At 39.1% G+C, this 107,069-nt stretch overlaps 1 long non-coding RNA gene across 3 annotated transcripts; it reads left to right on the top strand.

Annotated features, from left to right (window-relative positions):
* The first annotated feature begins 36,768 nt into the window (after positions 1–36,768).
* On the top strand, positions 36,769–106,062 carry LOC138719216 (uncharacterized). 3 transcript variants are annotated; one of them, XR_011337188.1, is made up of 4 exons: positions 36,769–37,031; positions 83,993–84,051; positions 86,602–86,649; positions 105,542–106,062. It is a non-coding gene; the product is annotated as an uncharacterized lncRNA (long non-coding RNA). The 3 variants fall into 3 exon arrangements; XR_011337186.1 differs by lacking the exon at positions 36,769–37,031 and adding an exon at positions 80,590–80,753; XR_011337187.1 differs by lacking the exon at positions 83,993–84,051.
* The last annotated feature ends 1,007 nt before the right edge of the window (positions 106,063–107,069 follow it).

Genomic DNA, 107,069 nt, shown 5'->3' on the forward strand with positions numbered 1-107,069 from the left:
CCAGGAGAAGGTTTATTATCCACCCACCTTTGTTACCATCTGGTAGGTTGAACACTCTGGTGTTTTCATTATCGTCAACAAATCCTGCAAAAGCCAACCCAAAGGCAAAACAAGGAAATGCCGCTCTTCAGTGCCCCTGGAAGCTGCCAATTGCAAGTAGCCATCAAAGTATTTGCTGCTTGTGCATGAGAGATTGCTTAGTCATGTTGGCAGATGGACGGTAGTGTTTACTTACATACTTCTACGAATCACCCATCTAAACTGTTTCATGACATTTTCCCTTATCTGAATCTTGCTGAATCTTTATTTTATCCTGCTGGAGTTCAGTAGGCTCCTTTCTGTGCTTAGAGTGGACCAATGTTCTTTAAACTTCTGTTCCACTTTTTTCCTTGTTGTTCCGGAACATGTATTTTTTTTCATCGTGAGATTTTTTTTTTAACCGTTTTGTTGATCTGTAACAAGTCAGACTTTTTATATGCTTTTTGTGGCATGCATTGAAAGGAGTTTAGTTCGTCATCACTGGTTGCTCTGGTTCTTAGTGAAATTTGGACCTTCTGTTCTTCAGAGCATGAACTAAGTTCAGTGAGTCAGTGCAATATCACACTTGAAAGCCGTGGAAGCTAAAGGTGGGAGAGCATAATGGTATTGAATTATATTATTCTGTCAGAGTTATAGTAAGCTGTAAAGTCAAACACCCAAAGATTAAGAAACTCCAAATTTAATTTGCTTTTACACATATTTTTCTTAAGAAGACCCCTGCCACTTTTGCCACAGCAAAGGGACTGGTGGTTTAGATGTCTTTTTTTGTTCCTTACAAAGTGCAGATCCAGGTCTCATTTGTTACTACCTGTCACCAGTCAGGCATCAGGCTCCATACAATTTTAGTAGATATTTAATGGATTCCTAGTCAGAATAAATTCTATTGTTTTATGTTGGTTTGGTTGGTTGTTTTTGTGACCAATAGCCAATTAGTATCTGATTTTTTTAATTCAAAGTTTAAAGGTCACAGCCTGAAACCTTTAAGAACGGTGAAGAATAAAAGGTGGTTTTGATGCTTGTGTTTGTAAACTTGTTCATGATACAGAAAAGGGACTGTGGTATAATGTAGTGAAACTCAGGGACTACAAATTAAGATTGCACTGTTATTCATTGCACCAACTTTTCTTAGGTTTCACGTGCCTGACTTTTCCCCATTGCTGTATTCCCATTCAGTTTTAAAGGTACGTCTTCACAAGCAGCATAGATGTGCATTCATGTAACATGCTCTCTGTGATAGATTGTTGTCATAGAACTCATTTTGCTTTGGGGTGTTCCTTGAGCCACTGTTTCAGGGTTTACCTTCTAATACAAACCCTTTCTAAGCCTTCAGTATGGCTCATTCTGAATGATCTTTTTTCTTTACATTTGGGAGTCTTCACCTCTCACGCAATTGGAAGAAGTTCAAAAGTAGGATTTATACTTAACGAGAACAGTGTCCAAAGATCAGATGAGCTTAGGCCAGATTTTCCACTTTGTACAACTTACCTCTCCCACCCCCAAAAACCAAACAAAACATTTGACTGCCAAATCCGAACACAACACACAAATCCTATCTCTGTTGTGAAACTCGATGGTTTCTTTGTCACGTATCACAAGAGGTAAGAGCCGGAAGAGAGAGCTCTGCGAGGCAGTCAGTAGGCTGGCTGTAGTTAAATTTTATAGTCCACGTATCCTCAAACACAGTAATGCCTCCAATGATTTGTAAATTCATTGGGGCTCTCTTTCTTGTTCTGAAAGCCCCAGCTTCTGCTTATATGTGATTAGGTTTTTATTATACAAACTAGGAGAAACCCAACTTTATGAATATGGAAAAATATTAATAAATAATGACAAACAAATCCTAAAAAGTTAAATGGTAGGATATTTGGGGTTTTGGACCTTGAAGGATTTGGTTTTGACAATTGCTGGGATTTTTTTGTTTTGTTTTCGATTTCTTTTTACAGAAAAGTTAAGGTTCATTGTGCTAGGACTTAAATACCTGAAATTATATTTTTTTGTTGTTTGGAGATGCAATTCTTAAGTGGCCTTTGGTTTTTAGAATCATCAAGAGGCTTGAATCTTCAAAGATTTTTGCATTTTTAAAGCATTTAATCTTCTTATTAGTTAGTTATGTACTCTATCTATACACAGAAGTCAAAAACTGTGTCTTAAACAGTCAAATAATTAGTGAATAATTCACATTTACAGTGCTATCATACATTGATATTTATTCAGTAGTTTTGTAATGATACATTTCTTTATAATTTGTTTATTCATTGTATGAATACTGGGTATCAAATTACGATTGCATGGGATTTATTACTGAAAGAAACTGCTACAGTATGGTACCAAAGGTCCATTTTATTCAAAGGTGCATTTTTGTTTTGTTTTGATATTTTTTTTGTGAAAAGTGTCTCTGGATTTTGCACTGCAATAATAGTTAATTGTGAGATAACTGGGGATACCTTGAGTACAAGTGTGAACCAGAGCTGAGTAAACAATGCAGGATGGGAAGACACTTTAAAGGAAATTCAAAAATCTTTACATTCAGACAAAAATAACTTTCCACTTAGCTGTAGTTACTCTTTGAGTGAAGTGAAGTCTGCTTAAATGCAAGGGAGCAATTTTCTTTTCCTTGAGAAGAAAGAAACAGGTTTAAAAATTTACAGAGTAATTAGATTTTCCAGTTCCCTTGACCTACATTTATTGCCAAGATTAGAAACTGCGGTGTTCAATAACTATGTTCTGGCAAGTTTTATGCAACTTTCTTTTCCACTTGTAGTTTATTATTGTTAATAAAAATGAAATATTTGCTTTGGAGGTACTTCCAGTCCTCAATTTAACATTTGCTCTGAAGAGGAATAGATAGATGTTTTTCTCACCCCTGCATTAGCACATCAAATTATTACTTTATATTAGGGAAAACAGTATCTTTAGTTATCATCATTTTAGATCATAATTTGTTCTATCATAGTTATAAAATTTCTTTGGTATGCAAGAGTTAAACCAACACAAAAACCCATAAGCTCAGGAGCAAACAGTGTATTGAGTATGCACCTCTCTAGTGCTGCATTGTGTGTGCTTTTGGAACAGTAAATCCTGCATTATAGCCTGGTGAAAGGCTGCCTGCAGCTCACTGAGGCTGGCAAAGGTGAACCTGACAACCAGGCTGGTCAGCACCTTTCCCAGACCTAGAAAAAAACCTTACACGTATTTGAACATAAGATTTGGTATGCAGAGAGGGTGAATACTCATCAGGATAGTTCTTATTTAAGGTGATTTACTCCCCCAGGATATAATAGGAGGGAGCAGTGATTCTTCTGAGATTTTATACCACTCTGTGGTTAGCTATATGGAAGCAAATGAGAACAGTGCCAAGCTAGCTTCCCTGCAAACTTGAAATGCCATCTATCTAATGATTTAGCAGTTATGAAAATGCCAGTGTTAGTCTTAAAATACTTTTGAGTGCTAAAAAATATGCAAAACCCTTGCCAAATCATACACACATTCTCATCTGGTAAATGCTGAACAGAGAGAATCAGCTTTAAAAAACTGAACACTTATTTATTTCTAAATCGTGCTTCTGCATAAAGCAGCTTTTACATAGTAAGCACCACATTGCCTTTTCCCTTAGAGCTAGATCTTCACCTGAATCTGTTGTAAAGAGCACTTTAAAGTGAATACACGCACATGCTCACTATGATGAGAGTCGTATTCTCTGCCCTCAGGGCTCCCTTATTTTCAATTGAATCTAGAGCCACTGCTACAGCTACCAGCAAATATCTTTTCCTTTAGTTTGTTATTGTTGAACAACCTGCATGAACTGTATGCAATTACACTATTACTGTCTGCCAATCCAGCTTTATGATCTTGCCTTCAGAAAATTACAGTAAGGATTACTCTGATGCCCAGTAAGAGTGACCCTCCCGGTAGAGATAGTTTTGCATTAAATGCTGACAAATGGGGATAAATTACAGTCACTGGTAAATGAAAAGAGGGAGATCAATTAGATACAATTATGTTTATTGGAATGTAGACATCTGAGTGTGTTTATTTTAATATGTTGAGTATTGTATACTTTTGTGTGCTTTTATAGGTTCAGTGGATTGTGATTTGTTTGAGTTTGCTTTTCTTTCAGCAAAATAGAAAAAGTCATATTGTACAGACCTGTTTAGCGTATTTTATTGGGCTTCTACAATAAAGCTAGACTGATGATATTCATCTTCGCTAAAACCACCTCAAGAAGATATTTTTTTAATTGCTGCAAAATTCTTTTATCCTTATCATAGAGACAACCTAAAACACCAAGGGGTTTGTTAGTGGGATGCTATGTCATTTTGTTTGATGTTCATAAATATTCTTCCCATGAACAACGCATTTCACAACTGGATCCTTTGTATTTCTCCGTAGTTATGAACTCATTGCCCTAATATTCTTATTATTCATTTTTTTACTTAATTCTGGTAGTAGACTATTTTTCGAGTAAGTTGGACTCAATGATCCAGTGGGTCCTTTCCAACCTGGTGATTCTATGACTCTATAAGGCTTGATCTGTGATAAAGTTATGCCCTCCATTGATTGCAGTGAAATCCTACTTTGCCTGCAAACTTTTAAAATTTTAAGTGTGGCTCCATGAAGACTGTAGTAGTATGAGTAGGCTCTTCATTGATCCTCCTTCTGTTTCCTGAATAAAATAGGGTAAAATAAACCTAGTTTTTGAGGAGCTGGGATTCTTGGGAAAATAGGATTTGCTGACTCAAAGCTGAGAAAATACCTGATTTTTTTTTTTTTTTAAGTCTATCCATGGTTAAATTATTATAACTCCCTTAGCAGCAGCAGGAAGCCTGTATCAAATATCAACTGCTCCAGAGTCCTAGTTTAAGGTACAGAGGAAATGGGACAATGAGCTCTGTACCTTAAACTAGGACTCTGGAGCAGGATTGCTGCTGGATTGCCAGGAGATGGGTACATGTTCTGCTTGGCTAAATCTACTGTGGAGCATGTTTTCCAGTAATAGGGTGAGGAGAAGGGTCAGTAGTGGAGTTACCTCAAAACCGTGCAGTTCTTTCTGGCAAAGCCTATCTATGAAAAGCCAGATTAATAATAAAATGGTAGAGCATTGTATTGTTAACAGATGCATAAAAAATGGAAGAATGAACTGCTGTTTAGGCAGTCTTCTTTCCTAATCTGCTTGGCTAGACTTGTCACTCAATGCTCACTGAATAGGTCATTTATTTATTTTGTTTATTATGACATGTTCGTGTAGTAGGTTACTGACTATTTGAACGTGTCTATTCCTGATATGATGCTGTATAAATCTAGTAGAAGACCTAGTGTTATAATGCATGTCTTTTTTTGACTGTGTAAACAAAAGTAGTAATTTGTGGCAGAAAAACACTAGAGGCTTGGCCCAGCTATGCTTTGCAAGGAACCGTGCTAAACAGAAGTGGATGTTACTTTGTGTAGCTGTGAGTTTAAGAAATACTAGAGATAATGACTAAAGGTAATTCTGTATGAGAAGTAAAGAATGATTTTTACTCTTATGTCTGGTTAAATTTCAAAGGTAAATCTTGGTAGAAGAGCATAGTGATTCCTTAAATATCTAAGCAGTATTTTGAGTGCTGTTATGTTGCAGGATTCAACCAACTTACTGGAAGAAGTGATTACTGCCAAGGTGTGGTGGCAGAGAGAGCAATAAAAACCCCCGAACATTCCTGTCCACTGTTTTCATCTGAAGGCGTCATTCCAAAATATTGGCTTTTGACCCTGGCATGTTTAGTCAGACTTAAACTTCCTCATACGAAGCAGCCTTTAAAAATGATCAGATCTACGGGTCAATACGGGTGGAGTAAAGTCTGATAGGTACCCCACCAATTTTTAATCATAGTTACTCATTATCATCTTTATGACCCTTTACAAGAGGATAAGATGCACTATTGAAAACACTCAGACATGCAAATTGATCATTGCTCTCTTTTTAAAGAGGGCATATGGTGACTGAATGCTTTATCAGCTTTAGAGCCAAATTACAGTGAGGTCTGGTATTATCACTTGTATTTCAGTGCTTTTGTTTACTAAATATTCTGTTACTAAATATGCAGCAGAGCTGTTTCGAAACTTAACAGTTGAACCTGCTGGTGTTAAGAGGGCCAGCAGAAGGTAGCATTTCAGCTGTATGTAAGGGCTCTTCTGGGGTCAAAGGCACAGATGTGCGCCTGTTTTGGTTTTGCATACAGAGAATCATGCAAGGGAAGTTTGTGGGTGATCAGGAGATTTGCATGTAAACTCACATGTTAATAGCGGCAGGAAATTGCTATGGTGGCTCTGGATTTTAGCCTAGTGATTTCCACATCCTTGAGGTTCTGTTCCTCAGCTTCTAAGCAGGTGTGGTAGGTTTTCTGTGCATGGATAAAATAAAATGGCATTGGTGGGGGGCGTAGGGGCTGACACAAATTTATTATTAGAGCTAGCTGGGCTCCAAGGTTGTATTTATGTTTTTTCCTCGTAGAAAAGAAATTTTTATTGAGGAATTGTATTTATTTTGACAAATTCTGGAAAACTTTCCATGTCCTCTGAGACAGAATTTATACTTGAGAAAGATCATCAGAATGGACAGGTGGTTGGGGCACTGAGGCTCAGTAAGCTCCAAATTAGGAACAGCCAAGAAAGGAACTTCTGGTTGTTTCTCTGACTAGTGCCCTGAGTGTTTTTCTTTATGGCATAATCTGTATTTTTTATTTAAATTTAAATTATTTAAGTTGCATTCTTTGATAAGTATTTATAAGTATTTATTGAAACTTATCTGTTAATCTTTTTGTAAATATTTGGATTTTTTCCAGTATATGCATGTGGGGAGTCATGAGAATGCGTTCACTAGTGCTATAGTTTCTATTAATAGTAATTTAAAACATCTCTCCTAAATTTTAGGAAGAGAAATGTAAAAAATGTAGTTATACCGAATAAAACCAGATTTTCTTCCTGGAATTCCTCCCAAAGATAGTTAATTGGACATTAGTTACTACATTATTATAAATACTGCTTTTTCCCAATAGAAGTTGAGGAAACGGTCACTAAACTGTGTCTTGAGAAACTGCAAGTGTGGGCAATTTAAAATCAAAGCCTGCAGGTGTTTGATTCTGAAATGCAACCCTTTATTAAGATGTATGTTGACAGCTATACATCTTTCAGTGTAAAGAGGCTCTGGTTTTACTATTGTCTTGATGACAACTGCTAAAATATTGATGCAAGTGGAGTTTAATGTAAGTGGGCTGTAAATCAGTACCTTTTGCATTGTTAACTCCTTGTGAAGTTGAACCACAGTAAAAGTTAGTTTGTCCACTGTTTTATTAAAGTTTATTTTTTCCTGAATTTGGGAACAAATCCAGCCCTTTTGGACACCTCCAGAGGAAAAAAGAATTCTTTACTGTGGTGATTACCTGTCTTAGGAAGAAGAAAAAACTCTTGTTTTAGGTTTTTTTTGGTTCTGTCTGTTGCTAGCATTGATAGATTAATTATGTCTCTTCAGCTTGTGGCTATGCCATTGCCTTGTAATTGTCTCTTCAAGGCTTACTTTTCCTATACTACTTAATTTGTTGTCTTATTAAAATAAATAATTAGTGCAACAAATTCCAAGTCTCCACTGTGCTTGTGCAAGCTCTATAACTTTACCTAACTGACCAAACTAGATACAACTATTCATGTAATCCTACTTGACTTATATTGCAGATCTATATTATCATAGGATTTCCTAAAATATTGCTTTCAGCTTTATCTCAGGGCTTCCTTATTTATGTGAGTGTGCGTGTGAAATTTTAGGGATGGTGCTAAGTCCATCTGATTCTCAAGAGATCAAGCGAGAGCAGAGAGGACTTGCAAAGTTTCAACAGTTATGCATCTTATCAGTGCTAAAATTTGGTTTTAAAAGCTTCATTTTCCATTTAATATAGATTTTAATACTGCTATTATTGAGACAAATGAGTAATAAATGAGTAACATTTCTGATTAAATCAAAATTGATTCTTCTGAATGGGTGCTCAATGTTTTCAGTGTGGGCAAAGGGTATGTGAAAAAAATGTAAAATTTCCTAAAAGACAGTGTACCTTGGTCCCTAAGCTATATGTATGTAAATTCTACACTAAAGTTCAACTCTGGGACAAGAATTTGGAGAACACCTTATTTCGTATTTTATTTTTTATATTTTTATATTTTTAGCATTCCTCACAGGATGTAAAAGGCTAAAATTGTAAACAGCCTCTTTTATGGACCTTATTTATTTGGTTCACTGTTTATCACACCTCCTCTCTGCCTGAAAAATATAGACTTATCTGAGGTAGAGACTAAGGATCCCATGGTTTGCCAGAATTAGCAGGAAACTTATAAGATCAGATCCACCTAGGGCAGTGCTTTACTACAGATCTTGTCATGTTGAGTTTTTAAAGAAATGGGGATATTATGGTCTGAATTAAATTTGAAATATGGTTTAGAATTTGACTGAGGATTAATACAATTTTGATAGTTAGAAGGCGTAGGCTTCACAATTCATATCCTGGTTATCTAAATGCTAAAACATTATATATTTGCAGCTGCTGACTTTTCACCTTTCAAAGTGGTGATGCGTCTTTTGAAATCATCTGTTAGAGTAAAGATACTTGCCTTGGAACGTGAATTGAACCAGAATTTTCAATTGAATACTTAGACTTTGCAATTGGATACTAATTTTCTTCTAATAGTATGACCAAAACTGTTGACGTAAGTGCAGGTAATGTCTAGAGATGCATCTTAAGTGGCACTAGAGTTCAGTAAAATAAATAAAAACTAATCACAAATTAAAATTCATGATATAAATGCCAAGGGTGTGCTTTTTAAACTTTATCCTTCCTTCCTTTTCTGATTTTCTCTGACACTTAATTTTATCTTTTATCTTTTTTTTTTATCTTGAGAAGCGTTATCCCCTTTGTATCAGTTTTGTGTCATATTTGTATCTAGGCTGCTGTCAGATGGACTTTCACAAAGACTTGCTGAAGTCCTTTGGGGCTTCATGTATATGAAAATGATCTGATCAGAGCCAGTTGCAGAGCTGGGATTATGCTTAGTAAGAGTGCTGAGAGTTTGATCTGTAAGCATTGCTTGAGTATTAGATATTATAGGGCCATTTTGTCCTGGAACGCTGCGGACGGCATGCTAATTGTATTATGTGGACTCCAGTTGTGCAGTTCCCTCGTTCAACAGCAGTGGAACAGTCCCATTTAACTATGAAGTAATATCTGCCACTCCGTTTGTCCTCAGCTGAACTCAATGTACAGGCCTCTTATAATAAAGTCTAAAATACAAAGCAGTGACACATATACAAGCAATTTACTATACAAATTTAAAATTCATGCTGACACTACCTGTCGTAAAAAGCTTTTAAATATAATGTGCTTGCATTAGATAGAAATGGTAGTTTATTTGGAGGTAAAATTAGTCACTTTACCAACTTCCCTGTTACAATACTTTTGATTCATGCAGAGAAACTGCTTCAGTAATCTCATTTCTAAAGGTACTGTAAAATTCATGTTTGTGTTAGGGACTGTATACTTCAACAGATGAAGCTATAATATTGCTGTCTTGGCAGATATCTGAAGAGATGTTGCACATCTATAGCTACTGAGTGTTAACCCTATGAGCTTTAAGTCAATATACAGTGTATTATCTCATTATATTTCTGAGTGAATAGACTTTAAATGCTAAAGTCAACTTGAAATGTAAATTGATATACAGAAACTATCCTTTCAGGTGCTTTCTTATTGAGTAATGTTTTATGAAATAAATTTTTAGGAGGAAATGAACAGAAAGATACAACTCAACAGCTGAAGTTCAGCATAAACAAACAATAAAAGTAATATTTTGACATCAAGACAACTCACCAAACTGGGAGCAAAATTAGTGTCATGGTCAGCAGCCTTTCCTTACTGTGCTGCCAGTGTGCTGCAAACTAAATTTGTAGTGCATCCTAAAACAAAAAAGAGAGGGGCAACATATTTTAAAGTTATGTTTTAAATGAACTAGGAAATAAACTCCTAAACTAATTTCTCTTGAAGATACAAGCTGGGTGGGAACCAACTCCTTAGATAATGATGTTTCATTGTAAGGACACTGTGGAGCACCTGTTAAATATGGTTGTACTATAAACTCAAAAAGGGTGTTCATTCATGGTTGTCTTCTCAGGTGAACTGTTGGATGATTATAATTCACAGATGACTTAATAATGATCATTTGCACTTAATCTTTCCTTTCTGCAAGATAACTTCTTAACACATTTAACTTCCACAGTTTTACTTTCTAGCAATTACATCCAGCAAAACTTTCAAACTCCAGTTGCAAGAGTAATACATTGCCCAGAGACCTAGATGCACCATTCCTGGAAGTGTACAAGGACAGGTTTGATGAGGCTAAGAGCAATCTTCTCTAGTGGAAGCTGCCCTTGCCCATGGAATTGGGGTTGGAACTGGATGATCTGTAAGGTTGCTTCCAGCTTTAACCATTCTATAATTCTGTGATTCTATATTTGTGCTTTTAAAAAAATTGAACAGTACTAGATAAAGAAGTGGATGTGATTGAGTGGTTGTGGGGAAAAGAAGGTGCTCAGAAGCAGCACGTGTAAGGCAAGGTGTAGGTGTATAGGGTTGTGTGAGAGAATGAATGAGTCTTTCTGAGTAAGCAGAAGGGGCAATACACATTTGTTAAGGCCAAAGAAAGACACAGTTGGAGGTTAGAGCACAGGAGTAACTGGCATAACTGACATTAGGAAAAAATTCTTCACAGAAAGGGTCATTGGGAACTGGAACAGGCTACCCAGGGAGGTGGTTGATTCACCTTCCCTGGAGGTGTTTAAGGCACGGGTGGACGAGGTGCTAAGGAGCATGGTTTAGTGTTTGATAGGAATGGTTGGACTCGATGATCCGGTGGGTCTCTTCCAACCTGGTTATTCTATGATTCTATAATTTGTGTGAATGAATTGTCACTGTGTAAGAGCACAATATGTTCAAAACTTTATTTGAGAAGGAGTAGTTGATTTCTGGATTACCCTACAGAGTGCTAATGAAGTGCTGTCCTCACTGGGGTGCTAAGAACGAGAGAGAACTGCAGCTGGTGAGGAAAGGACTCATACAAGGGCCAGAATCAAAGCAAAAAGTGCACTGAAGGCAAGGGCTGCTGAGGTAGACAGTTAACCCCTAAAAGCTCACATCAAGCACAATGGCTGGGCAGAAAAGGGTAGTGGAGAACAGAGCAGACCTGCAGCAAGTTCTGCAAGCATGAAAGGACTCTTGGGGAGCTAGGGGTTGGTTGTGGCCTGATGCGTGTTGTGTTCAGGAAGGAACATTTCTTAAAAGGGAAAAAAAAAATGGTACTTTGTACAGGATGTAAGTGTGAAAAAAAGTTTGGGACTCGGGACAATACACAGAATAGATATTGAGTCACCTTGCTTTTAAAAAGGTCTATGTTTCTCAGTTTCCTTTGTGCTTTTCCTTTCTTCCCTTCATGCCTGGTTCAGATTATCCTGGCAGTATGGAAGTTATATAGAGCATAACTGTTGCTAACAGAAGGATAATTATCTTTGTTTTACCGTGTGGAATGGCTGGATTCTTCAAAAATTGCTTTAATTTTTATCATGGTTGATTTTACTCTGACAGACAACAGTAACAAAAAAAAGGAAAGGAAGCTATTAATGGATTTATGCTTTTTAATGTTTTATTTGCATTTTATTTACATGTCATTTAATTTAATGCTTCATTTCTCTTCCACCAGTTTCAGAAAGCTTGTCTGAATAGCCTGAATGAATATTCATCCTTATGGTATACATCAAATACAGACATCTTTCAATGCTTTCTATAAAAGAGCACAGCTTGGAAAATACGTACAAGATTTTTTCCCCCCTCACACAGATTCTAGGTCTTCATACATATTCAGTGGCTCTCTTGAAATATGATATTATGTCTCAATTACTCTGATGTAGAGAAGCATACAGAACTGTACAGTGTTATCTATGAAAGCCACATCAATCCTATGCTAGTGACTACAGCTCATCCTCATGGATGGGGGTAAGTGTTTAAGCTTTAGGAGATTTTTCAAAACATATATTATAATATATATTATAACTTTGTATTTTATAATTTGATGACCATGCTGTACTTACCCTTTATATTTGCTAGATGACTGTAGGTGAAGAAACCTGGAATAACTGAAATCAAATCTGAGTATTCAATGTAAAAATATTCTGTTTAATTAAAAGGAAAATTCCCATATGGGCAGAGGGCTTTAGAACTTGTCACTTCAGGGTTTCTTGTATTCCCCTTTGGAGGAATTTTTACAAGTACTCACAGAAACAACAGGATCACTGCAGGATCAATGATTTAGCTAGAAGGATTTTTTTCTGTGACTTCAATGGCAATATTACACAGAAGTGAGCAAAAAAATGGCTTAAGTAGACCATGTAGACTTGCATTAGGCATGATACTGACTTTTTTCAACAGCAGCCCATGCCAGACTTGCCTGTGTAAATTCAGTTATTTTTTTCCAATGGTAAAAAAAAGAAACCAAACCATTTTTGCTTTAAAAATTTTAGTATTTCATTTAAAAGTTGCCACCCCCCACATCTCTTCCAGAAGTGGAAACATCTCAAATTGCCTGCTCCTATACAAGAAAACTGAAATATCATAGTTGCAAAATAACTTTTTTCTTTTTAGCTGTGGCTTCTCACTGTTTTCTAGAACAAAACGGTGGTTCTTTGAGAACAGTAGGTAGGCAGTGAGTTCTTGGCTGATCTGAAGGTAAGATGAAGTGGATCTATGGAAGAAAGTTCTGAAATCTAAGACAATGAGTGAGAATCAAGAAAATGATGCAGAAAGGAAAGACAGGTATGATGAAAAGGAAAGGCAGGTATGAATGGCAAAATAAAGAGAACAAAAATGCTTTTACGGTACATACTAGCTGCAGCTAGTAAAAATGGTATTTAATTTGCCCATCTGACCTAATATTTTGACCTTTTCATCAGTGAAAGCAGCTGAAAGCTGCCATTTGGGGAACTTCATTGCATATGGTATTTGTGATATTTCTTCCTTAACAAAGAGCCAACATGTTGTTCCTAATGATGACTATACAGGAGAAGGCCTCTGAGAATGTGCTTAACTTGAATTTTTTTTTTTAATGCTCTAGGTTTTTGTTACACAGAAATAATCTGTAGAGATGCAGGGTGAAAGTATAAATCTCTTCAAAAGGGAAACACATTAATTCCACACAGTACATAAACAGGTTTAAAATCACTTTGTCTTGAGGAGGAACACAAAGTATTTGATTGCCTAGATGCAAATTATATAACCTGGTAGATTAAACAACATTAATACAGATATAGGTTATTCATTGGTGAGAAAGGAGGATGTGCTTACCTTCAGGCTGGACATGTCAGTTTATGTGAGTAATGATATCTGTACTTTGGTACAACATTTCCAATGGACGCAGAAAATAAAGCAGGTACTTTTCCATGTTGTTTTATCAGACAATTTTTGTTAACTGTTCTAATATGCTTACATTATAACACATTTTTAGATAATGGCAAAGCCTGTAGAAATAGGCTTTCCTATGTTCAGGAATTTTCAGACTAAAGCATCACTTGCAAAGCACAATACTGCAGCTTACGATAACCTCTCACAGATCAAAACATGTAATTCAAAGGCCATACCTAGATTATCACTTTTCCTATTTTTTCCATAATTAGTTTTTAGGGTAAAAATTCTTTCTGGGATGGGACAGATTTGTTGTCACTTGTACCTTCTAGTCACCAGATACAGGCTTCTCTAGATACAGACTCAAAAATGCCAAAATATAGTTTAAACCGTAAGAGTCCTGATTGGAGTAGAGGAATGGACCAGATGACTATCTAAGTCTTACTTTTTCAAGTCCTTGTCATTGAAAGAAAGATATTTTTTTGTTTCTTAATCTTTGCCCTCGAGAGCAGGGTAGTCTGACTAGTAGCATTAAAAGTAACATAAATACTGGTTATAATTCTGCATATTTCTCTCTGTTTCCATAACAAGATGACTTCCTACTCTGAAACAGGGTTTTTTAGGATAAAACCTGGTTTTGAATGTATTTCTGCTAATGTGTTGGAGAACAAGACTCAGCATATGCTAGCATTCTCAGTTTTCTTTGACATTCATGATTTCTATAACGGTTACTTTTTTCTTTTCTCTTTTATTAAATGAATATCATATTATTGTAATGCTAGCTAGGGTATCCCATTGCCATGCCAAAAAAAAAAAATCGCAGGAGGCAAGAAGTTGGATTGATGAATTTTTTTAAACTCTTTTTACTGCTAAAGTAACTTGGGTAGCAAGCAGGGTTTCAGAACAAGATGCGATATATGTTTATTTTGGTAGTATCTGCTGTGTGCTATTCTTCCTTCAAGCAATTCCCATAAAGGAGGTTGAACACTAACAGAACATAACACTAAAGAGAATCACCTTAAATATATTCCATTCTGTTATTATAAACTGATGCAATTAAACGACTTGACAGCTGGGGTAACTGTACCTAAATAAAATATGTGTATAAAATAGCTGTTAAACATTAAATAAATGCAGATCCTTAAAGCTAGTTTTCAAAGATGTCTGAAAGAAAGAGAAGGGGAATGGGGATTTCCTTAATATTGGATTATGCTATCAGAGTTTCTGAAAGAGTTATGATTATATAGTGGTAACCAGCCAGGGCTGTCCCTTACTATTAAAAGCCATACATAATGATGTACCTCTTGATATACCTGTTTGTGCTGTCCATGTGATTATCTCCTTGCAAAACAAACTTGAATCACGTCTAAGATACGCATGTATTCCCCCTCACCTTTTCTGCTGAAAAGGTATTGAGGCAGAAACAGCATAGTACAAAAACTTCTCACTGCTGTTGGAGGGTAAAGGCAGTAAAGCTGGGACTAAGAAATGCATTTAGGAGTCTGATTCCAATTGAAATCATTAGGAATTGGGTGCTTAAGGGCACTTGCAAATGTGGGTCTGACTTCTGGCTAGGCTGCATAATAGTGTTATTGGGAGGAAGCAGGGATGGGATGGGGTGGGAACAACCAGCACATTTTGGGTTCCACTTCCATTCTCATGTTTGTCCTACTCATTGTTTGAACAGTGCTAGTCATATTTTGGACCACCATCAGCGATGAGTTTGCGGACAGCCTGTTCTTTGTTCCAGTGAAGTTGAACTTTCTGTTGACAGTAGCCAACAGCAAAGACTCCTTAGTTTCTGTGTGTCATATTCCCTTATTTTGATTCCTGCATCAGCCACAGATGTCTTAGTGCATGATGAATGTTTCTCACTTTTTAATTTAAAAAGATAGTCTTTTCTCCTTTCTGCAACCAGGAACACGTGTTTTGCATTTGTATTTAAAAAAGTGAAAGATTCCATATTTTATAAATCTATTTTTTTCTTGGGTTGCTTTTTTGTTTTGTATTTGCATGCAATTAAATCTAAATTTTCTCCTCTCCCCTATGTCAAAAAAAAAAAAAGAGAGAAGAAAAGATTTTAATCATGAATTTGTGTGGTAGCTTGTTTTGTAGCTATGTCATGAGTTGCTTTTGTATTCCTTTCCAACCAGCTGTAGCAAAACGACATCACCATTTCGATCCACTGACTTTTCCAGACTTGGCACAGTGATCTTGCTTGTAAAAGGGAGTGCAGTGTTATTGTAATAATGTTTATTGGTCTTTTACTAGAGGTGCGTGATACTGGTCTAATCCTCTGGCAGGGTGGGGAAATGCATTAGCTGTACTAGTGATATGGTTGAGGGATTTGTGGTGTAAAAATTCCTACCAATTTTATTGTAGGGCTACTGAGAACCACAGTTTTTGCAAAGATGAATTGACAGCACTGGCTCTGGATCTTCTGCTCTGATATTTGTGTCCCATCTTCTGGATGCCCAAAGTTCACATGTTCTGAAATTAAATTTAAAACATGCTCAAGCAGTGTTTATATCTACCGTCACTACACTGTGCAAACACAGCCATCACTGTCTTCTGAGCTGTGGTCTGCCTTGAAGAATTTCTTGTGATGCTGCCCACACAAGAGGTTTTGCAGATGGAAATTGTAGCACAAGCTCCCAGCCTTTGCCTCCTATCCTGAGGTTGAAATGAAGATAGTATTTGCATATTGGCAGATAAAAAAAAAAACCCAAACCAACAAAGTAATTGGGAACAGACTGGATATATATAAAACAAATTTGTTTTATAGCTGATGTGGGTATATGAAAGGTGATACAGAGGCAGTAGCTCTTCCGACAGTGCCATTCTGCATGGGATGTGTGCTCAGGCTCAGGTGGTTGTGCTATTTTGTAGCCTCTTGCTTCTCCTTCTGCAGCAAGGCCTCTTGATTGTTGCTTACAAAAGCGTTGGGGCTGAAACAGAACAGAGGATGAAAATCCCAGAAATTCTAAGATGGTTTTAAGTTTCAGTATTTTCTTAGCCTTGGTTCTCTCCTGGATGTTTGGTTTTGAAAACAATTTCTCAGTGGAGCTGTGTGTGTGTATATGTTTTAATTTACCTTAAATATATACCTGCACTGCAAAGTAAAATTACGCATTGCTGTGATTTAATATATCGCTTTCAGGAAAAAGTCAAGACTGTTTTGTGTGTCAAAAGGGAAAATTTATCTTGGAAAACATCAAGTTTCTCATGGCTTAACTGCTTCCCCTCAAATTTCAGGATAATTTGAGTTCATGAGAGCATTAGGTTAGGCAATCAAAATGTGGTACAGTGAATGTCTAGCATCTCTTCATTTTGAATAGCAGTCTTCTGTGTGTCTTGGAGATTTGGCACAGTTTATGCTGAGTTAAATTTAATTCCCTGTTTGCTTCTCTGCTGAAGGACATTGACACCTTTGCAATGTCCTTCCAAGAATGATCTGTAGTTTCTAAGGAAAATGTAGTTTACTCAGAACAATTAATATCTCATTTATTTGAGAAGGCAGATTGCCAGTTTTTGTTTCTATGTGAGTTCAGAGCACTAATGACCACTACCTGTGGCTGCATCTACATTGCAGTTAAAGGTATTACAACAACACATAGGTACTGCTTTGCAAATATTGATCTAGTTACCCTAGGCGACAGCAGTGAATTTACAACAGCATTGAATTTGACTTCAGCTGTACAAACCTGGGCAGCATCCTGGTACTATGTGCTAACTGAAGCCTCTGCAGTGTTATTTAGCTCATAGCTATTGAGTTTTGGTTTAAGTCAGCTTTAGTCCTACCTTTGACTGCAACTTACAAGTAGCTTGAAACTCATTCTGAAGGAAGAGAAGAGATTAATACTAATGAAAAGGATTAATTTGAACAAACAAAGCAGTCAAAATGGAAGGAGTGATGTTGAATCTCATGACTGCTTGATCTACAACTGCTTTTTTGACAGGGAGGCACTAATGCTGCAGCATCAGCATCTGCTCTCATCTTGACCAAGAAGCTGTGTTCATATGCAGTTCATAGAGACCATCCAACTATTGTCTTCATCTCCAGACTAAAGTAGTTTCAACGTGCTTTGTGTCAGCTATTACTGTTGTCATTACTCCACTTATTGATGTCATTAATGCCACATATATCAGTCAGGTTCCAGGAGCTCATGAGACTTAGAAAACTTCTACATGCACCGGACCTCTGTTTGCTTCCCAAGATTTTAACTCACTGGAGAGTCACACTTTCAAACTTTTCTTTAAAAGCATGAACTCCATTATAAATCCCTTTTAAAAAGGCCAATGGCAATCTAAGAATCTAGGTTTGAGCCCAAGTCTCTTCCTTCCTTCCAGATTATGCCAGCCTCTAGAGAAGCATGTAAAATGTGGGGAATGCCACCTTCTGCTTTGACAGTGCTTCTAAGTGAAAGTGTGTGTAATACTCAGTGTTTTAATCTGATCTCTCTTTGGCATTTGTATTACAAGCCTGTCTATTGAGTTGATCAGTAGATAAAATGCAGTCTTGATAGCGTGTGATCAAGATGGGCCCTTGAAATGCTCAGCTAAACCAAGATCTTGGCATGTGGAGCAGTAGAACGTCTGACACTCAGCTAACTTCAATGGTGAGAGTTAAAGCACCCATGACTTTTCAAGTGACAGAGCTTTGAAAGGAGATTTATATTTATAAATACAAATGTTACTCAGAGCAGAGCCAGTTGGTATGAAGTAGCAAGTTACTGTGCCTACCGAAGTCACAGAATCACAGAATAACCAGGTTGGAAGAGACCCACCGGATCACCGAGTCCAACCGTCAGTGTGCTCTTTGCTCTTAATATGTGGTAGGCACAAGTCATTTGAGTGCGAACACTCCACAGTGAAGGGGGCTGAGCTGCTGTGAGTCACGTTGCATTTTTTTATTGTTAACTTGCACAACCAATTACTATAGGTCAGCTAACGTGTGATACTTAATTAGCTTCCAGCAATTCATTTGAGCGCTTGAGCCTTCAGACACCTAAAAATCTTTGTGGATGTGGCACTAATGATGTAGAAGCAACACGCGTGAAAGTTCTTTCATCTACTAGTTCATCAGGGAATAAGCTTAAGACTACATCTGTATGAGAGGGGAGCAACTGGCAGGGCATTTTTCCACACTGCTTTGGAACTTGCACGTCCCCCAGTACTAAAATAGTTCTGGGATATGCTGCAGTGGCCCACTTGTTTTTCTTAGTGGTAAGAGGTTGGGAGGATTCTGGTGGAAGATTGTAAATATATCTTTTCAGCTGTTGGGCTATGTTTATTATCAAGTAAAAAGGAGCTGCTGCTTTAGTATATCTTTACAACTGACACTCTAAAAATACAATCTCAAGCAAAGGGTAAGTGTCCCTTTCTTCAGGGTGCCTGTATTTGTATGCAGTACCAATGACAAATCATACACGAGAAAGGAATCAAATCCATTTTGCTGAGAACTAGCAGAATGTGTGGCAGTGTATATATATAGAGAGATATAGAGAATAAGATCTGCTAATGAATTGAGAGTAAGTTCTCAGTGAACTGATATTTACTCTGTAATTTTAGCTACAGTAAGTCCACCTAATATTGCATTGCCATTTGCTTCCTATGAACATGCATACTCTAAGAAGCAAAATATCTGAGGTGGAATCATGGTTAAAAAAGACAGAAAATGGGAATTAATTTTTTAGCTTATTTTAGTTCTGTAGCCTTTATTACTTTCAAATAAAATACATCACTCTTCGCAGTGTATATTTGTTCCAATAAATGGAAGATGGGAGGAAAGACAGTGACAGGGGTTTGAAAATAGGCTTTCACATATTAATGGCTGTAATGGCACAATAAATATCAGGAGAGAAACAAAGTCTTATTGGAAACAATGTAACTGCAAATAGGAGTAAAGAGCACAAAACTGCCAGTGGATCACTCAGTTTAAGAGAGTAATTTCTCCCATTTTGTTTTATAACTCTTACCTCACTCTCCTTCAAAGTTTTAGTGGGGTGGGTAGAAAAATGTAATATTACAAGACTGTCCTAACGCTGTGTAGATGATGATGAGCATGTATCTCACGATAAGCATGAATCTTACATACGCCACAGTCAAGATGCCATGGGATCATATTTCATTTACATCATAAGTTATAAGTGACCTCTGCATTAGTTTTTCCCCTCCTTCCATCACCTTTTACCTTCCAAAGTTCTAAATAGATTACATCTCTTTAGAGTTATATTTCCTTTGCTAATGGTTATTTTTGGCTTATCAAATGGCCTGGTATACAGCTACAGCTCTGTTTCAGTGTCTTCTCTAATCTAGAAACTTACATAGAATAGAAATTTCAAAGCTCTGAAGTCCCATTTTCATAAGTGACAGATGAGCCTAAGTCACTTCTGCTACTTTTGGAAATTTTAACCCAGATGTTATCTTTTGGTATTTACAGAGAACTAAATACAAGCAGGGAACAAGTTTGAAGAAAATTCTCATAGGCATGACTTAAAAATGAAGGTTTACTGTTTGCTTAAAGAAAGCCAAAGCCGCCTACTCTCTGTTGAGTAGTTTGGTATATGCTGGACTAACTTGAAACAGATCCTCTCATGGCTAAGACCTTTCTACTCAGGATGTCTTACAGAGGCTGCTGAAGATTTCCTGACAAAAACAGTCTGCAGCATCAGAGCATGTGCATGGGTGGCAATACAACCATAACAAGAAGAATTAAGTTGATTTTTGCCTGGAAGCAGGATTGATCTTAATGAAATGGTGCAGCCAACATGGCATAGCCCTATGACTGCAATGAGGATGCAGAAAGCTGCCTCACATCTGTTATGCACAGTGGTATGGACTGTAAGCATGTTGCAGGTAAGCACTTGAGTCTTCTATCATATTAATTTCTCAGGTTTAGTCTGGCAGGAATAATCAAATGATCTGTTACATACAAAGAATGAGGAAGATGTTTACAGTAGGCAGAACAGAGAGGAAGGTATTAATACAATTTTTTGAGAGATAGTACCATTCTGCACTTCAGTGTTCATGGAGGATGAACAAACACTGGAACAGGTGCAGGGAAATGCTAAGGGTGATCATCATAATGGAAAACATATTATAAGAGCCCATAAAAGCTTTGTTTTCATGTGCTAAATAAGCCCACATCTCTATAAATATATGGGAGGGGAGAATACACTTAGGACAAAAAACAATGTGGGGATAAGAACATGTGGGTGTGAACTAGACTAAAATAAATTAAACTTAATTTAAAACCATCTAAACTTCACGTAGGAGGTGTGGGAATGGGAGCTCTATCTTCATTTAGGACTGAGAAGTTTAAGAAAGCAACACTTTAACATTGAGAAGACAAAAACCTGGAGATTGAAGTGATTCTTACCCATCCTATTACCATGTAGCTTTTACCAGGAGAAATGGTAATGAAAGCATCAGTATCTCTGTTTTAGAATTCACAGAATGGTTGAGGTTGGAAGGAACTTCTGGGATTCATCTAGTCCAACCTCTGCTCAAGTAGGGTCAGCTAGAGCAGGTTGCTTAGGGCTGTATTCAATTCTGTTTTGAGTATATCCGAGGATGGAGATTCCACAGCTTCTCTTGGTCACCTGGTCCACAATTTGATCACCTTCACAAAGTGAAAAAAAGGCTTTGTGCTCTGATGGAATTTCGTGTGTTTTAATTTGTGTTGATTGCCTCTAACCCTGTCACTGGGCCCTACTGAGAAGAATGTGTCTCCCTCTTCTTCGTTCCCTCCTGTCCAGTGTTTGTACACATAGATAGAATCGCCCTGAGGCTTTTATTCTCCAGGCTGAACACTGGCAGCTCTCTCAGCTTCTCATGACAGATGCTCCAGCCCATTTAAATTGCCCTTTGCCGTATTCACTCCAGCAAGTCTCTGTGTTGCACTGAGGCACCCAGCAGTGGACCCAGCACTTCAGCTCTGTATCACCAGAGCTGAATAGAGACGATGGATCACTTACCTTGACTTCTTGGCAACTATGTTCCTAATAAAGCCCAAGCAGCTCTTGGCCTTTCTTGCTGCAAGGGCACATTGCCGGCTCATAGTCAACATGTTGATTGGCAAGACCCCAAGTTCCCTCTCTGCAGAGCTGCTTTCCAGCTGGTCAGCCTGTACTGATGCCTGGGATTATTCATACCCAGGTGCAGGACTTTGCATTTCCCTTTGCAGAACTTCATGAGATTTTTCTCTGTCAGTTTCTCCTTCCTGTTGAGGTCCCTTTGGAAAGCAGTGCACCCATCTAGTGTATTAGCCACTCCATCCAGTTTTGTATTCTCTATGAACTTGCTGGTGGCACACTCTGTCCCTTCATACAAGTCATTAATGAGAGTGTTAGACAGTACTGGCTCCAGTAGTGACCCCTGGGGTACACCACGAGAGACTTGCCTCAAGCTGGACTCTGTGCCAGTGTTCACAACTCTCTTGGCTTGGCCATTCTTGTTTTCAACCCACCTCACTGTCCACCAATCTAACCTGTACATTGTCAGCTTGTCTATGAGGATGTTGAACAGAGACAGTGTCAAAGGCCTTACTAAAGCTAAGGTTGTAAAGAGATTCAATAAATTGCCAAGATATGACTGTTAATAGCACATAGACAAAGTGGAATATTATAAGGAAAGTAATGAGGGTAAGAGATGTGGCAACCAGAAAGAAAAGCCATGCTAAAGATTAAAGAACTTCATGTTTTCCAGAGCAAGAACTGAACAGACTGATTTCACAAATCTAGTGTTCTTTGCACAACATCTTGTACACCAACAGCCTTTGCCTTTAAAATGGTTGATATCGAAATATGTAGAATCGAATTAATAAATAAAATTATTTACTACAGTTACAACAAATTACTTCTAGTGTCTACAAAAAGTTGATTGCTGTTGTTGGTATTGGGCCTTTTCCAGCAGCTGAATGTGGTGAAAAATAAAAAGAAAATAAAAATCAATGCCCCCTTTTCCAGCTTTTTTTTTTTGTGTACTGTCAATGCTGCCATTTGCACCATAAAAGAATACTGTATTTGTCCATTGGAGAAAGGTGACTTTTAGAAATAGGATTCCTGGATTTTTAAATTACTGGAAGAGAAAAAGAGATAAGAGAGAATGATTGTAGTGAGTGACCAATAATACAGAGTTATATTTGATCCTGGAGGCAGTTCAAAAACAGCCTTAGGGTATGAGTGTCCTGTATGAATTGTGATGTACTGATGACACTAAAGTCACATTTCCAGGTTTATGTGTTTAAGCATGCATTTATCCCTATATGAAGAAGCAACAATAATGGTATTCTAAGAGAATGCCAAATAAAGCAATAACTTAGTAAACCAGAAAGTAATTATTCCATAGTAAGAATATTTCATCCTTTTGTGTCAGAAATTATGTTATCAAAGTTAGTAGGAGATCCAAACTTTAAATTTTACCAAAGTGTTTTAATTAAAATCAAAATAGATTTTGACTTTAGAGAACCTAGTTCTGCCAGCTTCGAATGCCATACTGCAAATTGTGAACAGGTGTTAACAATGCTCTTCATCTTTCCAAAGCAAAATTAAACAGGCACAGCTGTATGCAGGATGCCATTTTAAAAGAGGCTTTCTGGATAATTTGAATAATGTTTCAAGCTTAGTCCATTATATTTTAAGAAGAACAACTTCTCAAATGACTTTAAGTGTTGTTTGGGTTTTGTTGCCTTTTTTATTTTTTAAACACATGAAGTTTTAGTGAAGTTTATATAGATGGTCTTTTTAAAGCTAGAATTTTAGTAATTCTCAGACATGCAGACCATTCTTTAGTAAAAATAGTTCCTTCCAGCTGAGGTGCTTAATGTTTGAAGAAAAGCCAGTCTCAGACACTCCTTCTAAGAGGCAAAAAAATGCTTACAGATCCGGTTCAGGTTGTTAAGATGCCCAAATTATGTCATCCTGAGCTTGATGTCTTGAGGCCTAAACAGGCTTTTAGTTGACGGCAGTGCAGATATGTATTATAACATGCCTGTTCCCTGAAAAGCTTGCAACAAGAGGGGAATCTGTAGACTTGCAGCCTGCACTCACAGAATAGCACGTGAAACATTTGTTAACTCAGTTAGCCATTAGTCTCTCTCAGTCAGCAGATGCATAAATGAGAAGTGATAGCACACCATCGCCATCCCAGAAATGCCTCTAATTAAGGAAAGCGGGGAGGGGGGGGGAAGAAGAAGACATAATAACCCAAAAGATAAGCTTTGCTTTCATTATCAAGGTTTATGTTAACAAGAGCTGTCTACTGAAGACAATGCTAATAGAACTTACATTTTCTGCAAGTGCAATTCAGTAGGGAAACATCCACCAAGGTTTACCCAAGCCATCACTATATTCCCACCCCCAGGCAAGAAAACATGCTGAAGGAATACCACACTAGTTGTCTCAGTCTCATCTTAACCTGCACCTGCTTGGCTTGCGCTCTAAATAGTATTTCAGAGGAGGTGGAGCTTTAAAGTAACATTAACCCCAAGAAGCCTTCCAAAATATCCTTCCCCCGTCCATCATGCATTTCCTATTTTGGGTTTAATAAGGCCGTATGGTAAAACTACTTCAAAAAGAACAGTTTTATGTTATTCTCAAGCTAATATATTAGTAATTGCTAATATTTAAGTGATAATTTTTTTTTGCTTGCAATGTACCACAGGAATAATATTATTTAAATTGATCTGATTGAATTCTACTCTACTAAGTCATTCTGTTAATTCTTTAGTTTGAAACATCTGTTCTAGAGAAATAAACTCAATAAACAAAAATATCTGAATTCATAGCTGAACTCATGTGTTATCCATCTAGCCTATAGCTAGACCTGGCTGGAGCATGGTTGTAGCATTTATCATAAAATCTGAGAAAGTATCCCAGTCAGAGTGGCGATTTTCAGAACTGATCTGTTGGTGGGGTGTAGGTAAAACCATGAAAAGCAGGTATCGCAAAAAGGTTTGTCTACAACAATTACCTCAACATTTCTATTGGAATATTGAGATTTAAAAGGACTGTAGGCCAGATTCTCTCTGGTGTAGGTGGATGTCAGAAATACCTTCTCACTACAGTGTGAATGTGGGAAGAATAAGTAGGTGGAAAGAATATCCATCTTTATTGATCTACAGAACACAAAATTTGAATAGCTACATTTTTTTTGACCTAAGCAACACCATAGCTGGCTTACACTGCACTTACTTTGATGGTATTTTTGTGTGCTTCATATGACTGTGTGGTAGTTATTTTTTAAAGGAAAATTATTTCAGTGAAGGTGCAAGTATTGCTGGGTGCGTGTACATCTCTAACAGATCCCATAAAAGATAGATGTCTTAACTCGTGTCAGGATAAGCCAATCCTGTAACCATTAAAGAGAAAAGTGAAACTCTCACTAACATGTGAAAAGAGGATTTCTGAAAGGCTTAAAGTGACAAACATGATTCAATTTACATTTTAAGTATATTTCCATGAATGTATTTGCTAACTGCCTAGGGCCTTTGCAAGTGCTCACCTAATAATCTTTACAAATATTTAAAAGAAAAGTGTTGAATAATAGGAATAGAAAGCTTTCTTCATGATGCTAGTTTGTTATAAATTGAAACCTGGAGAGAAACTGATTGTTTTCTTATGCTGACGCCTCTCAAAGAATTACAACCTGCAGAAGACAATTGGCATTTGGTAAATTTCCTTATTAAGTGTGAATTATCCCTTTAAAAATAAGAATGGATTTTCCAGGAAATTACATCATTTTTTGAGGGCTACAGAGTATATTGCTACCTTCAGAAATTTAATATGTGTAAGAGTCTCTCTAGGCAGCTTCCTAGACATATCCTAGTTTCAGACGTGTTTCCTCACCAGTTCTTGAATGGCTTCAAAGCAATCATGAGGTTCATCTTTGGGTTTGAACAAGTTTTTGCTGTAGAAAGTCCACCTCATTTCCAGCCTCAACCAGTGCAGCCTGGTAATATGTTATTTCAGATTTTCTCCTAAGATGAGCAAACATTCTTTTGCCACGTAATGAATATGGATTCCTGAAACATCTTGCCATCTTAGAGGTGCTATTCTGTGGTTTTTAGTCAGCAACTGCATTGACGTCTTTTTTCTCCTAATAGTCTCGGTCAGCTTGATGGAGTTGCTGATGGGATATAAATCAGAATAGATTTGAGAAGGTGAGAGCTTTCCCCATTTCAGGATCCTGAAGAGAGAATATCTAAGGGAACCTCATGGCATGGGGATCATTAAGTTTTACTCAGCTGGATGGAAGCATTTCACTATTGAGTATGTCTGTCCATTTCATCAGACACCAAGAGTCCTCATAAATTTGTATTAATGCTAATTGTAGACACTGCATAGTGCTTACCATAGAGAACAAATAATTAATTTTTCCCATGTGGCTTGCAAGGTCAACTTTTCCATGACATTGTTACAGTATTTCTGGTGGACATCATGAAAATTTTTGCATTTCGCATGGATCCTAGTATAGGCATAGTAAATGGGATCTGTAATTGATTAGTTTCTTATTTCTTTTTGCATACAAACCTCACTGCTACCTTAAGGCAGGCATCAACTCTTCTGTAACGTCCGCATGCTCTGCACTGTAGTCTATATATATCATCACAGTATCTGAGTGGCTTCCTGTAGTCCATTGGGTAATCTGCCTACACATCGGTCCTGTACTTAATCTCTCTCATTCTTTCCTGAGGGGGTGAAGACAATGTGCTAGGGTGTTTCATTTGACAGAGGTTTGGTTTGTTTGTTCTGCTGTAGATGTCTTGCTATGAACACATTAATGAAAAGGTGGCCAAAGTTGTTACAGATTCATCAATGTACTGTGATGGGAGGTTTCTGTAGGGACGGTTCCAGGGTAACTATATCTTCCTTGTGCTCACTTGTTCGTTTGACAGCAATTCCATCTTCTCTCCCATACCTTTTCATTAATAAAGTTCCTCCTAAGAAACTGAAAAAGTGAAGTACTTTCTAATATTTAGCTTTCTGCTGAAGACACAAAACATTTCTGATAAATGTTGAGCATTAAATGTTGTGTGAAAACTGCAAATCAGATGATCAGATGCCTCAGGTTAATCTGATCAGCACCAGATTGTGTTTAGGTTATTCTCCTTTTTTTTTTAATAGACTTTCAGACCCTTCAAAAAAAAGTTTAAACAGGACCAGTACATTCCCACAAAGTTCTTTATTCATTGGATTGGTAAACAGTGAAAAAAATCCATTTTCTGAGAGAACTTTCAAATATCTTGAATTACCACTTAGTTTTCCAGCAAACTAGTTTTATTGTTGGGACTGCAAGGGGCAAAATCCTAGTGTGAAACATAAACAATGGCTTATCAGTTTTGGAAGCACAGTGCATCTGTCCTTTTCATTTGTACTAATGTGTGGCCCACAAAGCTACTTCAGGATGGTTGTCTGCTGGGTGTACCTGCTGGAGTAGTAAGCTGTAATGTTTGTGGCAGTGTATGAAACCTCAAAGGCTTCTCAAGAAAGTCCATATTTATGGAGTTAAACATAATTTCATGAGGCCCGATCAGATATTTGCAGCCTTGTATTTACAGGATTCAGTACAGGTGATGATATAAATTGACATGTTGACTAATATTGACTAGTGACGAAAACCAGTTATGAAGATCACCAGTGTCATCTTGTCAGTTGCAAAATGTTAATCCTTCCATTTAATACTGGAATCTTGACAGAGAATCTGAAAGACAGTGGAAATCCATGGCCTTCTCTACATTAGGAGATCTAGCTGGCAAACAGTCTGTTGGCACAGTGCAGCTAACAAGTTCTTTTGGCAGAATGCATTCACATTTGGCTGCTTCTGTTGGCAATATATTTCTTCATGGCTACAGATTATATTGGCAAAATATGTGTAGCATGTAAGAGGATCTTGGTAACTGTGTCTCTAGTGCTATGTAGTACTCATCTTAAAGCCAAATATGCTAACTATTCATTCTGCACTTGTTTGGGTGTCATTACTGCTGAATCTGGGGACACATGAAAACAGCTGATTCTCCAGCAGAAAAAATATTGGGTAATATCAGAGTTAAAAAGCTCATTCAAGAGTGTCCTTACTGTGCATAGGCTGTGTGACTGGCTAATTCAGGTGTCTGTGCAGATAAGACAGTTCCCTGTCCTTAGGGCAGCTGTGTAATTGCTTGCTGTGAAAGGTGATTGGGTTTGTGGGCAGTCTGACATGTCTATATATAGACCCAGCTATATTAATGTGCCCACATTTGGCGTGCAACTAGATGGGGCTGCTTTTGAATATTGTAGGATACTGAGTGAGTATCCTTCAAGAATTGAGGGAGATGTCCATTAAAGTCACAAAAACTGCTTCCTCAAGACTGTATTTCATGTTCTCCACACTTTTTCCCATTCCCAACATAGAATCATAAAATTGTTTAGGTTGGAAGGGACCTCTGGAATGTCACCTAGTTCAACCCCTTGCACAAAGCAGGTTCAACAGGATCAGATTTCTCAGGGCCTTTTCTGCTTGAGTGTTGACCACCTTCAAGCCTTCAAGGACATAGATTCTTCAACTTCACTAGGCAACCACTTGCTTGACTACCCTCACAGTAAACCAGTTTTTTCCTTATAACTGCTTGGAATTTCCCCTGTTCTGCTTGTGTCTACTGCCTTTTGTTCCATTGCTGTGCATTTCTGATAACAGTCTGGCTCTGTCTTTCTTATGTCCTCCAATGAAGTAGTTGTAGATATCAATAATGTCTCCTCTGAGGCTTCTGTACTAGAGATCGAACATAGCCCACTCTTCCATCATCCCTATGTACGTCTTCATCATCTCTGTGTAACCTTAGTAGGTTTCTACTGGACTCCCTTCAGTACATCAACGACTTTCTCATGATGGGGACCCCCAAAATGAACATGATACTCACAGCCATCAATGAAATAGCAAATCTGTCCTGATAAGCGGAGGAATCCTGTTTGTTGTAAGATGGGTAGGAATTCGTTCTGTAAGCAGACCCAATGTGCCCAGAACAAAGAACACCAAAGAATAAATAACCTGTCTTATGAGAAGTATGATGGTGATGCTAGATGTTGCATACTACATGACTTGTGCAACTATCATATCCCTTGTGGGCTTGTTCAGGTGGAGAAAGGAGATATTTGTACTAACTGTTGAAGTAAAAGACATGCTGGCTCCATCTGCCGTGTATATAAAAATGTTGGGAGAATAAAAGAGAGCATTGTGATGGTATGCACTAACCAGCCTGATTGAAGTGGTTGTCACACATACAGAAATTGTTTTAGCAATTGATTTTGGGGATTTTCCATCTAAAACAAATTAACAGAAAGCTGGATTTTCAGAAAATAGATCCTTATTAACTTTGATTTATAATACGGACAGTGAAAATTGCTGGCTTTGGCATTTATAGCTGCTTCTGAGTAAGAAGATTCATAGCATAACTTCTCCTCCATTGGTGTTCAATGCTGCTATAAAATGGAGCAAGGAAGGCATTGTAGGTGCTCGACTAGGGGATTATTTTTCATCCTGCATTGTAGATTATGGGTTGACAATATTTCAAACTCCGATCAACAATGCAGCTTAATGTATTTTTTTTCCCTTTAAAAATTGTAACATGTACTTGTGCAATTTTCAGTGTTTTAGTTTCTGTTATAACTCTGCAATGGGAGGGAGTTTGTGTTACCAGTTTGGAAAGGAGAGCTTTTCTGATCCATTTCTTTCTCATTTACCATGTAGTATATTCTACACGGTAGGGTGTACCCTCCAGATACTCCTTAGTCCAAACAGTAGTACCTGATAGCTTAGAAGTCCTAGAATAGCTTTGGATATCCCATGACTCCACTGTCCATCAAGGGCTCATTGTGGAGGGAGCCTGGTTGCTTAGTAGTGATAGAAACTGCAACAGCTATAACAAAAGGTCTCTGAAAGGAGTGAATGTATGCCACAGACTTACTGGGTGGGATTCTTCTTACTAAATACAGACAAATCCTTGTATGGCCTTAATTTATTGTGTATGGGGGGAAATAAGCATTTCTAGGGCTTGTTTTTTTCATTTTGCAGCACAGTTTATTTCATCCTAATGTTGCTGTCTAAAATAAAAGAGATGAATCACTTGTTAAATGCCTGCTTTCTCCATTGATTTTTAAGGAGGCCTGAGATGACTTTTTCAGCTCTAAAAGACTGTGCCATAGTTGACTACAGTGGTTGTAACAGGTTGCCTTTCATTTTAATGGCAGTGTGCCAAGAGAGAACTTACTTTGCTTGAAGGAACTGGTTTAACTTTCCCAGCTTTTTGCCCTTGAAGTTCTCAGGGGGACTGGAAGTAGAGCAGGAATGCACACAGACTTGTGCTGGCTGAAAGCTATTTTTCCTGGTTAAGAGTTCTTTTATGTCTAACGACTGTTCCAGAATAAAGTTTCAAATTCATCCATGCCTAGAATTTTCAGTGTTTCAACCTGTCTTCTTGGGTTGAGTTTTTTGAACTTACTAGGAAAGTGGACCTCACACTGTCAGATGCACAGTCGGTATTTTTGGAAAAGATGCTACTGACTGATATCTCTGTTTCCACGATTTGAATAGCTACATTGTGCTCTGGTTAGTTTCTGAAGTACTGGATCTTACTTCCTGAAGACATATTGTGTGTTTTTCAGAATGGCATTGTAAGGTTTACACGGGTGTGAGCAAACTCAGTAAACAGTGATGAAGAAATTGTACCTTCGGAAACAGCAACAAAGTGAAACAAACTGAAGAACTATGTTAAAAGCTTGAATTCTTGTCACAAATTTATACTGTTCTCCTCCTTAAAACAGTGTCATTTATGTGTTTGGGCCAAATAGTAGCCTGTAATGGAGCGCTGTCTTACTGTCAAGAAAAGGTGTCTTTTCACTTCAGTAGCTTCAGGTGTCTGATTCGGTGTTTTCATGTACAGGATGGCATTTCTATTACAGAGTAGTGGCTATGAAACTTGTCTAGGATTTTAAAGTCCTATGTTTTTCTTCTCAGTGTCGCCTCCACACTACAGGAAATTCTGCTTAGCCTTTCAGCTACTGTTAGCTACCTTGAAGTGGGTCTCATTTGCCTGCAGTATAAAAACAAATGACAAACTGTGATATTATGTCCAAACCAGAACTGTTTGGTGGCCTTCAGTCATGAAGATAAAGCCTTTGATAAAGTTTGTCTGGTACCAAGAAAAGTGGATCCATATTTTCAGTTGGGCCCATGATGTTTAAAACTGTCGTATGTCTTGTGTCTACACCTGAGCAAGCTTTCAACCCTTTAGATGAAGTACCAAGGCAGGGTAACTTTGATGCTTTTTCATTTACCTCTAGTCATTTCTACAGTGGATTCAGAGAGCAACAGTGAATACTCAGTGTCACAAATTTTAGGAGAGAAAGGGATGTCTTCCAGTTGCTGGTGAAAAGGTGTGAGGTTCTAGTACTCAGCAGGATATTGCATACTTGAACTCTTAAAGTCCTTGGCAGGTTTGTTGAAATTACAGAACAGACATTGCAAGATTCCTCTGTCAAAATTAATTCATATAACATGGAACGCATTTTTGTGGTTTCAGTTGGCTATGTAACATATGAAAGACATTGATTGCTCTATCTACACATTTCTATTGCAGTGACTGCATAGACTTGGGAAGAAACCTACTCTTGGGTAGTAGTAGAGGCACAGAAGTTCCCTGCAAGAGGAAGATGCATTAATGACAATTGCAATAATTTGTGCTATGCCAAATCTCAGACTATTATGTGTATTTCTAAAGTCTTGGCACATGGAGTTACATACTACATCCCATTTTTAATATGGAAACTGGCGATCACTTCTAATTACAGAAAGTGCAGACTTGAAAGATCAAACCAGAGATCACCAAAGCCATAAAAATATTTAAAAAACTTTCAACTTTTCTAGCAGTCTTGGGATTTTGGGGTAAACTCATTGTTTTAGAATGTTAATCTTAACCGTATCACTATCTTCTGTCCTGCTTCCGTTCCTTTCCACTGCTATTGAGGACTTCAAATGACAAAATAACTTAAAAGTAGCAATATTTATTTTGAAATTATGTAACTCAGTCATCTGCTGTTAGATGCTTCAACAGTTTAGAGAGGGAGTTGAACACAGCTGTTTTGAACCTGTTCCAGTTCCAAGAACAATAGGTCTATGGCAATAGCTGCAAATCTGAAACCTTAATGACCAAATAAGGCCTTTTCTTCCCCGATACATTATTAAGTTACTGTGGCAGTACAGGGGAGTTTCTACAAATTGTATGATTGTACTGACTTTAAGGACTTAGCTGTAAGCATTTTGAAAACAGTATTTCAGTATGAACTCCTAGATTTGAACTCCTCTGTATGGAAAGTTTTGATCTACTTTCTAGGCCTAAACATTAGATTTGTATGTCTAGACATTAAATATCATGCTTTCACGATACAGGATTTGCCCAAGAGTTTGTCATACACTTGAGAACAAAGAAACCAGCACAGTCTCACTAATACTTACAATACTAATTTTGCTACATACTCGTTTGAACTCCTCTATTCTGCCTGATAAAGGAATTTGATATACTTCCACTTCCACTCAGGAACTGCTTTTCCTGAGTTCCTCCATCAACAGCATAGCCTTGGATACAGACATGAAGACATATTTTCAACTTACCTCTGTGAAGAAGGAACTAATTCAAAGGACATTTCTTGAGAGTACTGAGCAAAGAGTATGACTTTTTCAGATCTTAAAGCTTAGAAAATTTAGTTTTGTACTTGCTAGATTTAGCTCATCTACTGTTAAATCAGAACATTACATAACATGACTTTCCGATCTTTTTGTCTGTTCTCTTTTACTTGTTTTCCCTTCTGAGTTCTGTTTGTAAATGCCCTGCTGAAATAGTTCTTTTTAGTCAGTCCTTTAAAAAGCTTTCAATTTTACTTTTCCACGGTATCTTTTTTTTTTTAAATATGAGTTGTTAGTATTTCAGCTGTCAAGTCTGAAGAGTCAATGGAAAGATTTGACAAAAAAAAATCAAGAAGTCTCAAAACCTCAGCTTTTTAATTGACTGTTTATTCACAACTTTGTCGTCTTTGTTTTCCTTCAGTCCCCAGATAGAGCTGAATAACTAACCACTGTACATTGATGTTAACTGTATCAGAAGATTCTGTTTGGAAGTAAGAGATTCAGGGGACTGTATAACATCAGCAGTATAATAGAGACCTCTTGTATATATTGGAACCTAGGGGTCAGCTATTGCTTAATGCCATCACTTTCTGATGTTGAAGGTCTGATGTGATCTCCCAAGAGACTTACACAACCAGCAGTGCCAATATGTGAGGGGAGCTGTAATTGGTAATAGACAGAAAAGATTATTAAGTGGAACTTTTAGAAAAATAACTCTTCTGTGTACTCATTCCCTTAAAGTGAGTTGATAAGATGGTAATTATTCATCATTAATACTGTTGTCACCCTTGCTTCCGCTAACTGTTGAGTTGCTATTATTGCTGTTTTTTCAGATTGAGGAAATGGGAGGGTGAGTTTGGGAAGCAAAGCTGACAGGAAGTTGACATTGTGCTGATAAAGGAAAGTAAGGGTATAGGGCTGCTTTAGCCACAGATGCTGCTTCCAAAATATGTAGAGACTGAAGTTTATAAATTATCTGTTTCTGTACCCATTCGCTGTAATTCATGCCAGGCAGTTTCTATCAGTATGTATATTCCACTTTTAGCAGGAAATTGAGGAAACCTCCTGGCTTCACAGTACCCCTGTTCTCGCATGATGTTACATTTCTTTAATTCTGGCAACTACAAGTAATTATCGTATCTTACTGCAAAGATATTTATATAGCAAACACATTATGACTCCATCTTACATAGAAATACTTAAATTAGCCTTAAGTTAATTAACATCAGTAACATACTGCTACCAATATAGAATCAGCAGCAAAAAATTCAGATTAACCTTCTGAATTTGCTTTTCGGGCAGGCTCTGCAGTCTGTGTCAAGTTCTATATCTTCAGTGCTTGCAGTCTACGTGTTTCACATTTTACTTCACCTAAGCTCTGAATGCAAAGGCTAAGGATGAGATACTTCTCACGTAATTTTAGCCATTTAGAGGGTAAAAGTGAGTGCTCCCTTTATAGCAAATAGTGTAAAGGAAGTGGGCTGAATTGCTCTCCAGAATTTTCACTCCTCTTAGGTGCCTGTTTCAGCATAGGAGGAATTATCCCATTGGACTCTCAGAACTTCTTCCATTAGTACAGAGTGCTTATACAGCTGGTGAGAATGGACACCTGACTTCCACCTGGCTGGACAGAGTCATCAGGACAGAGAGATCCCAACCATAGTATTAAAAGTAGTATTTTTTTTTACAGTAAGAAATCCTAAGTAGTGGTCACTGTTGGAATTTCAGCATTCCCTCAAAAGAGGTTGAGGTTCTATTGCTTAGGGCAAGATTTTACAATTTGTTCATATGTAGGTGTTTTGAATATATCTACTGGATATAAGCAGGGGGAATGCAAGCCTTTACATTAGGCATAATGTGTGAATTACAGATGCAGATGGCTTCAATTTTCCTTTCCCTACAAGTTTCATCCAGTCTAAAAGCTGTCAGTATTCTTTCAGTTAAAAGGGTTCCCTAAGAAATTTTTTTCCAAAGGGAATAGGCCAGATTATTGGAGGAATTTATACTTTGACTTCTACCCACTTCTGATCCCAATTTAACAGCTTATTCTTCTTTGCTGACCCACCACCACTTAAGGACTTCTGTTTGGATGGGAGGAATGATGACCACCATCTCTTCTATTAGTTTCATTGAGCAACACGAAATCAAACATGTGAAGTTAAGTTTTGCTCTCCCTGAATGCAGTAGCAAATCTACCATGGATTTTAGTGGTATTGAGATTTCACCTCTGCTGTGTTTATAGCCACTCTGAACTTTCATTTCTCTGCACTTTTGCCCTGCTGTGTTGGTTTTGGGGTGGATTTTTTTGAGAACAAGAGGAAGCGGTTACCCTTTTGTTTAAGCCAATAAAACTGAACTGGGTTTTGTTGTGACTGGAGTTAAAGCACTGCTTAAGGTGTCTCCTCTGCTATGAATAATATGGTCTAATAAAGTAGAAGCCTATGACTACTGTACTGTGTGTCACACATGTAACAGGAGTCTAGAGGCAACAGACTGTTGTTCTGACAGGTGATTCAACGTCAAACTATTGAGATTGTCATTCTGGCCTTACAAGACCACAGAACTAATTGAGCAGATACTGTTTATCCTGACATTAATTCACTAACACTGTCAGCACTGGTGGAAACTGCTGAAATTTGGAGGACCATTGTCAACATCAATCATGCTTCTGTCAGCATACTTATTTGCCACTGTAACTGACTGGCGGTGGGCTTACTGGGACAGTTAGAAGAGCTGTAAATCCCACTCTCTTGCCATTAACAACAACCAGTGTGGACTGCACTCCTCATCATATGATGCGACACTCCTACACGGCTGTGTGAAGCATATCAATACGTGAAGCCTGTATATCCAGGGCTGGTTATGACTGAAAACTAAAATAACTGACTGAAACTTTGGGGTGGGAGTGTGCGAGCAAAGGGGAGAGGAGAGGAAAAAAAAACCCCAATTGTTAAGTTGTTTAGGCATTTAATACTGTTTTCATAATAAACAGGAAAATGTGAAGAATTAATCATACAAAATGAAGCCTCATGTTTGGAAGCTGTGCTCTGTAGGCAGAGCTCTGTTGGCTTAACCAGATGAAATTCCTGCAGAAAGCCCTCTCCTTTGCCAGTCACCTAAGTCCAATAGCCTTTCAGTCTAAAACAAACTTTTACGGATTTATAACAACAACTTGCTATGGAACTACAGAGACCACAGCATGTCCATGAATTGAAACTAGTCATCTGACAGTGCCCGTTTGTCTGACCTACTTTCTACTTGCAGTCTGTAAGGAACCACAAGAAGCAAAACAGAAGAAGAGGCAGACAAGGGAGGCAGAATGTTGAGTAGCTTACACATGCACTTTATCTCATTATTCATGATTAAAAGTAAATGAGTGAAGGGAAACGATGAAAGAATGCTGGTGTCTGGTGAAACACAATCCCAGAAGGGTGGTTCCTTTCTCTTGACGATCGCCCATGGCTGATGTGGGGTTGGCTGTCTATGAAGAGTCATTGTAAGGATCTCACTGCTTTTTTTCTTCCTAGGGGCAATGGAAAAAATAGTTGGTGTTCTGAGAAAAGCTTCTTTCTCAGGTGTTTGTGTTCCCCTTGCCAAATGTTGCTACCCTCAAAATCAGGCTGGCAGAATGCATGTCAGATTCCCAGTCATCCCAGTTGACAGCCTGGTTCACAAGGGCTTTGTTTATCTCCTAGATGATGAAGTGAGGCAGCTAAAGCGTACTTTGCCACACTGCTCTATGCAGCTGAGCATTGCCTTTTTGGCTTTATTCATCCTGTAGCTGTAGCTTGAGCCTATGTATTGTGAGCTACTCAACTACATCCTACAGCTAGCAACCATAAAAAATTTTACTGGATGTTAGTTTGGGACATTTAGGATATAAAAGATGCTGACCAGTGGCTTCTTGAAATATCCTTCTTAGCTCTTTCTTACTAAGAGAGAATATCTGTTTTTCTCAGAAGCTGAAAGGTAAAAGAAAACACCGGCTGCTTTCTTTTTCTATTGAATTGAAAACTCAAAGCACCTTTTTCTTAATAATTATGCTTTTTTTTTTATGTGCTTTGCAATTACTTATGGCAAATATCCATGGCTACTTGTTAACTTGCTGCAAAAAGTATTAAAAGTCTTCCTGAGTTTAGGAAGTTTACTATTAATACTAAAGCAGCCTAGTTTGCAGCTCTGCCAACACAACGCATATCCTGATCTGCCCTGGCTTTTGACATTCAGGAAAATTATTAACTTGTAAGCTTGTATAGTTTTCCTCATGAATGAATTCTGCAAGAGATACATGTGTAAGTACAGCTTCAATGCGTAGACAAGGCAAATATGCAAAGAGTCAAAAGCACCATTGTATTTTCCAAAATATTTACTGACTGGGTAAATAAAGCTATGAAAAACGTAGATTCCAAAAGACCTATGAGTGAAGGGAGCCCTTGAAGTCAGTGAGAGCTGTGTGCTTGGATCTGGCACAGTACATAGCACTCAGTTATGAAATAATTGGGCAATAAGACACAGGGACCATGTGAACACAGTAATTAATACACTCAGCAGTGTTTATGTGATGATTGACCTCTTGCCAGTCCTAAAAACGAGAGCTGTGCCAGTCAGCTAAGGAACAGAAGTTCCAGAGCAGGGAGCAGGAATAACTTGTGTTCTGTCTGGATTTCCAGAGGGGAAAAGATATTTGCAGACCAGAAGGACTAGAATGGCACTCAGCTTCCCTTCCCCTGAGGGTTGCTGTGTGCTGCCCCGTCTCCACCATCCTTTCCTCATCCTTCCTCACCTACCCAACGGATACACTGCCTTTTTTGGGGAACATGGAGGCACTGCAGTTCTCAGCAGCTGTTCCTAAAGTAATATAAAGCCTGGTTTACCGTAAGTCAAGTTTTAATGGGCATTTTTTGTTAAAGCATTCTCTTGCTTTGCTGTTTGCACTGCTATTGCATCTTAACTATATAAGGGATGATATCTGCAGCTTTACTAGCTTTCATAGGTTTGCCATTGAAGTATGTGATAATATAGCAACTTACATGAAATCTTTAAAAATGTGAATTTGAGTCTAGGCCATAAAAAGCCTAAAAAGCGAAGAAAGGGCAGTAGGCTAGGGCAGGCTGGGAGTGATGGAGACTTCCACCTCTTAGAACATCTGAAAGCTGAGATAATCTGAGGCAATTAGCATTTAATGTTGGGGTTTTTTATAGTACCTTTCTATAACGATTTGTTGCTTTTATTCTAGCTTACAGCTGACATGCTGTAAACAGAACTGATGGGCTAGTTAGCAGTCTTGGAGGCCAAAGAATGCCCGGACATGGGGTCAAACTCTTTCTCTAGTGACTAGAGATTCTCCGGGGTGACAGCCTGGCATGGTTGAAACATTTAAGAAGGACAGGTAATGCCCTATTCTATACTGTAGCTTTTCTATATGGATCAAGATAAGTTGCTTTCATTAGACAGCACCTTTTTGTTTTCTTTTTCAGTTCAGGTTAAGCTGATGTGAAACATGGACTTTTTCTCCTGCAGTGAGAAAGAAGGCAGAGTTAGGTAGAGAGTGAAGAGATTGATTCTGCTTCTTTCGCATCTAGAACATAAATGTCTTTGCACCGCAGGTACTTTACATCCTTTTTCATATCATTTACTCTGCACTGCATGCATTGAGTCTCTCTTGTAAGTGAATGGGGAAATACCTCCAAAGCTGTTCTATTGATAATTGAGACAATAAATGGTAAAGGTCTGATCCTGCCCATGCACTTTTCCCAGCTAGAACCATGGCAATCTATTTTTACATTTTGCTGGTTTGTATGATGAACAAAGTGTAAGAAGCAGATGCATTAGATTTGTAGCAATCTTATGGCCCTGAACTTGTACAAGGAACACTGACTTTTTTAGTTAGTATTCATATTGTTATGCCTTGAGTTTATCCTAGTGCTTTGACTCAGTCCAGTAAGCTCCTGTTGGCATATTGTTGATATCTGAATGAGCAATATCACACTGGGCCACAGAATTTTACTAGGAAAAACAAAACAGTGATAGATGGGAACTCCCCTTAGAAAGCAGGTGCTTTCTTATTAATGTATGAAAAATGTCTTATCAAAAATGTATAAAAAACCCAGAGAGGCCAAGGGCCCAGATTTTGTCAGAACAACCTGAGAAACCATGGAAAAAAACCAAAAAAACAAAGTCTCCTCCCATGCTAACAGCATGGGATCAGTCACAGGCAACTTCTCTGGTGGCAATTGCTTTTTAGGCAGGAATGGAAGCAGTGGGAGCCACACTTCGAAATTGGTGGGCATCAGTCTTTCCAATAACTGATGATCTGTGAAAAACACTTGGCAAAATCCCAACAGGTAGAGCTCATAGCCTCTTTCCACTTATCCTTTTTCTCCTTTTTTATGTAGGATCAAATGAGGAAGATCCAGTCTCTGACTCTGCTCTGCTTTCCCTTGGTTGCAGGAAAGCAATCAACAGTAGCTAATTAAAGAATAGTGTTTTGTTGTTCTTTTTAATCCAGGCTTGTGGATTAGTCTAACTCAAACCACAAAAGAAAACAAATATATACTGCCTGATAAAAAAAATGTCCAATATTGACTTCCATACATACCATACCTACACAGCTATTTCTCTGTGTTTGCTGATTCTGCAGGGGCTGTCTGCTAAACTGTCACTTTCACTGTTCCTTAGCAAATGTAGTGAAGGCCATAATTTTGTGCAAACCTTATTGCTGGCAGGCAGACAAAGTTGTACTAAAAGCTGGCCTTAGCAAACTAAGATGGATTTCCAGAAAGCCCTTTATATAAGGCCCATCTAATGTGTATGGACACTTCTGTCATTAATGGGGTTCTCAGGGTGAATATTTTGATGAGAATCTGGAATAAAATTGTCTACAATGTACTCTTTTTAAAAAAGTGCATCTACAGGCCCATAGGGAACCCAGAGGTTTATACTAGCATCCAGAAACTGCTGCCAAGGTTTTGTTGGTCTAATCTAGGAAAAAGGAGCTTTAGGTCAAACGGTCATGTAATGGGACAGTAAAAAAATATTTATGAAGGCTTTATGTAGGAGATTTAATCCACATCTGCTATTTTTTTAAAAAGAGAATTTAAAATAATTCAAAACTTTTCTACGAACGTTGTAAGAAAAATATAGCTATATGATGAGGTTTAACTTCAGAATATATTACTTTATGATGATCCTGACTCAGAAATGGTTTCTCAGACACAAGGAGCACTTGTTGAACGTGGTACAACCTAATGACATGGAGTGTCACTTCAAACTTGACTCCTGTTGCAGCAGATGCAGGTATATGGATTTTGACAGTGAGTGGCTGAATCTGTATCAGTTGAAATGATTCACTGTATAAATTCCTCCACACTTGAACATTCTTTTGCCCTATAAATTCTATACTAGCTTTTATGCCAATAAGTTACTCCATATGATGATTTAACCCCATATTATATTAGTAGTTACTCAAGCAGGCTTAGAACACGGATATTTCACTACTACACAGCCAGCAGTGTTACGGTTAAACTGGCTCCCTGCAATGTTAGTGGTTTGGGAAGAAGAAGCAAGAAGCCTGTCAATGAACAAACTTTGTTAATAGGTATCTTATCACAATTGTCAACGTATAAAAGCAAATGTGACACTAAAATGCATGTGTTAATTTGCAAGGATTAATTATTACTTTTTATAGTTCAAACTGTGTCAAATTTTGAGGAATTGCAACAACAAATGACTCTGTTTAGCTGTAATTTCTAACTATTTAATACATGTTTCTGAAACAAAGTTAATTCCATTGTTGCTGTACAGACTGGCTTTGATGCACAAATGGCATGTACAAACACCTGCCCTATGCTGAAGTACCTCCTTGGACAATGATGACCTTAGCTTTACTGGTCTCTTCTGAATGGGCAGCACTCCCATTGACATTGCTGGCAGTTCTGCATGTGCAGGTGGATGGACTTGTTGGGCTGAGGACTAATGTGAGATGTAGGAGACCTGCTGCAGGTTTCCTTTGATTCTGTGTGGGTCATTTAGCTGCTGAACCTTCACTAACTCGGTGTCAGTGTGGATTATGTCAATGATTTAAGCAGAGTGATGGGTTTCCATGCGTGTGCCTATGTTCTACCTGAGCAGACAGGACTACTGAGAAACCTAACACTGGTTTGAACCCTCATACATTTCTGTGAAACCACGTTGTTACCCATTAGATACTTTCTGCTAAGTGTATGTGGGTCATTTAGGCTGTCTAAAACTCCCACCATCTGCTTTTGCTCTGTATGATGCCTGAACTCTCTTAAAAAGCCCTTAGCAGCCTTCTTGTAAGAAGGGCAGATGGGCTAAGAGTTGATGGCCAGATAAGTGCAGCATGGTCACCCTGCCCATAGGATCTGTATATATGTACACTTGGATTCATGTTAAGAGGAATGTTGGTCTGAGTTTTTCTTTCCTCTCTCTTCCCTATATCTTCCTCGTGAATATGACTGAATTTGAAAGTTATACCAAAGTGCTGTTTTAAGCTCAAAAATATTGTGTAGGTGTAATCTATATACTTCAATTCCTCATCCCCCCAAAACAGAGGTAACAGGACATTGCTGCAATTTCATTCTTAATGATGGTACTGCTGCATATTAAAGTGAAAGGTTGAAGTACTTGAAAACAGCAGTGACTGAGTTCGTAGAAGCATCATAAATTATTGTATTGTAGTTATGTTTCTTGTTCCTATAGCAACATTCAGCCAATAATCTCAAGGCTCTTTACAAGAATTCATGAATTAAAACCGAGGTAAGGGCTTGTTTACAAATAAGGAAATGCAGAGGTTAAACTGGTTGATGAACGTCACCCAACAGATCTGTATCCAAGCCAAGAATAAAAGCTGACTGTGGTCTGTGCTTCAGTCACCAGGCTGATGTTCTCTGTCAGAAGGGCTGTGCAAAGCTGAGAGGAAAGCCTTGTACAAAGTCTACAGATTTGTTCATTCAAAAAGTACATTCCAGCTCAGATTGCCTCACTGAAGTGACCTTATATTTTTATCTCTTTGTCTACGTAAACTTTACCCTCGTGAAAACATCATTATATCCAGTCAAAGCAGGAGTAACATAATTTTGACTAGAGTTTGCAAATCTCTGACAAAGCAAAACTGAAGTCTATACTAAAAAAGAATGACAATCTTTGCATGTGTGATTGCTGATCCTTCAATGGTAATTAGATAAATGTATCTGGTACTCACTTGGTTAATTTCAGTATTAACATAAACCAAAGGAAATAAACATTTATGTGAAGAACAACTATGAATTTTCTCTGGAGTTACTACAGAGATATAGAACTATATGATGAAAAAATGGGGTTTGTTGACAGGTGGCGAAAACAACAAAAAGCCCTCTCTCCTGTGTTTCTTTTTAAACCACAGTTTAAAAAGGGGGAAAAACTATAAACTTGTAAACCTTTTTTGATATCCAGCCTCTGCTCCTCCCTCTGTACGTTGTGCTTGCCAGCACCAGAGTATTGTAAATGGAGGTATTAGAGGAGAACAAGAGCTGCACTGTTTTAACTCCATCATCCCACTGGATGCTGTTTGTAGAATGAAGAGTAGAAAATGGCAAATATGCTCTTGGGGATGTTCTTTTCTAGTCCAGGCTAAATAGTGTGAAATGCTTTCTTGATTCCTGATCTGCTAGGCATATAGACATTTGAGCAAAGGCACGCTTCTTCCTTCCAGATACCGTGTCTTACATTTATTATGTGGATGTTGCTCTGCTTGCTATCTGTTTCCTTGTGGTCATTTTCAGTTTTTGTCTGGATGGCTGTGACTGAGAATTTTACACACTGGGAGTAACGTTTTGCTGCTGTTTTCCCAAGATCATTGGCTAATATTTCTGTATTACAGTTCTTCTGGAGAACGAGTCAGCTGGCTGAATTGTAGTTATTCACTGAGGAAAAGTCTTGTGAGAGCCAAGGATCATGTTTAGCAATGTTTACAAGTCTGATTAAAAAGTTCACAGAAGTGCTTAGCAGAGAGGAGGCTTATTGGACCAGCTTTATTGCTTAAAGTTTGCAAAGTAGTGCTACTTCTCAGTTTTTTCCATTTCTTTCTTGAATATTTTACTAACATTTTCTGTTTGTTTGTTCATATTGTTGGGGTTTTTTTTTGTAGCAGTCAGACTTATTTGAAAACCACTACGTATTACCAGTACTTAGCTTGGATCATGAAGGATTACTTGAATGTACAGTGTCTCTCTTAGATAGGTACTGGGCCAGACTTGACAGCTGATTTAGACTAGTTGTGGATCCAAGTATACTTATGTTTTACAGGTCAGAGAAAATCAAATGGGAGAAATGTAGCAACAGAACCTAGATGAAACTTTGATTCTCTACTTGCTAGTCTCAGGATTAGGCCATTAGTTCTTTTCGAAAACTATATACACATTAATCTCACATAGATCTTTGCAGTTGTGGAAATAAACATTTAAGTAGGATCTTAAGAGAAGGTGGCTTCTTCTGGATATATCAAGTTTTGCTCTGCTTTCCCAGACTGGAAATGAAGCAATCCACTGTAATGAGATCTGTAGGGAAGCTGACATTTTAGATCTTTTGCCTGGTGTCCTGCTGCTTATGAAGAAAGAAAATTCTGGTTGCCTCAGCATCAGCATGTTGCAGCTTGGTGGAAGTGGGGCAGTTCAGGAAGTGCTGAGTGGAGGCACTTGGTTCTGTTGAACCCACTGGGACCATGATCCTCAGGACAACTGGTTTCACTCCCTGGGAAATGCAAGTGTTTCCCAGACTAACCTGAAATTTCTCCTATCATTGGGCAAATCGATGAGGTAAAATGCAGCAAAGAAACTCTTTCTTGCGTTTGGAAATGAATAAATGTTTGCCTGAAGCTCCTTCTTCTGAACTCTTGCAGTCACAGAAGATTGTAGTCAGGTAAATGCATCCCTATTATTTTTCTTCAGGCTTGACGATCAGCCAAGTCAAGGATTTAAACTTACCTTGCTACTTAGAAAATGCATTTTCGAAATGCATCCCTAAAGCCAAGTAGCTCTTAAACAGATATGGGAGGGGGGCAGCTTACTGATAAATTAGATCCTTTATTGCTCTTTAGATTTACCTTATTCTGGAATGATTTTTGAGATAAGCTCTGAATTGTGATAGAAGCTTTAGTGCAAATCTTTGACATCTGTAGAGAGTAGTTGTGAAACTTTATTAGTGATAATAAGGAATGCATTTATCTCTAGTTTATGTAGAGGCTAAACCTGATCAGTTAGAAGATGAACATGACAACAATGGTGGTTGTGGAATGTACCACAGCTGCCCATTATATCTAATGTTATTTTTCCTGTTTGGCAGAGCAGAGAATGCAGTGGACTAAGAGAATCTTGATAAAACCTGAATGTAACAGATTTTCGTATTTCATGCCTGATAACACCTTAATACAAGGTCTTATTTAGATGAACTTAACAGGCATGTCTGAAGCAAAATACTGCCCAGACAACATGAGGCCCTTAGAAAGAAACTAACTGAAGAAATTCTGCATTCAGGCTGTCATTCACCCAGTTGTTGACACAACTCTTTGGGGATTGTGAACTGGATGAAGGAACTATACAAGGTTAAAGATAATGCAAACAAATAAGCGATAGGAGAAGGTACCAGCTTAGTTCTGTGGAAGAGGAGAGGTTTTGCATTTCTTCTCTGAGCTGAGCTATACTTTGCAATGTCTCTCTCCCTCTCCTGGACAAGGGCTTCAATATTTGTCAATCCCTTCGTGAGATGAATTAGATCATTGAATAGAGCAGCAGAAAATGATCCAAATCTGCTTTCTACTCTGCTATTTTAGCACATTAGCTCAAAGGAGGATCTGATTAGCACCAGAGCTAGTAGAACATAAACGGCAGAAGTATGACCTCTCGTTCATAGTTTCAGGGAGCTATTCATTTAGATTAGTGCACCTCTGGAAACCCTGTGCAAATAATTGCATATGGGGTAAGAGGGAGCTTCAGTGCTGAACAAAACAAGTGACTGGCAGAGAGGTTAGAGAAGAATTCCATTGCTAAAGTCCCCTGTATTATGAAACTGAGAAGTCAGCATGAGACAGAAGGGCAATCATCTTTCTGTATTGGAATGTAAAAGTCAGGAGCTAAAGGGTTTGGAAAAGACTTAGTGCTTAGAACCTAAAGCGCTGTATTTGGAACTAGCTGTAGGACTTTGAAAGAATTGTAAAGCTGAGTATAAAGTAACAAATAGAGATTGTACAGTAAATTGATATTTTTACCTTTCAAGAACAATTATAATCAGTGGAAAGATAAAATTTAGATTGGCTTATAGAGTGATCTTTTATCTTATAATTTTCTAGGAAGTAATTAATTTCTGATTTAAATAACAAACACCAGATAACATCACAGACTGGTGGCCAGACAACTCTTACCAGATTTCAACTGTTTGCACTCCTCATGTGGTTCTTGTCTTTCTAGCTTTGATGATCTGTCTTCACCCCTAGGGACGATCACCAGTGGACCAGTTGCATGATCTAAATTTGTAGCACTTCAGCAAACTTAATTTCTTTGCTATTACAGTGATGTCTGTTTCATTAGGGGAAGCAAACTACCCACAGTATGCTGAACTGAATTATGAGTGTGTGGATGTAACTGGGACGTTTTCAGTCCTGGAAACATAGCAGATTGTCTTTAAGATGAAAACATTAAACTCTGAGGTTAACAAACTGCAGTTTAAGTTAACAACTAACATGCCATGGTTAGCTTATGTGTGCTCACACTGCTCAAAGAGAACAAGTAACTTCAATATGCTTCTCAAGGACAGAGTCTGAATAAGCTCACAACCACTTCCGACGTTACCACAGCCCATTTATGATCAGTATTTGTATTGGTGATTTCAGGAAGAAGCTAAAGACTGGGCATGTCTACTGGAGACATTAAACTTGTTTTGTATGTAGAGGATGTCATTCCTCAGTTAGCTGTCTTTACCGTAATTGAAATTTCTGATTATTTGCAATGCATAAAGACAAACGCTAAAATGTGACCATCCACAATTTGTATAAAAGTGCATTGATACAGAAATTCATCATGGGACATGATTTGACAAGACAGGGATGTTGATGGACACATAGCTTTATGAGACTGCCCACCCTTCCTGGTGCTGCTAAAAACCCTGACAGAGTGAAGGCATTACTTTTAATGCCAATCAGCTCTTTGATCTGCTGCTCAGGGTAGCCCCACAAAGTTTCACTGGCACAACAAAAGAGGGGCAGGAGGGAACAACCATGTTTGCTCGGTTGAGCAACTGAAGCTTTTTTGTCATTAGCCTACACCCAGAGAACTAGAAAAATAACTTCTTTACCCACCCTCAGCTCTCATTTAAATGGGGAACCACTTGTTCCTGTTCTTGTGCTACCTTTCATTCTTTTGTTCAGTTATGCTGTAATGTCAGGCTTACTGTAAATTTATCAGGGAAACAATTCAGGTTGAAAAGCCATTCCCATTCCTTATTTTAATTTCTGACAGTTCAAATGATGTTGTATTAAATGAAAGTCCTACACAGGTAGTTGCACAGCACAAATAAGAAGAAAACCAGTTGGCCAAGGATAAAGGACATCAGAAAACTCTTTTATTGGTTTTGTTGTGGGTGAAAATGTGAACAGCACTACCCCTTAAATGAAAGCTGAACGTTAAAACTGACTTAGTTTATTAAAACAGTTGACTTGTGGGAAGGGCGATCTTACATTTTCTGTCTTCCTATCTGAGGCAGGTTTGAATCATTCACTGTGCCCTAGTTGAACCCTTAGCTAGCAGCTAAACAGTGTGCTGCTGCTCTGTCTCTGTCCCCACCTGGTAGGTTGAGGAGAATTGGAAAAAGATAGGAAAACTTGTGGGTTGAAATGAAAACAATTTTAATAAAACAAATTTTAAAAGACAATAATGATAATAAGAATGGAACAGATGAAATGATACTCAGCCCATCCTAAGTAGTGACTGCGGAATGCACACTCCAAGCAGCGAATGCCGAATAGCGAATAGAGCAAGTGCTGTGTTTCCAGCGAGCATGGAGATCACAGCGGGCACAGAGATCATCAAATGTGGAGCACTGAAAGTGGGATACCAAGAGCAGGAGGACTGTGAGCAGAGACAGCAAACTTCCTGCTTTATACTGAGTGTGATATTTATGGTATGGAATAGTGTCTTTGGCCGATTTGAATCAACTGTCTTAACAAATGTCCCCCCCAGCTTCTTGTGCACACCTGCACCTGCAAAACACGGGAAGCTGAAGAATCCTTCATTTCCTAGCAACAGCTGTAAACATTAATGTATTTTCCACATTCTTCTCATACTAAATCTAGAAAACAGCAACTGATGGAAAGAAAATCAACTCTACCCCAGCTGAGTATAAGCAATACCTAGCAACTACTAAAACCGATGTGTTATCAGTATTCTTCTCACACTAAATCCAAACCACAGCACTGTACTAGGAAGAAAATCAGCTCTGTCCCAACTGAAACCAGGGCATACTAATATTCATGAAGAGGCTTGTACCAGTTTGCCTGTGAAGGTTTGAAATTGGTGCTCTAGTCATACTGATCAAATTCTTTTCTCCTTGCTTAGCTGCAAGTATTGATCAACTTGCTCCTTATTACACTTTTATAGCCCTGAGGAGAATACTGCTTTATGATTACCTTGTTGTTGATCAGGTTCTCTTTTCTTTTTAATTGATAGGACTCTGATAGGGTGTGCAGTGTTTGTTATTAGACACAGGAAGAAGCAGTTGAATTGTTTTGGTTTTAACAGTTACCTAAGATCTCAATACAAGACAAAGTCAGAGTGACAGATCCTTGGAAAGATTCCTGGTGAAAACTGTCCTGGAGAGAGCATATCCAGTGAGCAAAATAACCCAGGGCAAGGCTTGTCAGTTACTGCAAACTGAGAAGAGGCAGCCTGGAAAAACAAATTGAACTTTGCTGTAGGAAGGAAATCATGCCAGTGCATTCTGTGAGAGCCTGAGCACATGACAAGGGTGAGGACATCCTCAGAGATGCCCTCTTCAGTGAGACTTGAATGGGTCACTGAGGACAGAAGAACTATAAAAGTCATGATTAATACTTGGTGTCTGTGATGTGTCTCACAGCAACAGAACATTCAAATCCTTTGCAGTGCTCTCATTGTTAATTATAGGTCCCTTTAATCATTAACATCGGGTGAATCACAGAGTCCACATCTTCTTGCAATTTCAAGATATCTTCTTTACCTCAATTTTTTTTTTCCCATAGATATATGGGAATATATATCCTATTATTATATTATATTATATTATATTATATTATATTATATTATATTATATTATATTATATTATATTATATTATATTATATTATATTATATTATATTATATTATATTATATTATATTATATTATATTATATTATATTATATTATATTATATTATATTATATTATATTATATTATATTATATTATATTATATTATATTATATTATATATTATATATAGATATAAAACTCACAGTTATTATTATATTATATATAGATATAAAACTCACAGTTACCACAACAGCTTGTACCAACAGCAATGCCAATGACTGAGCTTCCTGTAGTCTGATAGGAAAAAAACACACCCTTTATTGAGAGGATTTGAAACTTCCCAGTACTGATTATGGATGTATAACCTCCCCATTTTCTGCCTAGTAATTACTCCAATCTTGTACTTTTGTATAATGATTTAAATTCAAATCCATAGTGCAGCTAAAGAAACAGCCTAGATGAATTCTTTCTCACAAAGCAGGGAAAAACGCAGCCTCAAATTGAAAGTTATTATATTTTGTTCCTAAAACTCACTGTTGTTTATTAGGCACTGAAGAAGCTTTTCTTCTAGTTCGTAATACACTGGGTTAACTTTAGCGAGGAACAAGAGCAACACTGAAGTAAGATTGACATTACTTTTCCGTAGCCTGAGTATATGGGCAGCATGTTTGCAAGGAATAGCACCACTGCACTGATAAGCTCAGGGTTGTAGACATTATGCTGCAAAACAATCCATACTCATTGACGACAAAGCTGGAGGGTTTTCCCCTAAACTTCTTTTTCTCAAAGAACAAGACAAACATTTTCAAGTTTACTGGTGCTCCTGCACTCTTTCATGCCATCATTTAATGGATTTCTATGCTTGTATTATACTTCTATTTAGGCAAAGAAGCTCTATGAAACTTGATTACTAAAACTATGCTAAAAATTTCACGGAATAATCCCTAAGTCATTATCAGCTTTTAATAAAAACATAATACATAACATTTCCTAGTAGTATATGCATGCTTTGCAAATACTTGCGTTGGGATGGATGTGAAGAAATAAGACAGATATGGTATTTTTTTCCTGCTATGCCACATATTATTATTATATGTTTGAGTGAAAATGTGGGCAGCTTTTCTTATTCTTCTGAGTGCTAAAGTAGACTGCGATGATCTGGAATCCTCAGTGTGAGAAAGATAAGGACCTGTTGGAACGGGTCCAGAGGAGGGCTACAAAGATGATCAGAGGGCTGGAGAACCCCCCATACAAGGACTGGCTGAGAGAGGTGGCTTTGTTCAGCCTGGAGAAAAGAAGGCTCCCAAGAGATCATACTCACCTTCCAGTACCTGAAAGGGCCCTACAAGAAAGCTAGGGGAGGGACTGTTTACAAAGGCTTGTAGAGGCAATGGGTATAAACTGGAGTGGGGCAGATTTAGACTAGACATAGAGAAGAATTTCTTCACTGTGAGAGTGGTGAGGTATTGAAACAGGTTGCCCAAGGTTGTTGTGGATGCCCCATCTCTGGAGATGTTCAAGGCAAGGTTGTATGGGGCCTTGGGCAGCCTGATCTAGTGTGAAGTGTCCCTGCCCATGGCAGGGTAGTTGGAACTTGATGATCTTTAAGGTCCCTTCCAACCCAAACTATTCTATGATTCTATGATTCTATGATTCTATGATTCTATGATTCTGACTCTACGATCTAGTGTGTGTTGGCTTATAGGCTGATATCATTATGTTAGGGATGTGAAAAGATGAGACAGCATGGCTGTAATTTTTACCCAACTGTAAAAATTCTAAATGTTTGAAAAGTGCACATTAATTTGAAATGTTCTGACTTCTGAAGGGATGTGGGTTTTTTTTAAATAAAAAGTATATTGTAAAGTAGTAATATATTTTATCTACTTTTGTTGTTTCTTTGTTTTGGTGGAGAGGTGGGAGGTTCACAAGAAAGAAGTTTAGCTACAGAGGTATTTGGGGTTTATGTTTTGTTAACATTTGCAAGGGTTTTATTTTGCATAGACTGAGTACGAGTTCATATTGAAAATACATCATTATTTTTCCAGCTGCTCTATGTGTTAACAAACTAAGATATTTCTTTGACCACCATATCACTAGGATATTATGTGCCTTAACTGAAATATAGTACCTAGTGGATTTGGAAAATTATAACTCTTGAAGATAGTTAAATATGGAACTTCTTCAGGTATTCAGCCGTCAGACTGTCCATTGGTATATTGGAAAGTCAACAATGGCCACCACAGGACTCTACTAAAATAATCAAAATCTCCTCTTTAGACATACTTAGTCACACAAACAAATGGATTATGTATCTTGCAAAGTATGTCATTAGTGTTTATTCTTAACATGGTTCTTAGATATCAAAACCATTGAACACATGGTCTGTTATGCGTAAACATTCATGCAATTAGTACTGTAAGCAAGCACAAGCAATGTTCTTAAGAAGGACTATTCAATTATTTCCACAGCATTCCATGAAAGCCTACCTGAATTAGCCTAGCAAACTAAAATAGTATATCTTTTTCCTGTTACAAGAGATCCTCTGTGTATTTGAAAGATCAGCTCACATGAATTTGGCAGCCTGAGCTGGAACCCATGTGTCATCGTGCCAGTGAGCCAGCAATGTTCTGGAATCTCGCTGAAGGCATCCGTACCTTATTTACTTTTATTTTTCCTGTGAGTCCGCACTGAAATTACTATCCTTAAGTAAAGGGCACATCTAAGTGACAGTGGTCCTGCCACTTTTAGCCTATGGGCTGGTATTTGGCCAGGTGTTTGGTTCTTGTAAGCAGTCATAAACAGGAGACCAGGCACAAGCCTCTACAGGTCTGTTGAAAGGTGGTAATCACCTCTGTGCCCATTTTGTATCAACAAACACAAAGTACGTGACTAATTTAAGCAGGCAGAAAATCATGTTTTACTAAGGGCTAAGAGTATATTGGTTTTGTGGCTTAGATGATAAACTCTCAAAGTTGACTGATGTGTTTGGGCTTTAACTAACTTCTTTCCAGTTATACTGGATTGCTTATCACAAGATCACAATTTGAAAGAAAATCTCCCTAACCCAGTTGCTGCACGGCACAAAGTAACTCCCATTACTCCCCAGCCTCACCTAATTCAGCATTAGCAACCATCTTCCCACAAACCCCATGTATCACTAGTGGAACCAAACTGTGTCAAAACAACAAAGGCAAAACTAATACGCACATTTCTACAACCACAGTAAACACTCCCTTCTTTGAACAGAAGCATCACTTGCTTTTCATCTATCTCCACTCTGTAATATCATCACTCCTCTGGCTGTATTTCCTATCTGATCTGCTTGTTTCCATTATTCTTCTCTCTGATAATATCAAATAGGTTAATGTAACTGAGGGAAATTCAGAGAGAACTGTCACCAAAATGTAGCTGGCTTAAGTTTGCTGCTACTGTTTTGGATCTGTAGAAAGATCTGTATCCCTGAAATCTTATCTGCTTTTCTTGAGAACAGCAGTTACGCTAATGAAAGATCTTGCCTGTCCTCGCCGCTTTTCCTTCCAGCAGAGATGACATCTTCCTTACTTTACTTGCTTAGGATTAAGGAAAATAGTAACAGAATTGTTTTCAGCCTACAGCAGTTGTGTGATCCAATTTACTGACCTGTGCTACAGTTGTGCCTGTACAACTGATGGGACATGAACTGCAGTGCAAGAACAGCATTTGTTGGCTGGGAGAAGAGTTCGGAAGTTGTTCTTAAGGTATCTGCTCCATCTCATGTAGTTATACCTCTCAGTATCGACTGGGGAGCTTTGTTGCACACCTAACTCCTTTAAATACAAATGCTCTGATTTTACAGTCAGGTTGTGTGTGTTTGCATATGTCAAAACCTCAATTCATTTGCCTAAAGAGACATGAAAATAAAGAAAATAGAAATGATTTAGTGAGCAGTATCATAACACTCCAGAGTTTTGAATGCTTCTAAGAAACAACTGCTGTGTTCTGTGTGGTAGCGCGAACTTCAAACTGATGACTACCTTTTGTGAATAGCAAAACTGCCACAAAACTAGTAGTTTTAGAAGAAGTGGAACTAACAGTTTTCAGGTCATGTGCTCAAAGATTTTTCCATCAGAAAAAGAAAAAAAACATGGAAAGCCAGCATATTTCATTCTGTAAATTTGTAAGTTCAAAACTTGGTTTTGGATACAGCATTATGATTTGGAAATGGTCCTCTGTTTTATGATTTTTAATAACAAGTCTGTCAGCCTAGAGACGAAATGAAATATTGACTTTTAGACTGCATAAAATGTTCTGGGTGAATTTGAAAGGAAATTTTTGTGCATTTAGAATTATCCACAACTTGGCTAATTCTATTATATACGTACACAGAGTCCTGTTTGACATTCATAGCCACCTTGAGCAGGAAAGCTGTTGCAGAAGCAGCCAGAAGTTGGCCTTCTTTTGTTTAAACAACAAATGACAATTTTACTTTTGATCTAAACAGTAGATTTCTTGTGATAGGGATATATGTGTTCTTTTTATTCCTTAGACTAGACCTTTGGGAAATCTATACTCTGTAAGACATTTTGAATAGGACAGTGACAAAACCGAAGGCTGCTATTAGTTGATAACAAGCAGAGTCAGTTGTTCTAATGTATTTATTGCATTTTTTTAGTATTCCACTAGCTTCATCTCTATGGCTTACATGTAAGATGAGTAGCTAGTTTAGTCTTTCTGGTTGCAGTATTTTCACAACATTCATGGAGCTGTGTTTTTTTTAAATTATACGAACATCATTTCATGCTGAAACAGTAGCTTTTCTAATTGATTTCACACCATTGTGTCTGTTGAGATCAATCCTTTTGATAGTGGCTTTCTGTGCCATCAGTATGAACAAGAATGAAGGGAACCATCTGGGGAGTATTACAATCCACATTGTGGAGTATTGAAACCTAGGCAGCTGTGACTTCTTGAAGTCACCCAGAACTGAACCTTCTTCCTACTGGCATTGGCCTACACCTTTACATACACAAGATGCAGAAAATCTTTCAATGGCTTTCAATGGCTGAAGAATCAGCCATGGAAATATGTATATACAGAACAGAATGAGCTCTGAAGAAAAGTGGAAAAATGTTTTTGTTCATAGCATTTCAAACTCTGATTTATAAACATTTGTATTTGATTAACTTCACCCTCAATTATAGCTCTGACTAAGCTTGCAATCCATAATTCTGAGACCACAAAGAAGAATTTCAGCAAAAATACAGAATGTCAGAGTTGACATTCTGGAATCGTGTAAAGGAAGGGATAAACAAATAAAACCAGCCCCCATGTTTTGTGAAGGAACGTTCTGTGCACTGAAAATACTCTTATCAAGTACAGTCACTGGAGTCATATACAATGGCAAGGAAGAATAAGCAGTACAAAATACTGTAGGTACTTTTTGTTTTTAAAAATATCATATAATCTTTGTGCATGAATAAAAGAATGAAGAGAATGCCTCTTGAAGGAAATGTAAACGTCACATTTGAAGGGAAATTTAATAAAGATCATCAGTCAAACATTGATATGTAATACAATTTAACCCAAGGGCTGCTAAAGCTCTGTTAAGTTAGACACAGTAGTCTCTCAAGGCTCTCTGCATGCACAGTTAATTCCACCTTCTTCCAAAATGTGATTAAATATGGCTAAGTTAAGACAGTACTCTAAATTGCCCCCAGAAGAGTTCTTTTTCATCATCCGGATACCTGAATATCACTACCAGATAGTGTAAAGAATAGATCTTCCTCTTTGCTTTCTCCTTTCTATACCAGGAATTATAATTCTGGTGAAGATTTTTGAGAATTAAGGACACAGTACTGAATGATGTCTAGGTGTTGCTTTTATTAAAATTGCCCATATGCCAGCTTAGCTATAAATTATGTTAAAAGTATACACTAGAATACAAAAAATTACTGGAAAAATTCTCAGAAAGAATTAGGGACTTAAATCCTATTTCCAAACTCAAGTTGAAAGGAGGATTTATTTAATGAAGTGTTTATATCTAGAAATGAGCTACTTCCGAATTCAGAGGAGTGGGTACTTTGTAGAGTGTTTTGTTTCATCCGAAAGGTGAAATCCAAACCAGGTCAAGTGTGTCTTTGCTTTCCAGCTCAGGTCTTTTCTTCAGATGTTTTATCCAGCCTGATGAATTCTACTCGTGGCCTTGTAGGGTTTTATTCAGAAAGTCTAAGTTCTACCTGCAGCTGTCAATCAGTTATTTCTTTTGGCTCCTCTCCAAAGCCTGGATTTGTCCAGAAGGAAATTTTAGACAAAGGAGGTAGGGAATGTTTAAATAATCTGACCTATAGCATAAGGCCTAAATCTCCTTGAAAGTCCAAAGGATTAGGGTCGTAATCGCTAAGTCACTCTGGCACTTTCAGAATGTTTATTTTCTGTGCTGTTGGAAAGGACGCTGCTTTACATAATAAAGCAGCACTTCAGTTTTGTGAAATACAAGTCTTCATCACATTGACAGTAGGCATTGCTGAATTTCTGTCATATGATTCTGGAGCATATTTTCACATCTGTTGATGAACCCTTAAGGGGGGAAAGAGAAGGACAATAAGTAATAGGAATTAAAATCTCTCTGCAGGATTCACATCTCTTTTTTTTTTTTTCATCAGATGGAAAAGGTCAGTGAGCTAAAAGTCTTTTTTTTGGTGATGGAGCTAGGAGGTCCAGAAGAATTTCTGCAAATAGAAAATGCAAAAGAAATCATAAATATAAATCAAAAGAACATCCTGTTCATGTTTATCTGGCAGATGAAACTAGAAATTCACAAACCTTTATGCACAGTTGAAAGTGGGTTTAAGACAACCTGTTGTCTGCCTATCTGAACAGCTGTTTGTAGGAAAATTTTCCACATAGGTCACTGCGGAAAAAAAGTAAGGTGTTGACAGCCTGATGGATGAGTTTGGCTGGCATGGTGCCCATCCAGTTGTACAACTAACACTCTCATGTACAGTATCACACACATTTGGATTGTCTCTAATATAGTAGCACATCTTCTAAAGTTATAAACTGAAAACAGATGATCACCTGAATTCCTAAAGAGCAAGCCACACTTCTCCTACATGCTCTACCAATAAAAAGAGTAGTGAAGATTCAAATTAAACTTAGAAAAAAACGTTATGTGAAATATTGCAGCTGTTAATACATGGAAGGGATCATGCTGCTGTATGCACAGAGCTAAAAGATAAGTAAAGGTCTCATTGCTATGTGGAACTGCTCCTTGTTTTCTATCCAGGAGCAGTGTTTCTTGTCTTCCAGAGTATTGATTGCCTTTCTGTAAGCAAAATTTTGCTAAATAGTCAGCCAGATATGGACATGCACACAGAATCTCGTAATTGTTTCAATTAACTGGCATTGAGTGGTGTCTAAAATCCCAGAAATCTCATCCTTTTGCTTTGTGCATGGAACTTAGTGTTGTTGCAATGGAAATGAAAAAAATCTTCAAGCCACACTTTTTATAAAATAAAAGCATACTCTTCTTTAGTTTCTACTCCCCAAAAGAGAAATACCTGTCTGTTTCGGCTAAACATTTCCTGATGTTTCCTTTCAAAAGAGAAACAGATTACCACCTGATTTGATCTGCTGAGCTTCCTGGTCCATTAGGGTATGGAACTGAAAATATGCTTTTTTTTTTTTTTTAAGTCCTGCTACTAGGTGGCTCAGTGGCCATATACAAGTCATCTAACTTCCACGAGGGACTGTGCATACTATGGCAGGTATGTGCAACTTGCTGGTTCAACCTTGGGCTAGAAGTGAATTTGGGAAAGCTTTGTTCAGTGCTTGTCTGTCAGTGACTTATGGAAAAAATGTGAGTGAGTTCCTTGACTTCTTTATTATTCTGTTGCCATATTTGTAAAGATGCTGTTATATTTAGTATTTATCTGCTGTTGTAAACAATGGTGAGGCATCTGCAAGGTGAATATGCTGCTGTACAGTGTGCTCTCCTACTATGAACTGAACAGCTAAAATGTTGCTGTTGTCACCAGCCTGGCAAATACAAAAGCAGTACAAGACATTTGTTCTCTCCTCTCTTTACCCTACAGGATAGGAGTTCTCATTATCCTATATAGCCAACAGGCTGCCCAGGGAGGTGGTTGAGTCACCTTCCCTGGAGGTGTTTAAGGCACGGGTGGACGAGGTGCTGAGGGGCATGGTTTAGTGTTTGATAGGAATGGTTGGACTCGATGATCTGGTGGGTCTCTTCCAACCTGGTGGTTCTATGATTCTATGAGGCTATTTTTTCAATAGTATATTATTATATACATATATTTATAATTAATATATATTAATCAAGCCTTTGGTATCTCTCTGATGGGCAGTATTAACCTTAAAGAAGGAAAATGGATTTCACACCTACTTTTTGTTGCAAGTTCTACTCCACAGCAGAGGCGACTGGGGATGTGTGACTGCCCTCATTCCCTGGCTGGGGGAGCCTGCAGCGATATGTACAGGATGAAAGGTTTTTGTAGATCCTCTAATATTTTCTGCCCAAGGCCCTGCTAGGAGGTTTTTGTACCTCCAGAAAAAGATACTGTTTGCTGTGTTACACTGGTAGAAGTTAGAGTAATCGGGTATCTGCTTAATCTCTGTAGACAGTGAAACACATGGAAAAAACTGACTGTACCAACTACAAAAAACAATGATATAGAAAGCACCTCCTCCAGAAAACTGGAGAAGAGCTCCCCAAACACTGATTTGAAATTACAAACCCTTCCTTCTGCAATATACTGTGGTTCAGTGCAGGCCTCAGAACCAAAGCACTGGGCTTGCTAAAGCTTATGCTGATTGAAATCTAGAATCATTCAAATACAAAGAAGCCACCCTTGAGTCATCCATGCCCCGCCAGATTTTTTTACTGGCTTGAGAAACTGTTCAAATTAAACCGATGCTGTGTTCCGTGTATAGAGAAATCCTGAGATTCAAGCAAAGATTGCTAAGTCTCACGTGAGTTGAGCTGAAACAAAATATAATCTCTGAGTCAACAGGGTACATTATGGGTTTTGATCAGATGAAGGATGTTGTCACTGTTGCCTTGTTAATGCGTGTCACTAAATATCACCTCTGCCTACAAAAGCTGATCAAACACGAATTGAGAGTGGCTCAGCAGGGCAACTGGTGCTTTTGCTGTCTGATAATTGGCCATAAGCAGACTCTTTCAGGCTGCTCACCTGCCTCCCTGCTTGATATAAACATGTGTATCCCCAGTGGCATGGTTTTAAATCGTTTCCAAATCTATGTTATGTTCCTTGGTGATTCTGACTGCAGAGAGTAGGTTTAATTTTCGCTGTTGCACTGAATGACCACCTCAGCAAGGGTGCTGACTAAGGCTACTGACTGATAAATTTTTCTGAAGATGGGGCAAAATCCTAAATCATGTGGGTAAATTTAAATAGGCTCCCAGACAGCAACCTTGGTAACAGATCAGACATACAGAGCTAAAATGCAGTGGATATTGTATCAATTCTTCTTTATAAAAATCTTCCTTTTATTGAAGGAGGAAAAAAGTGCTATACTTTACTTAACTACCTCTATAGCTACATGCATAAGACGTACAAGACATTAGAAAAAGAAGAGACAGTTTAGAGACTGCTGTCTACTGAATATCTACAGAAATACTGTAACCTAACTTATGTTGACTTTGCTTTGGATTTCTTTGGAGAAAAAACAACTATAACAAAAGTTTTGGTGTATAATATAAACCAGGAGTATGGTATAAACTTGACAAAGGAGTGAAGAAGTGGGTGATGGTCCACAAATATGATATGTCCTGTAGTAGAGGTCAGCTATTTTATGCATACTGAGTAATACTGACCAATCCTAAAACATGAGGAAACATTCAATTTAGATGATTTACCCCATAAGATGTCGTCACCTGTTAGGTCAGATCCTTTCGATAATGTTACAAGAACAGATCTATTTTTACCCAGCTCTCTTCAAATATCATTCACTAGCTCTGCGTGCACTTTGGTCCAAAGCCTGAATGAACAGGTGTAAGAACATTATCTGACCAAATATGAACTCATGTATTTTATATATTGTACATGATCACACTTTTATTTATAAAACGAGTTCACTCTCCCTGGCATGTTACTTGCACTGTTTCCATTTTATGAGGTGAAATCTGAAATGAAAGAAAGCAGCACTAGTATTGTCTAAATTTTCATGATGAAGGAGCAAAAGTAAAAATTAAATTAAATATGAAATATTTTTTCCTCTTAGCCAATTTAGTGAAGGCACATAAAGTTTAATTTAGATTTCCATTACTTCAGGAGTAAATCAAAACAATTATTCACAGGTTTTTGTCTATGTATGTTGCACATTATGGGTTTTTTGACTAAAGTTTTTACCTACCAAAAATACAGAGAGCTGTAAGAAAACTTTTGCATTCTCTGTAATGCACTTTTTCAAAAGAATACAGAACACAAGCAGAATATTCATGCATTTAAGGACACTGGGAGGCAGGGGGGCTATGTGTTTACTTGCTTTTCAACAAAGTTTTTGGAAGGAAATACTTAAAACATGTCTGTGTAGTCTGAAAGGATCTTTGACCTTAGTGTATGTTTTTTGTTTAATGAAAACCTGAGATTTTCACATACATGTCTGTACACATACCTTTCTTTTCTTGCATGACTCAGGGTTCCTAAAGATACTAACAGTTGATTGAAGGTTCCTGGTAGGATACAAAGAAATTAGACAAAATGCAAACCCAAGAAATAAACTAATACATTGGAAATGTCAGGTCATGTAACTATTAGACATCATAAGGTAAAATGTCTGTCTTTAAATATACACTTTTTAACATGTTTTTTACAAGGATTTGACATCAGAGTGGCAGTATAATCAGAGTAGCAGTATAACATTAGCAAGCAAGCTCTGCTGCTTGTTTGCTAGTGGCTCATCGCTACCATGTGTATAAGGGTGGAATTTTTAGCTAAGTCAGTATGTTAAAAGCAGAAGCTGACCACGCTTTTTGTTTAACCAGGGCCAATGTTTCTCACTGAGGCAAAGATAAAATTAATAGAGCTAGTGGATATTTATTCAGGCCAATAATCTAAACAAAAGCACATGTATGTAAGGAAGATTTCAGGAGAGGCAGATAGCACTGTGCGTTTTTGAGGCTGCACAGCATGTCGTGGTATGACTCAGTATCGTATTCAGTTGCTCATAACTTTGAGAGGCTTTAACAGTTTTGGCTGCACTTTTCTGTGGCTGATGTCTGCTTGGGGTGGAAAACTGTGACAAATATTGTAGCAGCCAAGTGATCGAGCCATTTCTGAAAGGAGAGTTAAGGAAAGAATATGTTGCTTTATTCTTTTAAAAATACTCTTGAAATCTTGTCTCACTCAACTACAATGTTATAGTTTGGTCTAGAAGCTTGGGGGAATGGAGAAAGGAGTGAGAGGCAGCTGGGTGAGGAGCCAGAGGGAGGTAAGGAGATGGTGCATGAAGGAGTGGATGAGGAGGGTTGCTGGAGCTGGAAAGAAAAACAACAACTGAGAAGGTTATAAGCTGTGACTTAGATGGGAAAAAAGAGGGCACATAGCCTTGCGGATGTAGAGGAGAGTTCACATTTCAAGTTCGGGGAGGGAGACTGCTTGGGAGAAACACTGCAGGACAGGCAGATTGCCCAGGGTTATTGAGGACCAGGCAGCAATAAGGTGACTGGTACACGTGTGAGCAAGAAAATGGAAGGATGTGTCAACCTGGGAGTTCTTGGGAGACTCTTATTCAAGCAGTGACCCTGGAGGGCAGGGAAAGGGAGAGAGCTGGGACTGGCTTAGCCAGGACAGTGGGACTGATGTAAGAGGCTTGCTGGAGAAAGAGGAGAGGACAGCTGCATCGCAAAAGGCAAGGGCCTCTGGCCGGGAGCTGCCATCGCAGAAGCCCTTATGCATGGATAGGGACACATAGGAAGACCTGGGCATTGTGAATGTAATCTGAAAAGAGCGGGTGGGAATTTTATGTGTCAGAACACATTCTTCTACGGTGACGGAAAACACTGTCGCTCAATTACGTTTCCCATCAGCCAACAATAGTAGTAAATACTACTTCACAAAGTAAATGCCTTGCAACCTCTTCTGCTGGTTCACTGCAGGAGAGCAGCTTGTTTGGCTCAAGAGATCTGTGTTTTGGGTCCAGAAGTCTTGGCTTGTGAATGCATTTCAAGCACCTGTGACAGGCACACAAGAATTGGTGTAGTGATTTAGTGCGACATTTCTGTTCTTTTCAGGTTGTGGTTTGAAAGAAGTCTAGGAAATTGTACAAAAAAATGCTGCTTTGAAGGCTGTAAAATCAAATGGCTCAAAGTTTGTAAGCAACTACAAGAGTCTGCTCTGAAATCCCAGTGATTAATTTCCTAATGCACTTTTTCTCTTGTGCATCCCTATTCAAGTTATTCCATAATACTCCTGAAACCTGATGGGGCTTTTGTACCTTCTCTTTGTTATCCTCACTAATTTGACTGACTTACCCAGGAGCTGATACTTCAGAGTACTCAGTGCTTGGTACTGCAGGTACTCAAAGTAAAGCAGGCATATAAATCAACTGTGAGCTGACTCTTCAGCTCTGCTGCAAGTTAGAACCCACAATTTCAAGCCACATATGGGAAGATGAAGAATATGCAATTGCTAAAAAACACTGCAGAGTGTGATTTAAATGACTTGGCTGGCACTGCAGAACTCGATGGCAAAAAGCCACATTCATTTGCTTTCATTGTGATGCCTTCTGCTTTCTTCAAGTTCACCTTTAATCACTTGCCAATTTTTGCAATAAATGATAAAGAGGGAAAAAAGAACATCCAGAAAGTGTAGCCTCCACCACTATATTGTCTGGATTTCATGCCAGGGGAAAATCTGAGTAGTAAACCGGATAAGGCAAGGCCCCCAAGAAACTGGTTTGTAATAATGTCTTTCAAGACCTTAACTCGGTGTACATAGATAATCCTAAGCGCAGCATCATGTCGCAAAATCAGGTGCTTTTGGAGCTTGGCAAATACTTAAGAAAACAAGCTTAATGTTTTGGCTTCAAAGTTTAGCGATAAGCAGTCCGTGCCCTATAACCTGTGCAGCAATTCTGCTGGAGGACTGGAGTAAAAAATAACAATGCACTCTCTGCTTTTGCTTTGTAAGTGCATTTTAGAATGTAAATATAGTCAGAAAAATGGCTGCACTTGACATCAGAGTTTTCTATATTTATAGGTGTTACTTTCATGTCAAATGTGTTCAATTTACCCAGCCTAATGACTACTGTATCAGCTTCTAATCCAGCAAATTCAACATAGGCCAGTCAAAATTAAGCTCTATTCTTATAGGACCATTCCAAACTGTGTTTTGTAAAAGTGTGGAAGTGCTGGTGAAGGAGGAGTGTTAGCTTGGGTATTTGCTCCCATCTTCCTCTAGGAATTCCAATTGTCCTCACACTATTGTTATCTGTTGCTTGTGAACTAATTTGCCACATAAGGCTGCGTTGGTACATGAATGGGAATGGTAGATCTGCTCAGCACATGAAGAAAGCATATTTTTCCTCAGTACATTCCAGAGTCTCACTCCAGTGGGCAATATATTCCTGCCTGTGGCAAATTATCGGCTCTTGGCTTTGTCCTGTAACTTCAGGCAATGGGAGGACCAGCTGCGTCTCTCAGCCTAGTTTTGTGGTTCCAGCTTGGACACTGTCAGGAGCTGTAAGACCTGAGGTCAGAAGTGTGGCCTGTTAGCACAAGCGGAAGACTAGAAATATTTTTTCTCCCTTCAAACTGATTAATCTCTGCCATTCCACCAAAAGCAACACTTTGCTAATATCAATTGAGTTAGAAAGTAACCCCAGAACACCCTGAAAGCAGACAAGCAGAGTAATCAGGTATACATGCCATTTTATAGAGCCACTTCAGTGTCTTCTTTAGAAGAAAAACACCCTAGGGAAAGTTATTAAGAAATTGCAGTTATGTAGATAAGTGTCATGCTTTAATTCTAAATGTCAAAGTGCCAAACATACCAAAAAATGTGATAAATTGCTATATTAGAATAGCCAGCACTGTTTCTGCTCTGGACAAGAAAGTACAGAGATTTTTTTTCCCATAATTAATTGGTATAAGTTTTGTATTTTTAGAGGAGAAAGGAGGGATTTGAATACAGAAGGAACTCAGAGATGGATTCGACTGAGCCACAGGAGTGAGAGGTCCCAAAAGAGGAGGAGTGAGTGTGGGGTACTGAAACCTCAGCAAAGTGAACAAGGGGAATGCTCTGGGATTTTACTCTTTTCTGATTTATAGACAGTCTGCCTTTTTCTCTCCTGGAAGTGTGGACCCCTGGCTGGTGTTTCTGAGACTATTAGCAATAGCTTTACAGCTACGTTTGTCAGACTCTCCAGCAATGGTCCATAACCCACCACGGATCTGTAGTTCTCTTATTGAAAATTAATGGCTTGCATAAAGAGGGTAAGTGTTTAATGTTAACAGTAGCATCTTGCTGTGGGTGGAGGAAGCTAAGCCAGGTATCAAAGCAACATTCTGTCCTGAAGGAAATGAACCGTCCTTCGCTTTTACCTCACCTGCCTGCAGGTACTGCATTCAGGCGAATGTTTGGATACATTTTTGGTATACACGAGGCATATAGGTTAATTCATATTCCCATAGCATAGCTTTTGGTCATAACAATAAGAAAACTTGAAGCCAGACCGGCTTCAGTAAATCAATCCCAAATACAGAATTACCTCTGTTACCTTTCACTGAAGTCCCTGCACCAGGAGGGACTTCACAATTTGCCTAGAAGGGGCTTCATTTGTAATTGTTTACCAGCCACTGAACTTTTACCCTTTTTTTTTTTATGCTATCAATGTGTTTTTATGCCAGCTGCCACATTGCATTTGTAAAAGACAAACACCTGTATCCATAACAGGGCTGCTTGCTGCTTCATTGCCCCTTCTGTCAGTGATAGGTGATCATTGCTGTTCTTGAGTCTTTTCATGATTTAAGAAAGATCTCTCCCTTAAGAAAGACTATGAACAAAGACAATACTTTAGAAAAGCAGGCGAACAAATTAAGAAGTACTCAGTCAAGGGACAATGGTCTTTCTTTAGCTATTATTATAGTATTTTCTTATTCGTTGCCAATTTTACACAATTGACATTTTTTAAGCAGTTTGTGAGAATGAACAGAGACTTAGGATGTCCCACAGGCATTATGCCTGACTACGTGAAGAATGTTCACTATCAAAGTGGTTGAAAATAAAAGAAAACCTTGTACTGAACCTCATTAATGTGTAGTAAAATGGACTAGCTTGTTATCTTGGAGATACAGACCACTCCACACTGTAATAGAGAACATCTGCAAAACAGAGAAGGAGAAAAATTATGTGCTTTTAGGGGCAGCAGTGTATTTGCCATAACCAGAATTGCTCCAAGGCAGCAATGTCTGTGCTTTCAGCCTGGGCAGTCACATGGCTTATGATAGTTATGTGATAAGGAAAGGTGTGACCCTTCCCTTGTCAGATAAGCAGCCGCGTATATGTCATGTTCTCAAAATCTACCTGCCCTGTCATCTAGCTGCCACATGTCCAGGTATGTGCAAAGTGAATCATCTCACTGGAGGCTGCATGTATGTCCTGTTATGTGGCTAATGAGGTTTGCTCCAGCCTGTGATCACTGAAGAGTGTATATCATGGCCAGAGGTTGCATGTCTGTACTGGCAGATATGCAGACACGGTCCCAACTTGCATCTTTCTTAAAGTGGTGGGACCTGCCTCTAGGCTGCAGAAGAGATGAAGACAAGCCGTGGGGCACTTGTGAAGGCCCTTAGGAGAAGTGCTTGGTGCAGGCTGCCAAAGTAATCACCTGATTTATGACTTGCTGCCTGTCCACATTTCAGGAACGCTCTGGAAAATGGTGTTAAGACTCTGCCGTGGCCTTGATGAACTGCTTGGTGTGCTCTATTCAGCCCATGAGCTCACTACCCCTGCACTAAAAGCACTCTGACTCCATAGCTAGAATTTCATCCATTAGTGTAATTAAAAAGTGAAAAGATATGAAGCAAAGCTAATGAGTCTTCTTTAATAATCTCAGTGGCTATCGCTGAAATAGAAACATAAAACTAATTTCATTTTAGAATAATTAGACTCTAATTCATTGAATTTTCAAAAATGACCAGGTTTTGTAAGTATACCAGAGAGTTTAACCAAATTCTGAATTCCAAAGCAGAGGTCTTGACTTGTTACCAAATACGTATAGTCTCAACTTTTTTTCTCATGTTAGGAGGAGAAACAGAAGTTTGGAAGGAGTAATACATTCAAGTTGTTTTGTAAGCAGGAGACTGTCTGGTTATCCCTTCCATTTTCTGAGGAAGGAAGACAGGCCAGAAAAGGGAAAAATGTTCAGATTTTCCTAAAACTGGGCCTAACCTTGAGCAGGAATAGCAAGATAGATATATTAATTTCCTAGTTTTCTTTGCTCCTATGTTTTCCCCAGTCTTCTGCTGGGATCCATAAGTAGCCTGCTTTTTGCTGATATAAATCTCAAATTTCACTTTGTGGTTATGCAAAAAAAGCTACAAGTATATCAAAACCTGAAAAGCATACAGGGTTTGTGCTGATGTGGAGGTGCTGGACTCTCCTGATTTTATCTGAACCATGTCAGAAAATAATGTATCAGAAACTGGGAGAGACACTCTTGTTTAGTGCACTTTAACATGAAGCTGCATCAGTAGACAAGTTGAACCGGGAAACTGAGTATCACACAGAGCGAGGCATTGGCTAGGAACTAGCACAGTGCCTGACCTGTAGTCCTGGAAAAGCTTCAGTCTGTTATCCCTTTCCCCAAACGCTGGGTCCATTCAGCAGCTGAGGATGGCTCTGCTCTAGGACTATGCCTACTGCAACAGTAAACATAATACAGGTAAAATGCTTGAAATTGTGGAATTGTGGAATTGTTCCCACTTAAATATGATTAGGAATGGCTGGATGGGCTTGCATGATACAAAAAAAATAGCAAGAAACCATAAAAATATAAGTTCTCTTTTTTATTTTATTACAAAACATACATCTCTAGACTTCCAGTTCTGCCTGGGAGTTGCTCTGGTTTCAGCTGGGATAGAGTTAATTTTCCTCCTAACAGCTGCTATAGTGCTGGATTGGATTTAGTATGAGAATAATGTTGATAACACACTGATGCTTTTAGTTGTTGCTAAGCATTGTTTATACTAAGTTAAGGACTTTTCAGCTTCCCATGGGAGGTGCACAAGAAGCTAGGAGGGAGTATAGCCAGGACAGCTGGTCCAAGCTGGCCAAAGAGATATTCCATGCCATATAACCTCACGTTCAATGTATAAACTGGGGAGTCGGCCAGGGCACAGCAATTGCTGTTCAGGGATGGACTGGGCATCGATCATTGGGTAGTAAGCAATTGTGCTATACCTCACTTGTTTTACATATTCTGTTATTATTAGCAGTATTAACATTACTGCTACTACTACTACTACTATCATCCTCTCTCCTTTTTCTAGTCTATTAATCTGTCTTTGATCTGTCATGAGCTCTACTTTTTCCCAATCTTCTCCCCAGCCCCTGGCTTTGAGGGGAAGTAGCTACACAGTGCTTGGTTGCCATCTGGGATTATACCTCATCAGGAAGAAAAGGTGAAAAGCCAAGTGACTTTTAGATTGTCCGGTGTTACTGGAATGGGATGCTGGCATACTGCTTCCAAAAGAAGTATTTTCTCTTTCCTGCTCCTGACTGCGTGGTACTGCTTCTTCCCCTAAGTGGACTCTAGTGCTCAGCTGCCTCTATGATAATTCAGCTTTCTGAAGCAGCAGGGAAAAAAAATCTGCATTTATAGTTAACTTTTTAGATTAGTTTCCTGCTTCTTTAGTAAGATGACTTGGTTCATTGAAAGGCAACGAAAAGAAGGAAGGCTAGATGGCTGGCTGGAGTGGTATGATTCTCCTGAAAACTGCTATATGCCCTACAGCATTTGAGGCTCTTCCCTTGGTTCTGTGAGGACTACCCAGGTTAGCATGAATCCTTACAATACTCTGTATGTGTATGTGTGTGTAGAAAAGGATGTGGGCTGAACAAGACCTGAGTGCAGAGCATGTACAGTTAAGCAGGCAGGAAGGAATGGGAACTTCAGCTGGGGAATAGAAAAGTGAGCTCATGTACCTTATAATCGGAGCATTAACTTTGGTCAGAGCCCAAGCTTTCATAGACAGACAAAAGTGATATAATATTCCCAGGAGCTGGAAATTACTTCACCTTAAAAATGCCTCTGAGTTTGACTCACAGAGAAAATAACTTCAGGTGAAATATATTTTGAAAACATTACGGGGAAGATTTGGATTTTATCACCTCTTTTATTTAAAAGCCATAAACTCAATGCTTGTTCCTAGCACTCCAGGAAATGGGCTTGCTTCTATAATGTCACAGAAGTGATGTAGGAGATTGCCTCTAGATATCTGTTCAGTAGAAGTAGCATTAGAGATGAAAAATCATGGTCTCCTTTCCTTCAAGGCCCACTTTGAGAACCTGATAGGTATTGCTATGTGGTGGCTTCAAGGTACTGCCATTGTTAAAGGCAAGTAATCCTTGTATCAGCTGAATCTCAGGCCTGAGGGCTGACAGAGGAGGTTGGGTGCTCAGTGCTCTCCCCTTTCTCAGAAACGTACAAGAAGTGCTGTAGAAGCAGAGTGTAGTAGTGTGCAGGCAGGTCATGTCTTTCAAGGGTGCTGCTCCTTAACATTATGAGCTGATGGCCATCAGTGGCTAATGCTGGACATTAAATGGCAGAGAAACCTGGTATTCATCTGAACTTTAACACAATACAGGGGATAAGTTCAGTGATTTATTTGTATTTCTGCCTCTTTAAAGTAGAGCGCAAGTAAGGCAAAAAGCTAAGAAGTTTAACTTTATCATCCATAAAGCCCCTTCTAGCATGAATAATTCAGCTTTTTCTGTAGAAGTGGGAATTAGGGCTGATAAGTGCAGTCAGCACTGAGGCGATAACCTTGAACAGTGGAGCATTTCAGAGGAAAGGAATGGAGCTGGCTGTAGCATTGATGAAATAATTTCCACTCCCTGGAAAGAATCACCGACTTTCTTTCTGTGTTTTTGGTCCAGGAAGAAGTACCCAGAACCATGAGATTAGAAACAGATGGAACCACTGTTATGTTAGAAGGTGAAAATCCTGAGGGTTTTTTCAGAGTTTTAGGAATAGGAATCTTACGTTTTTCAAGTTCACACACATGCAGGGTTGCGGTGCGATGTACAGCTGATGCACATAAGCCTTTCCCAAATACTACAGACATTAACAACAGCTCTCCGGTAACTGAAAGAGGGTACAACTTTAGCAAGAATGTCAAGCATCTGTAGGAGCAGATAGTTTGAAAACACAACAGCTTTGCCTAGCCAGGTGGCTAAGTTTACTTGATTGCGTTGACAGGAGAGTAAAGCAATGCAATGCATGGCATAGTTTGTTCCAGCTACCAGATGGGACTGGCTGGTACTGGCTGAACAGACTAAGCTGTTATTGCAGCTTTCCTCTCAACAACTTTTATCTTCAGTTGTCCCATTTTTCCTCTCTTTGCAAATTGCAGGAGCACCTTCCTTAAACAGCTCCTTTCTACCTCTAAATGTGCTCTGAAATAATGCAGTCTTGCAGTGGCTACAAAGCTACTATATTACAGCTAAGACACCAATCTGCCAATAAAATCAGAAGAGAGGAGCAGTATGAACATCATATGGAGGTGAGGCTTAAAAAAGCTGTCCAGCAGGAAGCGGAACAAAGATAGTCAGTCTCAGAACTCCAAGGGCCATGTGACACAGCAGAGCCTGTAGCAATAGCACAAAGGGTAATGGTTTTAAGCGAAAAGCGGAGAAGTTTAGACTACATATTAGGAAGAAGTTTTTTTCACTGAGGGTGGTGAAGCACTGGAACATGTCGCCCAGACAGGTGATAGATGCCCCATGCCTGTAAACATGCCTGTTTTCTGGTCAGGTAGGATAGGGCTCTGTGCAATCTAATCTAGCAGAAGATGTCCCTGCTCACTGCACAGAGATTGGATGAGACAATCTGCATAGCCCCTTCAATCCAATCCATTCTATGATTCTATGAATCTACGATTCTATGATTCTGTGATTCTATGTTGAGAATATGCAGTTCAATTGCTTTCAAGGGGCAAATGTTTCTTACCATCGTACATATCAACCAGGCCCCTGTTCATTTTCTTTGCATAGTTCTTAAATGCGAATAACAAAACAGGTAGGACCATGTTGCTGAGTCTGTGGTCTCAGAGGGAGATCAAGTTGGGAGATGAACTGAAACAGCAATAACTGGGGCATCAAAATGATCTCAGAAGAATGGAGCAGCAAGTGTCAGTTAAGATCGTGGTGGAAGTATCCACCCACCGCAGATGAACTGGAGGAGAAAGAGAGGAATGACAGAAAAATTGTGAGAAATGCTCATCCAAAACAGTGGCTGCCAAAGTGAGTCTTAACATCCAAATTTTTTTGTGGGCCGTATGATCCACGGAATAATACTGGCTAAGTGTCAGCAGAGAATAAGGTATTAATATTATACTCCTTTTCAGTTTCTGGTAATCTCAGTATCTTCTCTGTATTGATAGCATTTGTGTGCATTGTCTAGCAGAGTGCTTAACAGCCAAGATCTTCTTTCACCTACACCAGATTTTTACTAATAAAAAGTGATGATCCTTTCGCGGTGTGCCAAGCCTCCTCAGCATTTTGCTGACTGATGCCACTGAACCGTGGGCCTTCTGCAATAATGATTGGATTGGACTTTATTCCTGTTTCTAGCCTTTTAAAAAAATTTTATTGGTTTTCAAATTAATTGCAGGAAGTGCCTGCAGATTTCTGCATGCTCATTCTGGACACTCTGAATACAATGAGGCTCAGTGATAGCTGCGAGAGGAATCACATCCGTTGTTTCTCTCTCCTGGGAGAAAGACAAAACAGAGGAATATATGTGTGAGGGGAGAGAGGTAATGAGGGAGAAGGGGGCAAACCAGTGCAGTATGTGCTGACTTCAAACTGTTGGAAACATCCTGCTCTGGTGGCATATTTGATGAAGTCTGTGCTTGCGAATGCTGTAACTACCTGTGCGTATCAACTCAGTGTAATCTTTTGTGGGGTTAATAGCAGTAAATGATCAACTTAGATTTTCCAGATTGTCTGGAGATTAAATTTCTTTAAATCCCTTTGGGTGGAGGTAAAGCAAGTGCATAGCTTGGGCTGCATGCTGTGACCTGTAGCAGGACCCTGCTGGGATACACTAGCATGAGCGGCCTTCAGGAAGGAAGGCAGATGTTTATTGATGTGAGGGGAGTGCAAGGGGGAGCAGAGGAAAGTTTAAAAATTAACAGAAAAAACTCAGCTTTATAATTCCAAATAAGACCTTTCAGCTGTGCATATCAGTAAGAAAATGAAGAGCAGACCTGCCGCAAAACATGTGAGAAGCACATGAGGAGTAGAGACACCGGAGCATCCTAAAGCCTGAGCAAAACAAGTTTGCGTGGCCTAAATTGCAGTACACTGTTACTACTAATATGCATGAGGTTGGTGCAGCACAGCAGTTGTGCAACCCACCAACAATGGTGGATGCTTGGAAGCACCTCTTAGGTGGGCACCGTGGTGGCCCTGGAAACAGAGTCTTTGCCAGTCACAAGCGAGGCAGCAGTTGGATACAGACCATCAGATGTTCCTTATTAAGTGATGACAGAAGCTGAAGGAGTGGAAAAAAAGGAGGCTATAAATGGCAGATAAGCAGTAGGAAAGTTTTGCTAGATGGTGAGTAACATTAATATGTGAGAAACTGAAAGAGTACATGTCATAAAGCAGGGCATAGTAGGCTGGGTAGAGCCAGCAAGCTCAGTTGATGACAGGGACTCCATCAGTCCTTTTCCTCCTCACACCCCTTTGCTCTTGCAGCTGGTATTTCCATTTCACCCAGTGCTGCTAGGTTTGTCCTGGTCCATTACTCTGTGCAGCCTGAGCATTTTGAGCTTGCAGGCTGCATTTGCCATGTGGGATCTGCAGCGGGAAAAGCCCACGAGAGATCCGTTTCCAAGCCAGGGATTTTTGGTTCTCCTTGTCTTATGTGCACCCCCATCCTGTATGCCAGCCCCCTGTACCACTGAAAACCATTTCCCCCCACTGCTGCCAGTGCCCTGCACCCACTCTCCCACAGCCTTTGGCTCTGTGAGCTCCTTGATCCCCTTTGGCTTCTCCAGCAGGCATGCTGTGCGTCTCTCCTGCTGGCTTCTCCCTAAGCGTTTCTTCCTTTGTTTTCTACTAACCCACAGTGCAAGTTTTCTCTTCAAGGATGGGCAAGACTTGTAACGCTGATCTAGCGAGACAGAGTGAGATGGAGATGGTATTAAGGATAGAGGATGTTAATGGCTCCCTTGAAAAATCTTGGAAGTTCATGGTAACATGCAAGTGGTTGAAAAATATAAGCTCAAATCAGTGGAGGGAGCCTCAGTTTTCTTGCTTTCTTTTCAAATTTTCAGCCAGTAATAACAAAATGTTCCTCTAAAATGGAAGGACTGATCAGAAAGGATGGCCAAAAGCTGGAGAGTTATATACAGAAGGGCAGAGAATTGCTACTGAGCAGAGGACTAGGTCACGCTTTCCTTGCTGAAGATGTTTTGGATTGTTTTTTTTTATGTAGCTGGCAGACACTCCTTACTTGCACTCAGCTCCTAAAGTAAAGCTGGTTTCTTTCCATCTGGTACAGAACTATTATGAACAGAATCCTGAAAGCAAAGTAAATTTGATAAACCATGAAAAGTTATGCAAATCCCTGTCTTTCTCTGTAGGGAAGCTGAGGCACAGAAAGGCTCGGTGCTAAAAGTGAATCATGTAGCAGAACTGAAATTGAAGATGAATTTCTGATTTCACATTTTCTGCTAGCCTTTTAGCTCCTACTACTGTTTTGCAATGCTGTTAACACTGCCATGATGTTTTTGGCTGATTAGAGCTGAGGTATGTGCTTTTTCTGTGGTTACTTCAACCTGATATATTTACCAAAATTCAGTTGCTTCGATTACTTGTAGCTTCTGCACAGTTGACGTAAGATTAATATCGTTACTAGTTTATAGGGAGTTTCTGAGCTTGTGCATAGAATTTTACAGGATGCTTTTTAGTCATTTGCAGGCTACAGCTTTTTTTTCCCATTATATGGTAAACCTCTTAAATAAAAAGGTCTTTTGCAGCTAAGAGCATCAGAAGGAACTAGAGTTCTTAGCAGAAAAGAGATGTTTTCCAAAATAATTGTATCCCAAGCTAGGAGGAATAAAACTTTGAGAATCTTATTTAAAATAATTTGTCAAGTAGGTCAAACTTAATGGGTATGCACACACAGAGTGGAACCCTAGGTAGAAAATGTATTTTGGTTAGCTGAAATGTTGACAAAAAGAATCAGTGTGATTAAATTTTTGTATGCACTGTGCATCATTTATTTCAAATAGTTTTAGCAATATTTTTATTTCTGGGATAGAACTTTCATATAGTGCTTGTGGTACTGTTTGCAATCAAGTCCTGCAATTGTGATAACAATCTTGACCATATCTATCAATCTCAGATTACAATGCCTGAGAGATATTAAGTTTGCACGTAAATGTCCTGTATTTGATTTCAGTGAGGCTCCAGGACAGTACTTAAGCACGTGTATAAATGCTTTAAAATACTATTTAGACATCACAGTCAATATGGCATTATATACACTTTCGGAGAATTTGTGCTAGTTATCAGGCATTCTGTGTGATGCATGCACCCTGTGTGTCCAGTAAGAGAACTCATCTAAGAAAAGAAATTTGTCTTCCTTAAAACACTGACAATAGAATCTGGTGGGTATTAAACAATCTGTCTTCTAGTTCACAGAAATTAGAGAAAAGAACAAACAATTAGGGTTTTTTTTAACAAAAGATTTTTGTCCTATAACACATTTTCTAGTGCTTCAGGCAGAATTCAAGTGGTTGGTAATATGTGTCCAGGAGAAGCTTCTTGTGGGTTAACTTCTTCTCAAAATACAGTTTTCTCATTATTGTAAGTAACCGCATAATTATTATGTATCATAGGATCTCAGAGCTGTCTCATGAGGACTAGATCCAAGTTTTCCAGGCATACAGTGGTAGTATAATGTCTGAGTTATGGGACCACTGCAATTCACTTTAGAAAGCATGTTTTAAGTGTAGTTAAACCAGCCTGGCTGCAAATTCCTATTATAAATAAGATTATGCATAAATAAGAGTTTACCAAATAGGGAAGCCAGATGTCAAAATTTCATTGACTTTCAGAAAGAAGTTGTGAACATAACTTCCCTTTGTGCATTTTTACAAATTGAAATGTACAGTTCATGTAGTTTCACTTTCTTTCTTCCTTGCTCTTATGGTCTCTTTCTGGTGCTAGTCAGAACTGATGCTCTTCTATGGGCTGGTCCTGCAGGGCAGTGAATTGTTAGTCAAACGGTGCATGCTGTCTGCTTCAAACCATATTCAAACCAGGAGTAACTAGAGATAGGTTCTCTGAAGCTGGTTTCCTGTTATTGTCTCTCTTTTATGAAATGGGCGGCCTCCTAAGCCTGTCCAAATAAACAGAACTGAAAAAGAAAAATACTTGTTTTGATGGCTGGGTGTTGGAGATGTGTGTACCAGTACTTGTTTTTCTTTCCCTGGGCATGATGAAACTGTACATCATAGCCACCTTATTTTACTTGGCTGTGCTCCTTAGTTTCTCTTATGTAGGTGCAGAATAATAAAAAGGCACTCAAGCCAGATCATATTTGAGGACTTTTCAGTTAAAACATATCCCAATACATAGATTTGCACCACACAGTAGAAAATATGAATTACAACTGGTTTAGCTGATTTAAGATTCTATAGGAAATACTCTCACACTCAGTTTTCATTGAGGTATTCTGGCTTCCTTGTTCTTTCAAGCAGTGTTTTTACTCCAGTTGCTTTTGTTAAACCAGTTTTCAGTTCAACATAGAAACAGTCTGATCAGCACATCTGAGGGCAAACAGCTGCTGGAGGGACAAGGACTTCCGACGTCTGATTCACTGCTGGATCTGATGTGTTGTAAGACTGGATCAAGGCTATGGTATATGCGTTTGTGTGGCTGTGTTAGGCTTTCTTATCCTTGTGGTATTTTAAATGTCATTCCTTGTATTTCTTACGTGCCACTGTCAACTTCATCAACTGCTCCTAGCTTCCCATTCATGTCCATGAGGTGCTGCTTCCATCATGCCAACACATCTGTTTGGGCACATGTACATTTAATAGGACTGGGCACAGACCTGTCTGAAAAAAAACCCAAACATTTATTTTGGTGGATTCTTCTGCAGAAGGATCACTTGTCCAATCAAGGTCATTGCTTGGTTGCTCAAACATCTTGGCAGAGCAGAGAGGGTGCTAAGATGGAGAAGTTTTTCAAACCAGCTGATAGTGCTGTTGCCAGGAATGAAACCCACTTCTTATTGCTCTGCTGTGAACTGCTTTTTTTATACCCTGTGCATCCGGTGGACCAAAGACACATCTTGCTGTCCTTTTGCCTAGGTCATTCAGTCATGCATGTTGACTGAAGGAAAAAAAAGTCCTGGTTCATGTTTTTAAGAATCCTATTATTTCATCTCTCCCCCTGAAGAACCTTGAGGACTTTTCACAGTCCCCTTAAATGAAAGGTGAAGCCACGTTCAAGAGATTCAAGCCAGCTTCCTGCACTCACTATTAGCAGTGGAATCCAGCTATAAATGATGAAGCATTATTGGCAGAGGAGCAACTGGATGATATTGATGAATCTGCTTGGATGCAGTTTCTGAATTTTGTCACAAGTGATAACATACTAAATGGCCATATCCTCCGTTATTTCTTGGTTTCTCTTTTCCTGCTCTTTTAGTTTTCTTTTTTTCACAGTAGACAGAACTGAAGACACTTCAATAACAGCCTTTTAACACTGGAGTATATTTAAAGATGTAGGCTTGCTTTCCCTCTGACCTGTAATCATTATTGGAATTGAAGAAACTGGTACATAGTGAGTATCTTCCGACATCAGAAATATGTTTGATCACTCAGCTCTTTGGCAGGGAGTTAAAAGATGTGATTATGGTTAGAAATAGCAGAGATTGAGGGGAAAGAATAAAAGCTACATTTTAATAGCTTGCAATAACTGGACTAGAAAAGATGGAAGATTGTCTCAAATTTGATTCCTTTCATTGCTCACCAAATAAGGTAAAAATATTTGAAATAATTTAAATATTTTCTCATTTTTGTTTTAAATGAACACTTCTGAAACTAATATCCCTTGCACAAATTCCATGTGAAGATCTTCTTTTCTCTTGTCATCCTGATCTCTGTGGAAATTTAAACTTCAGATATGACAAGTAAAATAATGATCCTTGAAGTACAGTTTCTTCCAGGACCAAGAGACTATGCCAACACCAGAAAAGCATTATTTCTTATACATTGTACTTCACATACAAAGACTCCTGTATTTTTTTTACTGGAATGTTTTCATTCACCTTTATGTTTGATTGACTAAGAAAAAACATCTGTGCAGATGACGCTGCCCTCTGCCCACTGCTAGTCTATTAAATGAGGCAGTTGTGCATAACATTTAAAGAGCTGGTATTAAATGGCTTCATAAGGACATGTGCTTAACACTAGATACCTTCGCAATAGCATCCACTACATCTGTTTATACTGTTATTGCATGAATGTGAGTCTTGTATTCTCAGAAGAGTTTGGAATTTGCAGTATGAGGGTCCTGTGCTCTTAAGTTCTCAACACAACGCATTGGCTTCTCAGAAATACGCTGATGAGCTGAAAAGAGAGAGAAGTGGTTCATGCACAAGTTGGCAGATGTAATTTTGCTTCTGTTAAATCTGAAATGACACCTTATGTTTGTAATTGATGCTTTTTAAGAAATAGTTGGACTTCAGTTTCTTCTTTTTAATTACCTGAGCTATTGTGGGTCTATCTAGAAACCTGTGTCAGCAAGCAGATTTAAGAAAAATAGTGACTCACTAAGATTGTTCACACTGTTGATGATGAACATGAAACAGTTCTTGTGTTCTTTATGTCATGGCAATGGATTTCTTCATGTTCTGTTTGTGGTTTCCTATAATCCCAGGTTTTCTTCTTCAGAATTTTAACCACTACATATTTGTGCAATTAATCCTCCCTGAGTGTGGTACTTTTAACTTACCGTTTCTGAATGGCATCCTACGTGTCCTGCATTTTTAAAAGCCATTTTGAGGTCTGTTTGTTTCCATTGTGGTTCGTGCAGCACTTTGCAGCTTGCTATAATTTGAAAGGTGTCTTTCCTACCTTAACAGCCAAGACAGTAATGAAAACATGGAATAAGACCAATGCACCTATCTAACATGAAACTCCAGGTAAGGTACTCTTAGAGTGTAAAGTAATCTTACAGTGAAAATGACTCTCTGAACACAGTCTTACAGTCAGAATACAAGATCTGTAACATAATGATATATTTCGATGTTTGGTTATAGGAATGTTGTGTGAGAGACTGTATCAAAAGCCTTATTAAAGCAATAACTGTATTATCTCCATGGTATCTCATACAGCCAGAGGGTAGTTTTCCTTCTGACCACCGTAAGAAATTGCTCATTGCCATGTGCTTGCTGTTCAGTTCAGCAGGCTATGTATTGAAAATAGAGCTATTGACATAAGCAGGTTTTTCTAGAATGAACAAAACATAAAGATTCCACCAAATGCATATTTTTATACTCTCAAAAAATATTAGGATCTGTTCAAATAGCGGGGTAAATAAAATTCTTCTGAAAAACCTATGATCTCAAAGCTGATGGTACTGTAAAATATACATCTCTTCCACAATTAAAGACTTCGAGGGTTTTTAAGGAGAGCATACAGCTTGTTTCCTACCAAACTGAAAGGAAGTTATGGTTTTAATGAGTATGCCAGGATCGCAGGATGTGATAAGAATAATCCAAGTAATTAATAATAAATTCCCTGTTTCAGAGGCATTTTGGAAGAGCTACGAATAAAGATGTAACTTGCAGCAGCTGCCAGAATTGTGTTTCTCCTTCTGCTCTGGGTTTGTTTTTCTTTAATTTCAATTTGCAGAAGAAATGGATAGTCTGTGTGTCTGACTTTCAGGTAGCAACTTGAGGAGTTCTGTGTATATCCAACTTCAAATGTATTCTTATTAATTGGACTCAATATATTCTGTAATACAGATTAACCCATGAAATATCAGCAGCAATGCATTTTCCCCACTAATATGAGATGTCTTTACCTCTTCCTTCCTATGGTGAGCAGGTTGATCTACTGGAATCAATAAACAACAAGGTGAGAAACTGTCCATTGTGAACAAGCAAAGTCCCCGAGCAGCTCCTACCTAAGCACAAACACACCAACTTTGCCGCTTTATTTCCTTTTATTTATTTTCTTTTTTTTAACACCTCTCCAGTCTCTTATGGTGATAGATTCACAGTTAGCTCTTCCTGACTTCATATCTTCATGAGTTAAAAAACATTTTGATCATTTTCATTTGCAATACATTTAAGGCATAGATCCTTGTACCTCTTTGTCTTGCACTGAAAGTCCTTTAACCAGAATACCTTGATTTGGTGCTACAGCAGTGCAGGATCATGGAGTTGCTTTTACAAAAATCAGGAAGGCTTTGATCTCTGCAAAGCTTGTTTGGCAGGAAAATTAAAGGTCACTTAAGGCTATTGCTGTATTGGTGTGGCACAGCAGTGTATTGGTTGCAACATTTCCTTCAACTAAGATTAATTTTTAGATAATAATGATCAAAAGTCTCAAAAGCACAGTCTGTAATGAAAGACTGAGAGGAGCAGGTTTGTTTAGCTTGGAGAAGAGAAGACTGGAGAGAAGTATGATAACAGTCTTCAAATACCTGAAAAGTCACTGAAAAGAGGAAGGGGATGAACCTTTGCTTGTATCATGCTTCTTGTCTTTTGAACCCAGTCCAACAAGACCACCAGATCCAAGATTTATATTATTACTAGCACTGCTGTGAAATTACTGGTACAGTTTTCAGTCCCTGAGCCAGTGGAGCGATTACTTTTTTTGCTTACTAAAGCTGAAATGTCATCTGCAAGCTGTAGCCTTCTAAGTGAGTGAATGCAGCAACATCAGTCTACTGCTTGCCTCAGTGGCTGAAGGCAGGTTCTGCTATCACAATTAATATTTTCCTTTCACCTCTCTCTTCTCTCATTGTGTTTTGGGAACCAGCTAGTGTTAGCTGCAGTTGAGGGTTTTTTTTTTCATGGTCTGTTTCCCACTAGAATTTGGGCTGTTTAATCACAAAGGCTAGTTTACTTTTAGTAAAAAAATGAGAGGAGATAATAGTGTTGGAAAGAACTGCAGCCTTGCCCATAAGGTATAGGTTCAGGTGGAGCTGACAGTTACCAGCTTGTGCTAGAAGTCATTTGATGGCTTTCTGCCTGGAAAGGTTGCAAAACAGCCGAAGTTTTTCACAGCTGATCAGTAGTAATCTTTTCTTTATTGCTAAAATAAAGGATGTCGAAGCAGAGGGGAACTGATAACCTCTGCTCTTGTGCACAAATGAGGAATATCTTCCTGTTGGTGAGCACCCTCTAATATTTACTTTTCCTCAGGTTCTAGGAGGCCTTTAAGTGTCCTGGTCCTCATTCAATGAGCAGCCACCTTTTATTCAGGTGAAAAATCCTGAGACAGTAGCTAAACTGTAAACTCTAGTAGAATGTACACCCTGGCTTCCTATTTACTGTTATTTCTCCTTGCTAACTATGAGGAGTCCCAGGGTTCAGCAGACAATAGCTGCAATAATGTGTTCAAAGCTAACATGGCAGCTTTTGTAAATTTTTTTTTTAATCTAATATGTTGTAAAAGAGATTTTGAATGTTCTGAGAGACTTTGAGTGACTTATGTTTTCCCTTCCAGTATCGTTTTCCAAAGTATCCCCACTCTGAAATCTGCAGTCACCATCAGGTTGCACATATATTTAACCCAGTGGGCCTTTGATGTCCAATTAGTCATTTGATAGATGTCAGACAGTATGCCAGTTTTGGACAGACAGGACTTAGGACAGTGGAAGCCTGCTTTTATAGGTATAGTTACAGAAAGAAGCAGATATTCTTGAAATCCCAAATAATTTCCTTGCAATGGAAGAGTAAGTTGCAATTCTACTGTAACTCTTGTAGGCTGTTTCTGGTGTTCAGATATCTGCCATGGATTTAAGGTTAGTTTCACAGTGAGCTTAAGACCACACTGCTGTTGAACATAGTGGTCCTGCAAATATACTGATGATTTTTCGCGTAGATTATCCAGTTATTCTGAGTTAGCCTCTGGCTGGATGTGTGCTGCAGCTGATGTAAGGGCAGGTGCAGAGAGGGAAGGAAGGGCTGGTGGCACCCATGGAGGACACAGTGCATGGCTTGTCATGGCAGCTGAATGTGAAACTGACTGGCTTAGGTCAGGCAGTGGGATCTGCGCCAAGGTGATGTTCTTTGTCCAGTTTCTGCCTTGCACTGGAAGTGCCATTTGTCCTTTTTACCCAATACATTGTGAACAGTTTCTTTCATAAGATCATGGGAACTTGACCCCCTTATATTTTCAAATTCCCGTTACCTAGACTAGATGAGTGAATGGCTTTACTTTCTCTGTTTGCTTTTGGATTGACTCCTCCGTCAGTCTCAGAGAATGATGTGATTTTCCAGCAATGCATTCTCTTTGCCCTTGCTAACTCTCAGTACTCTGTCATGCCAGGATGATTGAAGAGGTCTCCTGAATGGTCATCTCTATCAGCATATGAGGGATATTTTTCCTTGCTTTCACTCTTTCCAGTTTTTAGAGAGAGATCAGAAAATTAAAAAAAGATAAGATTGGTGGGTCATCTTCTCTGGCTTCATGCAAATTGTGTCTCCTCAAGGATATTACTAAAGTTGACTTGACTATATTATCTCATTGTCTCTGCTGATAGGAATCATGTTAATTACAAGGGAGTCTGAGATATAAGGTCCACAGGTATCTATAGTCAGACTGGGCCATCATATTAAGGATTCATCAAATTAACTGGGAAGTGGCTGAACTGAACATGAGAGGTGATTTATTTGTTTATAGGTTGCTACTTCAATCCATTAGGTTCTTCCTGTGCACACAGTTGCAACAAACAAATGGCTGCATGTCAACAGCTAAGGAGAACATATTTAGGGCCCACAGGACTGTAATTCAGTCTGTAATTCAGAACTGTGTTCAGTTCTGGGCCCCTCATCGTAAGAAGGATGCTGAGGCTCTGGAGCGAGTCCAGAGAAGAGCAACGAAACTGGTGAGGGGGCTGGAGAACAGGCCTTATGAGGAACAGCTGAGAGAGCTGGGGTTGTTTAGCCTGGAGAAGAGGAGGCTGAGGGGAGACCTCATTGCTCTCTACAACTACCTAAAAGGAGGTTGTGGAGAGGAGGGTGCTGGCCTCTTCTCCCAAGTGACAGGACAAGAGGGAATGGCCTCAAGCTCCGCCAGGGGAGGTTTAGGCTGAACATTAGGAAAAAAAATTTCATGGAAAGGGTCATTGGGCACTGGCAGAGGCTGCCCAGGGAGGTGGTTGAGTCACCTTCCCTGGAGGTGTTTAAGAGATGGGTTGACGAGGCTCTGAGGGGCATGGTTTAGTGTTTGATAGGAATGGTTGAACTCGATGATCCAGTGGGTCTTTTCCAACCTGGTGATGCTATGGTCCTATGAATTCCATGCACATATGCTAGCAAAGCCAGGCTCAGAGTCAGTCCTGTGGTTCTCTGTCCCCAGCCACTGTCTCATGCTCTCATTTGCACACATAGGATGAAATAGGTGGATGATACATCCCTTGAGAACTGACTTGAGCCAAATAAAGGCGAAATCTATTTTTCAGCTGGGTAGGTTCCCCAGTCCTGTTTATTGTAAAGTTGAAAGAAAACATCTGTTGTCTGCCAGAAGGAAATGGAGACATGAGACGGGAGATTGTAGGTAGGCCCATGAGGCAGGGGACTACTCTTGGAGGCAAAGCCAGCTGATGCTAAACCAAAATGTTTGTTGAACAATGAATTAAGGCAAGTGATGGCAAGTCTGTTTAAGCAGTCCTAAGCACCTTCTGGGTACCAGCCCCATCTTTCAGGCAGCTTCTTCTAAGTCTTCCTGTCTCCTGTTTGTGCAGTTGGGGAACTGACTCAGCTGAAAAAAAGTGCAGGGTTTATGTGGGGATTTGGGATTTGCAACCTGTTCGCTATGGGACCTTCCAAACATCTGCCCTCACGAAGAAAAGAACAGGATCCAACTGCTGATGGTGGGAAGAAGGTGGGAGTTGTTTAAGCTGGCGTTGCCACTAAAGAAAAAGATCAGCAGGCTGAGGGAGAAATGCATTTGTTAATATGAGAAGGGCAGTTATTGTTGTTATAAACACTGTGGGGTTTATAAACAATTGGCTTAAAATTCTGTATCTTGAATTGAAAAGATTTCTCTTTTTCCAGTGAGAAAGCCAAAGCATTCATTCAGATGTGCTGAGAGTCTGTTTCATAACTCACATTTTCAGTCACTGGGCTCGTCATTACTATTTTTAATTCTCTCCTATGGCTGTTGTGTTTCTTCTGACTCTTGCTACTTAGTCATATATGAATATATATTTTTTTTTTTGCAAATTCTATTTTTTTTTCTACTTTGTTTCATTCACTGGAGCACTTGATCTATTTCATCCTTGCACTAGAAAGATTAGATTCTGTTAATCATACAGGGGAGAAAAAGTAAAATAACAAGAAAAAGGCTGTGATTTGGAAAGTGAGATTTATGCTCTGATATTTGGCTTTTTAAATGTGTGACATTCTCTTTGCCTTAAGGTCCTTTCCAACCCAAACCATTCTATGAGTCTATGATCATATAATGAAAGAAGCAGACTGAAATTGATATAAGATACAGGAATAGTTTCCTAATTACTGTACTCTCTGTGGCAAATAATCTGACTATTTTCTTTTTCAGGAGGATGAACAATCTTTGCTTTTCATGAGACATGGTTGTAATGGTAATGGCATGGTAATGACTTGCCATATGATTTCTTGATTGTAGTAGTAGAAGAGGAAACGTGCCTGAGAATTCCTTGTCCTCTGCCCTTGATTTAAACTTCTCAATCTTTAAACATATTTCTAGGCTCTGTCTTGGAGTTATCTTGCTTACCTATTTATGAAGCTGGTTAAAATGACAGAAAATGAATGCTGGAATCATGGGGAATGTTTACAGTCCAATGAGATGTAAGTTAGTACTCTAGTCATTGCATTTACACTTGCTACCCACAAAGTAATTTTTATATTGACATCCTGTGTGAGAGATTGATTTACATGTAATATATAATTCTGGTCAGCTGATCAGTTTCCTGTAACGGTGAAGAAGCCAAAATTGACACCATTCAATGTAGATCCACCATGTAACAGACTCTTACCTATCATGAGACCTATCTGTGCAAAATAGATATCTGGTGTAATCATATACTGGTGTGAGCTGTGCAGAACTGCTGTCACACTCTGAAGTCATCCATTATTTTCAGAAGGCTTTGCCTGCCCCATCTGCCCAGCCTCTCAAAAATAGGATTATATTAATAACTTTATGGTAGGCATTCTATGTTGAAATATGTTCCTACTATATTGGCATTTTCGTCCATACAATAAATGTCCACCATGATATGCAATAGAACACTGCATTCACTAAATTTAGAGGAGAGATTCTCAGTCTTAAATTATTCACCAGAATCTTTTTTATTTTTGTCAATATCAGCTAGCTTTTAAGTAGTAAATGAATTGCTGAATAGATCTAAAGAAGAGCTTGTCAAGTGACTGGTATTTGAATTCAATAGCTTTATCAAAGACGAGATTCCAGCAGAAATGAAGGAGTTCTTTCTTCATTTGTCACCCTTAATAACTGAGACTGAAGCAGAGTTATAAATTACATCTTTCCCCTGATGGGAGCTATTCATGGTGGATAAGTGTTTGTTACATTATGGCATTATCCCTGCTATTGATGTTTTTTTATGCTCACTTACCCAGACTTCCTGTGCTGCAGATTTTAATTCCATATGGAGGTACAATGGCATAAGAAGTGATCTGTGCTGGTGCAATGAGAAATCTCTTATGAATGGATTATGATAAAGTTGTACTTTCATAGCAACTAGGGAAGCTATGAAATTAACAATTGATTGCCTTACTTTTCAATTAGTCTTAACACTGTGACAGGAATATTACTGCTCTGCTTCTCTGCCTTGCTAATGAGGGAAGACTCAGCTACTGGGAGAGATTTTAGCATCATGTCCTATCTTCATTAGGTGCTAATTCTGTATTAAACGTGGGTTTTCTCCTTCAACATGGGAGGCATTGTTGAATCTAAAGCAACTATCAGAGCCACACATGAAAGCACTGTCATAAGCTACCTTGGTGGCTTTTTATCAGCTATTAGTGCCAGGTGGATTCGCAAAATGCATTTACTCATGCAAAGAAGGAATCAATCGGTGTTTTAACAACAACCCACAAGCCTTCTGGGCACTCATTCCCACATACTGCTTATCTGTGCTGGCTCACTCTTTGTCTCATTTGACTGAAATGGGAGACGTAAAACCTTTTCTTAGTCTCTGTTAACCCAACCTGCGTACAGTCTCCTAATTTTCATTCATCTCTACATTTTAAGCAGCAGAGCAGTGGGCCTTCAGAAACCCAAATGTTTTTATACTGGTTGCTTGACAGCAGGAATGTAACAGATGCCTGCTGTCAGTCTGAGCTGAAGGGAGCAAAACCTGATACTTTAATGATGAAGGAGGAACACTGAACATCAAGGTGCCAATGTTTGACCAGAGGTTGGAGGATCTGAAGATCAGTATAGAGAAGAGATAAAGGGGCTGATAAAGGGGTAGTGGATGGAAATGCAGTGGTAAAAAGTGCAGTGATTAAAAAGGCTGCACACTGACATCCATGGGAATATGGGACAAGGGCAAAGGTATCCATGTTGAACATGTCATCTGCAAAGACCAGTCAGACAACGAATGGACAAAGAGCACAGAAGCAGGAATATAAGTGGCCTTACCTTGCCCTGGAAAAAAGGTCAACTATGATCTACAAGATGTGTGTCACATATAGAATATAAGTAGCACAGATTAGGACTCAGTGTGTCAGGACAGGAAGATGGAGACAGTTGTCTCTATTCTTGTTTCAAAGGATGGTTTGAAACATAAAGGGTGTGCTTCAGCTTGAAAGCTCACCTTTGGATAGCACCATTGCTTATTTGCCAATGGATTTCCCATTTTCTTTTTCTTTCATCCCAATCAATGTTCAGAATGTTTAGTTCAGTTATGAGAGGGAAGAAAACACAATTTATTGTTCGGTAGGTAGGTTTCCTGTGTGACTACAGTTGTAGTTCTAAGTTTGTAGAGTGGCTCTGCTAAGTTTGTAGATGCCACTTCCCTCTATTATGTTCTGGGATCCCTTTTTCATTCATGCACTTCAAAATAGTTGAATAGTGGACAAAGAGGAGGAAATTTAGCACTTCATAGCGGGTGAATTTTTCAAAATGAGAAGCATTTGTATGCAGACATAAATGTTGTGTCCACCTCTTAGTCAAATCTAAATTGCTAAGTGTTTGAATGTTGAAACCACTTATCTATTTAGACAACCTGTAGGGTATCATGCACCAGACCATTGCCTAACTCATTTGATTTCATTCTGGAGAGGAATAAGAAAGAATGTTTCACTTGCTAAGACTTCCAGTCAGTAACTCCCTAGTAAGAAAACATCTCTTTTGAGCCTCTGTGGTTTGCAGTCCCTTTCTTGTCAATTAATTGCTTGAGCTCTTGTAGTGCAAGGATAGAGAAAGATTTCTGTGATACAAATAGAAGGTGTCACCTCATACATTGTAAATAAAGTTTTGGTTTTTTTCCTTCCACCGTAGTATGGGAGGGTGAAGTCTTATGGTATAACACAGCAGATCTAAAGGTAACTGTCACATGAAAAATCTTGCTTCTCTCATTTCTCCCTCTCTTTCTCTCTTCCTACTATTTCTCTGGTCACCAGCAGCACAATTCTCCCCTTCTTCTTTTCCAGCAGTCCTCTTGCTCTTGGAGGGACAGTTCAGCTCACGGAACACACAAAAACCTCAACGTGAGCAAGTGAATAGTTTTCTGAGCAGTTAGTAAGCCAGATCAGCTCAGATGAGCTGCCAAGCCATGCCAGGGATGGGGCAGGAATGCACAGAAAGGAATGGCGGAGGAGGCAGCCCAACCTTTGTAGCAATAAGATTTTGACTCTAAGATCTGGCCAGCTGCAATGTGAAACCTTACCTGAATGGAAGGTTGCAGTAGTCTGAAAAGAACACAGCATAACCACTGTCTTCTCCTGTCTGGCCTATCCACCTCCTTTACTTCAACAACTGTTTTGAATAATTAGAAGTTAAATTTAACTCCACATTTCTTCCCTGAGGTTAAGTCCCTCTAAGAATAATTCTCAACACACAGGGCATTAACAGCAGAACAAGCAAACAACAGGAGCCGGTGGACCTCAACACAGAACAAAGGTGAGACTAATGTGTCTTCTGATCCCTAGGAGTGGGTCTTTCTTTCTATTATATTTGCAAATACTTTTACCAAATCAGGGGAGTTACTTTTTAAGCGTCAAAAATTTTCAGTGCAAGTGGAAAAGAAACAATGCTTATTTTTGTAACATGCACATTAGGATCATGTCCACATACAAAGCAACAACCTCAGTGCACCATACAGCAGCCCAAACATATGACTTTGTCTTACTTTCCAGGTGCTCTGAGTGTGTCAAAGAAATTGTATTCTTCACCTTCTTTGCTCTGGCAGCTGTATTGCTTGATGTGGCTACGTACAGCCTCAGGGCAGGCATGGAACATGACAGAAGCATGCTGACATTGCAAGAGTGACCATGCTGTAGAAAAGTAGGCTAGTACATGTGGATAAGCTCTGATTAATTTCCTCAGGGACTGGCAAAAGTTAAGGGTTTTTGCTTTGCGCCTCATGCCTTGTGCAGCAAGTACATTATTTCTCTGCCTGACAAGTGATGCTGGAAAGATAAATAATTTATGTAGCACTCTTTTGCTACAGTTACTATATCTTAAACTGACTAACTCGTTGAGGTGAGTTATCAAAGGGGTGAGTATGGGCATAGTCACCTTTCTATGCAGAGGTAGCATTTCCAAGCTGGAACTGGGGAGGTGGTGTGCAGTTTGAAGGTGTTGGTATTGTAATGAGTCCCTGTCACACTGCTGTCCTTGCTGTTTCTGTGAATAGACTTCAGCACATTTCTGTATCAAAAAAAGATGCTCATTTAACAGTTAAAATCAACTGTGTTTCACTATCTCATGTAGCACTATTCTGCTTCCAGTGTGATGTCCTTGGAGGATATTGCTTTTAGAGCACTTTAACTACAGGCATTTCTCCTCCACTAGATTCTTAACAGACAGGGATTAGGATGCGGTGCTTGGCTGAAACTGTCCTGCTGACAGATTGCAGTGACCTTGCTGTGACTTCTGTTCTGATCTCAGTGGCACTGCTGGAATTCGACATACTAGAACATGAGATACTGGCTCCATTATGCCACTAATTGGCATCCAGAGCATTGTGTTCCTGCCTCCTTCACCATCTGATGCAGGTGGCAGATAGTTCTAATTTATCTTTGCCATGTGATTTAGCAGGTTTAAGTCTCTATCATCAGCCATTTGATGCCTTTCATGTGGCTGTCTTTATCATATGCAGGCGTAGAGCTTGACACAGGCTTATACTGTAAGCATGGCTGGTCTCATTATCTTATTGCTGTGTGCTTTTTGCAAATGGGGGGAAATTGTTTGCTTACCAAATGTGGATAAAAACCACTAAATGATTTTCTCATGTGTCTTTTGAGGCCAGCCTTGAACTATTTCCTTTATTTATCAAATGTACAGTAACATTGTATTTTATTTCTGCAAGGTTATTTAATTTTTGGACTGCATAGATTGGCTTTTATTTCCATTTAGTGGTAGTGTGGAAGGTTACACAGTAGGAAAATTAATATCCTTACTCAAAATACTTTTCTTTGAATAGCAATTTTTGCTTTGTAATGATAATTTTTTTGTCCAATAACCACAAAGCTGGACTAAAGGACCAACTTTCTTTCCCCATGGGGAAAAAAAAAAAGACAGTAGTTTTCCAAAGTCCCATTTTGTCAGTCATACAAGTTGGAATATCATGCTATTGATTTAATCAGTAGGGAAGTTTATGACACTGAAGAATATGACTTGCAAATGCCTTGGTATCAAGAGAGAACAAATAACAGATCTGGCCAGGAGGGAGCATAGAGGGTAGTTGTAAGCAGTGGACTGCCTGACACAAGTAACAGAAAGATAAGTTGTGGATTTATTACTGCAGCTCTGCCAGCTGAAATGAATAGTTATTTATTTCTGGCACTGGTTAGACAGCAATGGCTAAATCTACAGGGGCACTTCAGCATTGTCAAAGTGGCACTTACCTTGCAGAGTCCTGGCTCCCTGGATGGAATTCACAGCCTACTGTTACTGTTAGACACCATAGCTCCGAGACAATGTGTGGAAAGGCAGGTGTCTTAGGGCAAGATGCAAAGCAGTTTGCAGCTACCTAAAATATCAGACATGAAGTGATGAATTGCACAGCAGGTTTGAACCTTACTTCTTTCTCCTGGTTCATCCTAGGCTGTAGGAGTGTGCCTAGCCTAAATAAGAATCCATATACTCTTTTTAGGTATCCAAGTGTGCCCTTTAAAAGTGGAGTAGATGATCACTGGTGCATAGAAGCTAATGCATGGATAGCCTGTGGACGGCTGGGAACAATACCCTGCTGGGGAGGCTATTTCTCATCCTAGATTCAAAGACTGTTCATACATTTTACATTAGCCTGCCCACAAGGCTCAGTACCCCATCAGATGAGTCCTATGCAGACACAAGAATTCCCAAATCTCAGAAATAGAGTAAGGGAATTGATAGGAGAGGTTGCCAGTCAAACTAAAAAGCAAGTATCAGTGTAGGTATGAATGCAACTCACATCCCTGAATTGGTTTATTATAACTATGCCACATTTCTCCTTTCTCCGTGCAGGGAATATTTGGCAAGATATAGAAGAGGATTTCTGATAATATTGACAAGGTGAGTTAATGACTCAAACCATACTAATGAGGCTACTCTAGAATGGAGTTCAAACAAGAATGTTGGATTTAATGCACAGGAGTTGTTAAGGACCAAGCTCTGTCTTTTACACTTTCATCTCACTGATTATTTTTAATGGCCTACAGAACCTGACAGATCTGAACAAGCAGCTACTCTTCATTGGGAAACACTGAAGATCATAGAATCATAGAACAGTTAGGGTTGGAAGGGACCTTAAAGATCATCTAGTTCCAGCCCCCAGATGATTGATTTCCTGATTTTACTGGCTCCCTTTTTCAGCACAGGTGCACATAACTAAAGGCAGATTTATTTCTTCAATGAAGATATTGCAGAGATAGGTTGGTAAAAAGCTTCTCTTTTCCTTGACCTTAGACACATGTCCTAAATTGCAGATAGGATATCCCACAGCAGAGGTTATCATCTGCTGCGGACAGCAGTTACAGTTCACAGAGCTTTTTCAGAATGATTATACAGCTGAATTTAAAGCTTCAGATGACTCTGTTGAGTGATGAAAAACTACTGCCCAGTACTTTGATGACTTCAGAAAAGACTCTACATGCAGTTTACCTATTTGTTTTTCCTAGATCATATTATGATCGGAAGACCATGTTGGTTGCTATGCTGGTTTCCTAGAACAACAAGTTTCTCTGTGGTATTTTGGTTTTGTTACTTATTGAAACAAACTTACTTAGGTATTTTTATTGTTCCCTTTTTCATTGTGTACAAGCTCCTCCTAAGTATCTGTTGATTTCTCAACACAATTTCCTTGGCATTTCTCACATCATGATAAGTATTTGCAATATAGAGGACAAAGTATTCTTTTTTTTTATTACAAAGTAACAGTCTTAATCAGGAGACAGTTGCCAAATCATTGTAAATTGAAGGATTTTTTCTGAGGTAACGTACACAGCATTGTACTTCAGAAACATGCCACGTTAAAACCTATCGAGGTATCACAAGATGGCCTGATTTTTTTTTTTTTCTAGAGGTTGGTTAGTCTTTTTTTTCAATAGGTTAGGTCTCTTAGAGGTTAGGACCTCAGGCAGTTCCACAGTATGAGGCAGAGTCAGATAAAGGGGTTCTTGCTTTCTTCTAGTACCCCCACATACTCTTTCCTTCTCCTGCACTGCAAGAAACTAGCTCCTCAATCAGACAACACAGAAGTCATGAATCAGATCAAAGAACTAATCCATGTTAAAAAACAACCTTTGTTTTATTTTTAACTCAATCTAGCTCCTTTGTGGAGTTCATGGCAGGGTCTCTGAAGTAGTGATGCAAGAGTGGTGTTTCATAGTGCAACTGTGAAGGACCTGTCTGACCAATGGGAGGCAAAGGTAGAGCTCCAGGATGGGTTGTTTCTGCCAAAAAATTGTTGCTATGGAACTATGGTCTGAGATTTCCCATCGTCCTTAGAAAGAGCAACATCTTTTTCTTGCTTCCTTAGCCTTACTTAAAAGGGACTTGAGACCTGCACAACTAATATTTAACTTTTTTTTTTCAATAAGGCCATTGTGAGAGCATTCTGGGTTCACTCTGTGTGCAGATTAAAGTATTTTATTCAGTTATTAGCCACTTTAGTCTGGAAAGCACACTGGTTATTCCCTACTTTCTATCTTCAGTTGTTGCTGAAGCAGTCATTTTTATTGAACTGCTTAAGCATAGCATGACCAAAGGTTGAGAAGCTATAAAACCATAGGTAGCTAAAAATTGTCCAACCTAAAGACATATTTGAGGAGTGATAACCTATGATCAATAGCTTTGCAAGTGGAATGACAGACTCAGTTAATCATTGTGAATAGTGTGCTCTGGAGAGTTCAAATATTGTTACCAAGGAGTGGTCCAGGCCACCCCTCATTAGAGTGATGAAACTGCTTTACTTCAGAGGGTTGAGGCCAAACCTTCAAGGTACAACCAGTTAGCCTGCATTGCTGAGGTGTAGGCTCTTCCCTCACTCTTGGCAGAAAAGCAAACCAAACATAGTGCTGGCTAGAAGCCCCATCAAATGGCACTTTCCGTAGACCAAATCATAATCCTGTGATCCAAAGGAGAATTCTTCACTTCTGTATGGACTGTATGGTACCAGGCCTTGGTACCATGACTGTTCCTGCCCGACATACCCCTCCTGGGTCACCCAGTGTTACAAATTTGAGCCAGATGACAGATGGGCATGTTTTCACATTTCTGTTGAATGTATTCTGATGTGGATATTGGCTTTGTGAGTTTATTCAGGTTTGACAGTGGCTGTGCAAAGACAGGCAATGCTTTATCTGGCATAAAAGCTGCCAGTGCAAAATTAATCCATCAAAAATGCTTTATTGCATTTGAACCAGTGAAGTGAATTTATACTGGATGAGGGCCTAATGTTCCATGGCCTTTTCACTTCTGGGTCCATTTCCTGTTGACTCAGAGGAGAATTTATCACACTGTTAAAGATTTGTAGACCAGAAAAAATGGAACCAGATGAATTTGGAACAAGAAGTACTGAGGACAGTTCTTGGACAGCTGGAAAGGAGGTGGTTTCGGAGCTGATGACCAAGAAACATCATGAAAACAATGCTGTGAGGAACTATATAGAACAAGGGATCTCTGGATTCATAAAGATAGCTCTAGAAAGGCCTCTTACTATGAACGAAAGCAGAAGGTGGGCGTGCCATGAATTTCAGCGTGCTCTCTGCTGCTGAACAGATTTGCCCCAGAGTAACTCCTCTAAGGGATACTGCTCAAAACACCCTACTTCATTGGTTTTATCAGGTCAGGGATGATGTAGCCCGTTACTGTTATTTGTGTGAGGAGGTGTGTACATCCATGTGTACAATCACAGGCAAGACCATGTCATTGTCTGAGAAACTTGATACCTAAGTCTAGTCAGGCATGATTTGTACTTTGAAAGCTCAAACTGAAAGCACTACTGGTAAAAAGAGTTCAATTACTGTCCTTGAAGCCTGATTATGACACAGCACTGCCTGGGATCTACAGCTATTTGCTGTCTACCGTTCCCTGCTCTCTAAAAATAGACTGAGATAGAGGCCATGTAAACTGAAAGCATAAAAAGGCAAGATTCGTTTTGTTGTTTGTTTGGTTTTTTTTCCAAGGGAAAAAGGCAAAGGCATAAAATTCAGACACAAGACAAAAGAGTACAGTGTGTTGCCTTCAGAGGAAAACATTATTAAATGTTTACTCAAAGCCTAGAGATTCCCAGATACATTTACCTAGAAAAGGAAAATAAATTAAAAAAATCAAGTCAGGAATAACTTTTTGTAAATAGGCTAAGCATCTCACAAAATCACTCAACCTGCCTGGAAAATGTTGTAATCTTCACTTCAGGCTGGCCCACCCTTCCCTCCTCACAGACAAAGGCTCTTGGGAGAGGAGATATGACCAGCTCCTTTGCTGTGTAGGCAAGGAGAAACATGGCTGAGAAAGTATTATTCCTAATGCTCTATTTATAACCTTGAGAAGATCTCTACAACAACAGAAGTTACTGAATGAAGTTGGTCATGATGTTTTGACAGAATTTTTCTGCTAGAAAATGCTGGTTTGATGCAAAAGGGCCAAAGAGAATGATTTGATGTTGACGGTATTATAGTCTGAAAAAACTGGGGAAAATCTGAAAAAGGTCTTGGAAGGAAGACGTTTTTTCTTGTTTTTAAGCCTGCCGCTTTCCCCCCGGGACTTTTCATGTCAGGAAACAAGACTACTATCTCTTCCTTTTCTATTTTAGGACTAGCGGTTGAATTCTCGGTTCATCTCCTCTTTTTGACTCTTTATTGTTGATGCTTTTATGAAAAGGCTCTAAACAAACCAGGAGATAAGAGATGCTGTAAGTCCACAAAATCTAGAGTATTAAAGTATTAAAGTACTGCTTTTTTAAAAAAAAATTCTACTTCAAGAAAGAGAAATTCTGAAATAAAAGCAAAGTAATACAGTGGAATAGGGTACTGTAATTACTTATCCATTCTGTTTTGAATAAATTATTTTATACCATATGGCCTAAAATCTCAGATTAAAACTCTGTTTTCTTTGCTCTCCATAACTTCATCCCTCCTCTGTGCTCCTAAACCTGAACTGCTGGATGTAGTGACAGCCAGAGAAATGTCATTGCATATCATATCCTCTCATTAACTTAATTAGTTTCACTGAGAAAAGGTCTTGGGACCTGCAAGTACCAACCTGGTGATTTGCCTGTTTTCTCAGTGATGGCTCCTTATGATGCCAGTGCATAAAATGGTATGGGTGATAAATATTTTTGCAGAGACAGTTTTCATGGCTCTCTGCTTCATGACTCCTTCCTTGTCCATTCAGTATTAAGAATAAGAATAAAAATGAAACCATTAATTCTTTGCAGTCAGAAAAGACAGGGAAATACACACTTGCCTTCCTCACCACGTTCAGCAAGATTTTCAAGAGCTTCCCATGGGATTTTTGGAAATGGTTTGGCACTAGAGATCTTTAGTTGAATTTGGTGATTATCTCAGTCACTTAACTACCTGCTGTCACTAGCTGGCATTTCAGACTTCCTCTCCTCATAATACACTGCTGCTGGGATTACAGTGGCCTTCCTCTGTGCCTTCCCTTCTTTCCCTCACATTTGCCACCTCTTTTTGAGGACTGTCTTTTTCATGGTTTCACAGTTACACATGGGACTGCAGTGGCACTCTTGGGCTAGTCCCAGACGAGTTTGCTCTGGTCTCACAAGTCCAACGGGGTGGTACAGGGACAGTCTGCTGCTGGACACATAGCAGGTCTTCCTCCACAGCAGTGGACTGCTTTACAAGTGTACTGCCTCTGTCAGCTGTAGCAGATGTCTCCAGCTGTAAGCTGCTAGCGGTACTGCAGCTATGTCAAAGTCATACACATCACAAAAAGTCCAGCCTGCTGTCTTTATCCTGAAGATGATGAGAAGCAGATATTTTGACAGCTGTCAGACACCTAGATATTTCCTCCTGCACCATTGGCCAGCATAGAGTCAGGAGCAATTACTGTTGCTGCCAAGGAAGAACACAACTTCTTTTCCAGCTGCCGTCGTCAAGCCATGTGTGTTAGCATGGTGTGGCAACATCTTATGTAAATTTGCCATGCAGGAATGTGCCTAGCCACTGGAGGCGATCATACTGTGTAAAAAATGCTGGGCATCATTGCAACAGGATTTGTCAAATAACCTATCTGGAGAAAGTGTTAAGTTTCTAACTGGAATAGCTAAGAAGTAGAAGTACGAGGTGAGCAGGGGCAATAATAACCCCGGGTCACATAGCATGTTAGTAGCAGAGCTGGGGTGAGCATCCAGCATCCTAGTTATCAGGCTTTTTTTCCTATCACCTAATCCGTATGCTTTAGGTTCAGAGGGCTTATGCCTGCTTTAGATACAATTTTCCTGGAAAACATTGTCTCTACTTACCTCAAACTACATCACACCACACAGTTTGCACTTGCAGTGGCCACTCAGCATCTTGATTCTGGTGTTAAAACTGGCAAAGGGGAAGATGATATCCCCTTCGTCAAAGCTGGCTGGTGGAAAAAGGCACAAAGCCAACACCGAGTGCCAACTCTGATAGGATGCTGACGTATAAGAGGCTGGAGAACCATATAGAACTGCTTCTCTGGTTATATAACCTGGAACATTTTTTGTAAATGCTCAAACTGACGTGCATTGTCTTGACATGTGTTTGTCAGTGCCCTTGTTTTTCAGCCTTGCTGAAGACTCATTGACAGATGGCACTCAAGAGAGTGCTTTTTATAGGTGCTAGTGTCCAACTAGAGTTTCTGAAAGCAAAAGGTGTTTGGGGGTGGACAAACCTGACACACTGCCAAAGCGTTTTGCAAAAGGTGCTTTAGTGGTACCTCATACTCTTCAAAAAGAGGAGGTATGTGGGAGATGAACAAGGAACATGAACTCTCATGGATTTTGAGTCACCAGATGATTCTGGTAGAAGATGAACAGCATTTATGAAACAAAAAAATAAGAAAATAGGATTTCAAAAGGCATACCCTTTGTCCGGAGAAGGCAGGATTTGGGCAGTGACTATCTAATCTGGTATTCTGGAGAATGACTTCTTGTCAGCTTGTCCCAATTCTTGCCTGGAGACTAAATGTGTTATAAGTGAACCCAAAGGTAGGTTATCTAGTGCTTCCCTCTGTGGGACAGGGAGCTTGGAGCTGATGGTCACCTCAGCGCAGGCTGTGCCCAAACTGATCATAAAATCATATAATAACCAGGTTGGAAGAGACCCACCGGATCATCGAGTCCAACCATTCCTATCAAACACTAAACCATATCCCTCAGCACCTCGTCCACCCATCCCTTAAACACCTCCAGGGAAGGTGACTCAACCACCTCCCTGGGCAGCCTGTGCCAGTGCCCAGTGACCCTTTCTGTGAAAAATTTTTCCTAATGTCCAGCCTAAATCTCCCCTGGCAGAGCTTGAGGCCATTCCCTCTTGTCCTGTCCCCCGTCACTTGGGAGAAGAGGCCAGCACCCTCCTCTCCACAACCTCCTTTCAGGTAGTTATAGAGAGCAATGAGGTCTCCCCTCAGCCTCCCCTTCTCCAGGCTAAACAACCCCAGCTCTCTCAGCCGCTCCTCGTAAGACCTGTTCTGCAGCCCCTTCACCAGCTTTGTTGCTCTTCTCTGGACTTGCTCCAGAGCCTCAACATCCTTCTTGTGGTGAGGGGCCCAGAACTGAACACAGGATTCAAGGAGCGGCCTCACCAGTGCCGAGTACAGAGGGAGAATAACCTCCCTGGACCTGCTGGTCACGCCGTTTCTGATACAAGCCAAGATGCCATTGGCCTTCTTGGCCACCTGGGCACACTGCTGGCTCATGTTCAGTCGCTGTCAACCAACACACCCAGGTCCCTCTCCTCCAGGCAGCTCTCCAGCCAGACTTCTCCTAGTCTGTAGCACTGCACAGGGTTGTTGTGCCCCAAGTGCAGGACCTGACATTTGGTCTTGTTAAACCTCATGCCACTGGACTCTGCTTGCCCTGGGGGCCAGAAATAGTGGGGAGAGCAAGGTGCTGGTAACAGGCTCCATCTGCTGCCCTAGACTGGGGGAGTAATGAGACGGGTCTGGGTTCCATCCAGGGTGTCCATCTGGGAACAAAAGAAGATGAGGCCAGAGACAGGGTTGGAGACAAGGCTATACTGTGTATCTGAAGTCCAGGCAGGAGACAGGGCTAGAAGCTGGTGCTTGTATGGTAGTGCTAGCAGAAGGACTGATGGCTCTGGACAGGGCTGAGATGGGGTCCTGGTCTGTGGGCAGGGTGGTGAGAGAGGACCCAGGTGACGTTCATCAACACCAGTAAGGCCTCTTGGTGCACTTATTCCCCTGACACTTAGAGAAAAAGGTGTGTTGCTGCTATAGGATCATTCAGGTGCATTGACTGTCCACTTTTATTAAAATGAGGAATTAAAGGTGTTTTCAGGGGCAGGAAATGCCAAGAGTAGTTTGTTTCTGTTTATGACTTTGCAGACAGTCAGAGTCAGATAAAAGTAAACGATGGATTCCCTTTTACTTTGTCATTAAATCTTTTATTCAGTAGAAGTATCTGGATCTCAGTGTAGCTACTGGTGGCTACTGATTCTGGCTCTGGGCCTGAAGGATTTGCAGGTTCTGATTCCTTCCCACACTTTTGGGAGCCAGGGCATGAGTCCAGCCATGTTCAATTTCCAGTCTTCTGGTTGGCATGTGTTCCGGGTAGTGGAGACGCAGGCTTCCATTTGAGGTATTTTGGGATAAGATGACAGTCAAGGCTGAAAAACACAGTCAAGGGATTTATTAACCACAGACACCATGCTCTTTGCAAGTACCAGGGAGCTATACATATCCCTGAAACAATGCATCTCCATAAAGTACCTTTTGTGGAAGTCTGTGGCAGAGATAAATATAGAATCCATTTATTCTTGGAAGTGTTCCGTTGTGGAACGATCCTTTCTCTTCTGGAAGATATAAATCTACTTTGCCACAAACTTTAAAACTTCTGCAACAAAAGAAACAAGGGTGAAGAGCCAATAGTGGTTTTGGAAGACTTATTTGAGTAGGATCTTGTGTGCATTGAATGAGGTACAGGGTCCTTGCAAACCAATGGTATGTATTCCTGCAGTGAAGTATTGTAGAGCAAATACATTTTAGTGCAGGGGAGATAAAGACAAGTTAATGCAAGCAACTGCGTCATGCATAATTTCCCAATTATTTTCTGCAGCCTCAGATTTTTTCTTTTCTGTGACAGGTTTGTTGTGTGTCACTTCACAGGCCTTGAAAGGCAATTAGAAAATGCATCATAGTACAAAGCCTACTTTATTAGATTTTTAAACACTAAGAAGTGACTTCATCAACTTAGCAATGATACTCATGACCCATAAAAGCCATTTGAAGCCTTTAGATTAACTGGATATATTTTCATCCTTCTTGTGTGTCCTCATCAGAGTGGAGGGTGTTAGTTAGCCCACATCGTGTTTGCTACAGCAGGAGAATTGTGAGATGCATTCTCTGAAGGGGACCGTGTCCTAGTGGGTTTTGATTGTTCTGCCTTGCTTAGACAGCTTTTTCCTGTTCACCCTAACCTTGTCTTCTCAGTTCCAAAATTCAGTCCTGAAGATTCCTGCCCTAGGCTCCTCTCCTCTCCTCTCCTCTCCTCTCCTCTCCTCTCCTCTCCTCTCCTCTCCTCTCCTCTCCTCTCCTCTCCTCTCCTCTCCTCTCCTCTCCTCTCCTCTCCTCTCCTCTCCTCTCCTCTCCTCTCCTCTCCTCTCCTCTCCTCTCCTCTCCTCTCCTCTCCTCTCCTCTCCTCTCCTCTCCTCTCCTCTCCTCTCCTCTCCTCTCCTCTCCTCTCCTCTCCTCTCCTCTCCTCTCCTCTCCTCTCCTCTCCTCTCCTCTCCTCTCCTCTCCTCTCCTCTCCTCTCCTCTCCTCTCCTCTCCTCTCCTCTCCTCTCCTCTCCTCTCCTCTCCTCTCCTCTCCTCTCCTCTCCTCTCCTCTCCTCTCCTCTCCTCTCCTCTCCTCTCCTCTCCTCTCCTCTCCTCTCCTCTCCTCTCCTCTCACTACTCCCTGTGAAGCTTCAAACTTCTGTCCCCAAATAAGGGGATATAAAGGTTTCCAAAGAAAAAGTTTACCTGCATTTTAAAATGTGATTGAAATGTGAGGAAAGTTGCCTTTCCTTTGGATTAATTCTTACAAATTGTTGCACCATTTTGACTGATACTTTCTTAAACCGGATGTCCAACTATAAAATTTAAGCTACGGGGATGGAGATCTGGCAGAGTATTTAGAACTAAAAAAACCACCATGGAATGGGAATTGTCAGACAATGCTAATTATAGGTGTGGTGAGCAGCTGTGACAACCAACACAGCAATTTCTGCTGTCTCTCTCTCTGTTTTGCAATTTAATGCTCTTACGCTCTGCTGCCTAATTTTAGAGCAAACGCACACTAGCAATTCACAACCAGGTTATGCTTGTAACCATCTGGAACAGAGATTATCTTAAAATGGGAAGTAGAAGAAAAACTTTTCCATGTGGTTGTGACGCTGTCTGTTCTTGACCTCTCTAATGAGTGGAATTTAGGGAAAGCAATCATTAGAGGGAGGAGAGGAAGGAAATGCAGGGGGAGAAGGTGGAGCAGGACAGAGAGCCAGAGCTTCAGATCCAGCGGAGTCAGTAGGTGCATGGACAGAATTAGGACCAAAGATTTACAGCGAGTGACAAGCAGAGTCAGTGCGTGAATAAAACCAGTATCAGGGAGAGTAAGAAGCACTAGGAAGGGAGGAAGAATGTAAAAGATTACTTTGAAGAAGCAAAAATTACAAGAATGGATAAGACAGAATAGAAAAGAACTATGACTTGGGACTATTAAAACTAACCAATAAACATGCACGGTGGTCCAGCTCTGTTCAGAGGAGCTGGTATCTATCCCTGAAATTATGACAAGGAAGATCAGCTGCTACTTTTGAATTATAATGAGTATTTTCTCTGAATAAAGGGCAGATGGAGGAAGTCTGTCCGCAAAGTGTTGGACTGAAATCTATGCTTTTCATATAAAAATAATAAAAAAAATTTGCATTTTCATAGCTTTTTTGTGGTCCATTAGTACATGAATCCTGTCCAGTGGTTTTACTTAGTCCATCGTTCCTGCCTTCACTTTCCACATATGAAATCTATGATGAGGTTCTGCAGGGTTTTTGCTGAGAAGAGACTTCAGAGCTCAAAGATGCTTTGTGTATGTTTTGGGGTGTGGCAACAAGTAGTAATTTAAAATAACTACATTGTTTTTAGTATAGTCCTGTAATCAGAGCAGTATTATCTAACTGATCAGCATGAACAATAAAGATGGAGATATTTGTGCCTCAACTGTCATTATCAGTTGTTCATTTACTTTAAAGTCAACCCACTTTCAGATATCATAAAACCAGGTTACTTTACATCTGGATGGAGTAAATAACATGACAAAACTTTGTGTGGATGTGTTGTGTGACAGTCACTCTCAAAACACTATCATAATTCATCACAGTAGTAAGGTAAAGCAACAGCATGATTTGGAGGAGTTTGAGGAGAGCAGAGAAGAGAGGAAGAGGAAAGAAAGGGTAAAGGAAGGGATGGGAAAAGGAAAAAAAAAGAGATATTGTAATGATAGTTACATTCTCTTCTGAATCTATATTGAATCTTGTGGATAATATTTTGTGTGGCAGAAAATCACCACATCTCTCTTGAAAATAAAACCCATATAATTTCCTTTAAAAATGTTCATATTCACAGCAGAATCAGAAAAGAATATTAAGCAGGACTGTGTGGGAACCTGACCAGGGTCGTGTGCTCTAATGGCCTTAAACAATCTCTAGCTGCCTCGAGAATTACGGGGTTATAACTAGAGAAAACACACTGTTTAGAAGTTTGTATCTCTCTCTTCATTAGAAATGGATAAATTGAATCATAGTGCAGAATTATGCATCGTAACACTGTTTTTGAGATATGTCAAAAAGGAATGTCTTGCAAGTATTGAAAAAGTTCTGAACAATGGAAATCTTGGGGAGGAACAATATACGATTGGCTTGGATGCAGTGTTGCAAGAGCCTTAAGCTGGTTGGGGTATAACTCTCCTACTGTGAAGTTAAACCATGTTTAGTAGTCTGTTTGCCCACAGCACTGTTTTTCAGTCCCAGGAAAATAATTCAAATCAACTTTTATGATTCTGGAAAAAAAAATCTGGTATTCAGATTGGCTGAGAAAATGGACATATTTTTGAACAGGCTTCCATATCTTTCTGTAAGGTAGCAGTTGGCTTCCAACAGATAAAGCTGTGTAATTACTCACTCATGACTGAAATCAGAACTATATAGCTGAAACCTGTTACTTAATTAACATTCTTTCATATTTGGAACTATCAGAGTAGTAAATAGTTCTGAGTCTTCCAGAAAAAATAATGGCTGAATATCAGTAAAATCCACTATGTAATAATAGAAGTGCTTGCTAGCAGTAGATTAGCAATTTTGGAGAGCTGGCTTTGCCCCTCCTTTTTTGGATGTTCTTGAGAATGTTTCATCTCAAGCATCTCAGGCATCTTCAGCTGGAAACTTTACTGCTGATTTCGCTCACATAGTATGTTGTAGCTTTCACCTCAGTGGATTCACTAAAATGAATTAAGAGCTGTTTTGAAGAGATGGGCCTTCTGTTCCTAAAATATTTAATTTTTGCAGAGTTTTGATAGGTTGTCTGCTGTGTTTAGGGAGTTCTGACCTTCCCCCCCTCCCCCCCATTCTAGACTCATATATAAAAGAAGCTTACATTGCTCCCTTCAGGGCTTAACATGCATCATGTAAGGCATTTCTCTGGAATCAAAGTCAAGGCCTTTTCTGTGGACCATATTCCTAATTTAAAAAAAACAAAGGTGCTTGGCAGCACACTTATCACTCATCTTTCATATCTTGAAAAAAGGACAGTATCTTTGATTATGATCTAACCAGTATTATGAGTTATCTAGAATGGTTTTTCCTAAATGCTTATGAAAACTTAATTTTAGGATCATCGAGTACTGAATAATATGTAGCTATGACAAGTCTAGGTGATTTCCAAAATCAATGTTTCCAAAATCAGTTCTTATTTCACATGGTTTTTCCTGGTGCAGTCTTGTTTCTGCTCTGGACACTAAAGCCAGAGCCACCATCATACCGCTGCTCCTGATAGCTGCTCATATGCTCTGCCATATGTTGCAGATGTAGAAGTTGTGGTTTCTGTTATCTCATTTCAGGTAATTGGATTTGTGAGTTTGTTTTGGTCTCTTATTTTTTGGTAATTTTGCAACTTCAGAATTACATAATTGCTTGCAAATCAAACAAACTCCCTCTGTTTTAGAGACTTAAAGATTAAACATCCAAATAAAAACTGTCCTTCTTGAACTTCCTTTGCAATAAAAAGAAAGACAGTTTGACCTCCAGGGAGAAATGAATCTGATGGTAATCACGAGCTAGGTTAAGATGACTTGTCTTGAAGAGGCACTCAGTATTTTCATTGACTGTACGCAGAGTTGTGAATGACCACCCTACACTTTGGCATCTGAATTTTAAATTCCTGATTTTGAAAAGATGAATTCTGCCCTTCTTCTTACAAGTATGGATTTGAGTTTTTTTGTGGTGATACAAATATCTTGATGCTTCTTGTATTTGTTATTTTTCCATGAAAGAAATATAGATTGCTTGGAAGAAATCTTAGTTAAATTCAATATATCTATGTGGCAACCATGTATCTGTATAACTGGAGTACTCCATCTTTCTCTTTAGACTAATCAAAATGTGAAAAATCAATCCACTAGGATGAAAAGATAGATATATCATAACTCACAAAGTTATGTGCTAAGAAAATATTAAGTTATGGTGGATAAAGCATCTCAGAAATGTCAATAAAATGAGGCATTTTGTTTCTGGAGCAGGCAATGGAACAGAGGGTACAGTAAGACAGACGACAGAAGCTGATCTTTACTAAGCTTTTTTTCAACTGGCTTTAACACTTTCAATATGCAACTTCTGATTGTGTTTTGAGCTGTGCTTAACTTCAGATGGCATCGGATTAGAGAACTGAAAGACCTGTAGGACTCTGAGGCAACATCTAAGACACAGGCTGGTCATTGCAGCCTTTGTAGAGTAGTCTGGAGACGGCACAGAGAAGAGAAAGAACCAGACCCCTTATCGCATTGGAAACAATCTGCTTTTCTATTTAGCAATTGAAAATCACCTGTTCTTCTTTCTTCCAGGTTCCTGACAAATGAGATAAAAATCAAGGGGTAGCCGGAGGGTCACTGGCCTTGAGAAACACAGAAGTGCACAATGTCTGTTCGTTCTCTGGTCAGTTTGTGCTTTTGTGGAGATTACTCACTGTGCTGAAATGTTAGCAGGGAATCTGCTCAAGAGGAGAGGCAGGATCTGGATCTGCCCCAGATAGAGGGTTCAGAGATGATTATCCTGGGGCAGGAATGGGAATGAGAAGCCTCTGTAAGAGAAGGAGGAACAAAGGACTCCTGGTGGAAAAAAAACCCTGGTAGAACAACAAGAGAAATTCACAGGGTACCTCGTCACAAAATAAATAGCCCCTAGACAACTAGGGAGGAAAGGAGGTAGACTTCCTGCACAGGATTTCCTCAGCTTAGAGGTAGTTAGGAGTATGTGATCATTCTTCATGGGGAAAGAGAAGGACTTGAAACTGTCAAGAGCACTACAGAAGTGTATGCTGAAAAAGGGGGTGTGTATAGAATGTGTCCAGAGGTGTGTTGCAGGTATCCACACCTCAGGGAGCAACTATCCAGCTACCTTGTGTACAGTCACAGCAATGCAGCAGTGGCAGGGGTTTCACTGCGGGCTGAAAAGGCCAACCTGGTCCACAAATATGATCTGGGTGGTAGCAATACCTTAGGGGACTTCAACCATAAGACTTCCACAATCGCAGGATGAACAACCCTGACCACATCATTTCACTGTAGTGGAAACGTAAGTAAATTCCTAGGGAAGCCCAGATGTAATGACCAGTCCAGCTATAATAGGTGAAGAGCAGACTCTAGCTGTTAACTTAGTATTTTTTAACTACATCACTGTTTCCTCTGAGCTAGTAAGGAAAGCCATCTACACTTCCTGCCTTCACAGAATTTGATAAAAAGGTTAAAGGCTCTGTGATAAGGTAAAGTGCTTGTAGAAAAGACTGAAGGTTCCCAAAAAAATGTAGTAATGTGGAGAAAGTGAGGAAAAGGATCTGCATCTAGGGAGCTGCCACAGTGAAAGAATGTGGGGATTTTTACTTTTCGTTTTTTGTAACATGCAGGAGAAGTTTTAATATGTGCAAGCTATGTCTGTTGACTGAGTTACTGTAGGTCATGGAAATTCTTTCTTTCAAATAATAAATTATTCAAGACTGGGATTTGGAAAGTCCTGGGTACAGTATTTGCCTCTTTCTCCAGTGGCAGAGGCGAGCTACAGGCACTTTAAGATACCACAGAATTTTTTTGTGCTGGGCATTTTTTTCAGAGCAGTGTACTTTTAACCAGCCCAGATCCCAGTGGGATGCAGTATACTTACATGGGAATACTTATATCAACATGCCTTACTCTGATCTGAGAAGAAAAATAAACTCTCCCTGTGTAAGACTCTTTGATGCTATAGATGGGGCCCATCTTTCTAAATTTAGACACATATAAATTATTTAGATGTCCTGGTCTTCCTTTTAGTCAATTGAAGAAGTAGTACCTCCAGTATGTGTATGCAAAATATCTAAGACAAATCAGAGAAATCATCCTGGAGGTGTCAGTCCCTCTCCACTGATGGCACAGTGCTGTACAATTCAGAATTAGACATGTAACTTTCATACATCTACCTCAGGAATGAGATCAATCTGACCATGTGTATCTGCACTGGAATTTGAATCATTGCAACCACATCCATGCAAGATCGTAAATTCAGCCTGCAAAGTGGTACGAGTATGACTTTTGCCCCTCTGAAGTAAACCAAAGCTTATACTTAAGGCATGTGACAGAGCTTTCCTAGGCTGAAGGTAGGAACTTTGCTACACTGTAGGAACAGCAGACTGTATATTTATGTAGGTGAGTTTGTTAACTGTTTGGTAAAAATATTACTATTATAAGTACCTGGTCACTTTATAGTGCACATCCAACACAACAGCTGGTAACAGGTTTTACAGAATTAGAAGCTGCCAAGATAGTGCTGCTAATAGTTAAGCTTGCTGAACACATTCCTCAATAAGAGCAGCAGTGTGTACAGTTGATTCTTGACTTGAGCAAATACAGTTCTGATTTTTATGGAATGCAGAATAGTGAATTTAGATAAAACCCACAGGCTTTCCAAGAGAACCTCTCTCCACCTCTGCCTCTGCTAGTAAAGCTCAGAAGTGCTTTGCTAACTGTTGGTACTTGTCCAGGTGTGTGAGCTTAGCCCACTGCAGTCGTAAGGTGATGTGACTTAGCTTAAGCCTCCGCGAAAGATATTTAAGTGAGCTGTGTTACCTTGTATTTGGGGTAGTCCGAGAGCGTGCCTGGCATGATTAATCTGACAGGCTATAACTTGTTAGGGTACCATAATTTTATCATATGACCTGGACCAAAATGTTTGGCTTGATATAGGCCTGGGTTGACGCCCAGCAGCTTTTGAGATAGCATCCACATATTTTTGCTTGAAACAGCAGAGAAGATCTCTTTCTCTAGTGTCTGTGTGCAGTTTTTATGGTCTTCTTAATTTCTGTGTGTGTGTATGTAGTCATCACAGCACACGCTGTGATGTCCATGTGATTGCATCCTAAGGGAACTCTGCTCTGAGCCTGGACAACATGGAGAGTTTCCCAGGGAACACTGGCACAAAAGAGATAGGCAGGAGGGAGTCCTGGCTGCAGCTGAGGTGGCAAAAAGTCGGCATCTGGGCAAAAAGTTCATTGTGTTTTTGCCTGTAACTTTGTAGAGTGATAATTCCTTTAAAGATGTGTGAGATTGTGGATAAGCTCTGTTATGAAGGGTGAATCTTCTTTTAAAGTTTCTTGAAAAGTCTAAATGGGAGCACCTACTGGACTGTGTTGTGATGCCCTGCCTGCCTAGATATTCTTCTCATAGAATAGAGAGTTTATAGAGAAAAAAGAGTTGAGAAAGCAATCTGTACACTCCTCTTTCCTCACAAGCTGGATGCCAACAAGTGGCTCTAGTTTTGATACGCCCCAGGTCAAGACAAGACATGCCAGGTACACCTGACCTTTGCTAAACACTGTTGGTTCACGCAGCATAGACATGGCTTGAGAGAATTCTCTGAGCTGATTGCTGATGTAGCACAAGTGCCAGAAGCATATCCACCTTGACTGAATATGAGCAATCGAGGGCTGAGGAAATAAAATTATTTCATGGTGAGTCTGTTGTAATAGTGGAAGCTCCTTCAAGTGCTTTTCTTTTATCCACTCAGATCAAGCTGTCTGGAAGTGTTTAATGTATTTTCTTGCATCATACAAATTAAAAGATGAAAAGAAGAGAATGCTGTGCTCAACTCTTGCTCACCAGGTAGATGTTGAACTCACTAGGATCTGATGCAGAGCTCTTTTTTTAAGGTATGCAGACCCTAAGTATATAGTGGAAGCTATGCTTCTAAGTTCTGAGCCAAAAGATGCCTTTTGTTTATACCTTTTTCCAAGGTGGTGTGCAAATGTACAAGTTTACTGACAGTTGTCATGGTTGTCAGGAACAAAAATACTGAAATATGTTTACACATCAGGCTGCTGGTGATCTCCACTTTCCATTTTGTAATATTTAACATGAAGATTCAATATTTTAAATTTTTGCTTAGCAGGCTGAAAGCCACACCATAACTCACTTAAAAATAATCTTCATAGCTTAAATGTTAATTGGAGTTTCTCTTGGAGAGACTGAGATTTACATGCTGCCAATACAGCTTTACACAGAGCAAAGTAAGAATTAGGACAATGTGAAATATGCTCTGTTGTTGCATCAAAATGAAAATATGGAGAGCTACCAATCCTAGACTGGGGCAGGGCACCATGGAATTGTGTTGTGTAGTATCCGTGGTGTAGGATTGTTACCTTGCAAGGCAGAAGACAGTCGAATAAAAATCACATCAACCCACATTAGCTATTTCCTGTTAAGAAACACTGGATATTGTTTTTCATAGCTACACTTTATGAAGTGCATGTTATGATAATTGTCAAGCACTGTGATACTTCTTCTTATTTGGTAAATATTGTACATGTGGATGAGATGTTATTTTTCCATGGATATGTTTATATGAATTGCAGCCAGCACCAACTATGTCAATGTAATGCAACGTTATGTAAGTTTTGTTTAGGTTTTTAGGTGCTGCACGTCACAGGGTTGAAAGTCTTCCAGGAGTGCATTAAGTGATGGGGTTGTCATCTGCTACATACAGTTTTATCTCTCTGTACTTTCTAAAGGTGACTTTTGGGCTTTTCTTATTTTCTGTGTCTTTTAAAATAGTTATTAAATTATCTGTACACAGTTCTGTATGCATTTACATGACTCACATTCAGAACAGAAGATAGGGAGCTTTGTGCTGGGGCTAGTTCCAGTGGGAACTCATCCAAAAGTCTGAGGCTGGCCTGAGAAAGCTTTGTTTTCTGAAAAGCTTTTCTTTGGAGATGGATAATCCTGCTGCACCTGCATGATGAAGCTGTTGCCTAATTTTCCTCATCCTGTCTCTCTCTGTGAGTGACCTTTCACGCAAGTATCAAGGGTCCCACACTTCTGAATTCCTTAGGAATAAGGGTACAACACTGAAAGTAACACTGAAAATTAAATACAGGTCTTAGACATGTTTCCATTCAAGATTAGTTCTCACAGCAGCTGTAACTTGGCTTTGCCTGTTTGTGGTGCTGACTCTCTGGTATAATGTGGTGAGGGGGATGGCAGGACCCAGGCTAGAGTGCTCCCAGGAGGATTCTCTATTGGAAAGAGTGGTGCTGTGGGACATTCCTTCCTCCTTTTTTTCATTCTTTCCAGCTTTTTCACTTCGAAGTCTAACATTGGGTCTTCAAAGTCAGTTGTTAAAACTAAACAGTGCTTGATATGCACCATACAAGTAATTATTATAGTAGCACTGGCCCTTTTAACCAAGTATCACTGTTGTGCATTGCCTTCGGGATTTTTCCCTGGCCGGAGATTGCTTTTGGGCTGAAATGATGTGCATGTCTCTTACAAGCTGAGCTGTCTGGAAAACATTTTGATCAAATTCCATCACAGTTTTGCCAAGTGTGTTTCTTTTGCCTCTTGCTAGCTATTTCCTGTTGCTGTTTATCCAAAACACCACCTGCTGTCAAGGGCAGTGCTGGCCATTTGAAATATCTCCATGTCTATGAAGCAGCTGTACCTATTAGGCTTAATTTTTGCAATGAATTTCCAAGTGTATGTAATTTGAAACCCACTCTTCTTCTCTGACCTCCTACCACCACCAATCATCTCATTTCATCCGCAAGCAATGAGGGAATTAGGGTGCTACGAACCTGGAAGGTTTGCTTTCTCTCTTCCAAATTTAACATAATATATGTATTGCTTATGCAGGAAGAAAGGCAGTTTTTCTGTTTTCCTGCTGTATCATATGGCCCTGGGATCTGTTATCTTCATGAATAGCAACATTAAATATTAATTTCAGTTTATTTGGAGAAGAAGAAGAAAAAAAGAACAGAAATGTAGATTAGGCTTGGGAAATGTGCAATGAGAAATCTTCCAAGAAGTCTGAATCAAAGCAAACCTAAGAATATATTTTTGCATTATAGTGGTCTGTGCTATATTTGGATCAAGCACAGAAGGAAGAAAAAGGTAACTGAATAATTTGAAATATTCCCAAAATAATTATTTTTCTTTCTTTCTTTCTTTTTTTTTCTGTTCAAGATATCCTTGAATGGTGTGGAGTTTGAACATCAGCTACCAGCAAGCTGGATAAGCGATATGATGGTCACATCCATCAAACATTTTGGAGCTTTCCTGACAAGGCTTTAAGATTCTGCCAGTGCATTTGGAATCTTTTTGGGACATTGGAAAATTTTTAGTTTCTCAGCCGTATCAGCAACTGAAAGGATCTGTGAAAACTAATATAACTATTTGTTCCAAACAACGTATAGTGCTCCTTTTTTTCTCCTTTTGGAAAATATCCATGAACAAAATTAATTCTTAGAAAGCCTTGAAATAATCATTACAGCTGTATTAGACCAATGAATTGCTCACCATCTGTAGACTATTTGTTCTTTTTAGTACAAACATCCTAATCACTGTAAAATTCATGATTTGACTCTCCAAAGAATACTGATACTGGCCGAAAAGTTATGAGACTGGGAAATACAGGGGAAAGCATTTTTAGGTTGTATTATATAAGTCACGTTGTCACAGTCTTCTGATCAAATATATCCATCTTTGTAAACCAATTTTCTCCTTTCCATCTTTTTCTCCATGTTCCTACAACTCTAGTCAACCCAGCTGGCGAAATTGCTTTTTTTTGCAGAATTCTGTTAGAACAGAGTCTTGGAATATTTCTGAACAGCTTGTAATGTAAAGGTTAAGTATTGAATTTAGTGAGGCTGTGTCAAGAAGGTTTTTTCATTACCTGAACAGACCCACGACTGACTTACCTGGCTCCCCTGAAAGAAAACATGTGATTTTTAATATTTTTGGGGGTTGTCAGTAGATATTATACCTGGTGTCAAAGTCCATGATGCTTACTTAGGTCTGCAAAAATCTCTGAACCTCACTTAAATAAACACTTAACAAAAATATACACTGCATTGGAGAGATGCCGCAGTTAGGTGACAGAGCAGCCCTCTGAAAAGGGACTCACCGTGCATTCCCAAGGGATGCATCATATTAAAATAAAATACAAGGAAAACAAGAACATATAAAGAAGAGTGGTCTGAGTATTTCAAAGGCAACAAGGTATGCCAAGAAAAACATTGTAGTCATGCTTCTATCTTAAAGCAACATTTGAGAGGCTTTTTAAAAAGCTTTCTACTTCAGTTTCAGTTTGGTGCCAGTGTAGGATTTCAGGCTTATAGGACCTTTTTTTTATTTTGATTTGGATACAATATAGAAAACATAGAATAGAGAAAAAAGATTCCTAATATTGGGACCCATTGGTTACCTAGTCCAAAAAGACATTAAAAAAATGGATGTCCTGGGAGAAAGAGAAAAAAGGTCCTAGAAAATAACTTTAAATTCCAGAACATCTACATTGACTGTGTTTATATGTAATAACAGATAATGTATTTATCAAACTGGTATTGACTGAAAACCTAAAAAACCACCTAGTGTTTCCTGCAATAACTATAGCTAAGTGGTAAGCTGGTGATGAAAACTCTTGGGTTTTTTACCTGAGATCAGGCATAACAGTCTTGGCTGCAGTGGAAAATACACTTTCTCTTTGAAACAC

This window comes from Phaenicophaeus curvirostris, chromosome 1 (assembly GCF_032191515.1).
Source record: "Phaenicophaeus curvirostris isolate KB17595 chromosome 1, BPBGC_Pcur_1.0, whole genome shotgun sequence".
Lineage (NCBI taxonomy): Eukaryota > Metazoa > Chordata > Aves > Cuculiformes > Cuculidae > Phaenicophaeus > Phaenicophaeus curvirostris.